Below are 144,179 nucleotides of genomic sequence, written 5' to 3' on the forward strand. Positions count from 1 at the left end.
GGTAAAACACCTCCATAAGGAGGCACATCACATGATAACACCAGCTCTTTCAATGGGTCGTAGTTTACCAATAAACACACCGAATGCAGCAATTTCTTTGCTGCCACAAAGACTTTTTCTTGCAGTGAATCCCATGACCAATGGTGGTTCTTTTTTAGCAGTGAGTGTGATGGTGCCAAAACAGTTAACAGATTGATTAAGAAGCAGCTTTAGTAGTTGATCATACCCAGGAAGGGTTTGAGTACTGTTACATTGGACGGTGATGGTGCATCCTGGATGCAAACCCCTGGCATCCACCCTGTGACCTGGGTAAATCACTTCTGATGCTTGAAATATGCATTTTTCCCTCTAACCATACGCTGGCTTCCATGAACCTTCTCAGCACCTCCTCCAGGTTGGCCAAGTGTTCAGCCTCGGTTAACCCAGTGAAGAGAACATCTTCCAAATATACAATCACTCGTGGAGGTCCTTGCAGAAGATGCTCCATTGTTCTCTGAAAAATAGCACATGCTGACGAGACTGCAAAGGATAGACGAGTGTACTGATAGAGACCCTTGTGTGTGTTAAGAGTCACATATTCTCTTGACGTACTGTCCAATTCTAGTTGTTGATAGGCGTGGCTCATATCTACTAGCAATTATGACTTGTCTCCTGGTGTATAAATCATCTATCCTTGGAATGGGGTACTTATTTAGTTTTGCTGCTTTATTTATTGTCAATTTATAGTCTCCGCATATATGTTTGGTCTGGTCAAACTTGACAAATGGAACTATGGGTGCGACCCCCTCAGAAAATTGGACAGACTGGATTCCTCCCAGGCTTCCTAACCTGCACATCTCTGCATCCCCCTTTTCTTTCAGTGCATAAGGCACAGGCCTGGCCTTGAAGAAACGCAGTATTGCCTGGTGATCAACAAATGACTTGGCATGCGTGCCTTTCAGCTTTCCTAATTTATTCCCAAAAAACCATGTTGTATTTCTTCAGAAGTTCTGGAATTCTGTCTAGGTTTTAGGTGAAATATCTCAGATCATTCGAGTTTTATCTTCTGCAGCCAATCTTGACTTAAAAGACTGGGTCCCTCTCCTTTCACATTCATCAAATGCAGTTGGGCTGTCTGTTATTTGTAACAGGCTGGGACAGTGGCAATGCCCTTGACTTGAATAAATTCTCCCATGTACGTTCCTAACTTAGCAGTTGTCTTCTCTAAGTTTATTGGCTGTCTTCCTTCATTAAGGTACCTGAAAGTGTGCTCCCCAACCATAGTAGATGAGGCATCAGTATCCATTTCCATATGCAGAGGCTTCTCATTTCCTTGTACTGTCACCGTAATAGGTTAAGTTTTCACGGCAGTTACATTATACAGGGAGTACACATCAGTATCAGCAGCTTCAGCCTATGCTGTACCTGTTAACGCAATCATGTTTGTTTGCTGTCTTGCAGGCTGCTTCACCTTTGTTCAGCATTGCCTAACGATGTGACCCTTCTTATGACAATAATGACATTCTACCTCTCTGAATTTACAAGTATCTGTTCCGTGGTCACCTCCACATCTACAGCAATTTTGTCTTGAAGCCTTTGATGAAGCATTTCTGTAAAGCTTCTTAATGTTGCTTACAGTGGATATTGAATCACGCTTTAATTCTGCAGGTCTGGTTTTCGCTCCACGCTCGGTAGTAGGTTCCCACCCCACAAGCAGGAAGGCGCCATTATCCATGTGTAATGAAGCCTGCCAGCCTTTCACAGCACTTTCCATGGTGAGCGAGATTTCCAGGGCATGTTTAAAATCGATATCAAATTCGACAAGCAAGCGGCACTGAATGGTGTCGTCCCTGACCCAACATACCAGTCGGTCCTACAGAATATTGTTTAATGCGATCTCAAAGTTGCAGCATTCTGTTAACTGCTTGAGGTTTGCTTCATTGGTTGCAATGGACTCTCCTGGGGCACGTACTCTTGAATTAAATTTAAAGCGTTGCATTATCACGGAAGGCTTTGGCTCGAAGTGTGTTTTCACTAGGCCCACTAACTCACTATGCAGCTTGGAATTGGGCGCACTTGGGACAGCCAGGTTGCAAATCAGGTTGTATGTTTTAGTGTCACATACACTTGAGGGGATCACTTTCTGCTTTTCTTCAGTGGTTATTTCATTTGCTATAAAATAAAATCTGAGGCGCTCAATGTACTGGCTCCAATCTCCAATATTAACATCATGTGGGCCGATTCTTCCAAACAGTGGATGACTGGCGAGTAGGTTTTAAAATTCGGTTTACTCACAGTAACAGGGTGGGGGGCACAGTTGAAGTCGATTTTACCCTCACCACCAAATGTGATGACTCAGTGGAGCCGACAGGTTTCATAAAGAAACAGTTGAACTTTATAATGGAGACATCTAGGAGTGCTTGCACCTAGCCCTGATCTCTCGTCTGAAAAACATCTGCACCACTGGATTGCCAGTGCTAAGAGCCCACTAGTCGAAGACCCCGCAGTATATCACATGACCTATGATTGACAGGAGGGAGGGACAATGCATGCAGCTACCACATTAGCCAAGTCGCTCCCCCCCCAATCATGTGTCTCAGTGCTCTCTTCCCCAGTCATTCGCCCCCCACCACCCCCCCTGAAGTTATGAGTCTTTCTGCATGCTTTCCCCCGGCTCCATTGCCACACATTCCACCACTCTCAGTCCAGCTTCTTCCCTTGCCTCTGCTTTGGCCATTTGACCTGGAAGGGAGCTTGATTCTGACGAGCTGGGTTTGTAATGAGTATTCATGATATTCAAATGAATGCAAATGCGGTTCCTGACATGACCTGGTGGGCAACCAGATCTGCTATGAAAATCAGGAGTAGAAAATTTCAAACTATTTTTACACTGGCGGGAACCTGACTTTTCAGCACACTCTGAATTTTCCGGTCCCACTTGCCATGATGCTGTCACTGGTGGGACCGGAAAATCCCACCCATAGGCTGGGACTTTCCGTGCTAGCTGCCATCGGGCGTGTTTGGGGGTGTGAGTGGACAATGTGGTGTGATTGATTTCACAACGGCGTTAAACCTGTTTACAATTGCCTGCTCAGCCCGCCGTTGGTGGGCTACGTTTCCCACTATCGGACATAAGGAACCTCTTTGTAATAAATCTCCATATCATTATTAGGCCTGCCCGCCGGAATCATGCATCCCCACTGGATCGTCTGCCAAATTGGCGGAAAAGCATGCCGACGTGTTTCACAACAAAGGTGCGCACTTGGCAGGCAGCATTTTGAGGGGAACGTGGAGGTAAGTGCACAGCAACAATGTGCAGCGCTCACCAGGGACGCCTCTTGGACTTCAAGCTTCAGGCGCACTGAGGTGGGGGGGGTGGGGGTGGTTGGGGGTGGCGGGGGCAAGGGCAGCCCTGCGGTTGAATGTAGTGCGCAAGCATTCGGCGTGGGGGCTAGGGTGGACGAGGGAAGTGGCCATGCATTAAGGACTCCTGATATGAAGTGACCATTCCTCTGCAACTGAGACAGTTCAAGCACAGCCATTGATTTGATTGGAGTTGGGCTTCTAGATTCTCTGCCCACTCAAGCAATACAGAAGCATGAAAGTGCCACCAAGTGCTCCAGAGATTTTCACCCCTCGGACATAGACTGCAAACTAATGAATTTTAGTGGACGACTGGGCAAGTTGTACAATCTCCTCGCTAAAGTTGGCCATGGAGCAGTCACTGGTGGAGGTGCTCACAGCCTCTTGCAATGTCATCACCCCGGTTTGGACCAGTCTCCCCCATGGTTCAAGCTAACAGTGCAGCCTTGCAGTGTGTGTTAGAAGAATGCCTGCACCTGAGCTTAGAGCATAGCATGCAGTCCAATGGGCAAAGCTGCCCCCAATCGGTTAGATGGAGTGGGGTGGAGGTGGGTGGGATTTAGGGCAGCCATAGGCGCAGTAAACTCTGACCATCCAAGTGGTGGCCACCACTCTCTGAGAAGTGTTAAGTGACCTTCAGACTTAACTAGGACAGGTTCTTAGTACACCCATGCTAACCATGTGTCTCTCTCCTTCATCCTGGCTGTGCAGAGGAAGGAGCAGTACCCTCAGAATGAAGGGACGGCTGGTGATCCCACACATGGGGCAGAATTTTCTGCCTGTCGGGTGGGTGGGCCCAAACTAATCTCCGGTGGGCGGGGAGCCGATCCCCTCCGGAGAAGCGGGCCCTGCTGCCATTTTACGTGGGTGGGCCATTTAAGGCCCACCCAGCGTGATTTCCAGCGGGAAGTGCTATGTGCTTCCTGTGCTGGGGGGGGGAGGGGGGTGGGGGCGGAATTCCCCAAAAGCGAGAGTGCACTCTTTCACGCACGCGCATAAAAGAGCGTACATCTCCCTGAGACTAAGTGCAGCCTCAGGGAGATCGCTTACACTTTTAAAAAGATTACAAATGGAAAAACAAAAATCCCTAACATGTCACACGAGATGGGACATGTTCATAAATTACAATAAAACTTCATTAAACTTTTTAAATCCCTACATGAAACCTCTTCCCACTGGGGCTCCTCGCCTGCTCGCCAACCTTAAGGTTGGACGGGCAGGTCGTTTAATTGGATAATTCATCCTGTCAATGGCCTCATTTGGCCATTGACAGGTCGGTGGGCCCGCAGCTGATTTTGTTGCGCTCCCGCCTTCCTGAAAATTTAAATGGACCGAGATGACATCGGGGGTTCTGCCTGATGTCATCCCGTGTCATCTTATGCCTTCGCCAGCGGGCCTCGCCCCCGCTCGCTAATGGCAAAATCCTACCCATGCTGCCAAAGAGCCTCAGCAAGCCGTCCGATGACCGAGAACCTGTGATGCCAAAGACTGCACATGTCCAGGGAGTGCAGCAGGCATCCCTTACTGATGTTCCCAAGCTTGCCTTTTCCGCTGACTCACACTGCTGGATCCTCACTTGATAGAACACCACCGATCTCACCATCAGCACAGGAACAGTCCAGATCATCGCTGGCCAGCTGGATGGCTCTATTTTCAAAGGTCATGAGGACCTTGATTTTGGGAATTCCCCCATCGCTCTCCCTGCTGTTGTGTGCCAGCTTGTCCTGCATGAATAGAGATGGAGAAAGTGCAAACAGGAGACCTGCTAGGCCGGATGATAAGTATGCCTGAATGTATAGGTGGTGAGTGGTCCCATGAACGGTATGAGGCCAATGAAGGTATATGTGAGAGAGTGAATGGTGATGTCCCTTGAACTGGCAGTGAGTGAGGGCCCTGTGGGTTTGTGAGTGTGTGAGTTGAGAGTGATGAGAAGAGTGACTTACCCTGGAGGAACAGAAGAGATCACTCGTCCTCTTGCGGCACTGGGTGGCTGTCTTCTTTTGAAGGGCGTTGGCGCTGACCACCGCTGCCACCGCCTCCCAAGCCTGATTGGTCACACTGCTGCCCATCCTGTGGCCAGAGTCTTTTGGACATCACAGTGAGCCTCCACTGTGTCCAAAAGGTGCTCGAGGGACGTGTCATTGAACTTGGGGGCTGCAGTCTTTTTGCCTTTCAGGGCCATGTCTTCTGTGCGGTAGTCATGGGCTAGAAGCATTGAGAAGTGTGCGCATGGCTGCACTTTAAACATGGTGCCTGGCTTGGTGAAGCGGCAAGGTGATGGTGTGGAGGGCTGGGGGTGCAGGGAGCGGGGTGGTGAGGAGGGGATAGAATTTCTTGTGACGGGAGTGTGAGTCAAAATAAGAAAATGGGACTGACTAAAAGCTTTGAGGATTTATGAAATAACAGCTGCAGTGTGCAGAATTCAAGATAGCTGAAAGGAGTAGTAAGCTTGATCTGTGCTTTTGGTTTAGATGTTAGATTGTTTGGAAAGCCAAAGACATTAACCGAGTGGAACAGGAACAGCCCTGTTTTATTTGGAAACCATATCCAGTAGAATATGTGCATTATCAGTTTTGACAAGAGACTTCCTGGTAATCCAGCCAACTTCAGGCATTATAACTGAACACTGGATGGTAATTGAAAGGGAAGGGACTGCTTACGTGGAAAAATTCATATATTGCTGTAGCACAAAGAAGGCCAAAAACAGAATTTCTGATTGGGCATTGGGTTGCTATTGGTGTTCAGCAATGTGTTGTGGCAATGGTTGATCTAATCCCATCTAGTTGCAGCATGGTGAACACAGCCTCAGTGACATGGAGATCTTCCAGTACTTTCTGCATGTGCACAGCATGAGGAGAATTTTACAATATCGTGTTCCTGACAGAGGGACCACACACAAAATGTGAATTCCCTGACCCTGCCCTGTTCAAATGTCTCAGCCTCCTCCCTTTCTATCCATTGCCCTCCACTCTCTCCTCAGTCCCCTATACCAACTCTGACACTTGGCTTCTCTGCAACTTACCCTTCCTGGCTCTCTCCAAGCTCACTTTGTCTGTGAGATCCACCTTTTGTACTCTTGCACTCCTTCCTGCTGAAGTCTTGTTTACCCAGGCCCATTTCCTTACCACCTTGCTAGCCAACTAGTAAATGGGTTCCCTCTCATTACATATAGCCCCCTCCTTTTCAAATCCATGCCCCCTCTCCTCGGTAAATCTTTGTGTTGTCATGTCCAGTGTATTATGGACTTTCAGTCAATACTTGTATTAAAAAAAACACAAAAGGCTACAAAAAGGTGGCCATCTGAGGATCATCATATTTTTCTGGTGTATCGAAACACTCCTCTGTCTCAAGACAGAACAAAGGAACTTTCCAGACTGATGTTGGCTCAATGCCTTTTCCTGAAATCAATTCAAAAGGGTAATTTCAAGTGTAATGGTTTATTCATATGCAAAGACGCTGCTGTCTCAGATTCTCTAGATGTGATGGCGCCACACAGGACGCATAATTGACCCAACCACTTGCATTATTTGGAAAGGGACTTTGGACTTGTAACAGGTCACAAGGTGAGTAAGCCATGTTTGTTGCCTGCTTTTAAAACTGCTGTTCTGCAGACAGAGATTCCACTGAAAGCTATCAACCAACTGCAAGACATCTAAGCAGCCAAGGCAATAAACAGCATTACCTTGAAAGTGGGAGATTCCTAACAAAGAGAAGGACTTTCCCCAACCTGTTCCAACTTTGAGTTCACCTGAGAACCAACCTCCTGGAAATTCAGCCACAAGAAACCACGTTGCTTAGTGAGAATTCAATGCCTTAAAGGACCTTCACTTCACCCAAAGCATCAACTCGTCCAGGGAACTACAGGCCTGAACAAAAGGAGACTGAGACAATCATAAATTGTAATTGTATTTTTCCCCCTCATCTGTATCTAATCGTTGCATGAGTGATTGTGTGAATGAGATGATTGAGTTAGTCATCATGTTTTTTTAAACCTCTAGGACAAGTATGTGATAATATATAGCATTCCTTATTTTTAAATTCACAAAAAAGCTGGCTGCTGGAATTATTTAAATTAGGACAATCTCTCTGGGAATAAGAAAACACACACCTCTCACATACAAAACACACTGATCACAGGCAGTAAGAAAACATATAGGGCACATTTTGGGTCATTGGGTGGGCACGGTGGGCAGGCCTGGGAGCAGCCGGGAAGCAGTCCGCCACCCTCGATCGGCCCCCCAGACCGCAATTCCATGCTGGCTGGCCGATTAACGTGCAGCCAGCATGAAAGGCGCTCTGAGGATCTCAGCGCTGCCAGGGTTGGGGGGCGTGGTGGGGAGGAGTGCGAACGCAAAAGTCAGCGCATGCATGGGGGAGCACTCAATGAAAGCTCCCTGAGGAGCTGCCTCAGGGAGCTGAAGAAATGTAAAAACAAAAATAAAGGTTTTGAAAATGTGAAAACATATCCCCACATAGGACTCACTCACATGAATGTGATAAACATTATAAAAATTATATCAAATTTTTTACTTTCTAATTAATGTTGGAAGCCTCATCCTGCCCGCGGATGAGGTTTCCTAAAAATTCTAAAGGCTACCTGACCGATTTGCCTGCTCACCAATTGTAAGATTGGATGGGTAGCGAAAAGTAGGTTTAAATGAATTGATTAATGGCCTTAATAGACCTCTTAATTGTTGGCGGGCACGCTGCTGACTCTTGCAAGCCCGCCGTCCAAAATATTGTGCGGGTGCGCAATGATGTCGTGACGCTCACCTGATGTCATCTTGCGCTATTTTGCACCCAATCGGGTCAGGCGTGCACTCGCCCGCGGGACATAAAATCCTTCCCATAAATTCTCTTTGTGGCACAATAACTCCTCTGTCCTTGTTACATATCTCCATCTCCAATCGTCCCTCCTTATCGAAGGTCCTTGAATATACCGTTACCTCCTAGTGATGTGAGCACCCATCCCACAATTCCCTCTTTGCATCCCTCCAAATCCCACACAGCAGCAAAATGGTATACGCTGTAATCGTGACCATGTCGCACTATGGCCATTCATCCTTCTTTACCTCTCCGCAGTTTCCCATATGGTTGGCCACACCATCCTATTCTAACACTGTTGCCTCGTTATGCATTATAATGGAAGTGCCCTCGTATGATTCCAGCCATAGTTAAATGATTGTGGCCAGAGCATTTCCAGCAATTGCCATTGCCTCTGGAGTTCTCCAATGGACCTGTCCTCAGCTCTCTTCTGATTTTCTTTTACAGGTGCCCTCTTGCAGGTGACCTCATCCATAGACATGGGGTCAGCTTCCATAAGTGCACGAATGACAATCAGTTCAACCTCTCCATCACCTCTCCTGAGCCCTTCACTATGCCAGCCGGTCTCAGATGAGACCTCATTACCTTTAGCTAAACACCAGGAATACTAAAGCTATAGGGGTTGATTTTGCCTGGAGTGGTTTTTAGGCTCTGACACGGTGCTTGCAGGAACCTAGAGGTCTGAAGATTGATAGAAATTGTTCCTTGGGCCAATTCCACAAACTCAGAGTGAGCAAAAAAAAAAATTAAACTTAACTTATTTCTTACATTACAACAGTGATTAGGTTTCATTCCCCATAGCGTACTGTAGTGCGAACTAAAGTCAGGAAAGATGCAGTATAAATGCAAGATTTTCGTTCCATCCTATTTGGCCACACCAGGCTCACTGCACAATGTTACTGACACCACTAATTGATAACTCATTTGCTAAAGGGATCCTTCAACAGGCCTCCCATTAACTCATTTAAAAAAGGGACCTAACACCTGGTTGAAATATCCGCCCGAACTATCAAAGACAATGGGCCAGTGAGTTCAGCAGTTGGACCATTGCCGATATAGTCTGGTCACAGGCTGTTGCGTGGTTGTTTGCCAATCATTTTGCACACGTGAAACAGATGCAATTCAAATAATGTTCGAATCTAGAGGGTGGAATCATCCGTTTTACCCGCTGGCCGCAGTGGCGGGTTCTCACGCCGTATCGTCCCAAACCCACCGCATTAATTCTGCATTCCTGGGAAACATTTCGTTTCCCTGGTGGGTGGGCTCTCATTCACCGGCCACACCATCACCTCGCTGCTTCATCACACCAGCCACACGCACACATCTCAGTGCTTCCACCCCACGACTACAGCAGGGAAGGTGTCCACAAAAGGCAAAAAGACTGTAGCCCCCAGGTTTAGTGACATGTCACTGGAATGCCTTTTGGACTCCATGGAGGCCTGCTGTGATGCCCTCTACCCCCACTCTGGCTGCAGGATGGGCAGCGGCATGACCAACGAGGCTTGGGAGGCAATGGCAGTGGTGATCAGTGCCAACGCTGCACAGAAGAGGTTGACCATCCAATGCAGATAGAAGATGAATGATCTCATCCATGTAGCCAGGGTAAGGCAACCATCTCATCACTCTAAACTCACACACTCCAGCCCATCACACATTCACTGGCATCTCACTGACTGCCAGCTCAAGGGACATCACCGCCCATTCTCACACACACCCTCACATCTCCATCTAGCCTCATCTCCTCTGGAGACTGTCTTCTCAGCCCTCACCATCTTGAGGCCACTTGCACAGGTCTACATGTGCCCCCGCACACACCTTGGGATACCCCCCTTCCCCAATACAGCCCTCATCCTGAAGCCTCTTCCCTTGCCTGAGGCCACTGTTCGCCCTTCCCCAAGCAAACCCTAGCCCCGCAGCCATTGAAAAGCCACCCATATATGGCTTGTCTGGTAGGTAGGTACCTGCCATGAGCCTCCCCAAAAGTGATGTGGTGCTGTCTGTGAAGCCTGGCACTGGTGACTGCAAATGCTGACCGAAGCAAAGTAGGCAAACAAACCTCAAGGTCCTGAGTGAAGTGCAGCTCATCGGGTGCACGTCATTTATGTGCTATTGTGAAACACATCGGCAGGAAAACACACTGACATGGGCGGACAATCCAGCGAGGGGGGCAATTCCAGCAGGCAGGCCTAATAATGATATATTGATGTATTACAATGAGGTTCCTGAAGTCCAATGGCTGAGTGGACAATCACATACAGGTTTCTCGCCATCGTGTCATATTGTCCACTCACGGCACCGGACACACCCAACACCAGCGGACATGGAAAATCTCAGCCAGGGTCTCTGGATCCTATCACAGGCCCTACTGCATTGACAGTGATTCTCCTAATCACCTCGGTGTGACATTAGGCAGTGTGACAATGTGTGGTGAGGCAAGGGCTACTATTTGAATGCCCTCCCCCAAGGTCGGTTTGCTGTTGGGGGGCATTTAATTGGGCAGGAGGGTAGCAAGTAGGGACCATACCGCCTTCACACCTCTGCCCCAGTTAAGTCCAGGGTGGGAAGGCTCCTAGATGGCCTTCTTACTGCACCACCAATTAAATGTCCACTTAAGGGCCTCATTCTGCCACTGCTGGTATTGACCCCATGGCAGGTGAGGGGCTTGCCATGCAGGAAGCAAATCCTGTTGGGGTTGCTCATGGGCTTCCAGGAGATCTCTCGTTCAAAGACACTCTGTGCTTGATTAAGAGATCTGACATCGAGAAGGAGGGGGCCTGCTGAGAGCCATCCCTGCCCTTGATGCTGCCCCCGCTTTGATTCTCCGCAATAGCTACCCTGTGACACCACCCCCACCCCCCACCCCAATATCACTGACCTGTGGCCTGTGTGCCTCAGTGATCCTGGGCCTTGGGTGGGTGCATTACAGGCAGCAACCACCACCTCCCTGCTGGCATTGCTGAACAGTGCACAGCTGCAGGCCTCTGATTGGCCCAGATGATTTTGGGGAAGGTGCATTGCTGCCCAGTTAAGTGCCTGGTTAGCGCTTAATTCAATGGGCCTTCCCGAAAGTGGGTGACGCTCCCCAACTGCAGGGCAAGACCCCCACCACCTACATTAACTCCCACCTAAGAAATGTAACAAGGAGTGTGACGGGGATGGCGTGACAAGGTGTCAAAAGGTGGAGTTAGGCTTGCACTCTAAAGCACTTCAACAACAATAACAATTTGAACTTATATAGTGTGATGGTGGCATGGTGGTAATGTCACTGGACTAGTCATCTAGAGGCTCAGGTTAACATTTTGGGGACATGGGCTCAAATCCCACCATGGCAGCTAGTGGAATTTAAATTCAATTAACAAAAATCTGGAATTGAAAGCTAGTCTCTGTAACGGTGACCATGAATCCATTGTCGATTGTTGTAAAAACCCATTTGGTTCACTAATGCTCTTTAGGGAAGGAAATCTGCTGTCCTTACCTGGTCTGGCCTATGTGTAATTCCAGGCCCAAAGGAATGTGGTTGACTTGACTTAAGGCAATTAGAGATGGGCAATAAATGCCAGTGATACCCACATCCCATGAAATAATAAATTAAAGAAGCGCTTTTAACATAGTAATGGTTCACAATTGTGCTCTCAAGCAAAATTTGACTCAGATTCATGCAGGACGATATTAGGGATATATGAGCTAAAGAATTGTCAAAGAGGTAGATTTTAAGGAGCATCTTTATGTTGGAGAGAGAGGCAGAGAGACAGAAAGGTTCAGGGATGGAATTTCAGAGCTCTGGGTCATGGCAGACATTAGGGAGCAAATAACATCAAAGATGCTTGGAAGGCCAGATTTGGAGAAGCACAATACCTCTGAAGATTGTGAGACTGAAGGTGGAGACAGGGATAGGGATGGGCCATGGACTGACTTGGAAAACAAGGATGAAAATTTGAAAAATCAAGGAATTGCCCAACCAGGAACCAATGTAGGTCAGTGGGCACAGAAGCGATAGGTGTAATGGGACTTGGCATGAGTTAGCATACGGGCTGCAGAGTTTTGGGTGAGCTCGAGTTTATGGTGGGTGTCAGGCGGGTCAGGAGGTCCCTCAGAATAGTTGAGTCTGGAGGTAACAAAGATAGGAATGAGAGTTTCAGCAGCAGGTGAGCTGAGGCAGAGTGGAGTCGGGCGATGTTATGGAGTTGGAAACGGGTGGTGTTTTGTGTTGCCATGGATATGTGGTTGGAATCTCACCTTGGGGTCAGATATGACACTGAGTTGGTGAACGTTCTGGCATTCGGCCTCAGGCAGTGGTCAGGAGATGGATGGAATAGGATGGACTGAAGCATGAAAGACGAAGCTATAAAGAGATTCTGGAAAAGAAGAGAACTCAAAGGCCTCGGTGGAAAATGGGGAAGAAATAAAAATTATTAAACAAATGCGAGAGTGAATCGAAAGGAGCTTGAAGAGTTGTTCATATCATAAATAATTGATAAGGCAACAGTTGAAAAAAATATTTTATGGAGTTCAGAATGCTGCCAGGCACTGTAAGTCTCAAGAAAGCTATCACCATGCTCTTTGATATAGATGAAAGGATGGAAATGGATTCTGATTTAATTCCCTGAGATGAAGCATCAATTGTGGGTTTTCATCATCAGAGATCTGAATTCCTCACAGGTCATTGAAAATACTGAGCTGTGGAACATCAACATGGCTGAGGCATTTACTCATTTTGCTTTGCTGAAGTGCAGTGTGTTTGCTGGGGAGAATCAGTGAGACAGTGTTTTATAATTTCCACCAGGAGGTTGGCGGGGTGGGTGGTTGTGGGGGGGTGGGGGGTGGGGTTTGTGGGGCATGCTGCTCACAGACACATTAGAAGCATCGACTGCTCCAGTTTCCTCATTGGTTCAGTTGGGAGGGTGTAAACTGTGCCATGGGAAACAGGAAGGTGCTAGGCTTGTGTGCTGAATTAGTTGATATGTGGCAGGTTGGCAGGCAGGACTTTGCGATTGTTATAAGTGCGACAGGCTAGTGAGGGGAAACACACTGATCTCCGATTACAGTTCAGCAACTGTTGCTGGAAGGCGTGTTTCCATCATATAATTAGAGGAATTTATTGTAGGGGAGGAGTACATTTGGCCCATTGTACCTGTCTGGCTCTCTGAAAGAGCTGTTCACTCCGTCCCTCTCCACCACTCTATCCCCATAGCCCTCCAACATTTTTCCCTGCAAGCAAATAAACAATTTCCTTTTGAAAGTTACTATTAGATCTGCTCCACTATCCTTTCAAGAGTGTATTCCAGGTGATAACAGCTTACTGTATATAAAAAATATCTTCAACTCCCCTTTAGGTTTTTATCATTACATTACAATCCTTACAACGCAACAATCAGTACACTTCAGAAATCTCCTTTGCCTCCATTCACTTGCTCCAAATAAATTGTGTTGCTATGAGAACCCATACAAGTCCTAGCTATGCCTGTCCTTTCATGGGATATGCGGAACGTTTTTCATCTAGTCCTACTTAGATTCCTTCTCTCACCCCTCCCTTCAGTACATTGATGACAGTGTCAGTGCTGTTTCCTGCTGCCAGTCTGACACTGAAAGTTTCATCAACTTTGTCTCCTCATAGTCTGACTTCACTATCTCCATTTCTGGGGGTAAGCTGTCAACTAATATCTACGAGAAGTGCACTGTCTCCCACAGCTCCTTGATTACACTTCCTCCCACTACACTTCCTGTGAGGACTCTTCCAATTTCCCAGTTCCTCTGCCTTCGTAACATCTGTTTTGACAATGCAACTTCCATACTTGTGCTTCCAATATACCTTTCTTTTCCCTCAATTGAGAATTGCACATCCCCACACCCTCACTGTGATTGGTAGAGTTCCTCACCCCACCCATCCCATTTCACGCACTTCTACTTTCATCATTAGCCCCCATCCTCCCCTTCCACCTCACCAGCACTGACATTCAACGTGTCCTCCGCCTCCAGTTCAGGCACCTCCTGTATGATGCCACCACCAAACACATCTTCCCTTCTCTCTCCTTACAGCTTTCTGAAAGTACTGTTTCCTCAACACCACACTGCTCCACTTTTCAGTCACCCTCGCACCCACTCCACATGGCATCTTTCCATGCAAGCGCAGGAGATGTCACGCCTGCCCTTTTACTCCCTCCCTTCCTGCCATGCAGGGCCCCAGAAACTCCTTCCAGGTGAAAAAGTGATTCACTTGCATTTCTTTTAATTTAACATACTGCGTTCATTGATCATGACATCGTCTCCTTCACACTGGGGGAACTAACCACACAATGGGTTCAGTTCACAAGCATGAGCCTGATTTTGCAGTTGTCTACCATTTGAATTCTCTGCTCCACTCCCACTCTGACCCCCATGCCCTCAGTCTGTTCCAATAAAGCTCAAAGTAAGCACGGAGAATAACACTTCATCTTTGCATCAAGCACTTTACAAGCTTCTGGACTCAACATTGAGTTCAGCAATTTCAGATCATAACCTCAGCCACCGTTTCTCAGGCAGCAGCAATGATTCTGCTATTTGCCATTCACATCTCCTCCATGCCCATTTGTTGCTTCTTTACTTGTCCCGTTACCACTCCCTTTTGCCTTGCACCATCATCCCTTTTGTTGGGTAAGTCACTCCTGCTTTCCACCCTATCACAGGCCTTTCCTTTTGTTCTTACCCCCTTCACCCTTCTCCTGTCTCTGTACTTGTTTCCAACCTGTTACATCCACAATGTTTTCCAGTTCTGATAAAAAGTCAGACCACAACTGAGTTAAATGTCTGTGGTGGTGGCCCTGTCCCCCAGTCAGAAAGCCGGTGTCAACCCTGCCATTTCCAGGAGCCCTGATAGGATTAAATGTCGATTAGCCAGTTCACTGCTTGCTGTCAGGGCTCCTGTGCCTTTAAAAGTGGAAAGACTGCTTCTAAGAGCCGCCAACTATAGAGTTGACAGCTCTTCAATCCCGAGTCGACAGCTCTTCAATCCCAACAGTGCTAAGAGGAGCGGTGGTCACTGCTGGTACTGCAGGAGGCTCCGGAACAGCAGCATTGATGGGGGTTGCAGATGAGAGGTGAGTGACGTGGGCTTACAAGGGCCAAGCAGGCAGCACCAGCCAGGGGAGGGGGATGGAGTTGGGTAGGTCTTTCAGCAGGGTTTGCCTTTGCTGCCAGCATGGCACTCCATGGGGCACAGGGTACCTGATTAGGAGGGCCTCGCATCAAACCTGCAGGGAAGTTGCCAGGGTATCGTAGGCATGGTGGGATGAGGCCCTTAAGTGTCTCTTAAATAGTCAGCGAGATCAGTGACTGGATAAGAAGTCAGTCAGTGGGTCGGTGGTCAGTAAATGGGTCAGAGGTCAGTGAGTGAGTCGTGGTTCAGTGAGTGGTTAGGGGGACAGTGACTGGTTCCAGGGTCAGTGAGTGGGTCATAGTTCAGTGGTTAGGGGGCTAGTGACTGGTTCAAAGGTCAGTTAGTGGGTCGTGGTTCAGTGAGTGGTTAGGGAGCCGGTCACTGGTTCAAGGTTCAGTGAATGGGTCAGTGGGTGTCTCAGGGCCCCGTGTGCTGTTGCATAACTACACAATGCTAGCAGCCGTTGAGAATGAGTGTGTGGCAGCAGCAAGCTTTCAGCATTATTTCCTGTCAAGCACATTCTCCTCCATGTGAAAAAAAGACAAGAGCAGCAACATTCATATAAACAAGGAAGGAAAGAGAGATGGCAAGCAGACAGATCATTTTTCACTTCTTCACCATTACATCTGTCCCATATCATGAGATATCAGGCATTTGGAATCTAACCTGGCAGAGAGCAGTCTGGTGCCAGAGGGAACTTTGCCCTGTGCCACAGAGCATGGGGATTTGGTGATTGCACTGAAGGTCTGGGGAGACTGATAAATTTGGAGTGCTTTGGGTTGACTGCCTGATTCACTACCCCACTCTTCCATCAAATGAGGGTTTCATGTTTGCAGCAGAGCTTTCCAGAGTTTATCCTAATGTTTTTGATTTCCAGCATCTGCAGTTTTTTGCTTTTATCTAAGGAGATATTAGGTCAGGTAACCAAAACTTTGGTCAGAGAGGTAGGTTTTAAGGATTGTCTTAAAAGGAGCAAAATGAGGTAGAGAGGGAGGGGTGTGTAGGGAGGGAATTCCAGAGTTTGGGACCTAGGCAGCTGAAGGCACAGCCACCAATGGTGGGGCAATTAAAATTGAGATAGTCAAGAGGCCTGAAATGGAGGCTGCAAATATCTCAGAGGGTTGTGGAGCTGGGGGAAATTACAGAGATGGGGAGGGGCGAAGTCATGGAGGGACTTGGAAATGAGGCTAATAATTTTAAAATCAAGATGTTGCTGGACTGGGAGCCAATGTAGAACAGTGAGCACAGTGATAAGGGTACGGGACTTGCTGCAAGTTAAAGCATGGGCATCAGAGGTTTGGATGACCTTAAATCTATGGAGGGTAGAATGTGGGATACCATCCAGGAGTGCAGTGGAATAGTCAAGTCTAAAGGTAAGGAAAGCAGGAATGAGGGATTCATCAGTAGATGAGCTGAGGTGGCAAAGTTGAGCGATGTTGTGGAGGTGGAAATAGGCAGTGTTGGTGATGGCGTGGATATGTGGGCGGGAGCTCATCTCTGGGTCAAATGTGACACCAAGGAGCCTTGAAGTCTTTTAAAGATGGCCATCATGCTGAGCTGCAGGACATATTCCCCATGAGTTTTTTATTCATTCACAGGATGTGGGCTTTGCTGGCTGGGACAGCACTTATTGCCCATCCCTAGTTGCCCTTGTTCAGGGGGATTTAAGAATCAATCACATTGCTGTGGGCCCGGAGTCACATGTGGGCCAGACCAAGTAAGTGCAGCAGATTTTCTTCCCTAAAGGACATTAGCAAACCAGATGGGTTTTTACAACAATTGACAATGGTTCCATGGTCATCATTAGACTTTTAATTCCAGGTTTTTATTGGGATTCAAACCCAGGTCCCCAGAGCATTACCTTGGGTCTCTGGAATACTAGTTCAGCGACAATACCACTAAGCCGTCACCACCCCCAAGTGAAATGGCCTTTCTGATGAAAATGTTGATGTTAAGTAGGGATGAAGATGTCTTTTAGGTCATGGTTTCAGCTGAAATTTTGGTTTCCTCAAGGATTAAATTAAATGATAATGGAAAGTTTCCTCGGATTGCCAGGAAACAAGGCATATTTCCCCATAAGAGAAACATGGGCCAGTTACATATCTCTGATCCTGGTCCTCACAGAGCCAACATCATGTTTGGAAATCATAGCCCGCGGTAGACACAAAGCAGGAAAGCAAAGGAGCGCATGAATTTCTGCCTCCGTTAAAGAACGCAAAGTCTCGTTCTGGCTTAAAGTTCATTTTGATGTTTTGCAAGACTAAACGGGACTCAGGGTCCCTTCAATAAACTGTCAGGAGTGACCTTATTTTTATGATAACAATGAACCTCTCCTTGTTGCTGTTTCAGGGATTAAGAGGCTTGAGCATCGGAAGGAATTGGTCCATGTGGAGGCAGTGAGATTTATAGCTCCAACACTGTGGATTAAGGCCCTTGCTGCAGCAAGAACAGTTTGAACTCAGCATTGAGTTCAAATGGCCCTGCTGAGCTTGTGTTTCCCCCCTGGGAGTCTCGTCCCGCCTCCCCATCCCCCACCCTTCTGCTCCCGGCGAAAATTGTTTCTGCCGGATATGGGGGTGGGACTTCCAGGTGCGGGGTCCGTCCGTCATTTTGGATAGGCCATGGAGTCACAAAAACTCTGCAAAAATCCAGGACTTTGTGTCTCTCCTCCTTTCCACCTTGGGTATTAAAGCATCCAGTGCTTCTTCAGAAAACCTGGGAGTCCTCTTTCTTATGTATTGCTCTATTTTCTGTGCTTTTTCTTCTCTCCAAGTCTCCCGCAGACATTTCTGTGCAACAAGTTCAATTCCCCTTTAAGAGGGTCAGACAGCCTTTAAGATGGGCAAGCTGGCTGAAACATGTGCTAGCCACGCACGCTAGTTGATCACCTAGTGAGCATGCAGCCAGCCAGCCAGCAGTCTGGTAAGTGTGCTTCCTGCTTCAATAGGGCTGGGCATGGGGTAATTATGCATCAATCTATCTATCACCCAAGATGGATTTTTCTGATTTGTTGTGTGCTAGTGATGGGATGATAATGGGCCTTGACCTATTTTCCACCCTAGTATTTTCAGTGGGAACAAAGGCCATTTGCAAAAACTAAAGACTGTTCTTTGGAATAAATACTCCAACCTGACAGTTCAATGTAGCCTGGAACATCTCCAGGTGGGATGGAAAATTCAATCGAGGGGAGGAGAGCGGGAGGGAGTGAGTGGAGGGTGGAGACAGTCTCCAATTAAAGGTAATGAAAGTAGGTGGGAAAAGAAAAATCTATATAAATTATTGAAAAAAAAGTGGGGGGGAATCATAAAGGGGGTGGGGATGGAGGAGAGATGTCATGATCTAAAATTGTTGAATTCAATATTCAGTCCGGAAGGCTGTAAAGTGCCTAGTCGGGAGATGAGGTGCTGTTCCTCCAGTATGCGTTGAGCTTCACTGGAACAATGCAGCAAGCCAAGGACGGACATATGGGCATGAGAGCAGGGTGGAGTGTTGAAATGGCAAGCAACAGGGAGGTCTGGGTAATGCTTGCGGACAGACCAAAGGTGTTCCCTCCCTTTTTTTTCCAATAATTTATATAGATTTTTCTTTTCACACCTACTTCCATTATTTTTAAATGTTTTTCCATCCATTGTTTTATCTCTACCTTTTAGGCTTTTTGATTCCTTCACCCCACCCCACCCCCACTAGGGCTATCTGTACCTTGTTCATCCTGCTTTCTACCCTTAATTAGCACATTCCTTAGATAACATCACCACCTTCAACACCTCTTTGTCCTTTTGTCTGTGACATCTTTTGGTTATCTCCACCTATCACTGGCCCTCTATCATGTTCTGCTTGTCCACCCCCCCCTCCCCCCCACCCCCTTAAACCAGCTTATATTTCACCTCTCTTCCATTTTTACTTAGTTCTGTTGAAGGGTCATTCGGATTCAAAACGTTAACTGCTCCTCTCTGCAGATGCCGCCAGACCTGCTGAGTTTTTCCAGGTATTTTTGTTTTTGTTTGGATTTCCAGCATCTGCAGTTTTTTGCTTTTATCCAATTAAAGGTATTGGTTGACACCCAGGATGTGAAGAGTGGGAGGAAAATGGGAGCAGAGTTTTAGTTAAAATGATTTGGAGAATCTCTTAAATGAGGTAAGGAAAGATGGGTATGCACTGCTTGGAACTGGAATAGAACAAAAACTGCAATCTGCTGCAGGACATGTTTGGTAATAAGTGATACTGGCAATGAGTGGAAAATCCCTAATGCCAAGGGCATCCCCACAATGTTTCTCAAGGTTCAATGATCCGACAGTGACAGCGAAGGCAGCTGCTATGGCAACCAATTAGTGCCAGTGAGGCACAGAGACAAGTGCTCATTGCGTGGTGTAAGTGCTCCAGCATTAGCCTGTGGAGTGCCGCAGCCAGCAAGGAAGTAACGACGCCAGTTACTCCATCACCCTGGATCATGTGTAATCATCCATGCATAGCTCATGAAGTGTTTCCCTTCATGTGAAAGTCCTTACACAGCTGAATACTGCAGAATTTCGGGAGTCTTTCTATGTGTCAATTCCGTGGATATCACTGTGTTGGACTTTTACTATCGCAGCAAAGGAATCACTGACACTCAAAGAGTAAGAAAGACGCGCTTTTTCTAGCCCATTTAGCATCCGCAGAAATCACCACAGAATTTTACAGCGAATTAACTACTTTTGAAATACAACCAGTGTTGAAACATGGCAGCCAATTTGTGCACAGCAAGCTCCCACATACTGCAACCTGGTCATAGCTAGGTAGCCAGCCCATTTTGTTTGGATTTGCTGGTTGAAGGATAAACACTGGGAAAAAAAAAAAATTTCCCATGCTCATCTTCGAGATGGTGCCTCAGGATCTCTCAAGCTCAATGAACGAACTGAAGAACTCAGTTTAAGTTTTCATCCAAAAGGCAGCACAGCTGACAGTGCAGGACTCCCTCAGCACTGAACTCGAGTTTGAGTTTAGACTTTGTGCTCAGGTCTCTGTTGTGGGACTTGAACCTTCTGACTCAAAGATAAAAGCAGCACCAACTGAACAACCTCCAACGCCTAAACTCAGAAGGTCTCTGCTCTGATTTTTTTAAATCTCTACAGAAGAAAGGATGTGACAGTTATGGACAGATACACAGGAATGGAGATTCCTGGACCAAATTTGCCCCTAGTCTGTCATTCATCCCATCACCAGCATGCAGCATCACAGAAAAAGCCACTGTGGGAGTGATAGATGGATTCCCACAACTGGAAACATTTTCTCTATGTCTACCCTGTGAACCCCTTCATAATCGCAAAGATCTCTATCAGGTCACCTTCTGTTTTTTAGAGAAAAGAGCCCCAGCCTGTTCAATTTTTCCTGATAGTTGTAACCTCTCAGTTCTGGTATCATTTTTGCAAGGGGATTGCTTTGAAATAGCTAAATCCCACAAATACTAATTTGGCCAGTTTAGCATGCTTTTGGTTAAGGGAGCAAAGGTCAATCCAGAATCTCCAGCTCTTTAAATAATACGATGGGATTATCCATGTTTGCTTTAACTACTGAAGTAGACAGGACATCAGTTAAATATCATGTCAAAGCTTGACATCTCCATCAAATGACACACCCTGTATTCCTATGATTCAGCCCACCCTCTGTCACTAATAACAATGGATCAGCCAGCCCTCCCAACATGTGGCAAACCCGCCACCTGATTCAGCATCCTGCCCTTGTAATGCCTCTACCTCCTGTGCAATTTATCACCTTTCTTTTGTTGCCTAAGATTGTTGAACATATTATCTTCCAGAGGCTTGAGCACAAAATCTAGGCTAACAGTCCGATGCATTGCTGAGAGAGTGCTGCATAATTGGAGATGCCGCCTTTTGAATGGGAAGTCAAACCAAGGCCTAGTCTGCAATCTCAGGCAACATCAAAGGTCTTATAGCACCATTTTCGGAAGAGCAGTGGAGCTACCGACAGTGTCCTGGCCAATATTTATCCCTCAATTAATATCATGGAAACAAATTAGCAGGTCAGTATCTCACTGCCATTTGTGGGATCTTGCTGTGCCCAATTTGGTTTCTGCGTTTCCTACATCACAATGGTGAGTACACTTCAAAAATACATCATCCGTTGCATTTTAAATCTGAAGGCTGAAATGAGCTTTATAAATGCATGTCCTTTTTTACAGTTGTGTGCTCACTTTCCTCTCCATTTCCTCTTCAATTCTCTCCTGCCCATTTCCTGGCCTACATGCAGCAGCAAGACTGTCAATGACAGTGTCTGTTGTGAGCATAACTAAGCCTTATTATATCGCCTTCTGCTCCTCAATGTTTTGTGGTGACTGGTATGAGTGATTACACTGCTTACTGCCACAGCCTCCCCTTTGAGGCTCCCCTCTACAGAGCTGTCCTGCTGTGGTTCTATTCCAAAAAGCATCTGCAACAACAGCTACCTCTTCAGCTGCTCAGCTCCTCAGGGATAGCCCCATAGCCTGTATCATTTCTTCATCTATCTGCCGGGCATTGGTGACACAGGGACAGCACATGTAAGCTGGCAGCGCCCAGCTCTATCTCTCCAACTCAACAAACTGTCCCAGACATTAAATTGTCAATGAGTCAGAACTTCCTCCAATTGAACATCAGAAGGACTGAAAACCCAGGCCATAAATTTTGAAAGTGATTTTCTACCTTGTTCATCCTAACTTTCTGAGGTCAACTGCGGAGACCCCAGAATAAGTGCCTAAGCACCAGACGGGCTGTTTTCCAGGATTTCTGCATTAATGGAGCACAAATGGAAGATGTCCCCACATGGAAGAATACTTCCATCATTTTTAGCCTCTTCACCATCTCTGTACCCTGGTCAGCTTCAGGCCAAACCGAATTGCATCCATTCTCGGAATTCTGTTCAACCAGCAAACGAGCTTCAAACTTGATATTCTACCCTTTAGCTTTATCCCCTCCTGTAGCATTGCACCCCTCCTGTGACCTCTGACCCTTCCTTCCTGTGTCTCTCTTCTCCTCCCCATCGCATCTGGGACTCCTACTCCTTTGCTGACACAGGGACCGGATCAATGTTAATGAGCTGAGACAGGAAATAATGATTTTCCTAAACCTAAACACTTTGAGTGCAGCTGTAACACCAGAGTTGGTTGGGTGTGGGTGGGGGTGTGTGTGAGGAGGATAGGAAAATGAGCCCCTTTTTTATTTCGAATTACAGTTAGTGAGGGGTTATCCCTGAGAGTCAGGACAGAGTTCAGGAATAATTTATAGAACAGAACATTGTGGAGATAGAATGCTTTACTACAGGGAATCATTGAGGCAAAGAATGTTCCTTCTTTTAAAAGAAAGACTATAGGACCAGCACTGAATCAATGGGCTGAATGGGTCCTCTGTGTTGTAAAACTCTGTGATTCAGTTACTCCAGAACTATGACCTCAGAAATTACATTATATGGCATTTGTTTATGAATGTTTATTGCATTCAATCTATTTTCTGTTCCAATAGATATGTTAACCTGTTCACAGAATCATAGGCACAGTAAGAGACCATCTGGCTCATTGAACGAGCTATCCAAATAGCCCTGCTCCCCTGTAATTGCCCCAGGCTAAGTTTTGCTTAATAGCTCTGCCACTGTAGTTGGGCCGAGGTAATGTTTTCACCCTGTTGTTTGTTTGTTTGTCTATAAACAATATATCTCAAAAACTAGTGGACAGATATCAATGAAACTTGGCACGCAGGAAAATTGTTAAGTTTTTGGTGAAGATGCGACTCAGATCCTCGAATCTTTTAAATGACCCATTAACTTTGGGAGATGGGGATTGACTTTTTTTTTGGAATGTTGTGGGTTGTTTTATTTAGAATGGTGTGAATTGTCTCACCTGCTCTGGCGGAATTTGTCACATCTGTCAAAATGTGAGCAGAGTTTTCCAAGCAAGTCTTTGGATATGGATTGGCCTGAAGATTCCTCAAAGAGATGGAAGCTCTTAATAAAAAGGATTTATTTATTTTTCAGCTTTGTAGTTACAGAGCATTAACCAGGCAGGGAAAAGCCTCAAGGAAGAGCAGTGTAATTGTAAAAAAGGTGAGCTAACACAGTGTGACGGAGGAATGCACTCTACCAAGTGCCTTCTTCATCTAGTTGTTTTGTTGTGCCAGTGATCGTGAAGCATGACAGGACGGTGCATAAAAACACATTTCTCACAGTTTCCAGGCATTATTTCATAAACCTAATGAATGTCCTTTCACATAATTCCAAAAGCTCTTACACAGGAATTGCCACAAGCTTAGATGTCCAGTTCATAACATATGAGAAACATTGCATCTAAAATTAGCTTATTGTGATGCTCAGACATGGAATTATTAGGATTTGTGCTGCACTGTTTAGCTGTCTTGGCACATACTTGTGGAAATCCCTCCATAAACCACTCCACTCCTCTCTCGTTTAAGGTACTCCTTATGGATGCTCTTTGATAAAACTACTGACCACCTTTCTAAATAAATCTTATGTGGCTTGGTGTTAAATTTTGTTTGATTATGCTCCTCTGATGTGCCTTGGGGTGGCTTACATCGTTAATGGCAGCATATTAATCAATTTTTTTTTTGTCTTTCATGGGATGTGGCTGTCACAGGATTTATTGCCTATTCCTAATTACCCCTTGCTGCTGGTAAGCTGCCTTCTTGAACCACTGCAGCTGTTTTTGTCTGGTGCTCTTTAGTAGGAAGATTCACATACAAACAGATCACAAATAATATTGACACCACAACAAGGTGTCAAGGATTTGACACGGATTGGGTCCTGAATATTAAGGGGCATATGACCTTTAAGAAGAATGGAAAGCTAGGTAAAGGTGGAGGAGTAGCACTGTTAATCAAGGCTGGCATTTGTGCAATAGTCAGAGATGATCTTGCTTCAGGAGATAAGGATTTAGAATAGGATTGGGTGGAGATGAGGAATAGTAGGGGAAAGAAGTCATTCATGGGAGTGGTTTACAGGCCCCCTAACAGTAACCTCAATGTAGAACAAAGTGTTCAAGAAGAAATATTGGATGCTTGTGATAAAGGGACGACAATAATCATGGGTGACTCTAACCTACATACAAACTGGAAAAATCAGATTGTCAGTAGTAGCCTGGATGAGGAATTCATAGAATGATTTTGAGATAGTTTCTTAGAGCAGCATGTTCTGGAACTAATCAGAGAGCAGGTTATATTAGTCTTGGTGTTGTGTAATGTGGCAGGGTTAATTAATGACCTCAGAGTTACGGAAACCCTAGGCAGCAGTGACCACAATATGATTGAATTTTATATCCAGTTTGAAAGGGAGAAGAGTGGGTCTAAGACTAATATTTTAAACTTAAAAAGGGCTTAAAGCTGAGCTAGCTGAAGTGAACTGGGATAGTAGGCTAGGGGATAGATCAATAGAGAAGCAGTGGCAGACATTTAAGGGGATATTTCAGAATACTCAAAATGTGCATATTCCTACTATAAGGAAAAATTCTAAGGGGAGGACCCACCATCTGTGGTTAACTATATAAGTTAAGGAAAGCATCAAATGTAAGGAAAAAGCATATAACTGTGCGAAGTGTTAGGTCAGGTGATTGGTCAGAATATAAAGGATGGCAGAGAATGACTAAAAGGTTAATAAAGAGAAAGAAAGTAGAGTATGAGAGGAAGCTAACTAGAAATGTAAAAACAGATAGCAAGAGTTTCTACAAGTATTTAAACAGGAAGAGAGTAAGTAACAAAAACAGAAAATGCTGGAAAACCTCAGCAGGTCTAACAGCATCTGTGGAGAGAAAAACAGATTTCACGTTTTGAGTCCGTATGACTCTTCTTCAGAACTCTGAATGACACTTGCACGGACTCGAAACGTTAACTCTGTTTTTCTCTCCACAGATGCTGTTAGACCTGCTGAGTTTTTCCAGCATTTTCTGTTTTTGTTTCAGATTTCCAGCATCCATAGTATTTTGCTTTTATCTTAAATGAGTAAGTAAAGTAAGCATTAGTCCTCTCGAGAGTGACAATAGGGAGTTGATAGTAGATGATAAGGAAATAGTGGATGAAATGAACAAATATTTTGCTTCTGTCTTCAGTATAGAGGATCTAAAAAAACATTCCAGTAATAGCTTCAAATCAGGAGGTGGAGAGGAGGGAAGCACTTGGTGAAATTACAATCATGAGGGAAGTGGTACTGAGCAAACTGATGGAGCTGCGGGCTGACAAGTCTCAAGATCCTGATGAACTTTGTCCTAGGGTCTATAAAGATATGTTTAATGAGGTAATGGTGTTAATTTTCCAAAATTGCCTAGAACCTGGAAAGGTTCCAACAGACTGGGAAGTAGCAAATATAACCCTTCTATTCAAGGAGGGAGGGAGGCAGAAAACAGAAAACTATAGGCCAGCTAGCTTGACATCTGTCATGGGGATGGTGTTAGAGTTGATCATTAAAGAGGATATAGCTGGGCACTTAGAAAAGCTCAAAGTAATCAGGAAGAGTCAGCATGATTTTATGAAAGGGAATACATGGTTAACCGATTTATTAGAATTGTTTGAAGGAGTAACATGTGCTGTGGATAAAGGGGAGCCTGTAGACATACTGTACGTGGATTTCCAGAAAGCATTTGATAAGGTGTCACATCAAAGGTTATTGTGATAAATAAAAGCTCATAGTGTAGTGTAGTGTTAGCCTGGATAGAGAATTGGCTGACTGACAGAAATAAAGAGAGTATGCATAAATGGGTCTTTGTCTGATTGGCAGAATGTGACTAGCAGAGTCCTGCAGGGATCTGTGCTGGGGCCTCAACATTTTACAATTTACATGAATGATTTAGATGAGGGGAGTGCAGGCATGGTAGCTAAATTTGCAGATGACACAAAGATAAGTAGGAATGTATGTTGTGAAGAAGAAATAAGATGTTTCCAGACAGATATAGATAAGTTGAGTGAGTGCAGTATAAAGTGAGAAAATGTGAAGTTGTTCACTTTGGCAGGAAGAATAAAAAAGCAGTGTTACTTAAAAGGAGAATGAGTGCAGAAATCCGAGGTCCAGATTGATCTAGGTGTTCTCATGCAGTTTTGCTCTCCTTATTTAAGGAAGGATATAAATGCATTGGAGGCAGTTCAGAGGAGGTTGACTAGATTGATACCTGGAATGAGTGGGTTGTCTTATGAGGAAAGGTTGGACAGACTGGACTTGTTTCCACTAGAGTTTAGAAGAGTGAGGGGTGATTTGATTGAAGCATATAAGATCCTGAATGGTCTAGGCAAGGGGGACGTGGAAAGGCTGTTTCCTATTGTGGGTGAGTCCAGAACTAGGGGACACTGTTTTAAAATTAGGGGTCACCCTTTTAGGACAGAGATGAGGAGAAATGTTTTTCTCAGAGGGTTGTGCAGCTTTGGAACTCTGCCTCAGAAGGTGATGGGAATGGTTGGGGGCTGGTGGGGGGCACTGAATATTTTTAAGTTGGAGGTAAATAGATTCTTGTTAGGCAAAGGAATTAAAGGTTATCGGGGGTAGATGGGAATGTGGAACTCGAAACACAAACAGGTCAGCCATGATCTTATTGAATGGCACAGCAGGCTCAAGGGACCAAATGGCTTACTTCTGCTTCTCTTTCGTATGCTTGTGTGTTTAACATGGTAAAACATCCCAAAAAACCTCACAGCAGGAAAATCAGACAAAAATTCACTGAGTCACATAAAGAAATATTATGACCAAAAGCTTGGTCAAAGAGGTGGCTTTTGAGGAGTTCTGTGAAGGAGGACAGACTGGTAGAGATGTTGGAAATCGCAGAGTTTGGGACCTGTTTAGCTGAAGACATGGCAACCAGTAGTAGAACAAAGAAAATTGTGGCTGCACAAGAGGCCAGAACAGGGGATTCTAGTTATTCATTCTGCTGTGAGTTGACAAGATGTAACAAAGATCTACCAACTTCTAACAGCTAAGTCCCTGGGGCTGTTTGGTGGGTGAGGAGTCTGCTACAAAAGCCTGCCTCCAGGGGGTAGGGGTTGGGGTGAGAGTGAGGGGAAGGCTTGAGGCCTTCAGAACTAAAGAAGAGTCATAATGAACATGAAATGTTAACTCTGTTACACATGCTGCCAAACCTGCTGAGTTTCTCCAGTGCTTTCTGTTTTTATTTCAGATAGGCAGTATTTTGCTTTTTATTTTAGCCTCATCTGCATATCAATTGCAAGCGCACAAGTTCTACAGGGGGACTAATATTTAATCCCTGGCCAATGACAACTGTTCTGAGGCGACAATTTAACAGAATGAGATGCAGTTGACTACAGCTAGTCAACTCTTTTGCTGGAAGAATTAACACCAGCAATGGGTGTCCAGAGAAAAACAGCATGGTACCTCTGCATCCTAACATTCCACTGCTGGCTGAATGCAAAACCAAACTTTAAAAAAAATCTATAATCTTTTAAAGGAACAGGGAAGGCTAAAATGGACATTTAATAATGTTTATTTTAATTATTGTTTTGGTCAAGTGAAACAGGGAATGACTACCCTCCAGTTGGGATATCAGTGATGAGGAGTCATCAGTTTTCAATTAGCACTAAGAGAGACCAGGAGAAATTCTTTTTCTTGGAGGAGTTGGAACCCGGATTGCTTTGCCTCTGGGATTGGTTAACTAGAGACCACTGCAGCCTCCAAAGGGAAAACTTGATTCATATGGGGTATGGGGAAAGGCTGGACAATTGCATTAGTTTTGAATTCATTCTAGCTAAGTGTCAACACAGACTTGGTGGGCTGAATGGCATCCCTCGATGTTTCCAAAGTGTTGAGCACAGCCAGCAGTTCTTGCAAATGTTACACTTGCTTCCTGTAACACCATCCTGTCACACTTCACTGATCACACCTCCATTGTGTATCCTCTGGCTTGCCATGAGCAATGCCACCTGAGCACTGCTAGTGGCTTTGAAATTATGCGTAAAGTCAATGCCTCTGCTTTAAATTCATTAGTAAATGGGTTCGAAAAAGGAAGAAAAATGCATTTATATAGCACCTTTCATGACCACTGGCCATCTCAAAGCACTTCACAGCCAATGAGGAACTTTTTGAAATGGAGTCACTGTTATAGTGGAGAAAATGTGGCAGCCAATCAGCATGTAGCAATCTCCCACATATAGCGATGTGATAATAACCAGATAATGTGTTTTTGTGATATTGATTGAGAGGTAAATATTGGCCCGGATACAGGAAAATTCCAATGGCCTTCAAAATAGTGACAGGGGGGTCAGAATCTTGCCCTTGTCGGGCGGGCTTGGCGGGGGTGGTCAGGAAGTTGATCACTGCCCCTGATCAGGGCTGGAAGGCGATTTCAAACTGGTGGACCAGTTAAGGCCAATTAAGGCCCGCCCAGCATGAAATGTGAGCGGCAGTGTTCAGTGCTGCCTATGCAGGCGGGTGGAAGAGGGCGAGTGGGGCGAGTGTGAAACTGTGCGCTAGTGAGTGCATCGTAATCTCCCTGGGGCACAGAGCTGCCTCAGGGAGATGAAGAGTTATAAAAAAAATGAAGAAAATAAAAATGTAATGAAACATGCCCCCTCACGTGACTCTGTCACATGAGCAGGGGCATGTTATTAATTAAGTTTTAAAATGTTTATTTTATTTTTATTAGCTTCAGGAAACCTCATCCCGTTCTTGGATGAGGTTTCCTGAAATGTGCAAAGGCCACTTGACCTTTTTGCCTTTCCGCCAACCATAAGGCATGATGGGCAGTGAAAAATTCAACTTAATTGATCATTTAATGGCCTTAACAGGCCTTTTAATTGTCGGCAGGCCCACTGCCCTCTCCAGCGTGCGCCCGCTGAACCAATTATCGTGCGACTGCACGTTGATGTCAGGACGTTCGCCCAGCGTCAACGCGTGTCATTTTACGCTCAAACAGGTTGGGAGCGCGCCTGCCTGCCAAGCTAAAGATTTTAAAACAAAAACAGAATTACCTGGAAAAACTCAGCAGGTCTGGCAGCATCGGCGGAGAAGAAAAGAGATGAAGTTTCGAGTCCTCACGACCCTTCGACAGAACTTGAGTTCGAGTCCAAGAAAGAGTTGAAATATAAGCTGGTTTAAGGTGTGTTGGGGGGGTGGGGGGGAAGAGAGAGAGAGAGAGAGAGAGAGAGAGAGAAGTGGAGTGGGGGTGTGGTTGTAGGGACAAACAAGCAGTGATAGAAGCAGATCATCAAAAGATGTCACCAACAACAGAACAAAAGAACACATAGGTGTTAAAGTTGGTGATATTATCTAAATGAATGAGCTAGTTAAGAATGGATGGAAGGGCACTCAAGGTATAGCTCTAGTGGCAGTGGGGAGAGCATAAAAGATTTAAAAATATTTAAAAATAATGGAAATAGGTGGGAAAAGAAAAATCTATATAATTTATTGGAAAAAAAACAAAAGGAAGGGGGAAACAGAAATGGGGTGGGGATGGAGGAGGGAGCTCAAGACCTAAAGTTGTTGAATTCAATATTCAGTCCTGAAGGCTGTAAAGTGCCTAGTCGGAAGATGAGGTGTTGTTCCTCCAGTTTGCGTTGGGCTTCACTGGAACAATGCAGCAAGCCAAGGACAGACATGTGAGCAAGAAAGCAGGGTGGAGTGTTGAAATGGCTAAGGATTTTGCCCGGGATCTTTTACATCCACCTGAGAGTGCAGGCAGGGCCTGAGTTTAATATCACGTGTAAAGTAAGCGCTCCCTCAGCACGGCACTGGAGTGTCAGCCTAGATAATTGCGCTTAAGTCCTAGAGGAATTCTTGAATTCAAAACCTTCTGATTTAGAGATAAGATTGCTACTAACTCAGCTATTTCTAGCATGCAACACTGAAAAGGATTCTAATTTACACACCTGCAACAACACTGAAGCCAGTCACCTCCCCTTGTGAGTCAATGACACTACTATCATTAAGTCTCCCCACCTTCAATGTTCTGGAGGATCTCCATTGACCCGAAGCTGAACTAGCCCAGCCACAGTCTATTAAAGCAGGCCAGGGGCTGGGGATTCAGGGTGAGTGGCTCATATCTGACTCCTCAAAACCTCTTTACCACCTACAAGGCACATATCAGGAATGTGATGGAATACTCCCCAGTTGCCTGGATGATTGCAACTACAACAACAATCAGAAGCTTGATGTCTGTCAGGACAAGGAAGGCTAATAGGTTATCACTTCTTCCACTAGCCTCAACGTTATTCCCTCCACCATCACTGGTCAGTGGCAGCAGTGTGTGCCATTTATATAATGGCCAAGGCTTCTACGACAGAGCCTTCCAAATTTGCCATCTCTACCACCTAGAAGGACAAGGGTAGCAGACACATGGGAGCACCACCACCTGGAAGTTCCCCTCCAAGCCACACACCATCCTGAGTTGGAAATATATCGCCGTTCCTTAACTGTCGCTGGGTCAAAATCCTGGAACTCCCTCCCTAACAACACTGTGGGTGTACCTGCACCCCATGGACTGCAGGGGTTCAAGAAGGCGGCTCACCATCATCTTCTCAAGGGCAATTTGGGATGGGCAATAAATGCTGGTCCAGCCAGAAACATGTACATTTTGAGAATAAAAACGTTTTACAAAAACCCTAATCAGTTCTAAGTGTGTCTTATGGCACATTGGTATTGTCCCTACCTCTGAGCCAGAAGCTCTGTGTTCAAGTGTCACTCTGGGACTTGGTGGCCTTAGGAGGGGCAATCGTAACACGGAACATCAGCTGTAAATCCTTCCAAAACACCTATGGCAGGTAGTAAGAGCAGGGGAGTCTTCTGGTCAGCTAGAACTTGCAGAAGGCAATGGCAAACCACTGTAGCGCCTTGCCAAACATAACCATGGACCAACTCATGGAAGTCCATGGTTGGCAATGTCCTCTTAGGGCATGGTGGCTGAAAGAGGAAAGAATCAGTTTTATGCCACTATCCCACAAAGTCATTTCAAAGCCTAGGATATAGATTGGAAAGCAGTAAATTTCCTAAGCTAGAAACTGCTTCTAACCTTGTATTTGATTTATAGGGTAGCATTTTTTCCTTTGAAATGAATCCAGAATTATTAGGAACATAGTGACAGGGGAAGGCATGCAGCTGCTCGAACCTGTCCCACTGATCATGGCTGCTCTGTATCTTAACTCCATCTACATGCCTATGCTCCACATCGCTTTATACTCTTCTGTAGCAAAAGCCGATGTATCTCAGATGTTAATGCTATATTAATTATAATGTTAAGATACAAAGGGGAAGCACTTTAATTAAGTAGTTAGAGCACTTATAAAGAGAGACTGCTGGGACACTGGGCTGCATTCTGTGAATAAATCTATTATCAAGCAAAGTATTAGTGTCTAGTTTCATACTTCACTGACTAGCTTGGGATCGATATAACACTCAGATTTAAAATAATTATTTGAGATAGCATTTATGACTTTTTGTGGGAGGGACCTACCCTTTACAAATCCACTTTGGCTCCCATTATACTCAAGTCCTTGAAGAGGAAAGTCTGCCCTCATAACTGCTGCAGACTCTGAAGTCAACGTGGCCAGAATCTGTCCATACTGCCATAGATTAGTATTAGACTAGAATGTAGTTTACTGAATCTTTTATCTAAACTAACTGCTGCTTTAAGGAAAGATTTATTGGGGTATCAACACTAGGTTGGGATGAGTAACCTTCTGATATATTCTAATATTCTCTCAATGTGGTGCATGGGATGCAACGCATTAGCCATAACCCCTTACAAAATTTCCCACCATGATTAGCTTCTATCCCAAGATGCAGCAGAAATCACTAAGTATTAGGCGACAGATATGCCCACTAAGAAGAGAATAAGGACTTGGTTTGAAAATGGTACAATTATTTCTTAAGTGGCAGCAAATTGATCAGTTGCTGTAAAAAGCAGCAGAATCCCAGCTTTAGGAATTTTCAACTCTTTGCACTCCCATTATACACCTACACTTTCACTGACCATGGTATCTCCCCTTGGGTGTAGTGGCATTAGTGGTGATCTTTCAGGAATCACTGGAGTCAGGGAGGGTCCCAGAGGACTGGAAAATCGCTAATGTAACCCCCCTGTTTAAGAAGGGAGTGAGGCAAAAGACAGGAAATTACAGGCCGATTAGCCTGACCTCGGTCGTTGGTAAGATTTTAGAGTCCATTATTAAGGAGGAGATTTCAGAATACTTGGAAGTGCATGGTAAAATCAGGCAAAGTCAGCATGGTTTCATCAAGGGGAGGTCATGCCTGACAAATCTGTTAGAATTCTTTGAGGAGGTAACAAATAGGTTAGACAAAGGAGAGCCAATGGATGTTATCTACTTGGACTTCCAGAAGGCCTTTGACAAGGTGCCACACAGGAGGCTGCTCAGTAAGTTAAGAGCCCATGGTGTTAGAGGCAAGGTACTAGCATGGATAGAAGATTGGCTGTCTGGCAGGAGGCAGACAGTGGGGATAAGGGGGTCCTTCTCAAGATGGCGGCCAGTGACTAGTGGAGTTCAGCAGGGGTCAGTGTTGGGACCACAACTTTTCACTTTATACATTAATGATCTAGATGCAGGAACTGAGGGCATCGTGGCTAAGTATGCAGATGATACAAAGATAGGTGGAGGGACAGGTAGTATTGAGGAGGTGGGGAGGCTGCAGAAGGATTTGGACAGGTTAGGAGAATGGGCAAAGAAGTGGCAGATGGAATACAATATGGTGAAGTGTGAGGTCATGCACATTGGTAGGAAGAATAGAGGCATAGATTATTTTCTAAATGGGAAGAGAATTCAGAAATCTGGAGTGCAAAGGGACTTGGGAGTCCTAGTCCAGGACTCTCTTAAGGTTAACTTGCAGGTTGAATTGGTAGTTAGGAAGGCAAATGCAATGTTGGCATTTATTTTGAGAGGACTAGAATATAAAAGCAGGGATGTGCTGCTGAGGCTTTATAAGGCTCTGGTCAGACCACATTTAGAATATTGTGAGCAATTTTGGGCCCCGTATCTCAGGAAGGATGTGCTGACCCTGGAGAGGGTCCAGAGGAGGTTCACGAGAATGATACCAGGAATGAAAGGCTTAACATATGAGGAACGTTTGAGGACTCTGGGTCTATACTCGATGGAGTTTAGAAGGATGAGGGGGTTCTGATTGAAACGTACAGAATACTGAAAGGCCTGGATAGAGTGGACGTGGGGAAGATGTTTCCATTAGTAGGAGAGACTAGGACCCGAGGGCACAGCCTCAGAGTGAAGGGAAGACCTTTTAGAACAGAGATGAGGAGAAACTTCTTTAACCAGAGACTGGTGAATCTATGGAATTCATTGCCACAGAAGGCTGTGGAGGCCAGGTCATTAAGTGTATTTAAGACCGAGATAGATAGGTTCTTGATTGGTAAGGGATCAACGGTTACGGGGAGAAGGTGGGAGAATGGGGTTGAGAAACTTATCAGCCATGACTGAATGGCGGAGCAGACTTGATGGGCTGATTAGCCTAATTTCTGCTCCTATGTCTTATGGTCTTATGGTCTTATGGTGTATATTTGTATTGAAATATTAGCAGTAATCTTTGGAACTTTAGGGGATTTGTATCTAATGCCACTTTAGAACAAGATTGCTTTTTGATTCGTTGAAATCCTTGGCACCCGATTTCTTTTCTAGTGAAACTCTATTTCCATCTATGTCATTGCTGTAGAAACTCTTTTTTTCTCTCTCTAATCTCATTGCATTGATGTAAAAGGCAATGGTAAGGAACAAGGAAAGCTCTGATTACAATAGGAGCTGAACGAGGAAACTTTCACATTCAGCAAAGTACATTTTATACCAAGGTAACATATTTGCGAGGGGTCAGGAAAGATATTGTAAAACCAAAGTCTCACTTTACAGTCTGAAAGAGACGGCCCCTTTGAGTCTTTGCAGAATCTCTACTTCAATGTCTGCACATCATTCTCATCAAAAGTCCTTACCTTCAAACATCTTCCACGGCTCATGGTTTACAGAGATACCATCGCTTCATTGTCATATGTGGGGAGGTGATAACCTTTCAAGCATCGAGCTAGCCATACAGAACCAAGACCTTTTCTTTATTTGTCATGTTCTTAAACTGTGATCCTAATCCAAAGTATCTCCAGTGTTCTTTAAAGGTTAGGGGAAATGTATGATATTTTGTAAAGTACAAAGGTTCTGAAAACCCAATGAATAGAATAAACCTTGGTTCTGTGTAACACTGCCTGATGCTAAACTCTGATCTTTAGAAATAAAATTCTCTTTACTTCTGTTCAATCGTGAGTTTGAACCCAGCGTTGATGTATAAAATTCACATAGTTCCCATGCAGGTCCCAGAATGATTGCCTCATTAAGGAATCACTTTAAAATTAATAGGAATTATTTATTTTTCTTTCATTTCCAATAAGTTGGAATTTATAGAACAATTAATTATAAGGATAAATACATGAATATAACTTAGAAATATAAGACGGTCACTAATAAACCCAGTAAAAAGAAATTTGCTTACCAGAGAGTGGTTAGAATGTGGAACTTGCTACCTCAGGGAGCAGTTGAAGCAAATAGCAAAGATGCATTTAAGGGAAAGCTAGGTTAATACATGAAGGAGAAAGGAATATAAGGATATGTGGATAGGGTTAGATGTAAAGAGAGTGGGAGGCTTGTGTGGAATGTTGACTCTGGTTGGGCTGTTCAACAGTGAAAACACAAACACCCACTGAGTAAGAACATAAGAAATAGGAGCAGGAATTGGCCATTCAGCCCCTTGAGCCTGCTCCACTGCTCAATAAGATCGTGGTTGATCTGATGTGGTCTTAGTTCCACTATCCTGCCTATCACTCATCAGCTTTGATTCCCTTATCAAACAAAAATCTGCCTAACTCAGCCTGGAATATATTCAACGACCCAGCTTCCACTACTCACTGGGGGAGAGAATTCCAAACACTAATGACCCTCTAAGAGAAAAAATTCTCCTCATCTCTGTCTTAGATTGGAGATTTTTTACTTTTAAACTATGCCCCCTAGTTCCAGATCCCCCCACGAGAGGAAACATCCTCTCAGGATCTATCCTGTCTCAAGCCTCATCAGAATCTTATACACTTCAATAAGATCACCTCTCAATTTTCTAAACTCCAGTGGGTACAGGCCCAACCTGCTCAACCTTTCTTCATTAAAACAATACAAGAAAGATCTAATAGCAAAGGGAGGACTTATTAGATTAATCAGTATCCACTGAATGCAGAATTAAAGGATGTTATGCAATTGAGTCCAAAGTGTTTGTGATTGTTCAGTGCTGATTTATAATTAGTCTCTCTGACTGGCTGTATATTAATATCTGCAATTATTCCTAATAAACAGTCTAACTATTCCACTTAGAGGCAAAGCGCTAGGTCTACAGAAAAAATGGGATAGGATCAAATGTTTACTAAATCTCACTTCCAAGAACAGCTGACATCAGATCCCGCAGCGCGTCCCCGGAGACTGCAATACAGCGGGACCGCGTGGGTGGGATATTTCTCTCCTACTGTTGCCAACAACAACAACTTGCATTTATATAGCAATGTAATCTGGCAAAATGTCCCAAGGTGCTTCACGGGAACATTATCAAACAAAATTTGATAGAGTCATGTAAGGAACTATGAGGATAGGAGACAGGTAGGTTTTAAAGAGCATCTTAAAGGAGGATCTGGTATCACCATTGTGGGTCTTAAATGAGGCTGGTTGGGGACTAGATTTATAGATAATGCTGGAGGCAAGGCTGTTGGTAAACTTTACCTTTATTGAACATTATACTAACGATGTATAGTACAGGTTTAGCATGAGGCTCTACATAGAGCTATCTCTCAGCATATTCTTTTGTCATCTGATCTTACATCACTGATGATGCAGGCTCTATATTTACATATTAAGCTTCCTTCGACAGCACCTTCCAAATTCCTGGCCACCACCATATAGAAGGACAAGGGCAGCAGATGCATGGGAACTCCACCACCTGTAAGTTCTCCTCCAAGCCATCCTGACTTGGAAATATATCGCCATTCCTGGGTCAAAATCCTGGAACTCCATTCCTAACAGCACTGTGGGTGTACCTACACCACATGGACTGCAGTGGTTCAAGAAGGTGGCTCACCACTGCCTCCTCAAGGCCAATTAGGGATGGGCAATAAAAATGCTGGCCTAGCCAGTGACACCCACACCCCTTGAAAGAATAAAAGGAAACTAAACATTAACCTTTTATACTGTAGAGGAAAGAGGTAGAGAATCGGAAAGGTTTAGGGAGGGAATTTCAGAGCTTACAGCCTAGGCAGGTAAAGGTGTGGTTGCCAATGGTGCAGCAATGAAAGTGGGAGATGGACAGGGGGCCAGAATTAGAGAAGTGCAGAGATCCTGGAGAGTTACAGGATGATAGGGTGTTACCAAGATAGGGAGGAGCGAGGCCATGGATTGATTTGAAAACAAAGATGAGAACTTCAAAATATGTGGGGATTAAAACAACACAGTGCATCAACAGAAAGCAGATAACAGGGCTTCTTCAGTATCAGCATGTGTAGCTCAGCCATTCTCTATTGCTATGAGTTTAATTAGTACTCTACTGTAAACTATAGAAAAGATATCGCTTATTAGTTTCTTAACATGACCAATAATCTCATGCTGCATTCATACATTACGCTGCGCTCTCAGCAGAAATGCAGTCTTGGTTTTAAAGTCCCAAATCCCTCCTGCAATTTCCACAGGCTCCCTTATCCCTGTTACACTGGCACAAGTCATCCTGAGTCCTTTTAAAAGTCCCTTCACTCAATCCTCCTGAATGTAATTGAGTTGACTTCTAGCAACAAGGCTGGTGACTTCTTGGTCCTTAACTTTGTACAAGGTCCACGTCTTCAAATGGGGAATCTGTTCTCACCAGCATTTGGCTCTTATGGCCATAGCTTCACTCTTTTTCTCTCTTTCAGGGTCTCTGAATCTGACTGCCTGAGAGTCTGTAAGTCTACCCATGGCAAAACCAGCTGCTTTGTCCTTTGTTTTCAAGTGTTAAGCCTGGCACCTGACTTTCAATAAGGCTTGTCCTATGGCTCTGTCCCCAAGGTAACCAAGCCATACAGGCTTTTGGGCATAACTAATAGCAGGTCACATGCCCCTTTTCATTAGGCCATTTTACCTTGAATTAAAGAGACAGTTTAAAACATTACCATCTTACAAAAACTAATAGTGATAACATCTTCCCTGTGTATACTTTAAAAAAAATTGTTCATGAAATTTGAGCATTGCTGGCTGGGACAGCATTTATTGACCATTCCTAATTGCCTTTGAGAAGGTGGTCGTGAGTTACCTTCTTGAACCACAACAGTCCATCTGGTGTAGATATATGCATGGTGCTGCTAGGAAGGGAGTTCCAGGATTTTAACCCAATAACAGTGAAGGAACCGAGACACATTGCAAAAGTCAAATGTTTGGTGGTGATCCCATTCGCTTGTTATCCTTGTTTTTTTAAGTGGTAGAGATCTACCTGTGTTAGAATTTTGAGTCAGGCCTGCATCTGTTACATCTATCTGGGTAAAACAGAAACAATCTTACATCTATGCTGAGTTGCTGAAGTCCTTGAGGATCTCCCAAGGCACCTCACAAGCAATTAGTTATTTTGGAAATATAGATTTTGTTGCTTTGTGCACAAGCATTGTGGCCAATTCCCACGCAAAGCTGTCCCACATGCAGCTCTGAGATGACTGGCCAATTAATCTCTCTTTCTGCTGTTAGTTGAGGAAGAACTTTTGGCCAGGACACGGAGAACTCTCTGTTCTTCTTCAACGAGTGCCATGGGACCTCACACATCTTTCTGAACAGGCCTTGGTTTAATCTCCTCTCAAAGAGGATACCTCCAGCCACGCAGCACTCCTCAAACTATTCCACTGCTGTATCAGCCTAGGTTGTGTGTTCAAGTCCTGGATGGGCCCTCAACATTCAAAGATAAAAGTGCCTCAACTGAGAAAAGCTGTTACTCCTCATATTCAGAATCCGTTCCCTACACGCCAAGAGCCAGTGCAGTGGAGTTTTAACCCCCAAATAACCAGGTTAAGAGCAGACAAATGAAGGTTGGTTGATTTGAAGCCTACTAAAACTATTGGTACTTAACTGAAAACCTAAATGCCTGCATTGTAGCTTATTTCCATTTCTATAAAGAAAATGTCCATCACAAGGTTTTACGGGTGAGTATTTGATTACAGTGTCCCTCAAGTAACTGCCGAGCCTTTACAGATTCCAATTAAATTCTCTTCACATCTTTTCTAGGTTTCTATTCCCCCTCCTTCATCTTCATTTTCTTCAATCTTACACATCCTCTGAAATTATATGCATTCATCTTCATCAAAGAAGTGAGTTTTATCTGCTGGCAGAAGACAAGCCCAGAGATATAATTGAGCACAACAAGCCATTGACCAATGAAAGGAGTTTAACTTTAAAGGCAACACATTGGACAAATAGATCAATGTATTGATTGACTGAACATTGTGGTTTCATTAATCTTGACAATATTTGGAAGAGAACATCAGAGTCCCTGATGAAGCTTAAGAGTGATTGCATCACAATGTTGTTTTATGGGCTGGGAATACTGTTTATTCCAGTAGTTGAAGAGCAGATACTGTATGTGTTTGACCAGAAATACTTCATTGTCAACTGTCAATCTGGTGGAGGCTTCCAAAGGAACCCAGCCCTTTTTCCAATTTCACAGTCACTGTCCATCAGAAAGGATTCAATCTTTTGGGTGTTACCAAGCTTTAGAAATGTCAAGCTGTCGCTTGAAGTAAATATGCAATGTAATTATTTGATAAAGGGGAGGAAAACAGCACATGCCACAAGCAATTTATTTGGAAACCTTAGCATCAAATTTTAGAAAGTCAGGTCAGAAGCTAATTAAGTTTGTACCTTAATAGGCTCTTAACATTTGAAGTTGGTTAATCTGAAGAACTCCAGAAACTTTCATAGGATTCAGTCACATATATGGCACAGAAACAGGTCATTCGGCCCAACCAGTCCATGCCAGTGTTCATGCTCCACTTAAGCCTCCTACCAGCCTTCCTCATCTAAATCTATCATCATAATCCTCTATGTCCTTCTCCCTTATATGCTTGTCTAGCTTCCTCTTAAATCCATCTATGCTATTTGTTTTAACCACTCCCTGTGGTAGCGAGTTCCACATTCTTCCCACTATTTGGGTAAAGAAGTTTCTTCTGAATTCCTGATTAGATTTCTTGGACTATTTATATTGATAGCCTTTAGTTATGCTCTTCCCCACAAGAGGAAACAATATCCGTTCTATCAAAACCTTTCAGAATTTTAAAGAGCTCTCACCCCTCAGCCTTTTTCTTCGAGGGAAAAGAGACCCAGCTTGTCAATTCACACATATACACCCACACATTTATGGTATCACCCTTGTAAATCTTCTCTGCAACATCTCCAGTGCCTCTATATTCTTCTTATAATATGGTGACCAGAACTGCACACAGTCACCTAAAGTGTGGTTTGATAAAGATTGATAGAATAGCTTGTCTACTTTTCAATTCTATCCCTGTAGGAATGAAGCCTAGTGCCTAGTTTGCTTTTTAATGGCCTTTTTAACCTGTGGCGTGACATTTAGTCTATTAGTGCGCCAAAGTCCCTTGGTTCCTCTACCCCAACTAGATTTGCACCTTTCAAGCAATGCGTAACCTCCTACCATTATTCCTACCATAATGAACTACCTCATGTTTATCTGTTGCGAACTATTTGAACACAAAACCTAGGCTAACAATCCAGTGTTGTACAGGAAGAGTGCTGCGCAGTCAGAGGTGCTCTCTTTTGGGTGGGATATTTAACCAAGTCTGCCTTCTCAGGTAGATGTAAAAGATCCCATGGCACTATAGGAGAGCAGGGGAGATCCCTCCCCAATGTGTCCTGGCCAATTTTTACCCCTCAATCAACATTAATAAAAAACAAATCACCTTGATCATTATTACATTGCAGCTTGTGGGAGCTTGCTGTCCACAAATTGGCTGCTGTGTTTCCTACATTGCCACAATAACTACACTTCAAAAAATATTTCATTGTTTTGTGTTTTGGGATATCCTAAGGCCAAGGAAGGTGCTTCAGGAATTAAGAGCAGGATTTTCCACACCCCATTGTGAAGGTATTGCCCAGTGGCAATCGGAGAATCTCTCAAGAAGGCCCTAGATCCATTTCCCAGCAATATAAATCTGGGGCGGGATTGTCCCCTTCCCCCATAAGTGGAAGGCCACATTTCCCGACACTGTACATTGAGAACTTATTATGAATACATTATCATATTATTATTGTTGCCACATGCCGGAATCATCCTCCCCACATCAAATTTAAATCCCACGTCAGTGTGATTTTAGAATGGTGTGATTTACACCTGCCTTTAAAAGGCGTGCACCTGGCGACCTCAAGTTTGAGAGGAATTCGGAAGTAAATGCACATAACTTAGCGCAGCGCAGATCCCGATGTAAGGAAGCGGTTCCGCGGATTGTGGGGGTGGGTGTCACAGGCAAGTCTACACAGTGGTTTCTTCCTGACTGGCTTGTGGTGCTAGGGCTAGGGAAATAGTGGTGGAAAGAAGAGGGCCTTGGGACTTGGGCAACAGTGCAGGAGACAAGGGAAACTGGGGACTAGGGTTACAGTGCAAAGGGGTTTCATGGCAGCACAGGCTGAAGGTTGCACACTAGCACATGCCAGGGGTGGTTGGGGAGAGGGGGAGAAAACAAGTAGGCAAATGGAAAAACATGTCAAAGATGAGCACTCTTCCGCAGCTGAGACTGTCTAGCTTGAGCTCAATTGACATGCTTGGAGTCAGGCTAGTCAAGCAATTGTGCCCACTCAAGCAGCACTAATTCCTGAGTGTGCCAATGATTGCTCCTCTACTTTTAACCCCTCGCACAAACGCTTCAAACTCCAATGAGTGCTATGGTGCTGCAGCATCATTGGGGGGCTGGCATACTTGAGGATCCCCTTGGGATAGGTGGCCATGGAACACTGGTGGAGGGATGTGCTCCTACTCCCTTGCATTATGTTTCAGTTGATATTGAAAAGTCACCCCATGGTGCAAGAAAACTGTGAAGCCTTGGGGCCCAGCTTATAAAGTGCCTGCGCCTGAGATGAGAGTTCAGGGTGCAGTGGAGTGGCTGTCATTCGGTCATGTGGTGTGGGGGGGTTGCTGGGTGTGAGCATGGTGAGCCATCATGCAGGAATCCATGTGGTGCCTGGACTCGCCGGCATGTGTTAAGGGGCTTTGGGGGGCAGCCGTAGGCGATGACTTAACCAAGAGTAGTCCTTAGGAGACAATTGCTGACCCTTGCATCTCTCTCTTTGATACTCAGTGAGGAGACTATCAGGAACATGGAGCCTGATTGATCACGCTGTCTGCCTGATCGCCCATAAGCAGGAAAGAAGAAGGAGAAGAATGCGACAGAAATGCATGTCTCACCAAAGTGAGGAACAGAACCCTCAAAAACAAGGGGTGGCATGGCCTCCTTTGCACACTGGCATGAAGCTATTAATGTATATCATATTTTGGAAAATATTTTTCTCTTAAAATAGAGGATTTGTCTGTGGGTGTGTCTTATTTGGAGTAAAGCCAGCTAGCCTGGGTGCTTTGATATGTATTAGTTTTGAGGTGTAAACAGAGAGGTAGAGTGCATTTGCATTTTTTGAATAGAGTATTCAAGAGCTGGGATGAAAACTGAAACCTATCTAGCAGCTACCAAGCAATATGTTAATATTACTAATAAAATTGGTACTATGAAAAGGGTTTCATTGTTAAAAGGTGGAGTTCAAAGAGGCTGGTGATACAATGAGAATTAACATTCAATGGGAGTGATAGGTATAACTTCAGTCGTTTTCGGGTGTGCAGAGCAGAGGCGATGTAAGATCAAAAGGCAGCTGCAAGCCTCCAACTGGCTTCACAGGAACCAAAGTGAAAAGAACCTCATTTTGAATTCCTAAGGTGAAAATGCTTTGCCTGGTTAATTCTATGGGTTTCTGTTGCTTTAATGGAGATTAGTTTGGGAATTTGTTAAACGTTATGATAGTAGTAATTTGAAGCCATGTGTATATATATTTAACCTGTGTAAATTACTAAATGTATCATTTAGTTTAATGTAAAGCCTTGAGAACTGGTGGTCTGATTTCTGAATTTAGAGTCGCAACTCAAACATAACACTTAAAATGATAGGTTATGACAATTGGTTAAAGTTTCCCTCTGGGATTTTTAAAATAAATCCGCTTTACCAACTGCATTGGTCATAAGAACACAGAGGATCAACATCACAGAGCCTTCATTCGTAAGCACCTCACTAGACCCAGGGTCTACAGACGTTGCATGTACTACCTGCAGATGAGTGAGAACCAGAGTGAATACCATAACAAATGGATCATGTGTGTGCTCAAGGTACCCAGGAAGTGTCTATGACTCATACATCTTCAGTAGGTCTTAGGTCCCTGACATTTTCCCGGGACCACACAGGATGCAGGGTTGGCTCCTCGGGGACAAGGGTTATCCACAAAGGATGTGGTTGATGACACCTGCGCAGCAGCTTCAGACTCCTGGTGAGAGAAGGTGTAGCAAATCATATGCGCAGCTCAGAGTTTGGTGGAGCACACCATAGGGATCCCAAAAATGCGATTGCTGTGCCTGGACAGATCTGGTGGAGCACTGCAGTACACTCTCCAGAGAGTGTCGCGCATCATAGTGGCTTGCTGCATGCTACACAACCTGGTGATGCAAAGGGCAGAGGACCTGGATGATGAGGAGATGGAAGAGCTGCATGAGGAGGAAGTCGAAGGGGTTAAGGTGATGAGGTCCTGGAAGGTGAGGGTGTAGGGATGAGGCCATGGCACTGGCCAAACGAGGCAGGTGTAGTCGTGAGGTCCCCGTTGCCACATGATTCCAGGAGGATGATGATGAGATGCTCCTGAGATCTACATTTTGCATCCAGGAACGCCTGACACCTGTCTGGCTGAGAGCAGCGTGCATACGTTCTGTGAAGAGGCTCATATAGAGACGCTGCTGAGAAACAGCGGCCACATGGACTTTAAGACAATTTGATTCTTTAGCAGGCTTCATCACCTGTTCCATTCAACACCACACATTCACCTGTCAAGAATAATGTTGAGATGGGGACAGCTCCACCTCAAAGGTGCTGAGAGCACACAGAGAACATCACGGAACCTAGTAATGCTTGGGTATGAGATTCTTGCAGCAAACACAAGCCACATGGAGGTACACACATCACTAATCTGGACAGTGACTTTGAAGACAGACCATCACTGTGCTCAAAAGGTCGCACTCTGCACAGGGGAGAGGCCCTGGACTGTGATAGCAACCTTCGTTTTGTGCAGGAAGCGAATTTCACATCTGATTGACGCAAACGCTGCTCAGCATAACAAGGAGCCATAGATAAGGAGTCATTCTTGGGAGTGTATTTACAATGGTCAACTTTAAGTACAAGTGATTAACACCCATGCCCACCTTGTGCAGCTATCCCACCAGCAGCTGGCAGAATTTAAATAAATACATCTCCTTGATTACAGCTGACCTGAATTAGGGGCTGCGCTTGATTTGTCCTTCATTTTGTTAATTTAGTTTAGTTGTTTTAACTCCAAAAGAGTTACATCTCCTTGATCTTCCAAACTCTGCTGCTACCTCTTGGTGCATCCCTGGCATCCACAGTGGAGTTGGAGGCAGCCTACTGACTGCTACACCCTGTTGTCTATGGTGACCTTGGCAGGTGTCCTCTGGAGGGCCTAGACCTGGAGGGCCCCAGCCTACTTTCGGGTCCTGCTGTGTGCCAGTGCCACCCTCTTTAGCCTGTGGAGCTGGAGCTGCTGGGGTCATAGGAACAGGGGATTTGGATGGGCTGGTCAGTCCCATAGTCATCTGGGTGGATGACTCTGGGGTGTGCACCTGCTGATCCTCCTCCCTGTGGGTACCGAAGGGTCCCTGGCTGACTCCTTGAGGAGAAGGGGCAGCTGGAGTGAGATCGAGATGCCCTTCCCCCCTCTCACATTGACACTGATGGATGCCTTCAAGTGCCTCAATGATGGAGTGCAGCTCCTGCAGCAGTGCAGGACCGATGTCCTGGACCAAGGTCTCCATGGCGGCTGCCATCCTACCAATGTTGACCTCAGTGCGTTGGCATGATGTCGGCACTATCACCTCAGACTGAAGGCGGATGGACCCCTCCATCGTGTCTTCCAATCTGAGGAGAGCAGCGGACATCCCTTCCTGATGTTCCTGAGCTTGTCTTTGTAGCTCCAGAAACTGAGGTCCAGAGTCCAGAGGCTTGTCATCTGACTCGGACTCAGCAGATTTCTGGCCTCCAGCTGTCCTCCAAGTGCCGGGGACCTGGGATGACCCCGCTTCCTCTTGCTGTGGGTCAGACAGTGTACTGCCTCACCAGATTGTGATCCCGAGGCTACTGTATAACTAGATGTGTGTCTTTGTGCTGGTGGAGGGTGTTGGGGAGCATTGTGATGGGTCTTCAATGTTATTGCCTGTGGATTCCTCTTCTGTGGTGTCCTCATGGCTGGAGTTGACCCCTTTGTGGACCCCCTCGGCTGACTCCCACATGTGCCTGCGAAAGAGAAATAGTTAGTGCATAGCAGTGAAAGGGGACGTATCACTCACAGTATGGTTGTCTGATAGATGTTGCATTGCTGGATCCTCACTTGGTAGAGCACCACCAACCTCACTGTCAGCACAGGAATGATCCAGATCATCGCCAACCAGCTGGATGACTCTATTTTCAAAGCCTGTCAGTACCTTGAGGTCAGGCATTCCTCCACCAGTCTGGGACCTCTCCCTTTTGTTGTGTGCCAGCTTGTCCTGCATGAAGACAGATGAAGAGAGAGTAAGCAGGATACCTGCCAGGCCAAATGATAAGAATGTCTGGGGACATAATCCACAGGGCAGATGAAAGTGTGTATGAGAGTGTGAATGGTGATGCCCCTTGAACTGGTAGTGAATGAGATCCCTGTGGATGTGTGATGGGTTTATAAGTGCATGAGTTGAGAGTGAGGAGAAGAGTGGCTTATCCTGGCAGAATGGAGCAGATCATTCATCTTCTTTCAGTACTAGGTAGCTGTCTTCTTTTGGAGTGTGTTAGTGCTGACCACCGCTGCCACCTTCTCCCAAGCTGTATTGGTGACCTTGCTTGCTGGTCTTCACCCAGAGCAAGGGTAGAGGACATTATGGCTGACCTCCACTGCGTCAACTAGGCACTCAAGGGTGGCTTCGCTAAATCTGCAGCATGTTTCCTAGCTTTGGCAGCCATCAGTTCCCAGCAGCTTCCTATCCCTCTGAGAGTGCCATCTTCTTGCAGGGGCGACCTTTAAATATGGCGCCCGGATTACTGAAGCTCAGAGGTCACGGCGGGCGAATCTGAGGCCGCCCGGGCCAGCAATCTAACGTAAAACATGTGCCTCTGATTTACTTTTTAAAACATTGCACACAATACAGGGTGAAATTCCACCAGTGCCATCAACGGGTCAAACACCAATTCTCCATCCGATATTGGACTTTGCCAAGTTCTGGGAAAGTCCTGGCCCAAGTCTTTCCTTATTGGATGACTACAGTGCAAATTGCACCAAAAAGCTTCCCAGCACTGTTTAGTTCTGACTTATCAGTGGATAAGTGAACTTTTCGTGGTGTGTACAAGGGCTTTGAATTAAGGGCAGTATAGTCTAATTGGAAAAGGTTCCCAGACTAATACTGGCAGGTGAAAACCAGTGGAAATGAAACAGTTTCAAGTGGAGGCTCCCTCCCTCGGAGTGAGGGGAATGACAATCCCTGGAGGCTCATTCTAACTAAAATTGAAAACCTGTCAATAACTCAGTTAAAAAAATGAGAAAAACTGGAGACTCAATTGGCAAAAATATTTGATAACCTGCAGGGCTTATCGATTGCAATAAGCTTCAAGCAATGGGTTGACACAATGTGGCTGTGTGCTGAGGTCTGGCACCAGGGACTGAAACGTGGGCGAATGTTTAGAGAAGTCTTCCTCTGTGATCCTGCATGAACAAGAGATAAGCACAACTTTCAACATTTGACACAACAGATTGTGTCACGTTCAGCAGCTGTGTAATACTGGCTCACTTACCCAGATTGGTCATGAGTTCAAGTCCCACTGTGCCAAGTGGTGGATATGAATCCGATCATTTATGGGTGGGAACTAGAATGAAATAAATGACTGTGATAAATAAATAAATGACCGCAGTGAGTAACTCACCTCTTGACGCCTCAGAGCCAATCCACCATCTACAAGGCACAAGTCAGGAGTGTGATGGAATACTCCCCACTTGCCTGGACGAGTGTAGATCCCACAACACTCAAGAAGCTTGACACCATCGAGAGCAAAGCGGCCCATCCGCCACCTTCAACATCCATTCCCTCCACTACCCCTACTGAAGCACAGTGGCAGCAGTGTGTACCATCTACAAGACGCACCGCAGCAATTCACCAGGATTCCCTTGTCAGCGCCTTCCAAAACTGCAGCCTCAACCACCTAGAAGGGCAAGGGCAACAGACACATGGAAACATCACCACCTGGAAGTTCCCCTCCAAGCTATAATCCATCCTGATTTGGAAATATATCGCCGTTCCTTCACCGTCGCTGGATCAAAATCCTGGAACTCCCTCCCTAACAGCACTGTGGATGTACCTACAGTACAGGAACTGCAGCGGTTCAAGGGGGGAGCTCACCACCACCTTCTCAAGGGCAATTAGGGATGGGTAATAAAATTGTTTCCCTAGCCTGCAATGCCCACATCTTGTGAAAGAATAAAGGAAATATTGACATGGGAAACTGTCAATCCCACCCTGACTAAGGCTCCAGTTCACATCAGTTGGCTGGCTCTTAATGTCCTCTGAGATGGTGCAGCCAGCCATTCAGCTATCCTACAATTGCTAAGAACACACTGCAGCAGCAGCTCAGGGCAACTTGTGATGGGCAATGTATGTGGGTGCTGACCACATCCGAAGAATGAATAAGAAAAGCATTAGGAATTCCTCTGATCTACTTACCTTCCACACTGGGTGATTACGAAAAGAACAAGTTTGGTGAAAAATATGGCTTGTTGTTGAGGTGTGGTCTCTTGGGTAATGGCCCATGGGCTGCAATCTCCAACACTTTACAGAATTGTGAAAGGTTGTCTCAACTTGACCATTGAATGGCCATTTGTAAAATTGGATACTCGTGTGCAATACTTCATGCTAGGTCACCAGTGACAACAAGGCCCCCACGTACAGAGAATGTCACTGAGGACACTGCCAAATGTCCACTGGGGTAGTACCTGCTGATGTTAAGGATGAAGAATTGGACTGTTTGCAGCAGCAACATGGAGATGATAGCATTTGTGCTATTGCAACTGGGCTAGTAATCTAGAGGCTCAGACTAATGCTCTGGAGACATGAGTTCAGGTCCCACCACAGTAGCTCAGGGAATTTAAATTCAATTAATAAATCTGGACTGTAAAACTGGTCTCATTAACAATAAGCATGAAACTACTAGACTGTTGTAAAAAAATCCATCTGGTCCACTCATGTCCTTCAGGGAGGGAAATCTGCCACCCTTATCCAGCTTGGCCTACATGTAACTCCAGACCAACAGGCCTCTCAAATTTCCTAGCAAGCCAATCAGATCTATCAAACTGCTGCTGTTTAAAAAAAAGCACAATGGATGTACCTACACTTCAAGAACTGCAATGGTTCAAGAAAGCGACTCTCCACTATCTTCTCAAGGGCAGTAAATGCTGGTCTTGACAGGGATGCTCACATCCTAAGAACAACTTAAAAAAAAAATAGAATGACATGGAAAGAGTTTCTGAAGGATGATACATTGTGAGGTGGAGGTACCCAAGGAGCGTTTCAGGACCACATGCTGATGAGAAACTCTGGCTGAATGAGGAATAGATCGAGTGTAACCTCTTTACTCCTCCCAAGCTTTCAGTGGGTGAGAGGGATGCGGTGGACTGGAGTCCCTGGGTCCTATTAGATATGTCACCAAGGTTAAAGTTGGCTAATGCTTCCAGTGACTGCTGGCTGGTTCCAGCAACATGTAGTATGGTCGTAGCCAGCAAAGCAAGAACTCGCCTCTCTCCCATATCCATGCTGATAAACAGGGTAATTGCAAAGTTGGGATTATGGAAAAGCATTTTTGCTAGTGTCAGCATCTCCCGTTTGTGATATACAACTCCTGCCATGAGGAATAAACCTGTAGGCTGTTAGCAGTTGCTTACAGGTCTCAAAGTGGACTGAGCATCCAAACTAAGATTGATTCAATCATCCAAGGGAGACAGAGATACTAATAAATCCATTGGTTCAGAGGCTGCCCAGGGGACTTTGGTATATTTGCAGGAAGCAGGGTTCAAGATTCAGTCAATGGCAAATGTATCAGGAGACTTTTTTGTGAGCTTATCATATCAGGCAGGTGGTAAGGTTAATGTTTAATCTTTTATTATGACTAACAGACTTTGTAACAGTTAGCAATTTTGATGCAATTCCATTTTGCCTAAGAAAGAACCTGCTGTCTGTGGTCACTGGGGGTTGGTCTTGCATGAAATAGCTTTTCTAAAGGCTTTAATTGATATATTGTTGAACTTATTCCATATAGAACAGAAATAGATAGTTGCTGTGTTTTAAAATAAAATGTCTCATTGGAATTAGTGATGGAAAATCCATAAAATTGTCACTGCAAGCATAATGAGCTAGAGTGAATAAACTGTCAGTCTAATCTATTTACTTTGTCTACCTAGTTCAGGGGCTACATCAAAGGTATCTTTTGGTTCTTAAGTTTTGTTCTATGACAGTCAGCTGGTCGCACTCCTGTTTCTGAGGTGGTCAGCGAAATTTTCCAGTCCCGCCCGTTGGCGGCGTTTACCGGTGTCGCCGAAGTCAATGGACTTTAGGCTGGCTCACTGCATCTGCTGTGGTGGGACCTGTCGTGCCGTCGCCAGAAAATCCTTGTTGGTGAATTCAATCCCCACCCCAGGCCTTGACTGTCAATTTAATCTGGCACTTCAGTGCAGTTCTGAGGGAGATGGAGGTGCCACCTCAGAGGAAATGTTTAAACTGACATGGTCTCCTTGATTAGTTGGATGTACAAGATCTGTCACAGACAGAATGTATTTGATCTCTTACTGTCCATGGTCAGTATGTTTTGCATGCAAAAAGGTCTGTCTTCTCTTACCCTTGAAGTGTGTATTCCAATTAAATAATCCAGCAGCAAGGTTTTGTGAGTTTAAAATAAAGAAGCTAATTTCTTCTAAACTCACATACCCCAAATTAACGCAAGGTCACATACTCGCTCTCACACATGCACACGTACACACACGCACACAAATACACAGATTGTATACAGATACTGCTCTTTTAATATTACAGTTAATTCAGCATCTGATTCATGATTTCCCATGTGGCAGGCCTATGGTTTATGGAACGGATTTGATTATTTATGGTTGAAATGAGGGTCTTGTAAAGCAAATGGTTCACAGCAGGTTGTGACATTTCCTGTAGTCAAATATCTAAGAGGTTGCTTTTCAGGTTAACTTTGACATTGGAACAAGTTAAGAACTTTGGCTACTTGATGACTTTTACCTAGTTTCAAAGTCTGGTTCTCAGACTGGCTGATGACTGATGGTTCCGATGGATCTGCTAGATCCTGGGGTCATAAGAGTCCCCGAAACCCATTTCAATCACATAACGGCTGGGTTAATGCTTCTGAGGACCGCCCAGACTAGTTTGGACGGGGCAGGCCATCATGGTATAATCAAAAGTTGATATTGAGTTTTGATCTTTCCTTTTATCCAGTATGAAACATGGAGATAGGCAGTCCAGAAACTTTATAGTCTTTAGGTGTTGCATGGCCCATCCTTAAACAATGAGAAATATGAATTCCACAAATAACTATGAGTACCTTCACCCATATCCACATTTAATTAGGTATTCACCAGAGACCTGATACTGCCTGTAGTCCAAATGCTCAAATTCACATGATTTGTGGCAACCATCTTAACAGCTTGTTTCTGTACCATTATAAAAGTACTGACTGAAAATTCATCACATAACATGCCTGTACTAGACATGACAGATAGAATAGAGATATTTAAGTCCAACGCTCCCAAGTGGTGGTTTCACAATGCTGCGTATGTGATCTTGTTATGTACAAATAGGCTGTCTCCTTTTTCTGCATAACAGCAGTGACTTCATTTAATATTCATTATTAGTTGTGAAGCTGTGATTCGGTGACAAAATGATAGAGGCATTATATGATTCTTTTCTCCTGTTACTACCTCTGAATCTTTTACAATAGCTGAAACCTTCTTGGTTAACGTTGTTCTGGTACAGACCAACTATCCATAAAGTTTAGGAAAAAGGAACCTGAGGACAAAGGAGGCAGAAACTTAGAAGAATTTATAGTAACACCCTTGTGTCAGCTAATGAGTTGGAAGTGGGGAGGGACTTAGGGCAGGATTTGTAGCAAATAATCTATCACACAGCAAATAGAGTCTATTTAAACAGCAGAGTCTACTTAAAAAAGGGTCACCAAACAGAACTCATGACCAAAACTATAGCAACGTTTCCTAATAAAAGCAGGATTATTTCTCCAATGCAGTGAGTGGGGGATAGTTAGATATAAATTATGCACAGATAATCAATCCCAGTTATTTAGAGCAGTGTGGTGTCCAAGCATCTCTGTTCTTACCAGGAATAGAGCTGTCACTATATGCAGCCATATAAGTAATGCTCATTTGATTAAAAATCTTTTAATAAGCACATCGTTTTCACTAATTATTGAACAGAAAATATTACAACAGCGCTGGTTTAATCTAAAGAAACATCATTCTTTCTTTGTTGATCTTCTCACCAGGGGATTCTTCCTCAAGGTGAACTGCAGCTTTATTGCCATCCAGTTAGACAGTTAGCTCTATTTGTGCCCCATTTGTTTATTAACAAAGTTCAATCAAGCTGGACAGTCCAATGTGTTATTCCTCAGAACAAGTTCTACCTAACATTGATAGAAGTCCTCAAAATCATGAGGGGTCTGGACAGAGTAGATAGAGGGAAACTGTTCCCACTTATGAAAGGATCGAGAACGAGACAGCACAGATTTAAAGTAATTTGCAAAATAAGCAGAAGCGACATGAGGAAAAGCTTTATCAAGCAGCGAGTGTTTACGGTCTGGAATGCACTGTCTGAGAATGTGGTGGAGGCAGTTTCAATCGAGGCATTCAAATGGAAATTAGTCTGTGATCTGAAAAGGAAGAATGTGCAGGGCTACAGGAAGAAGACAGGGGAATGGCACTAGGTGAGTTGCTCATTTGGAGAGCCAGTGCAGACACGATGGGCCAAATGGCCTCCCTCTATACTGTGACAATTCTGTGATTCTTTGTTTTCAAACAAAGAGACTCAGCTTAAGATATGAAATTTGCAAGTGACCCACCTGTATTACTGCTCTGTTATTATCATTGTGGGTCTTAGCTTTGGTTGTCCTTGATTAGTAGAGATGGAGAGTGCTGGAGGCAAGTCTGTTGGTAAACTTCATCTTTTATTGAACATTCTTCCAACCATATACAGTACGACGCTTAGCATGAGGCTTTACATAAAAATATCTCTCAGTAGACTTTGTTGTTATGTGACCTTACATCTCCGATGATATAGACTTTCTATTTACATATTTAACATCAACCCTTTACACTACAACTGCTTAGTTTTTCTCTAGGTTGCCAGTTTAATTGAACTCATGGCTTTGCGAGTGGTGACTAGTTGCTTTTCCAAGATTGTTTCCTAAATGATTTTTTGTTTAATTGGTGTCAGCAGTTTCATTAGGTTCTTGGCTTACAGTACAAGGAATACAGACACTTACTCTTGCAGTACTCAGGCAGCTTTTAAATAATTAAGCAAATACAACTGCATTAACTAATACTTCAGTCAACACAACGACATGAAATGGTGCAAAAGAATTCTACCATGGAATACTTCAATGCTGGTATCTGTTGATAACCAATATCCACATGAAGTCAATTTTCCTTGGGCTTTTAGTGAAAGGATGGAAAAAAAGACACTCCTGTTTGAAAAGCAGAATACTGCAGATGCTGGAAATCTGAAATAAAAATAGAAAATGCTCGAAATGCTCAACAAGTTATGGCAGTATTCATAGGGAGAAACCAAGTTGACATTTCAGGTCTGTGACCTTCCATCAGAACTGAGATGAGTTAGAGATGTAATAGGGTTTGAACAAGGGGTGGATGGGTCAAGGACAAAAGGGAGTTCTGTGATAGGATAAAAAACAAGAGAGATTGAAAGATTTGAGACTTAGTCTTCCAGGACCAAAGGGAATGGACATAGGGCAAGAAAAGAAACAAACAAACAGAATTTGTGCCTATAGCAGGTATGCTGCTGACTGAGAGAAAAAAAAACTCAAATAAAGAACAGGAAACAAAATGGAGCAGAGATTACAGTCTGAAATCGTTGAACTCAATGCTGAGTCCAGAAGGCTAGAAAGTGCCTAATTGAAAGATGAGATGCTGTTCCTGAAGCTTACATTGACCCTCACTGGAACAGTGCAGCACGTTGAGGACAGAGATGTCAGTGTGAGAGCAAAGTGAAGAATTAAAATGACAGGGAGGTAACTCTGTTTCCCTCCACAGATTCTGCCATAACATGCTGAACATTTCCAGCAGTTTTTGTTTTTAATTCCTGTTTAAAAGGTTAGTTTCAGTGTGCAGTTTATATGCTATTTGTTGATTACCATGCTGTGAACTTGCTTGGAGGCACTAAAACAGAAAGCTGCAGGTTCAGCAGTCAGGCACTGGATTGAAGCTCCCCTCGCCCACTTTCACTGAAGGTGTGAAGTGAGCTGGCTGGATGAAACTCAGCAGCGGGTTTCAGGATGGCTCAGGAATTGAAGGAAAGTGTGCACAGATTCTCCGGTGTGGCACTGGAGTATATGGTAGAGGAGGTCTGGTGGAGGTGGGTGTTCTGTGCCCACAGTGGAGTGGGCACTACACATCGCCCTGTCCCTCTTTTTTTTATCCTTTCACAGGATGTGGGCATCACTGGCTAGATCAGCATTTATTGCCCATCCCTAATTGCCCTTGAGAAGGTGGTGGTGAGCTACCTCCTGAACCGCCACAGTCCCTGTGGTGTAGGTACACCCACACTGCTGTTAGGGAGGGAGTTCCAGGATTTTGACCCAACAACAGTGAAGGAACGGTGATATATTTCCAAGTCAGGATGGTGAGTGGCTTGTAGCGGAACTTCCAGGTGGTGGTGTTCCCATGTGTTATAGATGGTAGAGGTCACAAGTTTGCAAGGTGCTGTTGAAGGACCCTTGGTGAGTTGCTGCAGTTATCTTATTAATGGTATACACTACTGCCAATGTGCATTGGTGGCTGAGTGAGTGAATGTTGGAGGTGGTGGATGGGGTGCCAGTCAAGTGGGCTGCTTTGTTCTGGATGGTGTTAAGCTTCTTGAATGTTGTTGGAGCTGCACTCATCCAGGCAAGTGGGGAATTTTCCATCACACTCCTGACCTGTGCCTTGTAGATGATGGACACGCTTTGGGGAGTCAGGAGGTGAATTACTCTCCACAGGATTCTTCTCCTCTAGCCCACTCTTGTAGCCACAGTAGTCCAGTTCAATTTCTGGTCAATGGTAACCCTCAGGATATTGATAGTGGGGTAATTCAGTGATGGTAATACAAGTACAATCAATCCTCCTCAATGTCACTGAGGTTCAACCTTATGGAATCTAAAGTCCCAGTGATTTCAGGTCTACCAGCATGCCATGACCTCATGCTAGCTACAATCCATGGAATTAGTCAGACATCACAAGGCAGATCAGAAACTACTCCCATTACTCAGTTCACGGCCCAACATCATAAGTCTCCAGAATGTTTAATCAAAATTGGTGGTTTCAAGGGAGCTGCAACATTAATGTATGGGAGAATGCATGTCCATCAACTGACCCACCATATAAGTGCAGTTTCCACATACAAGACAAATTGGAGGATGAGCTAGACAAAATGGAGAAAGGCAGAATCATTAGAAGAGTACAAGAGCACACAGATTCAAGGGATGAGTTAATAGCTGCGGAATCCCCAGCCTCTGACTTGCCCTTGTAGCCACAATATTTATTTGGCTGGTCGAGTCTAGTTTCTGGTCAATGGTAACCCCCAGGATGTCGATAGTGGGAGATTCAGTGATGGTAATGCCGTTGAATATCAAGGGGAGCTGGTTGGATTCTCTCTTGTTGGAGATGGTCATTCTCTGCTACTTATGTGGCTCGAATATTATTTGCTACTTTAGAGCCCAAGCCTGAATATTGTCCAGGTCTTGCTCTCTCCTGCAATAGCTGGTGCTGCTCTTCCTGATCTCCCATCCCTTCTGCAGACTTAGAGGGCCCTGGCTAGATGTCGCTGACCAAGTATTCCTTTCCCACCCGCCCACACTGGGAGTTAATTAGAGGGGGAGCAGGGGTGTATTTTTGAGCTTGAATGCTTCAATTGAAAACAGAGCATTTGGATGAATTTTAAACACTTCAGCCAGTCCCAACATTGGGCCCGAAGTGGGGAATAGCTCTGCTTTGACCAGTGGCAGGTCTTAGGGGTGTATTTTACAAGTGGCAGCCAATTAATTGGCCACTGTTGGGCCTGTCATCCTAATACAGACAGCAGCCCACTCCCAAGAGCATTGTCCCGATTACAGAACCAGCATTTCAGCAGCGCCACAAGGAAAGGGGAGAGTCAGTCTGAACACTCACCCCAGGAAACGGTCCATTGGCCTATATTTTACAAACAGGTATACCCATTTACACATCCAAGTGGCAGATAGACAACTTATTTGTCCCAACTTTAGTATTTAGTCTTTAGTCTCAGATTTTAGTCAGCAGTGAAGCAGTGTTGAAGAAAGCTGCCCACACAGATTTCCGTGGTGTGGGCTTCGCCATTCCTGATGGCAGTTCAAAAGCACTTAACATCTTTTACTGATAATTTAAATTCTCAGATAGCAAAATAAATAACTATGAGTAGATTATGATGGGCGAGTGCATTTTGGGATGAGCAATAAATGCTGGTCTTGCCAGTGAAGCTCATATGGCAAGAATAAATAAAAAAGAAGCTAAAATAAAGATAAACCTTTTTCAAAAAAATGTTAAAAGTATATGAATTATTTTTTATCATGATGGAAAAATGAGGCATTCAACAAATATATAATTATTCAGGATCAGTGTGCATGTTTTGTATGTTTAGCAGTAATTATGAAGTTAGTATGCTGTTAAAAACCTATTCAATAAAGTGAACATTTTCAAGTGTTTTTACCATGAGATAGCAGCATACAAATGGAAGTTCTGGTCAATTGATTTCCAACGATTGTTGCCGGGTTGGATGATTCCTCAGCAGCGCTCCCTCTGGAGAAGTGTGGAATCACTCACAGCAACTTCAGAATCTCCACATTATTCCTCACACGTGCGGACTCCGGAAGTTGCTGTCAGTTTCAGTAGGGTAATAACGGCGAACGCTGACAGTTTTGCATCACTCTTGCTGCAAAATCCAGGCCGTTTACATTCACAAAGGGCAGGATTTTCCAGTCCCGCCCACTGTGGGACCGCAATTCCCGCCTGAAGTCAACAGACCTTTAGCTGGCCTGTCAAATTTTTTGTCTTACCTGCGACTATTCCCTGCCATGGGCTGGACTGAAAAATCCTGGTCAATGAATTCTCATTATCAACAAAGCAAAATCTAAAGTAAAGTAAGTTAAACTACTGCCCACTCCTCATCACCATTCTTTCTCTTGTTGCAAAGTTTCTTGCTGGGGATGTTGGCAATCTCCTCACAGATCCTTTTGTTGGTGTGGAAGTCATTGCCAAGGTGGGTGTAGTATTTCTCAATGATCACTTGGGCTGCTTTCTTGACCGTCTTATTCCCGACACGACCCATCTTGGATTCCAGCTGAGTGAAGAGAGAAGAAGCATTGCTCACTCTCCTGTCCACTGTTGGCTCTGAACTTGGCAAGCGATTGCAACCCTGAAAAGGTAATTAGCAGCACCCAGTAAGGGGTAATAGCAAAAGGATAAGGAAGAAGTGGTTTTAATTTGTGTCTGCAGAAAATTAAACTGGATATGTTAAAGCACGGTCAAAATGTGACCTCTAGAATTCAAATTAAACTCACTCTGATTCTGAGGCACGATCCAACTTGGCCTTGCCTGCCACAGGTTATATTTGACAATTGGAAGATTGTGCGGGCTGTACAGCGGCATGACTGTGAGAGGGATCAGAATGAAAAGCACAGAAATCAGAGGTGGATTATGTTGATCTTGATGTGTGTCAGTGGGTTTGGAGTGGAAGCAATTTGTCGCTCAGAGATATGTACTGCTTTTTTCAATTGCTTCTCACGCATTCTGATCTGAAGGCGGGCAGTGAACGTTAACTGTTTCCATGTATTTCCTAAAAGGAGAATGTGGAAAGGTAGATGGGGTAAAAGCAACTGCAGGTCAGATTTGTTTATAAGGGCAAAACATTTAGGCTGAAATCTTGAAAGACAAATTGGGAATAAGCCTGCAGGTTAACCTTCATCAGTTGCTGACTGACCATCCCTGGAGTGGGAACTAAATACAACCTTCCTAAGTCAGAAGTGGGAATACTACCCCTGGAGTCCATGGTTGCCCTTTTTGGACGTGAATCCCATGCTGAATGTCAACCCTGGCTGTATTCTGATCTCTTCCAATCAGAACTATCTGAAACAGGGCACAAACCCATCACTGTCAGACATATAGGTGGGAATGTAACCACAGATACAAGGGTGGGGGGGGGGGGGTGTTGAGGGGTGGAGGTGGGGTCATTTTAAACTGCTCGTTGAGAAACACATGGGATTACGTGAATAGCCAGGTTTACACACTGCCCATTCTTACTCTCTCTTCCCTTCAGTGCGGACTAAATTCAGTCAGGGCGTAAAGCTAATGTTGAATCTAATGCCATTGATTTCCCAACGGGTGAGTTAGGTCACCCATTGTACCCAAAAGCTCATTCCAGGTACAGAGTATCGATGGTTAACTGATAGAGAAAGGTGTAATGTACTATAGTGGAACAATGTGCTTTCAAACAGCAGCTTTGTACACCCTTGCTATGTATGCACTGCTCTGTAAATCAATCTTTGATATCTCTCTATGCATGAGGAGTGAATAGACATACAAGTTACTGTTAGCCTATCAATAGTAAGGTCAATTGAAGTTCAAGCCACCTTCCAGTATCACTTGTACTCCTGCTATGCATTCTTGTTGCCTTTTGGATCCCTGATGTTGGTAAGAATCATATTTTAAGCTTGGAAAGATATGATGTCTTAATGTTTAATACTGGCCATGCTGCCTTGTACAAAAGAAGGGCTGGTTTGAACTGTTCATGTTACACATCAATGAGTCTCTAGTCCACCCGTGAAATGCGGTCCCCTGGTACCTACACATAACAATTAGTTCCTAGCTAGTTAGTTCCTGGGTCTTTATAGATATTTACAGATAGTACATTGGGCTGAATTTTCCCCCCGTCAGGGGAAATTGTGCGGGGGAAGGTGGGCAGGAGTGAGTGCGAACCCGATCGGCGCCCCCGATCAGGTCTGTGCCACCATTTTACGTGGGCGGGCCAATTAAGGCCTGAGCTCTTTCAGGCATGCATGCAAAAGAGCGCAGAAATCTCCGAGGCACAGAGGTGCCTCAGGAAGATAGTTTAAGGTTTTAAAATTTAAATAAAGGAAAAAAAAATTTTAAAACATGTCCCCTCATGTGACAGTGTCACATGAGCTGGGACATGTCAATGAGTTTTTAAAATAATTTTTATTGAATTTTAAAACACTTCATGAAACTTCATCCTGCCCGTGGCTCAAGTTTCATGAAAAATGCAAAGGCCACCTGGCCTATTTGCCTGCCGCCAACCTTAAGGTTGGACGGGCAGCTCATTTAACTGTTTTAATTAGTTTTTAGCAAGCCTTTGACATTTTGACGGGCACGCAGCCGACTCAGCTGCACACCTGCTGAACTAACAATCTAAATGACGCGCGGTGATGTCGGGACTCCCGCCTGATGTCACTGCGCGCCGTTTTACACGTTGGTGAGCGGGCTCCGCTCGCCGACTGCAAAATTCTTCCCATAACAATGACACCTGTTGTAAGCAACTAGTGACCTCCTCTCTAATGGGGGAGAGGAATCAAAGTTCATTGACTAATTGATAATTCCCCTTGTTCTTTGTGACTTTTTTTTTTCTATTTGGTCTTTGGATGTGTGCATGGGTGTGGAGTCAGACCAGGTAAGGGCATCAGATTTCCTCCCCTAAAGGGTATTAATGAACCAGATGGCTTTTTGCAATAATCCAGCAATTTCATGATCACTATTAAGGATAACTAGTATCTTATTTCAAGTTTACTCCTTAATTGAATTTAACTTCCCCAGCTGTCGTAGTGGCATTTGAATTCATGCCACCAGTACATTAGTCTGGTAACATAACCATATGCTACCATACCCTTACTCATTGAAAGTAATTACTATAACTTCTGTTATATATTGTTGCATTATCTGTAAATATCTGTCAACAGCAAGGAACTAATTAACTAGGTACTAATTGTTATGTGTAAGTGTACCAGGAGCCACTTTTCACAGTTGCACAAGAGACTCATATGAGGTGCATCAGAACCAGTTCAAACTGACCTTTATTTTGTACAAGGCAGCATGAAATATTAAACATAAAGAGTTCTCACCTTGATTATTTCCAAAAGACAATAAGAATATATAGCACCTTCTTTATCAACTAACATTGATAAATTGCTTGTTACCAATTATTCCACTCCCTTTTGTTCATTTAGGGATTATTTGCAAGCTACTTCCTTCCAGGGACTTATTTGTATTTTGGGTTAGGGGATTTAATCTTGCACTATCTTAAAACTTCCGGTACAATGAGATCAATTTTCACCTCCTGAAAATGAGGTGGTCTAATTTTCTAGCAGGCTGTATCGAACTCAGTATTCATACGCATGGTCAAGTGGCTTGCTTCCAACTTGTTGAACCAAGCAACAATCAATTGCACAGCCAATATAAGTTGGCCAGTCTTCTTTGGTGAAAAATAGAGTTGATAATAAGTGTCTTGGTGTTATTTATCAGGCTGCAGGCAACTTGTGAAAGGTGCAAAGCTAATGAAATAGTCAAAGTTTCACATGCTGCCCAGTCCAGACTTTCAGAAGATAATTGAGAGCTCCAAAGTAAATGTCAGCTCCACAATAAAAGCTGATAGTTATCAATGGCTCAGAGGGTAAGGACTGAAAATCAGCTGCTGTGAGCCCATGATTTCCTGTCAAAACTCCCAGCTTCTCCAAATAGTTTCCACACTACCAGTGCCCGCCCAGCGAATCAGCCCAAAGCCAATTAGCATTTGGAAATAGTGCCAGTTCAGCTGTAGTGGTCATGTCTTTGAGTTAAGACCCACTCCAGAGTGTTGAGCACATAATCCAGATTTAACACTTTGATTGCAGTGCTGAGGGAGGGCTGCATTGTCAGAGGCACCGGCCTTTGAATATGATGCTAAACTGAGGCTGTGGCCTGATCTTTCGGGCGGATGTCAATTTTTTGATTGCACCTCTGCAAAGTATCTTGGAACGTTTGGTCACAATGCAGCTTAAGGGTCTGGAGGCAGAGAGAGAATGGGTGACACCACCCCCCCCCATCTCCCCCCCCCACCCTAACCCCAGCCACACCCTGTGAATACACGGAGTATAGTAAATAAGATTGGGGAGTTACAGGCGCAGATTGCCATGTGGAAATATGACGTTGTGGTGAAAACAGAGACCTGGCTCAAGGAAGGGCAGAACTGGGTGTTAAATATTCTCAGGTAGAAGGTGTTCAGAAAAAATAGGAAAGGAGGAGGGGTGGTGGTATTGGTTAAGGAGAGCATTGCAGTGCTGAAGAAAGAGGTTGTCCAAGAGGGTTCAAGGATAGAATCAATTTGCCTAGAGCTAAGGAACAAAAAGGGTGCAATTACATTGCACGATGTAGTCTATAGACCTCCAACTAGTGAGAAGGATGTAGAGGAACAAATCTGCAGGGAAATTACAGAGAGATGTAAGCATTATAGGGTAGTTATAATGAATGATTTTAATTATCCAAATGTAGACTGGGACAGTGGTAGTGTAAAAGATGGAGAGGGGCAAAAGTTCCTAGATTGTGTTCAGGACAACTTTCTGTATGTGTCCAATCCAACAAGAAAAGATGCACTGTTGGACCTGGTTCTTGGAAATGAGGTTGGCCAAGTAGATAAAGTGTCAGTGGGGGAATATTTAAGAGACAGTGATCATTGTATTGTACGTTTTAGGATGATGATGGAAAAGAATGATAGGCAATCCAGAGTTAGCATAATTAACTGGACAAAAGCTGACTTCGATGGGGCAAGAACTGAGCTGGGCCAGATAGACTGGAATGAAACATTGGCAGGAAAACTGTAGCTGAACAATGGGCTATCTTCAAAAAAGAATTGGTTCGGGCACAATCAAGATATATTCCATCAGAAGGAAAAGATAGGGCAACAAATCCAGAGCTCCCTGGATGAAAAAGAAGATAGAAATTGAGATAAAAAAGAAAAAGTGTGTTATGACAGGTGTCAGGTTGAAAAGACAATTGAGAACCAAGGGGAATACAGAAGGCTCAGAAGGGAGGTGAAAAAGCATATTAGAGAAGTAAAGATGGATTGTGAGAAAAGACTGGCAGCCAACATAAAGGGGAATCCCAAAGTCTTCTATAGGCATTTAATAGTAAAAGGGTAGTAAAAGGAGCAGTGTGGCCAATTAGGGACCTGAAAAGTAATTTACACCAGGAAGAAGGAGCCATGACTGAGGTATTAAATTAACACTCTGTATCCCTCTTTACAAAGGAGGTAGACACTACCCAGGCCATGATTACAGATGAGGAAACCCTGTCACTGAAAGTGTTGAAAATTGTTATGGAATAAGTGCTAAATAGACTTCTAGTACTTAAAGTTGACAAGACTCCGGGACTGAACGGGATGCATCCCAAGGATATTGAAGGAAGTGAGAGTAGATGGGGCAAGAACAGAGGCACTGGCCATAGTATTTCAGTCTTCCCTAAACTCAGGGGTGGTACCAGAGGACTGGAGAATTGCAAACATTACACCCTTGTTCAAAAAAGGTTGTAAGGATAAGCCCAGCAATTACAGACCAGTCAGTTTAAATTCACTGGTGGGCTAGATTCTAGAAACAATTATTTGGGATAGAATTAGTAGTCACATGGAAAAATATGGGTTGATATGGAAGAGCCAGCATAGATTTCTAAAGAGGAAACCTCTACAAAGTTCCATTAAGACTAGAGCTAGAGTATTGCTGTCCACCATACTTTATGAAGGATGTGAAGGTCCTTGGGAGGGCGTGGGGGAGATATACCAGAATTGTTTCATAAATCTTGCAAAGAAAATGAGTGTTTCTGGCAAGGACAGCATTTGCTGCTCATCTTTACTTCCCCTTGAGAAATGGTGGTTCCAAGAATGAGGGGTTTTAGCTATGAGGTTAGGTTTGGGAAGCTGGGGTTGTTCTCCTTGGAGCAAGGGAGATTGAGGGCAGATTTGACAAAGGTGTACAAGATTATGACAGGCTTAGATAAAGTAGGCAAAGAATAGCTGTTGCTCATTAGCTAATGGTACAAGAATAGGAGGCACAGATTTAATGGTTAGAACAAGAGATACTTGAGGGATGTGAAGAAGAATTCTACACAGTGAGTATTAATGACCTGGAACTCGCTACCTGTGAGTATGGTAGAAGCGGCAAGGATAAGTAATTTAAAAAGGAAATTGGACGGGCATTTGAAAGAAATAAACTTGCCGGGCTGCAGGGTTAGAGCAGGGGAATGGGACTGACTGGATTGCTCTACAGAGAGACAGCATGGACTTGATGGATTAAATGGCCTCCTTCTGTACTGTAATGACTCTGTAACTCTAAATCACTGCTGTTGATGGAAAACTTCCTGACATTACTTGAAGTAGAGGGGTGGATTTCCCCAGGTGTCCTGGTCAAGGTTCATTCCCTGACTAACACTTTGAAAAACAGGTATTCATCTCATTGCTGTCTGCAGCAGCTACCATTGCTGGACATCAGGGCCTAGCTAACAACAACCAGTCACCACACTTCTTTCTAGCCAGGCTAGAAGTAAAGAACTCAAGTTACAATTAGACTCAACGTTTAGCATTTTCCTTGCGGAAGACAAGTATGAAGTACTCTAAGTGAGGAAACACACCGGAGCGATGGCAGGTTCAGATCTTACTGAGAGGTGATCTAAACATTGAAGGCTTTCCTCAGCATTTTGAAGCCTGCTACAACTGTCAAGCTAGAAATTTTTTCATCCTGGTGAGTTTATGGATACATTAGACATGAAAGTGGAATGCTTGTGTACAAAGTCTAATACAACTTTCCAAGCTGCAATTCCTTCTACTGGGAATTTAATCCTGAATAAATTATATTGATTTGTGAATCACAGAAGCATAGAGGGGAATTTTAACACCCCCAACGCCCCCCCCCCCCCCAACCCCCCACTAAAATGGTGGGTTTGGGCGGTGTGTGAAACGAAAATTTTAAATATTTCAAATCCAACCTCAACCTGTTCACTTCTGGTTTTGGTGGAGCTAGAGCTTGGGGATGAGGGTGCAGGTGGGGGTGGTAATGGAGGGGTGGGGCGGGGGTAGATGCCAAGGTTGGGGCAGAGAGGTTAATGAGATTGTGGACCTCAGATAATTTTGGCTCGGTGGGCGGGTGTGCGCCCAACCCGCTTGAGCATGAAATGACGCACGTTGATATTGGGCCAAGCATGCCAACGTCAATGGGCAGTCGCGTGATAGTTTGGTCAGTGGGGGTGCGCTGGAGCCGGCATTGTGCCCACCGACAATTAAAAGGCCTGTTATGGCCAATTAACTAACCAATTAAGTCAAAATTTTCACAGTCCGTCCAACCTAACGGTTGGTGGGCAGGCAAAAAGGCCAAGCGGCCTTTGCATTTTTATGGAAACCTCATCCACAGGTGGGATAAGATTTCCAGGAGAAAATAAAAGTAAAATAAAAACTTTAGTTTTTCATTATTTACATGTCCCTGCTCATGTGATAGAGTCACATGAGGGGACATGTTTCATGACATTTTTATTTAATTTTTTTTTTATATCTCTTCATCGCCCTAAGGCACAGAGCTGCCTCAGGCAGGTTATGCAGCGCTCACTCGTGTGCATGTGTGAAGCTCGCACTTAGCCGGCTCACAGTCCCCTCGCACAGGCAGTGCTTAGCGCTGCTGCTCACGTTTCACGTGAAATAGCAGTGCGGTGCTGATCGTGGGTGGCGGCCAGCTTCCAGGCCACCCCTGCCCGCCCCCTCCAAGCACCCCCGCCAAGGGCAAAATTCTGCCCCAGGTTTAACATTGGCTGGCTGGATTTCCTCGGCCAAGGGAAATCTAGTAACTAAAAGAAAGTGATGTCTGCAGCATGTGGTATGTGCTTTTCCAGCACTGCTTGTGGGCCAGTTGGATTTGGAATGCTTCCCCCAGGCCCACCAAGCTAATCAGCTCCCCTTCCCATGATCGGACCATTCCATGACTGGATTCCACACTGCAACTGTACCCCTCCCACAATTTCAAATTTCATACTAACCCCATGTTCACCCACCCTGCACCCTGCCCTGCCACTACACTCTCCCTGGTCCCAAAACCCTCTCCCTGAGATTACTGACCCCCTCCAGGCTATTACAGAACCGTTACGAACACTGATCATCCCAACAATCACTGCACCCCTGACCTCCCCCTGCCATCTCTCTCCCCAGTCTCCCAGTGGTCACTCCCCATTCCCCCATCAATCCTTTAACTATACTGTATGCGTAGCCTGATCTCCACCTTGTAATCTCTGCCCCAAGAACCTGAGGCCTACCTGTTCCTGGACAATGGTCTCCTCTGTAATGTTCTGCATCCACCATGAAGCCAAGCCTATCAAACAGGCTGGCTTCTGGATGGGAATCCTGTTGATAAAAACACACATACATGGTGTGGAGTTAAAAGGATTCAGGAGAGTACAACTCCCCACCCCAATAAAGACAGGGTTATAGGGCCATTCAGCACAGAAAGATGCCATTCTGCCCATCGTTTCTATACTGGCTCTTTGAAAGAACTATCCAGTGAAACCCACTTTGAAGATAGGACTCTGGGATAGCTTCCAATGCCTTTGTGAATTGCCGGAACTTTTAAGTGGAGGATGGAACGCCAGGAGCCAGCAACCTGCATGCCTTCAATGAACTGACTGTTAAGCTCATTGAAGAGGTTACTAAAAGATTGGAGAGGGACAGAATCAAATTTTCAAGGCTAAGAATAGGAAAAGCAAGCAATCCAATACCAACAAATGAAGTATGAGCAAGATTAGGCCATTCAGCCCCCTGGCCCTGCTCTGCCATTCAATAAGATCACGGCTGATCTGATTATGGCCTCGGCTCCACATTCCGACTACCCCTGATACTCTTTGACTGCCTGGTTAGTCAAGAATCTGTCTACCTCTGCCTTAAGAATATTCAGTGATCCTACCTCCACCGCTCCCCGGAGAAGAGAGTTCCAAAGATGCACGAGGGAAAAAAATTCTCCTCATCTCGGCCTTAAATGGGTGACCCTTTATTTTTTATACTGTCTCTTAGTTCCAGTATCTGGTGCTGTTGGAGCACAGCTGCTTGGAGCACAGCAGGGAGCCATTATTCATTGTGGCTGCTGATTTAAAATCCTGGAAAAAGTGTGGATATTCAAACTGAGGTTCAGGTGAGCTGGCACTAAGCTGTTTGAGCAGTGTGGATGAAGTACCGTTAAAAGATGAGCATTTGGGCCCTTGTCTGCACAGTGAGCCTGCTGGCTCTTCTGGCCCTCTGCTTTCCTGCCTGTTCCAGTCTACATTGCCCGGGCAATGGCGACCCCAGTCATGACCACCATCTGCCAGTGAGAATCTCCGTCCAGAGCCAGCTTCTGCCTTCAGGCAGTGCCCAACACCACAATTGGGCACAAGGCTCACCTATAAAAATCACATTGTGTCACTGGCTCTGATGCAGCATGGTGTTGGGATCCTGGACTGATCTGGAATCGAGTTCCCAGCTTGGGATTGTTAAAAACTGCAAATTGAAAAGCGATTCTTTGATATTCAAAGCGCCGTATAAATGACATGATAATTAAACAGGAGATTTCAGGAGAAGTGTAGGCAACAAGGGCAAGATTTTATAAGAGAGAAACCTTTATCCTTCCAGCACAAACAACTTGAACAATTCCTTTCTTGAATTGTATTCATGAGGAAAGATTGCATGAAACATTATAGTTTCTGGTAAAAAATTATGGTTTCTCGATGTCAAATTAAATTATTTGATGTTTGAAAATAAATAGTGTCTTACTTGTTTCTAAGTCTTTTGTATTCTGAACAAAGGAGGAGAGAAACGCTATAGAATTGAAAACTGAATAATAAACCAGGGTTTAGCCAGACTTGGCAAAAAGCAGAACCTGCAACCCATTCCTGCTCCTTTTTCTTATATTCTTATGTTCCTTTTTTTAGTTATTCCTAGCTGTGAAACTCTTTTCTTTCCTATTTCCTTCATGTGTGCTTGTGTGTTGTTGCAACGACCATCCCCCAGGTTTGAATGTATGAATAAATAATACTTCTGATTTAACCCTGTGAGTCACTTTTAAATTGACTTTACAAACAGAGTGTGTTTGGGGAAACATGTGACAGCCTATTTCAAAAGTTAAAACATTTCTGCTCAAGGACAGACAGCGAGACAAATAAAAATATAAAATAAAGGAGTTCTATCAGGGACAGGCAGTGAATAGGCTCAATTACTTTGTGCAAATTGCTTCATAGAAAACTATTAGGTGACATAAAGATCATTAATGAGGCAATGAAAAGAAAGCATAAGAAGAAAAGAATGCAAAATAATTAAGAGAATTAAAAGATAAAGGAGGTCTTGGTGCAGTGGGTAGCGTCCCCATCCCTGGGTCAGAAGCTCTGGGTTCAAGTCCCACTCCAGGACTTGATGGTCATGGAAGGTGTGTTCATAACATGGCCAAACAGGTTGAGTATCAGCCTGTAAACTCTTCCAATATGTCTGATGGCAGGTGGTAGGGGTGGGAGAGTTTCCTGGTCAACCATAATGCAGAAGGCAATGGCAAACCACTGCTGTACTTTGCCAAGCATAATCGTGGACCAATCCAATGGAGGCCATGGCTGCCAATGCCCTCATAGGGCATAGTGCCTGGAAGAAGAGGAGGAGTTGGATTCAAACAAGCAACGAACCACTCCTACACTGCTGTGGAAGTCAGAGATACAATGTGTTGCTTGGTAAAAGCAAAATACTGCAGATGCTGAAATGAAAACAAAGTGTGGGGAATGCTCAACAGGTCCGGTAGCATCTGTGGATGCTACCATTTTGGCCAAATATGACTCTTCTTCAAAAGCTTGCTTGGTAGCTTGGGGTTAATTTTCAACTTATTGCCCAGGCAAAGAGCTGGCAATATGATTCAGCTGCTTGTTATATATACCAATAGTGATGGGATGGTTTCTGTAAAAGTTCACTTCATTCCAGCTGTACTCTTTGATGGTAAGTTGGAAATCTATGCTGCTATTAAGCCCGTAACACTCCGTGCAGTACCAAGGGAGTGCTGCACTGTCGGAGGTGCTGTCCTTGCAACATTCAACTGAGTCCCATCTGCCCTAAGAGATGGACAGCTCTATTTTGAAGAGCAGGGGAGCTCCTGCTGCTGCATAATGGACAATATTTATCCTTCAAGCCACATAGCTGAAGCAAATTATCTAGTCATTATCACATTGCTGATTGTGGGAGTTTGCTGTGAGCAAATTTACTGCCACGTTTCCTGCATTACAACTGCGACAACAGTTTAAACACACTTCATTGGTTGCAAAGCACTTTGGGTCATCCTGAGGTCATGAAAGGTGCTAGATAAATGCAAGGTTTTCTTTTTACGAGTGGGGCTACAACTTTCATGTGCATTCTGACTTCCCCTTTATTATTGCAAGGGTCTCTGCTACATGAGTCCACTGATGCGGCCATGCCCTTGGAAGTTCCTGGTACTAGATTAGGACTTTATTTGCCGTTGTTTGACTGAGTACTGCTTATTTGATTATTAAAAGTTTCCAAGCGATCACTCAACCAGGAATGCTTAACATCGTACGAACTGTCAAATTAAATTAGATGCCATGAATGTTTGGAAGGTTTAAAATATTTTTAATCTGAATTTGTGTCAGGAGATTATTAGTCACATAATATCTAATCAAATATTTACACTTCATTATTTATTTAAAAATTAGGCATAAGAAAAAATGAAAAAGGTTTTACAGCACTATTCCTTTTTTAGGTCTCTGCTGATTGCAGTGTGAATGAATTGGGGAAAAATATCACAGAAACCTTAATGGATTAGTTATAAAAATAGCAGTGAGTGACGGGGCAGATGTCTGGACTGTTTCCATTGCAAATCTACTAATCTTCAACCATAAGTGAAGAAAAATGAATAGAAGCATACAATGTGGACATTTGCTTCTATAAGACAGACTACTTACTCTGCAGTTACCTTTACTTTACCCTGAGTCTAACGGAAGGTGAGGAGTTTGATGTAGGGTTGATTAGGATTGGAAGGAGCGATCAGAGATTGACAAAGCCCACTGAACACCCAGAACTTTGGCAGAAATTCAGCAGAGATCTCATTGACGATACAACAGGAGAGCCTTGCAGAGTTTCCTCTCTCTCTCCCCCCTACTTCTCAGAATGCTTGTGCCCCAGGATAAGACAAAGGCCCTCAGGCTCACATATACCTGGATCCATCCTTGACTGATTTTATCCCTATTCCCCAACCCTCTCCCCAACCCTCCCCCCAACCCTATCCCCAACCCCTCAACACCCCCCACAATCCCCCTCCACCCACCCCCAACCCCAGTACCTGGGAGAAGCAGTTGCAGTCAATCTAGGACACTGCCTAAAATCTCTCTCCGACTGCTCATGGTAATGAAGCAAAGCCCAGGACTTCATTAAATTCTCAATATCTCTGCGCTTTTTCTTCCTTTTGATCAGCTCAGTCTAATGATTCAGGGTGGGCCCTGAATCCAGATTTAAGCTGCATTGACATTGGCATCCCCAGCTATCACAGACACTAGACTCAGTTCAATAAATCCCCAGCTTCACAGACACTGAACTGTCAGTGTATCCTTAATTTCCATTAAAGGACAGCCTTAACATTGGGTGCTTGGCTCTGTGGCTGATCAAATGCTGTGAAAATTGGGCCTGTAGCATCACTGGCCTTTATTATCATATATGAAGGGCAGGTGGTGATGCAATAGTGACATCACTGAACTAGTAATCCAGAGGCCCAGGCTTATGACCTGGGACATGGGTTCAAATCCCACTATAGCTGCTGGTGGAATTTAAATTCAATTAATACATCTAGGATATAAAGTTAGTCTCAGTAATGGTGACCGTGACTACTATCAATTGTTGTAAAAACCCATCTGGTTCACTAAAGTCCTTAAAGGAAGAAACTCTGCTGCCCTTATCTGGTCTGGCCTACATGTTACTCCAGACCCACAGCAATGTGGTTGACTCTCAACTACCCACGCAAATAGCTGAATAAGCCACTCAATTCAAGGGCAATTAAGGATGGGCAACAAATGCCCATGAGTGAGTATAAAAAAAAAATTATGGGCAAGGAATGGTGCAGTGGAGATTTACCTGACAATACCAGGGACTTAAGTTATGTGGAGAGACCATTAGAAGTGGCTGCAACTGTTCTCATAAGAGCCAAAAAATGATCATTGAAGATGGAAGAGATGCTCAAAATAATGATGGGTTTTAAAAGTGACAATAAGCAACTGTTTATATGGGCAGGGATTTAAGACAATTGGCAAAAGAACTGAGGGGAAATAAAGGAAATAAAGAGAATTTCTTTCCAGCAGTGGGTTATGATCTGGTGCACACTGCCTGAAAGGACAGCAGAAGCAGATTGTATAATAACTTTCAAAAGGGAATTGGACATTTACTTGGACAAGTCAAAATTGCAAGGGAATCAGATTAATTGGATAGCTCTTTCAAAGAGCCAGCACAGGAATGATAGCCCAAGTGGCCTCCCTCTGTCTTGTAAGACTCTTTGATTTTATGATTCTATACGGGCAAAAAAACAAATCTTCGTGCAGACTGCCCTTTTTGATGCTTACTTTGGCGCTGCCACTGACTGCCTGAGATTCTTGCATTGGCAGTTGGCAGCATAAGAACTACACTAAGTCCAGCCTAAAAGCAGCTTAAACAAGCTGACATAATATCCTTTAACTGCCACTAGATGTCAATAGTGTACTTAGCCAGTTTAGCTCACTACATGTCACTGCATCTACCACTGCTATCAAGCAGATGAATGATTCTCCGATATACGTCACTTTTCTGCGAAATATGTTGAGCGCTAAATTAGCTTAACTCGAACTTCACTATTGGAATATGAGCACCCAGTTCATTTAGTTGCCATCTAAATAAGATGAAATACAAGTTCATAATTTATAGGAGATCGACTGAAAATCTGATAGGGAAATATGGGGAGGCGTTAGAGGCAGTTCGGATATAAACTGAGGAAAATGAGAACACTAAGAAATTCTAACACCATTCTAGGTAGGTTTTAAGGAGAGAGAGATAGAGAGATGGAGTTGAGGCAGCTGAAGGCACGTCCACCATTGGCACAGCAAAGAAAATGGGGGATGCAGAAGAGGCTGGAATTGGAGGATCTTGGAGGGTTGTAGGGTAATGGGTAAATATATGACCTGGGTACCATTCAGAGCAGGGAGCTTCCATGATTTGCCCATGATTTAAGTGATCTCAGCCAGGGTATCAGTAAAGGTGTTACAGGTGTACCAGTAAAGGTATATACCTTTGTGGAGAGGAGAAAATCAAATCAGGAGTGTGATGAGAATAATAAGTTCATCCCATGTGGCTTCTCTTATAGAGAAGTCCTTGATATTGTGTCAAGTTAAGATGAAATCCAAGTGGATGATTTCTAAAAAAGAAGTCATGTTTCAATGTTGAGAAACACTTCATCTGATTCATAGCTGGGATTCTCCTTTCCCCTGCTACTAACTTCCTTTGTCTTTCTCTTACTGTGATGAGGCAGATGGAATTGTGTTTTCCAATTGCTGCCAAGTGTGAAAAACAAACAGACTATTAGACCCACCTGCAAACCTTAGCTGTTTATCAAAGCATTAGAAATGGTTAGTGTTTGGATCGACTGCCTATTGGGAAAAAAACTGTCAGCTTCTTGCAGTAAAAACCTGGAGAGCCCCTCAAGGTCTTTGCTTCTTTATTCACCTCACAATTAATAAGGGTACCCTGCGAAATTGTGACTGACGTCAAGAGCTAGGATTTTTTTTTATTCAAGAATTCTCCCTGCAGCAAAGGAGATTGAGGAGAGATTTGATAGAGGTGTACAAATTGTGACAGATTTAGATAAGGCAATCAGGGAAAACCTGTTCCCTTTAGTTGATGGTACAAGGACTGGGGGAGACAAATTTATGGTTGATGGTATATGATTATTTATGATTTATGGTTTTGGGCAAGAGATGCAGGGGGAATGTGAGGAAGAATTTTTTTTATGCTGCGAGTGGTAATGACCTGGAACTCACTGCCATGAGGGTGGCGGAAACAGAGATAATCAATGATTTCAAAAGGAATTTGGATGAGAACTTGAAGGAAATAAACTGCAAGGCGATGGGGGTAGAGTGTGGAACAGGACTGAGTGGATTCTCTACGGAGAACTGACATGGATTCAATGGGCTGAATGGCCTCCCCAGTGCCGTAAATAGCTCTATGACTGTGAATTTGCTGAGGAAATTCTTCTGACTTTGAATGGACCATATTGCATTGTGTTGCCCAGGGAGCAACCAGGGAGTGGTTGTGTCTCACTGATGACGATATTCCTTCAGTAAGCAGATAAGATCAAATTGCTTTAGGCTGTCCATGTAGTGGTGCCTTAATTTGCATCCCCTGAGGTGACATGATGGGCATCTTCCAAATTCTGAAGCTTGGGGTTTACAGTAGTTACTGGTCAGTAAATGTGGGTGTAGAATTCTGCCAAGAGCACAATCGGCAAAATAATCCCAGGATACACTGGACCCTGGTTTTGCCAATGTTATGTTATACCACCACATCCTGCACAAATTCAAAAGCAGGAGCCTTAAACTAAAATCTGTCACAAATCAGTACAATAAGCTAACACAATCAAACATAATCGATTCAGGACTGAATGTGACATCCTCCAGCCTCACATAGAGGAGTGGGGTTGTCAGGAAATGAGCCATCCTTCATGTGACTAATTCAATGCTCTTGTTAATACTTATAATTGGCTTCAGTTCACCCCAGGTCACTGCTGTCTTCAATGAGCTAATTACTGGAGCAGATCAGGACACTTAATGGATTCAGCTGACTGCTGGTTACAGGTCTTATGGGTTATAAATTGGCTTGCTCTATTTTTCGGGCACGGGGGAAATGCCTGTGCTGATTCTGTCGAACGTGGGCAGCACACAAATCTGTTGCTCTTGCCTTGTTTCCCTGATTCTTGCATCCATATAGGGCCTCTCATGACCACCAGAGATCTCAAAATGCTTTGCGGCCAATGACGTGCTTCTGGAGTGTCGACACGGAAGCCAATTTGTGTACAGCAAGCTCCCACAAGTGGAGAGCCACCCTAGTTCTGTGGGGGAATCAAGAAGCTCTCAAAAAGGAGTGGGAGCAGGTGGCCAGGGAGATCAACTTCCAAAGTGTGGGCCTTGGGATCTAGCAGCAGAGCTATAATAAGTGCCATGTCCTCGTGCGGGTGGTCAAGGTCAGGAAATTAACACCGATTTCATGTGGGCGCCTGTGAGACAGGTTCTGGTGCAAAGCAACAAAGGCACTTTAACAGGCCCATTCAGTGGAAATGCACCAGTCCACCCCACCCCAGGGGCATGATCAATATTGTGGGTGGGGGCCTTAGGGCAAATGGACCTTAGAATCAGCGTAAAAGATCAAGAATATACCAGGGTAATGCGATTATGAGCACAACCCCAGTTAAGTTCAAAATTTGGTGCTCACTACCATTTCGTATTCCATTTCCCACAGATCCTGCTGATACCGGGATGGAAACCATACGGAAACTCCCGGCCTGGTCCATTATCCCATGAAGATGTGAATGAAGATTATGCTGAATGATAAAAGTCCCACCAGGATCCTGTGAAAATATGCTGGGAATTGGGAAGCTGAAAAGACGATTAACTTCAGCTCTGATGTCTGCTTGGTAGAACGACATGGCAACAAGAAAATGACTTTCAAACATGTGCCTGCAGTAAGTGATAGAAAACAACAAACTCCCAAGCACAGTCAAACCGTTCCATTATCTTGCTTTAAAATCTTTGTACTTGTTGTGCTAATCAAGGTATAATCAAGATGTTAGTGCGAATCAATAGATCCTCCAGCTCAGTATGCACAGTTTGACAATGACTAAAACTCTCCATAGGGTTCACCAATATACCACTACAACTCAACCTCTACTGCATCAAAATGGAACTTCACCCTCTCCCATTGTTAGTCATCTCTGAGGAAGATTGTCAGTTCGTGCCAGTTTTACATCATTGCCAAGCATCCACTTGGAGCTGTGTTGAGAGTGAAAAAGCTGTTTCCCTTCAGCTCTCACAGGCAGCAGATAGGAAAGACTCCAATGTGGGCTGGAATTTAACCTGCATTCCAAAAGTGAACGGTCAGTGTCTAAAGCAATGCTTCCTCTAGTTGCCCTATCTCCCTCTCCCCCCGGGGCAAATGCTTTATACGTAACCAATTTTCAAATTGGCCTTCCGGATAGTAACCTGGTGAAGCAGATCATCAGCTCAGTGTCGAACCATCTGATTTACAAATCATTGAGACCAATTCAATAGCTTTCAGGCTGGTTTTATCACAGGCAATCACTCTGCCTGTTAGTGACCTGGTGGTGAAGTTAAAATCATCTCCATTTTATTCATTCTCCTGAGAACCAACATAGCTTTTGGAATTAGGCATTAAGAAAGGTACCTTTTGTAGGTTAATGATCTGTTACATACAGGTTTAATGTGGGACTGAGTACAGTACTCCCCACACAGTAATGTAAGAAAGCACATGACCCAGGCTGAGGGTTAGTCTGGTGTTGAGCAAAGATGTGTTAAGACCTAAAAATGAGATAGCTCCATGCCTGTACCCTTTACTCTATAGTTACAAGTAGGTAATAAATATTTGCTGTTGACATACAGAAGACTACAAAGACTCCTTTAAGAGACGCTTTCTGCAACCGACACCATCCCAACACCCTTTAGTTAAAAAAGAACCATAAAATCTCAAAGTATTGGAAGAAGCCATTCAGCCCATCATGCTGGTGCCAGCTCTTTGAAAGAGCTATCTAGTTGGTTCCAGTGCTGTTCCTGTCCCTGAGACCTGCACATTGATTTTGTTTTCAAGCATATACCATTTTGAAATTTACTCATGAATCTGCCTCTGCCATCCTTTCAGGTAGCGCATTCCAGAAACATTCTTATCATCTCCCACTGCCCCAGCTCTATTGCCCATGTTCATAAATTCCTGTCCTTTCAATCCTCCTGCCAGGGGAGCCCTCCATGTTTACTCCATCAAAACCTTTTGGACACATTTATAAAATCTCCCTGTAACCCTCTCTGCTCTGAGGAGAATAATCCCAGTTCCATATAGAAGACTTTGGAGAGTTGATTGATTTTAACTCGAAGGATACCCAGAGCTGATTGCTGTGAAGTGAGTGAGTTCAGTGGCTCAATTCAGATGCTCAGTTTATAAGGGTGGGGACACATTAACCCAAAGACCAAAAGGTGAGCAGGGGCATTACTATAGAGGCACCAATAGCACATAAATAAAGGCTGTATATATTACAAATTCACATGATGAATCCTTCTGCCTTTCAATTTACCAGACAACCGCATTACTGAAATGTCTAATTTTTATTTCACTCTATCTCTAATGTGTAAAGAAATTAGATTAACTTTCTGCATTAGGTCCCCACGGGCGATTCAGCAGAAGAATATTGTTTGACGGTATCTAATAGATTCTACAATTTAGTCCACTGAACAGCTTAATAACTGTTAGTCCTGAAGTGTAGAGAAGAAACCAAAATAACAACAGAAAATGCTGGAGGTACGCATTGTGTCCATGAGTATCTGTAAAGGGGAGAGATGAGTTCAATGCACAACTGGACATCGGACTAAAAGGAAAGACTTACATTTAAAATGGTGTCTTCCATGATCTCAGGATGCTTTAAGGAAAGTGCTTAAAGCTCAAAGTGCTTTACAGCCAATGGAACATTTTTCAAGTATAATCACTATTGTGATGTGGGAAACGTGGCAGCTGATTTACACACAGCAATCTCCCACAAACAGCAAAGTGATGAATGACCAGCTAATCTGTTTTTGTGATGCCTATTGGGGATTAAATATTGCTCAGGGATAACACCATTGCTCTTCACAGAATCACAGAATCACACAGTGCAGAAGAGGCCCTTCGGCCCATCGAGTCTGCACCGACACGTGAGAAACACATGACCTACCTACCTAATCTCATTTACCAGCACTTGGCCCATAGCCTTGAATGTTATGACGTGCCAAGTGCTCATCCAGGTACTTTTTAAAGGATATGAGGCAACCTGTCTTCACCAGCCTCCTAGGCAGCGCATTCCAGACCATCACCACCCTCTGGATAAAAAAGATTTTCTTCACATCCCCCCTAAACCTCCTGCCCCTCACCTTGAACTTATGTCCCCTCATGACTGACTCTTCAACTAAGGGGAACAGCTGCTCCCTATCTACCCTGTCCATGCCCCTCATAATCTTGTACACCTTGATCTGGTCGCCCCACAGTCTTCTCTGCTTCAACAAAAACAACCCAAGTCTATCCAACCTCTGTTCATAACTTAAATGTTTCATCCCAAGCAACATCCTGGTGAATCTCCTTTGCACTCCCTCCAGTGCAATCACATCCTTCCTATAATGTGGCGACCAGAACTGCACACAGTACTCCAGCTGTGGCCTCACCAAGGTTCTATACAACTCCATCATGACCTCCCTACTTTTGTAAACTATGCCTCGATTGATAAAGGCAAGTGTCCCATGTGCCTTTTTCACCACCCCAGTAACATGCCCCTCCACCTTCAGAGACCTATGGACAAACACGCCAAGGTCCCTTTGTTCCTCAGAACTTCCTAGTGTCATGACGTTCATTGAATACTTCCTTTTCAAATTACTCCTTCCAAAGTGTATCACTTCATGCTTTACAGGGTTAAATTCCATCTGTCACTTATCTGCCCATTTGACAATCCCATCTATATCTTCCTCTAACCCAAGACACTCAACCGCACCTCGTTTATATAAATGATGAATAATAGGGAGCCTAGCACAGACCCCTGTAATACGCCACTGGACACTGGCTTCCAGTCACTAAAGCATCCTTCTATCATCACCCTCTGTCTCCTACAACTAAGCCAATTTTGAATCCACCTTATCAAATTACCCTGTATCCCATGTGCATTTGCGTTTTTATAATATCCCATGTGGGATCTTGTCAAAGACTTTGCTGAAATCCATATAAACTACATCAACTACATTACCCTCATCTACACACCTGGTCACCTCCTCAAAAAATTCAATCAAATTTGTTAGGCATGACCTCCCTCTGACAAAGTCATGCTGATTATCCCTGATCATACCTTGCCTCTCCAAGTGGGGATAGATTCTCTCCTTCAGAATTTTCTCCAATTTTCTCTTCTTTGAAGTAATGCCATGGGATCTTTTGCATCCACCTGAGACAGCAGGCCTGGCTTCAGTTTATCATGTAATCTGAAAACAGCACCTCCAGCAGTACATTTAGTACTGCACTGGAGTGTCAGCCTTGATCTATATGCTCAAGTCTTTGAGGTGGCACTTGAGCCCACAACCTTCTGGTGCAGAGGTGAGAGAGCTATTAACTGAGCCACAGTTGACACAGTGACAAGATCTATAAGAAATATTTGATGATATATGTGTTAAATGAGTGTTTCATTGTAACTAAAGAAAGGAAAAGGAGTGTAGGAGGAGGAAGAGAAATAATCAATTCAAAGAAACTTGTCCATAGCTTAATACTCTAACAGGTAGAGTCTGGACTCAGAATCTGGGATCTTCCTGGTCTGTACCATCAAAATAAACACATCAAAGCATAGGAGCAATGGGAGAATGTTGCAAATCATACTGCGAGCAAATTGAGATATTGCCCCAAATGATACCAACTGATACAGACTTTGCTTCCATCTGTATTTAAATGTGTTGTTGAAACACACAATGCTTTCTGTGATTGAATTAATTCAAAACATTCCTTTTGCAGTTTCAGTGCTGTATTGAGGGAGTACTAAACTGTTGATGGTGCCAACATTTCTAAAATCAGATTACCTGGTCATGAGCACATTGCTGTATGTGGAATCTCACTGTGTGCAAATTGCCTGCAGAATTTCCTACAGTACAACAGTGAACACACTCTAAATGTAATCATCGGCTGGAAAGCACTTTGGGGGCATTCTTAAGTCATGGAAACTGCTATATAGATGCAACTTTTAATTTACTTTTTATAGAATTCAAGTATTTAAGAGCTACAACTTTAGCATTACCATGGTAAACAATTCTAATGGAAGATTTGGCTCCCAAACTATCTGACTATAAAAAAATAGACAACCTTGCCATTTTAATTGTATAGCACATCCTGAACAACAGCAAGCCTGCTGTGTAATGCTTTGAGTACCAGCTGGCACTGGCAGATGCCCAGCAGCAACCAGATGTTGCCAGTCTTGTTCCTTTAAGTAAGATGTGCAGAGTCTCAAACAAAAAATCCACCTGTGGTTCTTCAGTTGAAAAGTATGAAGCTGTTTCCTGACCAGTGAGACAAACCTACTCACTCAGAACTCAACAACAATTTCAGATCACAACTACTGCTCCCATTTTCAGCAGACATTGGTAATGACTACGTTTTTGCCACGTTCATCTCCTGTTGATTTACTTATTATTTCTTTACTCATCTCATTACTGTTGCTGAATCCCCCATTATCAATATCCTGGGGGTTGCCATCGGCCAGAAACTGAACTGGACTAGTCATATAAATATTGTGGCTACAAGAACAGGTCAGAGGCTAAGGAATCGTGCAACAGGTAACTCACCTCCCTGCTCCCCAAATCCTGTCCACCATCTACAAGGCACAATTCAGGAGTGTGATGGAATACTCCCCAATTGCCTGGATGAGTGCAGCTCCAGCAACACTCAAGAAGCTTGACACCATCCAGATTAAGGCAGCTCACTTGATTGGCATCCCATCCATAAATATTCAGTCCCTCCACTACCAACACACAGTGGCAACAGTGTGTAACATCTACAAGATGCACTGCAAGAACTCATTAAGGCTCCTTAGACAGTACCTTCCAAACCCATGGCCACTACCAAAGAAGGAGCAGGGGAGCAGTTAGATGGAAACACCACCACCTGGAAGTTCCCCTCCAAGCCATTCACCATCCTGATTTGAAAATATATCACTGTTCCTTCACTGTCGCTGGATCAAAATCCTGGAACTCCCTCCCTAACAGTATTGTGGGTATGCCTACACCACATGGACTGCAGCGGTTCAAGAAGGCAGCTCACCAACGCCTTCTAAAGGGCAATTACAGATGAGCAATAAAAATGCTGGCCTGGACAATAATGCCCACACCCCATGAAAGTTTCCCAGCAGTAGGTTTCATCATGGTCTTCCATTTCTTTCGATACATGTCTTTTAGAATGAGGAGGAGTAGTATGTTAGCACTTGCCCGTGTGTCAATCTTGGCCAATAACGAGTAGTCACAACTTTCTTAGGAAAGATAATTCGAATCTTGGCAAACACTTGGGATGGCGTATTGGTGTCCATGTTTTCCACAAGATTGACAATGTGAGACCTGTGTTCATCACTCCTCATCTCATCGTGCACATCACCATTTTCTGGTTTGTCAATCACCTCATGTACACGTTCCTGGTATGATATCTGACGGTCATTCTGATTGCTCGAAGGTACCCGTTGTGTACGTCTGTTTAGATCAGTGCACAGATCCTTGTGGTTGCATCGCCCTTTGGTCTGGTGCACTGCTGCTGCCCACGGCCCTTTCTGCCGCACGCCTTGCAGAATCGATGGAAAACTGAGCATTTCCTTGGTGCATGCAGAAGTCCGCACCTTCTACATGTCTTGCCAGGTTTGGTTGTTCTAGTGAGCGCGTCACAATTGGGGTTGTAGGGAGGACATCTAAGTTTTGGCAATTCCGAGGATCATTTTGTACTTATGTCCATCCTTGAGTAGCTCTTTGATGTTATACGATTTGGGCCTGCCCAGCAGGTCTTTCTGGAATGCTTTCATGGGAATGGATGTGATCACCAACTCAACAATTCCATCTGCTAGCTCTGTGTTTGAAAAATCACACTACTTACTCTTTTCTCTGCATCTGCTGATGAAGTGGTCTATGGATTCCATAAGTTGTTGTTGAAATGACATGAACTCTAGTCAATTAATACAGAAGTTTAACCTGATTCTGAACCGGTCTTTCAATGTAGTCCATATCTTTTCGGAATCCTTTAGCTCTTCTTCTGTTAATCCTGACGTGTTCAGCCTGTGTAGACCTTCATTCCCAATTGCTAGGTGAATTTTTATGGCTTGCTTGTCTGGTTCAGGCATGCCTGAATCAAGAAACTAAAGCTTTGTACACTGTTTAAACATTCAGAATTCAGATAGTGGGTCAGCTGCATCTCAATTCACACTGGGGAATTTTATGACATTCTGACAATATCCCTTTGACCTTCATCCTTCTGAAGTACCTGGGATGAGTGTCACTGTAACCGTTTTCACGTGCTTTTCTGAAACACCACCCACAAAGATGAGTTCCGGTGGGAATGCACCATGGAGGAAATGGGACTTTGCTTCTTATTTAATTTATTGTTCAGCAACTTCCCAACCCTCCTGTTATAATCACAACCCTTTCTGGCTGATTTCTATGAAGGTTTTTCTTTTGTGTTTGACTCTTCCTTGCTCACTAAGAATCTAGCCCATACTTATCTTTCCCGACTGAGCTGACCCAGTGCTGGTCCTCTTGATGCGCTGTCCCACTCACGGAACTGACAGGCTATGTACTACAATCTCATCACGAGGGACCTGTCTAATTACCAGCTCTTTACTTGAGCACTAGCTTGGCACTGTGTCTCCAAAGCATTTTTTTGCAGTCACCATGCTGCATTTTCAATGCTCTTTGATGCTACAACTTTGTTATGGTCTAACCAAAATGTTGAGTGTCTTCTCATGCTGTGTAGCATAAACTAGCTCTATTCACCATGTCATACCTGTACTTAATCTTTTTCCATCCTTGCCATCATGTTGTGGCTTTTACTAAAGATTGCTATTAGATGCCACCATTATCATATAGAAGGAACCACAGCTGCCACCATGTTGTGTTATTATAATGATATAATATCTTGGGACTATTTACTGTACAAGCCACAAGGCACCAATCAATCATAAGGGATTGGGTAAACACATTGTTGTGGGTTCATTTATTGAGACTAGGCAAATGAACACAGTTATACATAGGTATAAAGCTTGAAGACACTAGAGCTGCGTGTGTGCTCTGCGCAAAGCAAACGTGAAACTAAGACTGGATCACAAGACACATTTCCCTTATAGTGATGTCATGCTGATGTCCCTTAAAGACATATTACAACAACTTCTGCCCTATAACAGATCTTCTCTTTTGTACTTCATTCGGCCCTTTCTTACCTCCTGTACTGGCTTAAAACCTCTCTTACATTTTCCAGTTTATATTGACCTGAAACATTAGTTTTTTATCTCCCCACAGATGCTGCATGACCTGCTAAATATTTCCAATATTTTCCGTTGTTATTTCAGCCACATATTAGCTGGAATTTTTCTATTTAAAAAAAATGACTGATAATTGTTGAATGGGGAAAGAAAAATAAAAAATTGAGCCTCTGGTACACAAACAAAAATAGAAACTGCTATGAACAGTGGGGCAGTCAGCAAGTATTGCAATAAAATTGAAGATCATTGTCACATAAGGGAATAGGAGATAAGGAGATTATTTTTAATGCAATGAATCTGGAATGAACTGCCTGAAAAGGTGGTAGAAGCAGATTCAAGAGTAACTTTCAAAAGGCAACTGGATAAATATTTGTAAAGGAAAACTAAAATTCCAGATTATGAGGGAAAGCACTGGCACAGGCATGATGGGCTGAATGGCCTCCTGTGTATACAATTCTATGATACCAATTCCCATCTTTTTCTCCCCTTGAATCTATTAGAGTGCTTATTTATCTTTCAGTTTTCAGTTCCAAAGAAACCAACTGCCAAATTGTTGACCTGCATTGCGCCTCCGGAAGTTTCTGTTTTGTTTTAAATATTAAACAAGTAGTGTTTCCATTTTTCACAGCATTTCCTTGGCTCTCAAGAATTGAGTCTCTATGATACCCCCAGACCTCTCACTGGGGAGGATGTCCCGCCCTCTGCAGCTGCCAGCCAATCTGATTGGCTGAAAGCTCCATCAGTTCCAGCAGTGCCAAGGGCACTTTAGTGGCCACTGCCGGGACTGCAAGAAGAGCTATAAGAAGGTCCATGGATCCATGGAATGGGCAAATACAGGGTCTTGGGCATGGAGAGTTTCAGCAGGTCAGGGAGGGTGTTGCAGTGAGTGGAGAGGGTGGCAATTGGGTTTAAGGTTGCGGGAGATTGGGAAGAATGGGAAGGTTGATCTTTCCCTGAAGATCAAACCCTCCTTCCCACCATTTGAATGGTGCCTTTTAAAAATTGGGCTGCCCAATCCTGGCTGGCTGCCCATGCCAAACATTTTTGCCTTTTTGACCCTTGATTACCGATTTGAATATGGGGATGAGCTCCGGGGTGGGCAGGAAGGTGGTGGTGTGGACACCAACCTTATTTTGCATGCACCCCCCCAGCGCACCCCCCCCCCCCCCCCCCCCCCCCCCCACTGGAAATGCAGCTAGTGGAGGCAATTAAAATGCAGCCTAACCTATCTCTGGGATGTCTCCCTGTGCCCTTTCTCAGGGTTCACTCTTTGGGCTCTCTCTCTGGGACCTTTTCATGTCCCCTCTCCGTCACCTATCGGGGCCTCTTCTCTGGAATGGTGCCCTTCTCCTGGGTCACATGATTGGGGTTTTAATGCCTTTTTTTCCTCTTCACGCAGGCACACTGGGACTTTGTCCTTGGCCCAAGGGTCTGCAAATGTCTGGCTGCGCATTCGCTGCCCACCCCCACTCTGAGCATGCATGGAAACTCCGAGGACATGCTGGGAACTGTAGTTCCTGGCCTCAGCTTGTTGATAAGGTAGGTTTTGACCTGATAACGATACAAAATTAGTGCTCAATTCATCATTCAGATTGTGCAGATAAAGTTAAAGTTAAATTAAATAATAAAAGATAGTAAAGCTAACAAGGTCTGAATTTTTCAGCAAACTGAAATCTAAGATTTTTGGGTTGTTAGAGTTAAGTGAAAACATTTCAGTTAACCTCCCAAAAAGTAAAGTGACATCAAGTCAGGAGGAGAAGCTGACTGGTGTTTAGCTGGTGAGCCCTTACTTATTTAAGTAGTAAGTTTAATAGACTAATAAATAGAGACATTGCAGGGCAGCTTCATTAAAAATCAGGTTCTGGGGAATGAGATAGGTCAAGTGAATCAGTTGGGGAACACTGAGGAAATAGTGATCATAGTATCATAATGTTTAGGCTGGCTATGGAAAAAGGACAAGGAACAATTCAGAGTGAGACTAATTAATTGTTGGGGGGCAACTTCAATGAGGTGAGAACAGAACTAGCCCAGATAAATTGCAGTCAAAGATTGACAGGCAGAACTCTAATGGAGTGATGGGCTGCCTTTTAAGGGGAGATGGTTCAGGTACAGTCAAGGTACCTTCCTCTGAGTGAGAAAGGTAGGGAAAATAAATCCAGAAGCTTTTAGACAGTAAGATCACAGAATCACAGGATCCTTACACCACAGAAGGAGGCCATTTGTCCCATCATGTCAGCACCAGCTCTAGGAATGAACAATTCACCTAGTGCCATTTCCCCACCTTCTCTCCTAACCCTGCATATTCTTACTTTTCAGATAATAGAGAAGCAGGTAAAAAGGTGCATATGACTGGCATCAAGTGGATATTACAACTGAGAATCAGGCTTAATGTAAGATGTTCAGAGGGGGAAATGAAAATGCAAATAAGAGAAGCAAAGAGAGAGTATGAGAAGAGACTGGCAGCTAACATAAAAGAGAATCAAAAAGTCTTCTCAAAGCATATAAATAGCAAAAGGGTGGTAAAAGGAACAGTGTGGCTGATTCAGAATCTAAAATGGGATTTGCATATGGAAACAGGGGCATTGCTGCGGTATTAAATGAACACTGTATTTGTCTTTACCAAAGAAAAAGATATTACCCAGGTCGTAATGAAAGAGAAGGATACACTGGATCGGCTAAAAATTGATAAAGAAGAGGTATTAGCTGGGCCAACTGTAGTAAAATTTGATAAGTTACCTGGACTAGATGAGATGCATCCAAGGATATTGAGGGAAGTAAGAATGGAAATTGTAGAGGCACTGATCATAATCTTCCAATCCTCCTTAGATACAAGGATAGTGCCAGAGTACTGGAGAATTACAAATGTTGAAGAACCAGTCAACATGAACTGTCCTGCATGGCTAATAGCCATTTGGCTAAGACAATAGGAAACTTGCATTCAATATAATCAAGAGAGTACATTGGTGAGATAAGAGAAAATATGAAGTAGATTTTGCAGGACCTAGGAACATCCTTTTCAACTAACCAAGCTTTTGATTTAACTTTTGATTAATATTAACTATAATTACAAGATCATGTGGATAATTATTCTCTTTTCATAGTTAAAATTTGTAAAGAAGGGTTTGCATGAAAGACCTTCACACTGCTTTCACTCCCGCTTCAGCTTTCCTTTCATAGCTCCTCTTTGTCAGGATTGAAAATATTTGTGACATTATGAAAATGACAACTGTAGGGGAATTCAAATCGAGAGGCCCTAAATTTAAGATAGTCACTAATAAATCCAATATGGAATTGGAGAAACATCTTTAGCCAGAGAATGGTGAGAATGTCAAACTCCCCTACACAGGAAGCACTTGAAGCAAAAACATAGATGCATTTAAGGGAAGCGAGATAAACACATGAGGGAGAAAGGAATAGAAAGATGTAATAGAAAAGCAAAATACTGCAGATGCTAGAAATCGGAAATAAAACAGAAAATGCTGAAATTACTCAGCAGGTCAGGCAGCATTAACTGTGTTTCTCTCTCCACACGTGCTGTCTGACCTGCTGAATATTTCCAATATTTTCTGTTTTTAGCTTTGAATTATATAGGGTAAACTTTGTGTTATCTGACACTCTACCAAACAGAATTCTCCAGTAATTTCTGACACCTCAATTTTTTTTTAAAGCTAGTCACTTTCAGTATTCACATAAAGCACTCTTTTAAAAAAAAACTAATAATGATAGTAGATTGTAAATCTACAGAAGTTGTTCTTTGGCTTTACATTGAAATTATTAAATCATTAGGTCAGTTTTGGTTATTGTGCTTGAACAATGATATACTGCTTGGAGCAACTGTCAGTGAACTGACTAGTGAACTGCTTTTTCTCAACAGCCAGTCAGCAGCTGACAGCTTGATTTTTGCTCTGATGCCATGTTGTGCTGTTTGACTGCCCAGCTGTTTCCATCTCCCCTGAAGCCCTCAAAGACAGAGCACGGCCTTGTCTTGTGTCCGGAGTAAGGTAACTCTCAGTTAACTGGCATTTTTGATTAATGGGCACTGCCCATTCCCCGAGCATATGGGATAGCAAATATTTTATTGTGCTGTGGGTTGATGAAGTAGAGTGAGAGGCGATACATGTGAAGCATAAACATCTGTATGGACTATTTAGGTCAAATGATCTTTTCTTGTGCTGTAAGTTCCATGTAATTCTATGTAATAATTAAATTAGGCCACTCTGGATTTAATTATTCACCTAATGAAGCCACTTTGTTGCTCTGGACTTACACAAGAGGACCACTTGGGTGAGTACCTGGAGGGAGCTTTTGTCAGCAAAACTATGTATGTCAACATTTGAAACACATTAAAGAAGTTATCATTGGCAGACCTTTGCAACAATATAAATGGATGACATGAATTATTGGTGAGATGGGAATCCACTATAATGCCGAGCTTAGGTTTGGGAGTCCTTAATTTCTATTGATTATTCATTGATTTTGTAAGCATGAATTCTGAGTGAATCCTTAAAATTGTTTATAACTTCCAAGGCTTGAGTTTTGATTGATTGCTATACCTCAATATAGACAACTTGCCATTGTGTTGATGACGCATTGCTCCTGGTATATTTATCAGACCATTCCTGTCACATCTCTCTCACAAGCTGAGATCATGCAGCATTTAACAATGCAGTTAAACAAATGACAAATGAGTTTTAGGCTAATAATTTAATTTCACTTCGCTAACCCTGGCTGATTATGCAACCTCTTCTCTAAGGGTTGCCTATGACAACCAATGAAGGAGATCCAGCAACTATTGAAAATTAAATTGAGTCATTTTGATTACGGCAGCAAATCTACTCCTTTGGGCTGTTTATTTTTAGGCTAGTTGATAAATTTCCCATATCACTGCTTGTGTGTCAGTTTGGCTCTGTCGCAGAGATCGTGGTTCACCTTGAGCACCTATCTAGCTAACAGTCCATTGTTAATCAGCGACAATGTCACATTATCAAAGGTCTTTTGGATGAGATGTTTGATCTCGTTCTGGTAGTTCAAACACGCACTAGAATCATCTAGTACTTTTCAAGAAGAGCAAGAGCTTTTCCCAGTATCCCGGCCAACATTCTTCTCCCGACAAACACCATCAAAAACAGGTTTGTTGGGCATTCATAGAATGATGTTTTTGGGTCTTGCTGTGTGCAAATTAACAGGTACATTTCCATGTGTTGAATAATGACAAGGCATCAAAAGTAATCATTTGGCTGCAAAGTGTTTGGGACCTGCTGAGGAAGTGACAAGGTATTGCAAACGTCCACCTTGATGTCCTAGTCGGACAGCCAAGCCCCTCATCAGAATCTTAAAAGCATAGTATAGGCTTATCCCTCAGTCCACATTACTGAGGGAGAGCTGTGCTGTCAGGGGTGCTGTCTTCTGGATGAGATGCTAAAGCGAGGCCTTCTGATGAAGGGTCATATGGATTCGAAACGTCAACTGTATCCCTCTCCGCAGATGCTGACAGACCTGCTGAGATTTTCCAGGTATTTCGTTTTTGTTCTAGATTTCCAGCATCCACAGTATTTTGCTTTTACCCTCATCTATCCTCTAGGGTGGAAGTAAAATAACCTCCTGTGCATTTTGAAGGAGGGTGAGAACAACCTCCCAGTGTTCTGGACAATATTTCTCCCTTTATTATTTTGCTGCTTGTGAGATCTTGGGCAGGATTTTATTGCCCCACCTGCCACTGGGATTATCCAATCCCGCCAAAAATCAGTGAACTTTTGGCTGGGCTGCCGAACTCCTGCAGCAGGCCCTGCTTCAACAGGGCTGAAAATCCCGGCCTGCAAAGTTGCAAAGATTACTGCTAATATTTCAATACAAACATACACCATAAGACATAGGAGCAGAAGTTAGGCCATTCGGCCCATCGAGTCTGCTCTGCCATTCAATCATGGCTGATAAGTTTCTCAACCCCATTCTCTTGCCTTCTCCCCGTAAGCTTTGATCCCCTTACCAATCAAGAACCTATCTATCTCGGTCTTAAATACACTCAATGACCTGGCCTCCACAGCCTTCTGTGGCAATGAATTCCATAGATTCACCACTCTCTGGCTAAAGAAGTTTCTCCTCATCTCGGTTCTAAAAGGTCTTCCCTTTACTCTGAGGCTGTGCCCTTCGGTCCTAGTCTCTGCTACTAATGGAAACATCTTCCCACGTCCACTCTATCCAGGCCTTTCAGTATTCTGTAAGTTTCAATCAGATCTCCCCTTATCCTTCTAAACTCCATCAAGAATAGACCCAGAGTCCTCAAACGTTCCTCATATGTTAAGCCTTTCATTCCTGGTATCATTCTCGTGAACTTCATCTGGACCCTCTCCAGGGCCAGCACATCCTTCCTGAGATACGGGGCCCAAAATCGCTCACAATTATCTAAATGTGGTCTGACCAGAGCCTTATAAAGCCTCAGCAACACATCCCTGCTTTTATATTTCTGTCCTCTCGAAATAAATGCCAACATTGTATTTGCCTTCCTAACTACCAACTCAACCTGCAAGTTAACCTTAAGAGAATCTTGGACTAGGACTCCTAAGTCCCTTTGCACTCCAGATTTCTGAATTCTCTCCCCATTTAGAAAATAGTCTATGCCTCTATTCTTCCTACCAAAGTGCATGACCTCACACTTCCCCACGTTGTATTCCACCTGCCACTTCTTTGCCTATTCTCCTAACCTGTCCAAATCCTTCCGCAGCGTCCCGCCTCCTCACTACTACTGGTCCCTCCACCTATCTTTGTATCATCTGCATAATTTTCTACATTATCACAGTGACTACATTTCAAAAATACATCATTGGCTGTAGAGTGCTTTGGGACATTTCCAAGTTGTGAAAGGCATTATAGTAAAACATGTCTTCCTTTTATCTTAACCTGTCCAAATCCTTCTGTAGTCTCCCCACCTCCTCGCTATTACCTGTCCCTCCACCTATCTCTGTATCATCTGCAAAATTTTCTACATTATCACAGTGACTACATTTCAAAAAGACATCATCGGCTGTAGAGTGCTTTGGGGCATCTCCAAGTTGTGAAAGGCATTATAGTAAAACAGGTCCTCCCTTTATCTTTCAACCAATTTACCAATTCATGCTCTCCCTTCTTCTGAAAAAAGGAATCAATATAAAAATGCATGTGTTTCATTCTTATCTGATGTGGATAAACAATTCTTCATCATGTAGTTGCTCAGTTCAACAAATATTGTCAGCACCACATGCCTACTGGTTTCTGATACCAGCAACCTTCTGTAAAAGATTGCAAGCAATATAACAAAGTGCCTTGCGTTACGATTCAGTGGCTGCACAACTGATTAAATCCTCCGAGATATATAAACATTACAGATTGGTTATTGTGGTTATTCTACGTGAGCATGTTATTCATAAACTGATTCATTGCAAAAGGCTTTGCAATCTATAGCTTGGTTCGAGCGACAGACATTGTAAACCATTCACATTCACTGCCTTGCTCGGACAGCTACTACAGAGCACGGGTGCCAGAAACCATTCACTTGTTGTTTTGAGGAGTCAGTCTGCACTCTAATTCAAATTAAACCTTGTTATGAGCTTATCAGAAAACTGTATTGGTTCCTCCATTTGAAGAAGATAATGATGAAATTTGCACATGCTCTGGATTTAATTTAGGTTGAAGCACCAGTGAAGAAATAGCCATGAGCACTGGTCTAATTAGCAGTGACTTTGCCCTGGTGATAGTACGTCCATTAATGTATTTGCACTGGGTCCCTTCTGCTCCCTGCATACCATAATGAATCTTGCCAGTGTGTTGGCCAAGAGTAAGTGTAAAACTACCCACCAACACATGGGAGCAGGCAGCTAAAAGACGGTCCATTTATCTGGAAGACACATTGACCTAACATTGAAGTTTGTTACCTGAATGATTGTTAAGCCAGCTGCACTGGGCTAATGGATTGGCCAAAAGGCCCCCTTCCTGTACTGGGATGGTTCAATAACTCAATTGCCTCGGTGTTGCTGGATGAGGGAAGAATTTCAGCACTTTGTGATCTCTGGTAGAAAGTTCACATGTGGGCAAAGGACACAGCTATGATGCTCCACATGAGTACATAGTTTGCCAAAAAGTTTTATATTTGAGATCAGTGTATTTATGCTGGGAATGTGGACTCTGCTGGTGTTGGTGGATCAGTGTATCAGTGTTGTGAGTGTGGACTCTGCTAGTGTTGATGTATCTGTGGGAGATCAGTGCTGGGAATGTGGACTCTGCTAGTGTTGGTGGATCAGTAGGAGATCAGTGCTGAAAATGTGGACTCTGTTGGTGTTGGTGGATCAGTGGAAGATCAGTGCTGGGAATGTGGACTCTGCTAGTGTTGGTGGATCAGTGAGTCAGTGTTGGGAGTGTGGACTCTGTTAGTGTTGGTGGGTCAGTGTTGGGAGTGTGGACTCTGCTGGTGTTGGTGGATCAGTGTTGGGAGTTGGACTCTGCTGGTGTTGGTGGATCAGTGAATCAGTGTTGGGAGTGTGGACTCTGCTGGTGTTGGTGGATCAGTGAATCAGTGTTGGGAGTGTGGACTCTGCTAGTGTTGGTGTATCTGTAGGAGATCAATGAGGGTAATTTTGACTTTTGTGAGAAAGTAAAACTGATGATGTCTGATCGGCTGCCTGTTATATGTCTGTCTCCATTTTCATTCCCATTGATTTGAAAGCATTCTATCACTCAGTTCCTGCTGCCACACTCGCTGTTCACTGAAGTGGCTTTAGGTATTATATACTAAAGATGTGTTCTATCCAAATAATCATCATCAGTGTAATGGCTCATTAAATGCAGAATCATACGTATTGCAAGAAACCCTTCATATTAGCACTCATACTAGTCCAGCGCTGCTGCCAAGCTGCAGGCTGCTCATTAGTACTAATTGTCAGATGATGCATCATTGCATTAGAGGTTAGTTTAAAGGGGGTGCGGTGCAGCATTGCATTTGAAATGGGAGGAGTGTAAGAGGAGCAAAATGCTGTCTCTGATGTGAGGTGCCATCAAATACAATGCAGCAAATCCATCATCCCAGTCACAACTGCCTTGGAATGATGGGAGAAATGTGTCTTTGTCGGCTGAAGGTTAACAAGGAGGCCAGTGCCCATTTCTTCATCAAGGTTTTCATCCAAAAGTTAACACCTGTAAAGTTGTCAAAGCCACGTTGGCCCTCAATATTTATGCCTTGGGCTCCATCCAGTCTCACCACGGATGTCCATGGAGGTATGAAGATCACAAACACAAGATTCAGCACAGCCAACAACTTGGTCATCTTCAGTAGTGACCAGCAGCAGTGTGATAGGGCACCAGAGTTTTACAGGTCAGCTGGTTTGACCAAAGCTTGGGTGTCATCGATTGCACCCATGTTACCGTCTACTCACAGTGCACAATGCTGTGCCCAACATGTACCAGAAGGCTCTTTATTCTAACAGTAGTCCAGGTGAATGCCTGCTTCCCAGCGCTTTTATCCATACCAGCCTTAAGGAGAAGAAAAATTTGAAGGATGTCACCAGGGAGACTATGGGGCCTCTCTGCAATGGTGGCTTATAACACTCTGCCATCAATCATGGATAGAAGCAAAGTGCTGGTGCACAAAGCCTAATGCTCCTAATCAGAATTAATACAGCAAGAACCATTGGAACAAAAGCAGGCCTTTCAGTCCCTTGATCCTGTTCCATCATTCATTTAGACCTTGCTGATCTGTATCTTAACTCCATTTATCTGCCTTGGTATCAAATCCCTTAATAACCCCAGCTAACAAATCTTCAGTTGCCCCCTAGTCTCAACAGCTTTTGCAGGGAAGAGACTTCCAGATCTCCAGTGCCCTTTGTGTGAAGAACTGCTTCCTGGCATCGTACCAGATTGGCCTGGCTCGAATTTTAAGCTAATGTTCCCTTGTTCTGAGCTTTCACTTGAAAGGACATAGTTTTGTTCTGTGCACCATGTTCAATTGTTTAATTATCTTAAGCATCTCAATTTAATCACCCCATAATCTAATCTTCCCAAGGGGATATAGCCCGAGTCTATACCATTGGGATCATGAATGGCAAGGCAGCGTACTAAGGCACAAGTGTCTGTGCCGTGATCCCAAATAATCTGAGTCCCTGCACATTCCATATCTTCATCCTGCAACAGAAGCTCACTATAATGAATAGGGTAATGAAGCTATGATAGAGGGAAAGGATAAAAGTGATATTAAGGAATTAGCTGTTGAACTATCAGTCAGTAAGAAATTCTTGTGCACAGAATAGAATCACAGGAAGTTTACGACACAGGAAAAGGCCACTCTGCCCATCGTGACTGTGCTGGCCGAAAAATGACCCACCACCCTAATCCCACTTTCCAGCATTTGGTCTGCATCCCTGCAGGTTACGAAACTTGAGGTGCACATCCAGCTGAGGGTTTCTGCCTCAACTACCCTTTCTGGCAGTGAGTTGCAGACACCAACAACCCTCTGGGTTAAAAAATCTTTTCCTCCCCTCCCCTCTGATCTTTCTACCAATCACTTAAAATCTATGCCCCCTGCTCACTGACCTCTCTACTAAAGCAAATAGACCCCTTCATCAGAAATAAATTTGGCAAAGCTTCCAGTGAGTGCCAGAGGCTTCCTGTTTCTTAAAGCTGCAATTATCTGCAAAGATGGACAGCAGCAGAGTCTTGCTGATAGCCTGTTGGGATTCAGGATGACCTGAGATTTCCTCCTTGTGTTGTGCATTGCAATGACCCCAAATCAGAATCCATAAAGCACACATCATTGGAAACATGAATGGCCTGGAATTAATACAAAGACTTGAACAAAAATTGTAGCTTAATGATTAGACAACACTGCGGGAATGCTATGAAAGTACTACAGGAATACTATGGGAATACTGGGGAGTACTATGGGAATATTGCAGGAATACTTTGGCAGTACTGGGGAATACTATTGTAATACTATGGAATACTGAGGAATACTATGGAAGTACTGCTGGAATACTTTGGGAATACTTGGGAAGGCTATGTGAATACTGCAGGAATAATATGTGAATGCTGGGGAATACTATGTGAATACTGCGGGAATACAATGCTGTCGGAAGTACTTTTTTTTGGATGAGATGTTAAACTGAAGTCTTGCAACTCCCTCAGTTGGTAATAAATGATCCAATTACATTAATTTGCAGGAGAGCAGGTGACTTCTCTTTGGCCAATACTTATCCCTCAACTAAACTCTCTAAAACAGATTATCTGGTCATTGTCACATCACAGTTTGTGAGAGCTCGCTTGAACGTTTTTTTATCTTTATTCTTTCATAGGATGTGGTTGTTAGCAGGAAGGCCAGCATTTGTTGCCTTTCCTTAATTGCCCTTGAATTGAGTGGCTTGCTGGATCACTTCAGAGGGCAGTTAAGAGTCAACCACATTGCTGTGCGCCTGGAGTCACATGCAAGTCTGACCAGGTAAGGATGGCAGATGGGTTTTTACAATAATCAGTGATAGTTTCACAGACACTATGACTGAGACCAGCTTTTAATTCCAGATTTATTAATTGAATAGAAATTCTACTAGCTGTTGTGGTGGGATTTGAACCTGTGTCCTCAGAGCTTTGGCCTAGGCCTCTGGAGTACTAGCCCAGTTACCATTATGCCACCATCTTCTCAACCTGTGAGAGACTCGACCTTGAAGTTATACTGATGAAGCCAATCTGACCATCTGTAGGTGTGTAGAGGTCAATGACCAGATCCTGATGTGGCTAACAATGTAGTCAGTGCTGAGTGATCAGTGTGAAGAGTGAACTTTCTAACATAGAGATACATATGCCAATGTTCACAAGCATAGACACAGGCTAGTGCTTCCTGGCTTCTCGCTCTCCAGTGGAGTATTTGCATTCCGTTTCCAACAGTGCATGTGATGCATAAGTGATTGACCATTTGCTTCCTTCAATACAGTGTGAGTATACAGCTCCTATTGCATTTCCTGATGGATCTGTTGTGACATATGTTTCCACATGTGGGTTGAGATGAGTGAGGACTGGTGGAGATGCTATCTTTGCCTTTAAGGTTTCAAATGCTGTTTGCTGTCTGAATGTTCATTCCCGTGGTGCATCTTTGTGCAGTAGCTTCTGAAGACGCTTTGCGATCTCTGCCTGCTTGGGAATGAATTTGTGATAAAAGTCAGTAGTACTAAGAAACAATGTTAACTCTTTCACATTAGACAGGTTTGGAAGTGCAGGAAGGGTTTTGACATTGCTGCGTGTAGGCTTTACTCCAGCTGCTGTCACTCTGCGCCCTAGAAAGCCAACCTCAGGTGCCGCAAATGTGCACTTGTTCTTCTTGAGCATCAAATTGCATTGTGCAAATCGAGTGAGCACCGCTGATAACCGCTAATTGTATTCTGCTTTGTCCCTTCCATAGACAACAGCATTGCCAAGTGTCCCCTGAATGTGTGACAAGATGGAAGAAACATTCTGGAATGTGCTAGGTGCTGAACATCGTCCATAGGGCAATCTGCGGTACTGAAACACACTTCATGAGTAACAAAAGCAGTAAGATATTGGTTTTGCTGCACTAGTCGTATCCTTAGGGAGATGGTAGAAGCAGTTAACATTGATTCAGTCAAATGCAAATTAGATAGATTTCTTTCATAAAATAACTAGGACATAGTAAATGAGTAATTTCAGACAGGAATGCGACAAGTGTAGTGTGCTTGGGAGAAATAGGTGACTTTGGCCCAGTGGTTCCCAAATCTCTCCATCATTGGCACTTTCCCTTGTGCCTTGTCTGTTGTAGATTAATTGGTAGAGATTGATGGCCATAATTAATCAACTCATTCCACTGTTGTATTATTTGACTATCGGGGTTGTAGAAGGTGAACCAGTGGATTGTTCCTAGCCTAGCAATTTCTATATTTCTAGAAGTTATTGCCTCGCAGGCTAAAGCCAAGTTCAAATAAATCATAAGCAGCTCCTCTCAATTTTGTGATGAGGTCCTTCCGCCTCGCCCAGCCCATGTCTCAGTGCTGGACAGGAAAACACATGCCACTGAAATTACTACAAACAAATAGGTGGGGGGGAGGGGGGGGATAAATTCACTTTTCAGAAGGGGCTTTGAGCAGTTTGTGGGGGGAAGATATTAGGATCCCATTTAGCGACACAAGGGAATCATGGCAGCTGAAAGGTTGGCACATATGAACATTAATATTGAAACTGAGAATGATTAAATATCAGGTTAGAACAGTGTGAAATATGCAATATTTTAATACAATACATAAATACATCTATAATAGCTCCCAATGACATTCTAATAACATTGGTGCAAGTTTCACTAATATTAATATCTTATGAATGACAGTATCAATAATTTTCCACATGAGCAGGTGGTAAAATCAAGAGCTTTTCAGATTACAAATATATCAATAATTGATGAGCAATGATACTGGTTCATGATGAATGCCAGGGATAGCATTCATAACTTGTGATTGACATTATTAATAATTCTTCACTCACTGAGGACATGGGTTGAGTTTCACTGATACAACAACACATTCCAATCACAAAGTCAGAAGGAAAGGAGATAATTTTAGAAAGAAAAGTACCATTTCTGTAGCAGCCCCATAAGCTTCCTCCAGCCGGCTTCGGCCTATACTTGGTATTGAGAGGGATCCGAAAAACTTATTGAGGTGTGACAAAGGCTGGATATCATTTCAAGGTCCACAGTTGAAGCTATAATGCTTGCTGCAGTCTTAAGGCCAGGCTTCTGAGGCAAGGCCATTCTTCTTTGGCTTGTGTGAGGCAGCTCACGGATGTCTGACTGCAAACTAGCATCCAGCACACATACAGCTAATAGACTTGGTTAGCAACCATTCACCTCCATGAGGCAAATATTGCATTGGCCATCGATCTCCCACCTCATGTCCAATGGACTCCAGGGTGAAATTAGAATGAGCTCACAGTGAATAAGGTGGGCCATTTGAATACCAGTACTGATTTTTATTTTTGTGATCAAAACACAATCAATTGATTAGGAATCTCATGTCGAGCATAAGCGCTAGTATAGACCAGTTAGGTCAAATGACTTGTTCTTGTTTTTTTCATTTTCTTCATAGGATGTGGGCATTGTTGCCAAGGCCATCAGGTATTGCCCAAACCTAATTGCCCTTGAGAAGGTGGTTGTGAGCTGCCCTTTTGAACCACTGCAGTCCATGTGGTGTAGGTACACCCACAGTGCTGTTAGGAAGGCAGTTCCAAGAATTTAACCCCGTGACAGTGAAGGAACAGGGATATATTTCCAAGTCAGGATGGTGTGTGGCTTTGAGGGGAACTTTCAGGTGGTGTTGGAAATGCAGCAAGCAATTTGCAACCAGCAAGCTCCCACATACAGCAATAAAGTAAGCAATGTTGGTTGAGCATTATAGGTCAGCCAGGAGAAACTTGCAGCTGGTGGAGTTCCCATTGTCTTTCCAGGTGGTTGAAGTCATCGATTTGGAAGGTGCTGCCGAAGGAGTCTTTGTGAATTGGTGCAATGCATCTTATGTATGATACACACTGCTGCCAGGGTGCGTTAGAGGTGGAGGGAGTGATGTTGAAGGTGGTGGATGGGTACCAGTCAAGCGGGCTGCTTTGTCCTGGATGGTGTCAAGCTTCTTGAGTGTTGTGGGAGCTGCACTCATCCAGGCAAGTGAGGAGTATTCCATCACACTCCTAACTTGTTTCTTATAGATGGTGGACAGGCTTTGGGGAGTCAGGAGGTGAGTTACTCGCCACAGGATTCCTAGCCTCTGACCTGCTCTTGTTGCTACAGTATTTATATGGCTTGTCCAGTTTAATTTCTGATCCTGGTATCCCCCAGGATATTGATATTCATGCATTCAGCAATGGCAATGTCATTGAATGTCAAGGGGAGATGGTTGCATTCTCTCTTGTTGGAGGTGATCACTGCCAGTGTTGGCCAGGTCTTGCTGCAAATGGACATGAATGGCTTCATTATCTGAGGATTTGCGAATGGTACTGAATATCTTGCAATCACCAATGAACATCCCCACTTCTGACTTTATGATGGAAGGAAGATCATTGATGAAGCAGTTGAAGATGGTTGGGCCTAGCACACTACCCTGAGGAACTCCTGCAGTGATGTCCTGGGACTAAGATGATTGACTTTCAACAACCACAACCATCCTCCTTTGTGCCAGGTATGACTCCAATCAGGGATGCATTTTCCCCCTGATTCCCATTGACTCCAGTTTTGCCAGGGCTCCTTGATGCTACACTCAGTCAAATGCAGCTTTGATGTCAAGGGCAGTCATTCTCATCTCATCTCTTGAATTCAGCTTTTTTGTTCATGTTTGAACCAAGGCTGTAATGAGGTCAGGAGCTAAGTGACCCTGGCAGTACCCAAATTGAGTGTTGGTGAGCAGGTTATTGCTAAGCAAATGCCGCTTGATAGCACTCTTGATGACCCCTTCTATCACTTTACTGATGATTGAGAGTAGACTGATGGGGTGATAATTGGCCAAGTTGGAGGTTTTCTTGAATCAAAGAAATAGCAGGTTTATTAGCCACTAAAGCCTGAGGAAAAGTAATAAAAGATGTGATGTCACACACAAGCACACACATACACACACTCACACAGACACACACACACTCACACACATACACACACTCTCACACACACACACACACACTCACACACATACACACACTCACACACACACACAGGTGTCAGAAGTAAGGACAGATAGAATCCAAATAAAAGTTAAAAGAATATACAGTTTTATGTCCTTTGCTTGTCCTTTAGGCATAGATTGTTGAACATTGCAGCCATTTTAAGTTAGCTGGTTCCTTGGATGTGGTCTGATATAGAAGTTGTTGCAATTCTTACACCATCTTGGGTTGTTGGTAGATTTTGATATGCTGACTTCTTGAATCGGGCACTGCACTTGCTCCTGGAGAGTGAAAAAAGAGAGAATTTTTCAGCCTGCTTCTTCTGCTTTTTCAAAAAATCTCTCCTCTGACAACCTTTTTTTCCTCTGGCTTGGTAAAGCTGTTCTTAAAGCCCTGCTGGCTGTACATTCCAGAGCAATTTGCTTACTAGGTCAGCTGTTGTCATTGTGTTGTAGAACAGATAATCACATTTTCTGATGTTTCATCTCAGACCTTATGACGAGTTTTAAAATAGTAAAAGCCAACAGGAGATGGGGGTCTTTCACATTTCACAGGGAACAGTTTGAGTGTCTGTTCCCACTTGGGTGGAGTGCAAGTTGTATATCCTGGGTGGTTAGCTGTTCCCCATTGTCTTAAAAAGATTACAGCTGATGAAAATCCAGCACTTTGCATTTTTCATATCTTCCTTAGATAGTGATGAGTTTTGATGCCTGTAAGTTACTGGAAATAACTCTCATCATATTCCCTTAGGGGGGGTCTTGTTTGCTTTTCTCACATTCAACTTGCAAGGTGGCCTTGCATTTTAAAGTAGTTTGCTCTGTCTCCTTTCAATTTGCAGAATTTCCAGTTAGTTGAAGGTTTTGAAAATCATACTTCAAAAAATACAGAGGTCCAGCTTCATGACACAGCTGAGAGGAATTCTAACCTGGAACCCAGTCTCAGTACAAAATGTATGGCCAGACATGGAAACTGAAGCATATCATCCAACCCCCTTGCTCAAACTGTGCCTTGTAGACCTTGGCCAGAGATCTGAAGAGTCCAGAAGCAACCCCTAGTTAAAATAAAGCCTTTAGCCCACTTTTAGAAAATATTGCCATATATCCCAATTGTAAAGTAAATATCATATTTTTCCTAATATTACTGTGGGATACCGAAGCAGGCGTGCATGTTTATGTTTGCGTGTGTGTACATTTGACTAATTTAATTAAACTAAAGATGGTCAGACTGCAAGGTTTGAATCATCAAAAGGGTTAAATGTAAAACAGGCATTTTGAAACAGAGATGAGTGAGCTAAGAAGTCTTAGCAGATACAGTGTGAATAAAATTTGCATTTTGTAGGTAAGTTGAGATGTTGTTTGATTTTTTAAAGGGACATGATAAGATGTTTTACAAATGGCAAGATAAATAAGGCAAAGTTATTAAGTTTATTTTTCCCAAAAGTGCTGGCATAGGGACAACATGAAAGATTTTTATATTCTGGGAAAAGTAACTTCCAAAGCAAGGGTGAAACAATGGGATTTTCAGATCAAAAGGGAGAAAATATATTTAAAGAATATATTTGGAAATCTATATGTTGAGTGGCCCTGTGAGATCTTGAGAGGTGGACTGTGCAAAATAGACCTATGAAAAAGTAGCCTCTCATCACACCAGAGAAGTGCTGGTTTGGTTTAGAGTGCAAGGTTTTGTTAAAAGCCTTACAATTCCATTGTCAAGTGAGAGGGAGAGAGAAGCTGTGAAATACCTCCCTTATAACAACAGTGGGTGCTTGTGGTAATATTGCTGGATGTTTTATACATTAAGAATCTATTTGGACTGTTGTCTGAAAAGGGGTGTGCAGTTGGGATTCTAGTTAAATAGAAATCTTTTTGGAACAGTTATAAGACTGTATAACTGGAAGCTTTGACTTTTCTGTTGTTAATAAATTTGTAATTTAATCTTAAAATCTCCAAAGGTGGTAATTGACCCTTTACTTCTGATTTCAGTGTACATACCTTCTCGTAATAAATACAAATTGCAAAATTGTTGTGATGGCTTGACTAAAGTTTCCCTTTGGGACTTGGTCAGACTGACCAATTGCCACCTGCTATATCATAATGCTATTGTGGAGATATTGTTCATACAACCATTATCACCAATACAAGTTTGAAGACTAGGAAACTGGTTAATACTCTATTAAATCAAATCAATGAGATAATAAGACACAACCACAAGCATATGAAATATAGATTTAAAGCAAGACTTGCATTTAAACAACACCTGACATGCTCAGTGGATCATGTCTCAAAAGCACTTCACAGACAGTGAATTACATTGGAGGTATAATCACTGTTGTAATGCAGGAAACTCATTTGCAGACAGAAGCAGAATTTTACATCCCGGAGGCTGGTGCACATCTGGCCCCATTGGGAGTAAAATAGTGCACGATGATGTCGGGCGAGGGTCCCAACGTGATCGCTCACTCACGCAATATTTCAGTCAGGGGGTGGGCACAAGAGTCATCAGTGTGCCTGCCAACAATTGAGAGGCCTATTAAGGTCATTAATCAATTAATTTAATCCGATTTTTCGCTGCCCACCCAACCTTACCATTGGCGGACAAGTAAATAGGCCAGGCAGTCTTTATATTTTTGAGGAAGCCTCATGCACGGGCAGAATGAGGTTTCCCACAGTAATTTTTTAAAAATTTAAATTTTGAAACATAATTTTTAATATGAGTCGCATGTGGGGACATGTTTCCCTTATTTTTAAAATCTTTTTTCATTTTAAAATTCTTCAGCTCCCTGCAGCAACTCTGTGCCTTCAGGGAGGTTTCAGTACGCGCTCCCTCCCCGCGTATGCGCAGACTTCAGCACTCGCGCTCCTTCTGCCTCCCGCCCTGGCAGCGTGAGGCTCTCAGCATGCGTTTCACTCTGGCTGGTTGTTAATTGGTCAGACAGTGAGAAATCGCGTTTGGAGTCCGATCGCGGGCGGAGGTCTGTTTCGCGGCTGTTCCCGCACCCACCTGGTGAAGGGAAAATCCTGTCCAGTGTAATCGTTTTGGTATTTGTGTGCTTTTGTCACACAGTAAGACCTCCCTTTGTTTCTTTTTAATATGTATTATCTTTATACTTGTGTCAAATTGTACCTCAATTGTGAGGTAGACTAACATCTTAGCTCAGAACCATGTGATGAGAACATGGAATGCGGAGGACATCGGACGAAAGTTCCTGACTGAAGACGTCAATGCTGAAGTTTATATGGACCTTTGAAAAACTGATTGGGCAAAGATACACACACACAAACAAACAGACACACACACACACACACACACTCAGACACACACACACAGACACACTGACATACACACACATACATACACACACACACACACAGGCACACACACACACACACAGACACACACACAGACACAGACACACAGGCACACACACAGAGACATCGACACACACAGACACACGCACACAGACACACACACACATAGACACACACACAGACACCGACACACACACAGACACACACACACAGATACACAGACACTCACACAGACACACACACACAGAAATACCAACACACACACACACACACAGACACACACACACAGACACACAGGCACACACACACAGACACCAACACACACACACACAGACACACACACACAGACACACACACACATAGAGACACACACAGGCAGACGCTGACACACACACACCGACACACACACAGAGACACACACACAGACACACACAGACACACACACACATACAGACACACACACACTCAGACACAGTCTCACACACACACACACACAGACACACACGCAGAAACACACACATACACATGCAGACATGCACACACGCACACACACACACATAGACACACACACAGACATACACACACACACAGACACACACACACAGATACACGCACACACACACACACACTCACACACACACAGACACACACATACACACACACACGCACACACATATAGACATAGACGCGTCAGGACATGTCACTGGGGTGGTGCTAATCACCAGACACACTGATTATAGAAACTGACCTAGACAGTAGTCTCTCGGGTGTGTTTGAATGGCTTTCCTCCTGCCATACCAAGATACAGAAACCACATCGATTGCTGCCAGGTGCCTGGAGACAGCCCCTGCTGAGAGCAGGAAATGACCACATGCAGGTTGTCTTTGCATGGCCAGCATGGGATTGCTATTTCAAACAGATGACTCGATTTAAGGCATTACCTTATTTGCCGAGAGACCAGGGTCAGAAAGGGGAGTAAAGCCACAGCTTCCAAGGACATTGAGGCTGCAGCCAGGGAGTGTGACTTGGTCAGTCACAGGAAGATGTGTGGAAGAACTCGTTCAGCGGACTGACCACCCGGGGACGAGCTCCTGCATGTGGTTCTTATTAAGCAACTGGTGTTGTAAGTATATATTACTGCTGAATGCATTAATAAAGGGTTTCCACATAGACTGGAAATTGTACCCATAGTTTGTTTCGTAGTGTTGATACCAAAATACGGAGTGAGGACATTAGGAGGCAATGAGACCTCCCCCAGCCCGTTAAGAGTCTTGCAGCAGTAAGATCTCACAACAACAATATAATAAGATAGCTGTTTTTTGTGCTGTTGATTGAGGGATTAAAGATTGGCCAGGACATTGGGGATAACTCTCTCGCTTTTCTTTAAAATAGTGCCATAGGGTCTTCTACATCCACCTGAGAAGCTGGACAGGGCCTTGGCTGAACATCTGATCTGAAACACAGCACCTCTGACAGTGCAGCACTCCCTCAGCACCTGGTGTCAGCCTTGAATTTCGTGCTCAGGTCCTGGTTTGGAACTTGAAGCCACAAACTTTTGATTCCAAAGCAAGCATGCTACCAAATGAATCAGGGCTGACACTTAACACTCGTATGCCAAAAACTCGCCCGGAGGCTGCAAGTGTGTCACCATGACTGTTACACTAGCTTCATTAAGATTAGGTTGAAAGTCTCCAGGAACATCTCTTGTGTGTTGTTTCTTTCCCAGGTTTAATTAACTTGGGCAAATGTGAATATCATATATAATCACATTCTGTATGTTGATGTATAAGCTCATTTAGTGATAATGTTAGGTGCTAAAATTTGTTTTTCTTGCTTTTGATGTCTCAGATTAGTTATTACACCACGGAAATTCCACACACAAAACCTCATTAATTTATGCAGCATTCAAATTCTTATCCCACCCGGATAACCCCGATTCACACCAGATTATTCCTACAGTCCCCTTCACTGCTTCGCTATATACTTGGACTTGTCTAATTTACGGTATACTTGGAGTTCCCCTCCAAGTCACACACCATCCTGACTTGGAAATATATCACCGTTCATTTATTGTGGCTGGGTTAAAATCTTGGAACTCCCTCCATAACAGCACCATGGATGTACCTTCCCCACACAGATTGCAGCAATTCACGAAGACACGAGGCCAATTAGGAATTGGCAACAAATGCTAGTGTTGCCAGCAACACCCAAATCCTGTGCATGAATGAAAAACATGACAGAACATTGCTCTACGGCCAAGTTGTGGTTTCGCTAACATGTTAGGCATGTTCTTCTCCCTCTCCTAACGGCCCTGATTCATGCTCACTGCACAGTACCACAGGCATGAGCTGGCCTCCTGCATATCGCTGGATAGTGTGGGGGTGTAATGTCAGCAGGCTGCTTATACACGGGGATGTCACGGCCATTTCCCAACAGTCACAGTGTGGTTCGTGTTGTGGCACACTTTTAAGTGGGTGTGGTTGCATTTTCTGTATATGTTACTGGAGGGAAATTATGCAATATCTCATGTGATTCAGGCTCAGTCTCCATCTACTGTGAGGAAACAAACAGGTAGGTAGGCATATAAGTTCTCCAGCTTTGCAGTACTGCTACCAACTTCTTAACTCCTTGATAAATGAACCTATGTATTTGTATATAATGCACAAATGCAGACTGGCTTCTTATCTTCAATAGTTGATCAAGTTATGTAAGGTAAATTCAAACTGACACTAACATAATACAGATATTGGATACAGGATACAGGTTAGAAGTCTGTCACATTCAAAGGCAGGCTACTTTCCAGCTGTTCATAACATTGGTTTCAAGTTTGAAGACGTTACTGTCTTGCTGACGTTAACCTTTTAAAACATTCTTTGCTCAGTCCTAGCTCAGTGAAGTTACTTTGTATCTTGAGACTGAAAGTTGTGGGTTGGTTAAGCACAGCTGAGACTTGAACACAAAATCTAAGCTGACTTTCAGTGTTGTATCGAAGGGGTGCTTCATTCTTGGTGTTGATGCTTTTCAGATGCGGTATTAACTTGAGGCCCCATCTGGCCTCTTGGCTAGATCTAACAGATCCCATGGTCCTGTTTCAAGGAAGAGCAAGGGTGTTCTCCCTGGTGTCCTAGCAAATATTTATTCCTCAACTAACATCATTCTGCCCCAGCCACTCGCCTCAGCTTCAGGACATCATAAAAACATAAGAAATAAGAGCAAGAGTAGGTTATTTGGCACCTCGAGGCTGTTTTGCCATCGACTAAGATAGTGGCTGATCTAATTGTGGCCTTAAATACACTGTACTGCCTGCCCCCCATAACCCTTGTACATCAAGACTCTGTCTAACTCAGCTTTGAAAATATTCAATAACCTAGACCCTATTGCTTTCTGGGGTAGAGAATTCCAAAGACTAACAACTCTCTGAGAGAAGAAATTCCTCCTCATCCCTGTTCTAAATGGGAGACCACTTACTTTGAAACTCTGTCCCCAGTTCTAGATTCCCCCATGAGGGAAAAGATCCTTTCAGCATCTACCCTGTCAAGTTCACTCAGAATTATATGTTTCAATATATCACCTCTCATTCTTCTAAAATCCAATGAGTATAGGCCCAACCTACTCAACATTTCCACTTAAGACAACCCCTTTGTCCCAGGAATCAACCTAGTTAACTTTCACTGAAATGCCTGCAATGCATTTATATCTCCCCTTACATGAGGAGAACAAAACTGTACACAATGCTCTCCAGGTGTAGAAACACTTCCCTTCTTTTATATTCCATCCTCCTTGAAATAAAAGCCAACATCCCATTTGCCTTCCTAAATACTTGCTGACCCTGCATGCTAACTTTTTGTGATTCACGTATGAGGACATCCAGATTCCTCTGTACTACGGCATCCTGCAGTCTCTCTCCATTTAAATAATATTCTGTTTTTTTATTCTACCCATCAAAGTGGACAACATTATATTTTTCTACATTACAACTCCATCTGCCAAGTTTTTAGCCACTCACTTAACCTATCTGTATCCCTTTGCAGACTCTTTGTATCCTCCTCACAACTTGCTTTCCTACCTATCTTTGTAGCATCAGAAAATTTAGCAACAACACATTTAGTGCCTTCATCCAAGTTATTAGTATAGATTGAAATAGTTGAGGACCCAATGCTGAACCCTGTGGTACTCCGCTAGTTTTTGTTTGCCAACTGAAGATGACCCATTTACCACGACTCTCTGTTTTCTGTCAGTTAGCCAATCCGCTATCCATGTTAATATATTACCCCTCAACACTATAAGCTTTTATCCTCTGTAATAATCTTTTATCTGGCACCTTATCAAATGCTTTTGGAAATCAAAATACACTATATCTACCGGTTCTTCTTTATCCACCTTACATGTTCTGTCATCAAACAACTCTAATAAGTTTGTCAATCCCAATTTCCCTTTCATGAAAGTTGTTGACTGTTTGATTGTCTTACGATTTCCTCATTGTCTCCCTACTACTTCCTTAATGATGGGTTCTAGCATCTTCCCAATGACAGATGTTAGGCAAACTGGCCAATAGTTTCCTGTTTTCTGACTCCCTCCTTTCTTGAATAGACATATTGCAATTGCTGCAGGAGTTCCTCAGGGTTGTGTCCTAGGCCCAGCCACCTTCAGCTGCTTCATCAATGACCACCCTTCTATCATAAAGTCAGAAGTGGGAATGTTTGCTGATGATTTCAGTGTTTTTGCAACTCCTCAGATACTGGAGCAGTCTGTGTCTACATGTAGCAAAACGTGGACAACATTCAGATTTGGGCTGATAAGTAGCAAGTAACATTTACGCCACACAAGTGGTACACAATGACCATTTCTAAGAAGAGTGAGTCTAACCATCTCCACTTGACATTCAATGGCATTACCATGACTGGATTCCTGACTAACAACATCCTAGGGGTTACGATTGACCAGAACCTAACTGGACCAGCCATATAAATACTGTGGGAGCAGGTCAGAGGCTGGGGATTCTGCGGTGAGTAACTCACCTCCTGATTCCCCAAAGCCTGTCCACTATATCTACAAGTCAGGAATGTGATGGAATACTCTCCATTTGCCTGGATGAGTTCAGTTCCAACAACACTCAAGAAGCTCGACATTATCCAGGACAAAGCAGCCCACTTGATTGGCACCCCATCCACCACCTTAAATATTCACTCTCTGCACCACTGGTGCACAGTGGCAACAAACCTCCCAACACTCCATGCACCATATCTTCCAAACCCGCAACCCCTACCACCTAGAGGGACAAAAGCAACAGACACATGGGAATGTTACTATCATAAGTTCCTCTTCAAGCCACACACTATCCTGACTTGGAATTATTTTGCTATTCCTTCACTGTCGCTGGGTCAAAATCCTGGAACTCTCTCCCTAACAGCACCGTGGGTGTACCTACACCACATGGACTGCGGCGGTTCAAGAAGGCGGCTCACCATCACCTTCTCACGGGCAATTAGGGATGGGAAATAAATGCTGGCGTTGACAGAGATATTCCATGAACTGGTCAAGGCCACATAGTTGATTGTGGGATCTTGCTGTGCACACATTGTCTACATCAGTGACTATGCTTCAAAAGGACCTCATTGGCTGTAAAGTGCTTTGAGACACCTGAAGTTGTGAATGGCACTAGGTAAATGCAAATCTTCCTTTAGTTTTTTTATAGGTGAAACCACGTCTTTGAAAAAACAATGAAATCTCTTTTAAAGCTTCATCCTTTTAATATTTAAAATTTGAGTAAGTGGGATGAAATCAATAATCATCTTCCTTTCTGGATTTGTGTTGTAGTCCACTTAAAATACAAAGCTGAGTACAATATCCTGGGTGAAGTGGCTACTTAATTTGGCTGTCCTTCATAAAAATGAATGATCGCTAAAGCATTAACAATTCAAAGGATGTTGAAGAGAGGTTGTACTAAACCTGTCTTGCTAGATGTAAGGTCCACCATGAAATGAGGTTGGAGGCAGCTTCAATTCCTAGCGGGTATGAACCATGACTGAAAACTGTCTATAAAGTGCCCTTAAATTGGCAATGCCGCTCAAAGAAGCTGCAAAATAGATTAAAAAAAACAGTTGAGTGATGGCGAGAGAGGGCTCTCTGTATTCCCTGGAAAACCTGTCTGGTTCCTTTCGACACAGGACTGGCCAGGCTGAAGGATTTTCCAACACTGAAGCAAAGGTATCACCCACGATCAGGACGTGCTCAGGATTAACCTGGAGAATCCAAATAAAAATACCCCAGGAACAAAAATGATCTTTGCAGGTCACAAGAAAAAGAGTGAGCATGAGGACTTTATAGCTCATCTCAAATCTGTCACAGCCTGGTCCCCAGACTGGCTCTTTGAAAAAACATGCATCTTTGTAATGGTTGGATTCCCGTGAGGTGGGGTTCAAAGGGGCATGATGGGGAACAGAATGCAGGGAATACTAATCGACATCTGGCAGTGCTCTTTCTAACCTTTGAATGCAAATGCCAACCCATGGCTATGGATATGGAAAGGAATTCCTCAGCTTGATAAGCACAATAATTTAGAAACAAATATGGGAGACACACGTGGTTTCTGTCATTTAATACCCAACAGCTGATAGTTACCGATGTTTCGTTTAGTATTCATTCATTTGTTGCCCATCCCTAATTGCCCTTGAGAATGTTGTGGTGAGTTGCCTTGTTGAATACAATTGAATGGCTTGCTAGGCTACATCAGAGGGCAGTTCAGAGTCAATTGTTTAAAAAGCCATCTGATTCACCAATATCCTTATCCAGTCTGGCCTAAATACAGCATTCCAGTCACTTCACGTACACCCTTACTAAAAATAGGCTCTGGGTCCAGATTAATTTAACTTGCATTCCTCAGCTGCTGCACTGGGTCTTGAATTCATGTCTTGGGATTATTAACCCAATCTCTGGATTATGAGTCCAGCAACATTATCTCTGTGCTACCATACCATAGAGAGCTTAGCTTGGAACGGTGTTCAATGGAGATGAAGGGAATGACAAGAGACCCAGCGAGAGCACCCTGTTGCCTCATTTGGGGAAGGCCCGCTGAATTAAGTGCCATTCAGGAACCTAACAGGCCAGCATTGGGGCCTTCCCTGGGATCAGGGAGCCCGGGGATGGAAGTCCCACCTGCCAAGAGCTGCTGGCCAATCAGAGGCCGGCAACTCTATTGAACAGCAGTGCCATCAGGGAGATGGTGGCTGCTGCTAGTACTACACCCAACCAAGACCTAGGATCATGAAAGCACCCAGTGACAGCTAAGTGATGATGGGAGACAATTCGTGAGGCGGGGGTTGCAATGGAGGGGGTTTGGCTATAAGGGCATGGGGGTGGATTTCAGCAGCCACCCCCCTCACTTTCCTGATGCCAGGTTCCTCAATCAAGCACTGAGTGCCTATGAACGCCACCAACTCCCTCCACCCCACCCACCACTTGGAGCCAAGAAGCAGCCCTGCACCCGTTGCTGCTGGGTTAATACCAGCAGTGGTGGGTGTGGCCTTTAAGTGGGCTTTAATTGGTCACTTATGGCCTTCCTGCCATGTAATTAATCAAGTGGAGCCAGGAAGGTGGTGCGATCCTTACCCATCATCTTCCTACCCAATTAAATGCCATTCCTATCCGTCAAACCCATCACATGACAAAATATTACATTCCACATCTGAAGTAGCGTGAGCAATATTGGTCTTCTTATTTAAGGAAAGATGTTCATGCATTAGAAGCAATTCAGAGAAGGTTTACTAAATCAATACCTGGAATGGGCAGGTTGTCTAATCAGGAAAGGTTGGACAGGTTAGCCTTGTATCCACTGGAGTTTAGAAGAATAAGAGGCAACTTGATTGAACCTTATAAGATCCTGAGGGATCTTGACAGAGTGGATGTGGACAGGATGTTTCCTCTTGTGGGAGAACCTAGAACTAGGGATCGCAGTTTAAAAATAAGGGGTCTCCGATTTAGGACAGAGATGACGAAATTTTTTTCCTCTCAGAGGGTTGTGAGAATTTTGATTTCTCTTCCTTAAAAGGCAGTTGAGGCAGAATCCTTTAAAATCTTTAAGGAAGAGATAGACAGATTCTTGATAAGCAAGGGGATGAAAGGTTATTTGGGATAGGCAGGAATGTGAGGTTAAAATCAGATCAACCATGATCTTATTGAATGGCAAAGCAGGCTCGAGGGGCTGAATGGTCTACTCCTGCTCCTAATTTGTCTGCTCGTACATTTGTTTACGCTTTGTGCCCTATACCTGTTAGTTACTGAACTATTTCAATTGATGGAACAGTCTCATTTATTCCATATTTTGTATGACACTTCACAGAATGTATTAGTTATTCTGTGGTCCATGATGTTAGCAGATTAATTATTACAGATGGGATGTGAGAGAATGGCTGTCAAAAGCCAGTTGGTGCAGGGTGGTCAGGTGAATGTTTTTGAATTGTTTTCAATGTTGCATCAGTGTTTGAATAGTATAGAGGATATTTTCCATTTTTAGAAAGTAGGGTGCCTCCTCATTTTTTTCCATTCTTTTAATGGAATCATCATTAATTAGGATTTTGTTAGGCTTCATGGCAGGAACATGGCCAATTAGGACTTGCCTGCAATAATGCCCATCTATTCTTCCAAAGTGGTTTTGAAAACCATTTAAATAATGAAAACACTCAAATTACACACAGTAAGGTCCCACAAACAGCAATGAGATAAATGACCAGATAATCCTGTTTTGACTGAAGGATAAATATTGGCTAGGACACTGGGAGAATTCCCCTGATATTCTTCAAATCATGCTATTAGATCTCTTACAGCCATGCTGGGAGTCAATTGAAAATTTCAAAACTGAGGTTGATAGATTTGTGTTAGATGAGTATATTATGGAATAAGATCAGACAGCCAAGATAAATCAATGGAGTTACGATACAGATCAGCCACAATCTAATTGAATGGTTGAATATGCTCATGTGGCTGAAGGGTCTACTCCTGTTCCTCTGTTAGAGAGCAGGCAGTACCACAGATCAATGTTTCATCCAAAAGGTATCACCTCTGATGGTGCAGCACTCCCTTTGGACTGCATTAAAGTATCCATCTAGATTATGTGCTGCAAGTCTCTGGTGTAAGCTTGCAGCCTTCTAGACCTAGAGGCAAGAGCCCAATGACTGAGCCACAGCTGAGGTATTAAAACATGAGTGGCAAATGTTTTTATGTAGACCTGTTAAGAAGGTTTGACCAGAGGTTAACCTGTGCTGATGGACTGAGCATTTGGCCCATCTATGTACAGCAGAGATGTAATCCTCACCCTTAGACAGAAATGTTTAGATTTTTGAGCACTGATGCCTCTGGAAGTCCGTATAACGCCCAGGGAAAGCTCATATAAAGCCTATGTAAAGTCCACGTGAAGCCCGCATAAGCCCTTGTGAGGCCCATGTGGAACCCACTTCTGTAGATGGATCTCAGTGCTAAACAGCTGGAGGCAAACCTCAATACCTTCGGTGAAAGTCCCGATGGATACTTATGTTCGATGGTAATAACAATGACGTTAATAATTTTCAAATAGCTCAGTAGTACTTGACATTGGTAGAATTTGGAGTGTGCTGGATCTGTTATGAGCAAGGTTAATTGGTTCAAAGTTTCCAACGATAACTTAAAATAGAAATCTTAATAAAAACAAAAAACTGCGGATGCTGGAAATCCAAAACAAAACAGAATTACCTGGAAAAACTCAGCATGCTTGGCAGCATCGGTGGAGAAGAAAAGAGTTGATGTTTCGAGTCCTCATGACCCTTCAACAGAACTGAGTGAATCTTAGGAAAGGGGTGAAATATAAGCTGGTTTAAGGTGGGTAGGGGGGGAGGGGGAGGGTGGTGTGGTTGTAGGGACAAGCAGGCAGTGATAGGAGCAGATAATCAAAATATGTCACAGATAAAAGAGCAAAAGAACACAGAGGTGTTGAAGGTAGTGATATTATCTAAACGAATGTGCTAATTAAGAATGGTTGGTAGGGCACTCAAGGCACAGCTCTAGTGGGGATGGGGTGGAAAGACTAGCAGGGCATAAAAGATTTAAAAATAATGGAAATGGGTGGGAAAAGAAAAATCTATATAAATTATTGGAAAAAACAAAAGGAAGGGGGAAGAAACAGAAAGGGGGTGGGGATGGAGGAGGGAGCTCAAGATCTAAAGTTGTTGAATTCAATATTCAGTCCGGAAAGCTTTAAAGTGCCTAGTCGGAAGATGAGGTGCAGTTCCTCCAGTTTGCGTTGGGCTTCACTGGAACAATGCAGCAAGCCAAGGACAGATATATGGGCAAGAGAGCAGGGTGGAGTGTTAAAATGGCAAGCGACAGGGAGGTTTGGGTCATTCTTGCGGACAGACCGCAGGTGTTCTGCAAAGCGGTCGCCCAGTTTACGTTTCGTCTCCCTACATTACATGCGGTCTCCTCTACATTGGAGAGACCAAATGTAAACTGGGTGACCGCTTTGCAAAACACCACAAGAATGACCCAGACCTCCCTGTCGCTTGCCATTTTAACACTCCACCCTGCTCTCTTGCCCACATGTCTGTCCTTGGCTTGCTGCATTGTTCTAATGAAGCCCAACGCAAACTGGAAGAACAGCACCTCATCTTCTGACTAGGCACTTTACAGCCTTCCGGACTGAATATTGAATTCAACAACTTTAGATCTAGAGCTCCCTCCTCCATCCCCACCCCCTTTCTGTTTCTTCCCCCCTTCCTTTTGTTTCTTCCAATAATTTATATAGATTTTTCTTTTCCCACCTATTTCCATTATTTTTAAATCTTTTATGCCCTGCTAGCCTTTCCACCCCAACGCCACTAGAGCTGTACCTTGAGTGCCCTACCATCCATTCTTAATTAGCACGTTCGTTTAGATGATATCACCACCTTCAACGCCTCTGTGTTCTTTTGTTCTTTTGTCTGTGACATCTTTTGATTATCTGCTCCTATCACTGCTTGCTTGTCCCTACAACCACACCACCCCCCCCACTTCTCTCCTCCCTCCCGCCCCCCCACTTCTCTCCCCCCTTCTCCCCCCCACTCCACCACCTTAAATCAGCTTATATTTCACCCCTTTCTTAAGATTCACTCAGTTCTGTTGAAGGGTCATGAGGACTCGAAACGTCAACTCTTTTCTTCTCCGCCGATGCTGCCAGACCAGCTGAGTTTTTCCAGGTAATTCTGTTTTTGTTTTAGAAATCTTGCAAACCTTCTGATTCCCCCACTATCATCACAAATGCTGTAATTTTAAAAAGAAATTCTTGGGAAGAGGGAATTTTTGGTAAGTTTGGCATTTATTGCCTTAAAAAGATGGTAGTGGGCCATCTTCTTTACTGTAGCAGTTTGATACAAACAAGTGGTTTACCAAGTCAGTTGAGAAGTGGATACATGTTACCCACATTGGTGTGGGATTGAGGTGACGTATAGGCCAGACTGAGTAAGGATTGCAGGGTTAGGACATTCATGATCATTAATGCGATTTTATAACAATCCAACAATTTCATGGTCACTGTTACCAGTTTATTTTTACAGATTTGTAAAACTGAAATCAGATTTACAAACTTGCCATGATGGGAGATTGCTAGTTCAGTACCATAACAAGCAGAGTTCTTGGTGCATTTGGTGTTTCTTCCTTCATTAATGAGAAAGTAAATCCCAGAACTACATTAGTTAGATATATTCTGTATAATATTCAGTACTGTAATTCTGGAGTTAGCAATGGCTTCTTTTAAGCAGGATGATTACATCACTTGGAGCAGGAGATGTCAACAAAGCTCCTTGGGTCTGCTCCACTATTCAGTAAGGTCAGGGCTGATCAACTCCATTTTCTCACCCTATCCCTGCATGTTCCTTGATCCCTTCATGCCCAAAGATCTATTGCTCTTGGTCCAAAATGTATTCAGTGGCTGACCAGCCACAACCCTCTGGGCTAGAGGATTCCAAAGATTCACAACCCTGTGGGTGAAGAAATTTCTCCTCAACTGATTGATCCTGTATCCTGAGCCTATGCCCTGTAGTTCTGGACTCTCCAGCTAGGGAAATGGCCTCTCAGCATCTACCCTGTCAAACCTGCTCAGAATTTTATACATCCCAATAAGGTCACCTCTCACTCTTCTAAACTTCAGAGAATATAGGCCCATTCTACTCACTCTCTCTTCATCAAACAATCTCTCATCCCAGGAATCAGTTTAATGAACCTTTATGGCATTCTCTCTAACATTCAATGGCATTACCATTACTGAATCCCCCACTATCGACATCCTGGCAGTTGCCATTGATCAGGAACTGAACTGGACAAGCCATATAAATACTGTGGATACAAGAGCAGGTCAGAGGCTAGGAATTGTACGGAGAGTAACTCACCTCCTGACTCCCCAAAGCCTATCCACCATCTACAAGGCACAAGTCAGGAGTGTGATGGAATACTCCCCACTTGCCTGGATGAGCACAGCTCCAACAACACTCAAGAAGCTTGACACAATCCAGGGCAAAACAACCCATTTGATTGGCACCCCTTCCACAAACATTCACTCCCTCCACCACTGATGCACAGTGGCAGCAGTGTGCACCATCTACAAGGTGCACTGCCAGAACTCACCAAGTTCCTTAGGTAGCACCTTCCAAACCCTTGACCACGAACACCCTGACTTGGAAATATATCACCGTTCCTTCACTGTGTTGGGTCAAAATCCTGGAATTCCCTTCATGATAGCACTGTGGGTGTACCTACACCATAGGGACTGCAGTGGTTCAAGAAGGCAGCTCACTACCACCTTCTCAAGGGCTATCAGGGATGGGCAATAAATGCCGGTCTAGCCAGCAATGCCCACATCCTATAAATGAATGAAAAAAAGCAAGTCTATCCTTCCTTATGTAAGATGATCAAAAATGTACAGAGTATTCCTGGTGTGACCTCATCAAACCCTGTGCAATTGCAGCAAGATTTCCTTATTCTTACACCAAAACTGACTGGCAATAAAAGCCATCATGCTATTGTGTATAATTCTGAAGGAAACGGGAGAAACTCCATTACGAAATGGGGCTACGGCAGATGTATTCAGAATACAAAGTCTGCAATCAAAATATAACCAAAATCTTTTGTGTGTCTTTATCTGAACATAAAACAGCAATGGAACAAATAGGATTTTATGCAAATAGACTGCTATATAATGGGAGCATGTAAATAAACCTTCCATCTAGGCTTTGTGTTTCCTTCTAGTTGTTGAAAAATAATTCAAACATTGAAAGTATATCAACTCGATCCTGTATAATACTTGGTATTGTAATTCATTGGCCTTTATGAAAAAGTGTTTTTGATGAATGATTCTACTCTCCAAAGGAATCAAAGTTGTTTTTGGAGAATAGAACACTTCACAATGTTTCTCATCCAGCCTTAACATCAGGTACGATATAGTAAGAAGCTAGAGGAAAAGCTGAATCTACTATGTCCCAAATTCTGGCTTATCATCTTCAGGCGAGCTCTCCTGCTGCATCAGTCACACTGTCTATTTCTCGCTCTGTGCAATTTTCTGGCTGCTCGGAGTGTAATTATGAGTTGGGAACTTTTTTCTGTGAGTTTGTATCCAGTAGAGCTGGGCTGAGGCTACTGGATCTTAGCAGTGAGGAGGACAATATCATTCTGTCAGTCTATCAGGCCCCAGGGTCCAAAGTTGGAATGGCTGTGTTAACCCCTTTGGGTCACATTGCTCATTGTGGTCAAGTATTGTTTAATGATGTGTGCTAATTAGAATTTGTGAACTGGTCTGAAATGCAAAATGAAGGGTCCCATCTGAAGCAATAACTGTCACTCTCTTCCATTTGTTAACAGACAAAAGTAACAAAACACGATGGTTCCAAAACGCCTTACAGCCAATGAAGTACTTTCTGAAATGTAGTCACTATTGTAATGTAGGAAATGCAGCAGATAATTTCTGCAAAGCAAGCTCCCATTAATAGCAACATGATAACAACCATTTAATCTGTTTTAGCAAATCACCAAGGTTCCTCCGACAGTAGCTTCCAAAACCACAACCTCTACCAACTAGAAGGACAAGGGCAGCAGATACATGGGACTATCACCACCTGCAAGTTTCATTTTGACTTGGAAATATATCTCTGTTACTTCACTGTTGCTGTGTCAAAATCCTGGAACACCCTCCCTTACAGTGTACCTACACCACATGGACTGCAGTGGATCAGGAAGGCAGCACATCATCACCTTCTCAAGGGCAATAATGGATAGGCAATAAAAATACTTGTCTAGCCAGCCATACCCATGTCTGTGAAAGAATAAATAAATACATACAAGGTGATGGTAGAGGAATAGATACCCAGCAGGACACTGGGGAAAACTCCAGTGCTTTTTCAAATCATGACATGAGATATTTTAGGAGTAGCTGAGAGGAGAAACTGGGCCCTTAGTTTAACATCTCATCAAAAAGTTAGCTCCTACTACAGTGCAGCACTCCCTTTGTACTGCGCTAGAGTGAAAGCATTGACTGGGACTCAAAGTCATGGAGTGGGAAATGGAAGTTTGCTTCCAGTGGGAGGAATGCAATGTGGGAAATTGGGGTAGAAATTCATGGATTAGGTGCCTGTGATTTCTTGATACAATTCTGTTCCAGCACTGATTTAGGGAATATGTAGGAGCACAGATTCAGCCTTGTAAACCTTTTCTCCAAATGCAAGGGGACTTTTTCTGTGTTATAAGTAGCAAGACAAAATGGTCACATTGTATGTCATTCCTTGTCCCAGTGTTTGTCCTTTGTGATGGTCAATATTGTTAATGTTGAATTTGTGCTGCAATAGGATATCTGCCTTAAGTTAGTAATTAAGCACAGCTGTCCCTAGTTGGGGACAGGTTAGGGAATCACTGCAAGAATATATAAACCAGTTCATTATACTCTTAGGGATCATTTCTATAGTTTTTTTTCTTGAGAAATGTGTTTCTGAAGTGTTTGGTCTCACAAACCGTGAGCAGGATTTATAGTGTTCTCTTCTGAGCAGGAAGCAGACATTGAGTATTGCTTTCAGCAGCTGTTCTCTGTCATTGATGAGTGTTCCTTCTCTCTCTTGTGGAGAGCTGGAGGAAGAGAACACAGCCTGAGTGTCTGAGAGGAAACGGGGGAGTCTGTGACTTTACTTTGCTGTCTTGGAAATAAACCTGTTTTAAGATACATGCAAGCTTCAGACTCATTTGTGCACAACCTACAATTATTGGAATTAACATATATTAGAATATTTGGGTTAGAACTTTCTCTCGGCCATTGGCGCAAAGTGGGTGATATCGGATTGGCTGGCCATTCTACGTAACATCTGACATTGAATTCTGTTTGGGGCAATGGAACGGAATCAGGCACTGAGTCTAATGGGAAAGCTAATATGTTATGGAGTTGATCTTCCAGGCAACTTTTCTTAGTGGATACATTTAACTTTATTAACAAGACAGCAGCAGCAACTACATGTGTGCAACAAGCTCCATAACTAAAGAAGAACTCTGCTGTGGACATTCCCTGTGCCGCTAACACATTGGTTGACACAGATCATGTGATCTTAAGACACAGGATTATTCTTAAAGCTGCAGTCCAGCATTTCCCCAAACTATAATTACTACGTTACTCTCCTTTTAATTTTTCTGTACATTTTGTATTTACAAGGATATTTTCAGGAAGATATATTAATTCTCATAATGTTATTGGAATTTATTGTAAAATAGAGTAATAGTGGGATGTGTGTGTGTGTATGTGTGTGGGTGACTTAATTGAATTAGAGGCAGCTAATCTGGGTGCTAAGAAGAGAAGTTAGGTTTGAAATATTAACTAGGTAATCGTGGGGGAAGTTTAGGAACATAGGTGTCAAGGGACAATTTACATTTTTAAATAAACAGGACTAGATTGTTTTAAAAGTGAGAGTGTAATGTATACCTAGCCAGCAGAAGTTGTAAGAAATAGTGTGTTTATTTATTTTTCCCAAAGATTACTGGTGGAACTATGATAGATTTTTTATTAGTAGAGAGGTAAAGTTCAAAAGACGTAGTGAAACAATCAAAATTTGCTTTCAAAGAGGAAAATATGTATATAGGAGCAAAGGTTGTGTGTAAGGAAAGGCAGTCTAAGATTCAACAAGTGTGAAACGCCTTCAGCATCTATGCCTCAAACTGCTGCCTTAGAGACTGAAGTTAAGAGAATTCATGTTGAATTCAGTTGTTCAGGGTATTATTTACTTTGCCTGGGTCTTTTAAAAATATGTATCTTACTATTGCCTTAATGAAAGTGTAACTGGGAATTAGTTTGATTAGAGGATTTAGTAGTAGTAATTTGTAGATCTATATATGTATTTAAAGTTACTTATTAATAAATGTTTAATCTAGTTTTGTAAAAACCTATAAGAATTGGTGATCTTAGCACTACTGAAATCAAGGCATGCATCTCGAAATTCACACAAATTGCAAAACAAGTTGTGAAAATTGCTTCAAGTTTCCCTTTGGGATTTGAACAACTCAGCATTTACCATCGGCTGTGCCATAACATATATTTATCTCATGACATTACAATATTTACACATTTCATGAAATAACAAGTTCAGTCTTTCAGGTGGTTTCCTGATCCACGTGGAATGTTGCAGCTCCACAACTTCAGATTCTGTTGTAGAAAACACATTCTCTGGAACCGCATTATCATTAGGTACCCCATTCGGCACTTGCAGTTCAGAGTCCTCCACTCCGACGGAGACATCGGGCATGCCTGTCCTTGATTGAGCAACTTCAACAGGAACCACAGGTTCAGCAATGGTTACAGGTGATACATCATTTTGTTGGGGTATCTCTCTTTTTCTTAATGATCCACATGCTTATAGGTGAAACGGCCCTCCCTTACACGTGGTATGACAATGGTCTGGCCACAGAACTCACTTTACCAGGTAACTACTTCGATCCTGCACTGAAATTCTTTACACATACTGCTTCACCAGCAGTAAATTATTGCTCATGATTATGCAAATCATGAGTCGCTTTTTGGTTCCCTTGACTTTTCTTCACTTTCACCTCCAAATTAGGAAGTATTAGGCTTAGCATTGTCTGAAAATGGCATCTTGATGAAAAGATAGAGGCATATTTGGAACTCCTGGATAAGCAAATGGTGTGAACTGGCACTTGTATCATTGGATTGACTTGTGTTTGACCAGCGTTTGTGTATGATAATTCTGATAGTTGCAAGTGAACAAATGGCATAGTCATGGATTGCCTCTGATCCAGAGTTCTAAAATGATTCACAAAATGAGGATGGGGAGCAATGCTGAATCCCACACAGTATGATTTTTTTTAAAGTTTCAGTTTAGTTTCGGCCTTCTTTTTGACTTCACTGTCAGCCAGACTTCCCTCAGATGCAATCTCAACTTGTCATAGTTCAGTAGTTGAGCTACCCCTGACTTAGTTATCTACTCACATCTTGGAAACTTCTTTGACTTTTGCTTTCAAAGCCTCTTTAGCTTTATTTAACTGATTCTTCAGCTTTCCTGTCTCCTTCCTATATCTGTTGGCTTCCTCCTGGAAACATGAACATTGCTGCACCTTCTCTGCCAAATGGTTCTTCAGTTAGTTATGTGAGGTGTTAAATTCTTCCTGCTTCTCTTAGTAATATTTTAGAGGCACAAACTTTGACCTGAGGGATTCTTGTAGTGTATGAAGGTCTTTCAACAGGTTTTCCTTTTCTTTGCAAAGTTCGCTCACTTCATCTTGAACTCTGTCATTCAGCAGAGTCTTTTTGGGGTTCTTCTGCTGTTTTTCCATGTCATTGTTTAAGGCAGTCTTCATTTACTTGAAAAGTGCATTTTCCTTCCTCAGACGCACTCCTGCTTTTAAAAAATATGTTTCAAGATTTCCTCTAGGTTAGCCAAGTGTTCCTTTTCTGTGAACCCAGTTATCAGTACATCGTCCAGGTAGAACACAACCTGAAGTAGTCCCTGTAGTGAGCTTTCCATTGTCCCCTGAAAAATGCCACAGGCTGAGGAAACACCGAAGGGCAGGCATGTATATTGATATAACCCTTTGTGGATATTTATGGTTATGAATTCCCGGGAGACATCATTCAACTCCAGTTGCTCATATGCGTGACTCATATCAAGCTTATATACGTTGAACCTCCTGCTAGTTTGGCATATAGGTCTTCAATCTTGGAAATAGGGTGCCTGTCCTGTTTGGCTGCTCTGTTAGTTTATAGTCCCTACAGATCCAGATGCTCTGGTCTTGTTTAAGGACAGGGACTATGACTGCTGCTCATTCTGAGAACTGAACCATTTTTATGACACCCAGCTCGTTCAACTCACTGTCAACCTTCTCTCTCAGGGCATATGGCATCGGTCTTGCTTTCAAGAAGGGTTTGTTTCTGGGTCCATGTAAATCTTGGCCTGTAGGCCTTGGATTTTTCCCAGTTCATCCCTGAAGATGTTGTCATTTTTTTTTAGCAGCTCTGGTAGTCCACCTGCTTGCAACTGGAAGATTTTGGACCAGTTTAATTTAATCTCCTTCAACCAATCTCGCCTTCGAAGACTTGGCCCTTCACCTTCTACCACCGTCACTGGTAGCTGTGCCAATTAGTGCCTATAATGTACAGTTGCTCTGGTGATACCTTTTACTTGGATTTCTTCATCTGTGTGCATTTTCAACTTGGCAGATGTTTGTTCCAAACGTAATTGTTGATACCTTTATTTAAATATTTGAAAGTGTGTTCTCCAATACAGTGGTAGAAGCACCTGTGTCTACTTCCATTTTTAATGGTTTACCATTCACTTGCACTGTAACAAATATTGGCTCTTTCTTCCCAACTTTCATGCTGAATAATGAATTAATGTTAGAATTGGTTGTTTCTGGCTCTTCTGCGCTATAGACTTCATTGGACTTCGTTTGTTGTTTGGAGGCCTGTTTAAATCTCACTTTGCACTATCTCATTATGTGTCCACTTCTGTGAAAAAATAACATTCTACATTTTTAAATTGCCAAATGCTAGAAGACTGATTGCTTCCATGTCGAAGAAAGTTATTTTTCCATCTAGTTGCTAAGCTGTTTGCTCTCATTTTTCAGTTAGCGGGGGCTGTTTCCCACTTCGCTATGGAGTCCCAGCTTTTCACGCCACTTTTGGCTGACTGTTCCCACCCGACTAGGAGAACAGCACCATTTTGTGCCCCTTGATTTGCTTGTGAATTTCTTACAGCACTTTCCATCACCAGCGCTATTTCTAACACTTTCTTAAAATCAAGATTCACTTCAGTCAGCAATCTTCACTGAATAGTGTCTTCCTGCATGCCACATGCTAAACAGTCTCTGAGCATGTCATTTAGGGTTTCACCAAAGTCACAATATTTTGTTAGTTGTTTTAATTTTGCCACATAGACAGCATTTGTCTCCCCCAGGGCTCTATTCAGTGAATTGAACCTGAACCTCTGCATTGTGATTGAGCGCTTGGGTTGCAAATGTCCCTTCACGAGGTCTACTAATTCGCTGAAGGTCTTTGAATCCGGGGCACTGGGGGCCGACAAACTTCAAATTAAACTGTGGGTCTTGATCCCACAAATACTCAGGAGAATTGCTTTCCTCTTTTCCTCCCCTATGAATTTGTTTGCTTGAAAGAAGAACACAAGATGTTCTGTATATTGACACCAATTTTCTGTGGCTGGCTCAAAGGAATGAATTCTGCCAAACTGTGTCATTTCAGATGTATATATCTTTTATTTTTAATGAATTTAGATACAATCACTAGGCGAGGTACAGCACTGAATCTGATTTATCCTTGTCGCCAGTTTGTTATAGAGTTGATCTTCCAGACATCTTTTCCAGACACATTTATCTTTATTTACAAGATAGCAGCAGCAAACTACACATGTGCATCAAACTCCATAACTAAAGAAGAGCTCAGCAGTAAAAGTTTCTTGCGCTGCTAACAAAGTGGTTTACACAGATCATGTGATCTTATAACACAGGGTTATTCTTAAAGCTGTAATCCAATATTTTCCAAAACTATAATTACCACACAATATCAATCATTTTTTACCATTGTCCGAGATGAATTTCTAGCTGGCAGACTTTACACTGATGCTTTCACACATTCCTGATGAACACTGCTCTGAGTGATCCCAGCAGCAGCTACCATAGGGGTTCAGTCGCAAGTATTTAATCACGGATGGAGAAAAGCCTTCCTGAAACTGCATGCTGCCCAATTTCATTTTTCTGAGATTGTCAATTACCATTGCCCAGCATAAATTATCCCAAATGTATTCCCTTGTCACTAAATTATTGATTCCAGGTAGTTTGGATGCCGCTGATGAATAGAATCATTTATAAGGTCTTTGGTTATATTTCTAATGATGTGCCACCTTGATTCCATCCCCTGTTCTATTGATTCAAATTATGAATAACTCTTTTGTTCAATTTGTCTCGTCGGACGTAGAAGATGAATTGGATGATCAGTAATTACAGCTGTCTTCGACAAGAGGCCCAAGGCTGGTGTTCCAGAACTCAGTCGAATAAACCTCGTGTCATTAAATTGATTAGCGAATGATATTCTGGCTCATTTTTGGAGCTTTTATTGTCTTGTCATTGGAATTCTTCACAGCAGCCAAAGTTTTTTGTGGTCTTAATTTGCCCATCTTAGTTTTAATTTGTATGCTTGTGTGGGAGTGGGGTGGGGAGGGGTGAGGGAGCACATGGTTAATACAGACCGGGACCGGGATTTGAGCTCAACACAGCCTGCTGAAGGAGCTGACCTATTCAACCTAATTTCAGCTCCAACTTCTGAAATACGTCTCATCCATTTCCAAAATTAGTCGAAAGTATTTGCATCTCCAGCCTTGTGAGCAATGTGGGAATATTTGAATCAACAATTCTCAGAAAAGTGGGTCTGTAGAATTCCTCGATAGTGTAAATGTGGGAAATGACCAGAAATAAATGGGCAGGCAGCTTTATTTGAGATGATTCATTGGTAAATCTTCATTGTACTAGTCATGGCCAACCACTGCAGCCCAATTATTTATTCCGAATATGTACCTGATGCCCTGTTTGACTTGCCCTCTCTCTCAGATGTCCCACTAGTTTCGATGTCTCTCTCCCAAATGCCCCAATTGGCAAGCCATATCTGATGCTCTGGTTGGTTTGTCCTCTCTCAGATAGCTTGATTAGATATTAGATTTCTCTCTTTCTCTCTCTCTCTGTCTCTCTCAGATGCCCTTATTGTTTTAACCTCTCTCTCTCGCTTTCTCTCTGGTGCCCTGGTTGGTATGCCCTATCTCTCTCTCTCTCTGCTGTCCCCTTCACTCAGAGCGTCCCATGCAATCTTCTTTGTTGCTGACTGCCTGTGGTTTTCTTTGCCCTGCTTGGTACAATATTTCAGACCTTGGGGACATGGATGGTGATCTGATCTGATCTGATAATCCTCAACTCCACTTTCCTGCCTTTTCCACTTAACCCTTGATTCCCTTACTGATTAAAAATCTACCTATCTCAGCCTTGAATATACTTAATGACCCAGCCTCTACAGCCCTCTGCGGTAAAGAATTCCACAGATTCACTACCCTCTGAGAGAGGAAATTCCTCCTCATCTCTGTCTTAAATGGGCACCCCCTTACTCTGAGATTATGCCCCCTGGTCCTAGACTCTCTACAAGGGGAAACTACCTCCACAGAGAACCTCCATAATGGCCTTTGCGAATGACACTTGAATACAGCGCAGCACAAAAACAAGGTTTTCTTACACAAACACATGGAAGTTTGACAGATTTTTTTTTTATTCAATGCTTCATTACAGGTAAAATAATTGTTACACATCATATAAACCATTATATCAGGAGTGTGATGGAATACTCCCCGCTTGCCTCCCTCAACACTCAAGAAGCTTGACATCGTCCAGGATAAAGCAATTTGCTTGACTGGCATCACATCCACAAACATTCCCTCCCTCCACCACTGACGCACAGTAGCAGCAGTGTGTACAATCTACAAGATGCATTGCAGGAATTCACCAAGACTTCTTAGACAGCACCTTCCAAACCCATGACCACTACCACCTAGAAGGACAAGAGCAGCAGATGCATGGGAACTCCACCACCTGGAGGTTCCCCTCCAAGCCACGCACTGACTTGGAAATTTATCGCCGTTCCTTCACTGTCGCTGGGTCAAAATCCTGGAACTTCCTTCCTAACAGCACTGTGGGTGTACCGGGGACTGCAGCAGTTCAAGAAGGCAGCTCACCACCACCTTCTCAAGGGCAACTAGGGATGGGCAATAAATGCTGAATGAATAATTTAAAAAAGAGAGAACAGTAGGTCTTCTCAAGATGCATTTCTGATGCCCGGACCATTTAAGGGGTACACTCCAATACCCCCCAGGGCAAGTGTCACAGATAGTGGTTGAATGCTGCACTCTCCACAATCTGGCATTGGAAAGGGGGGACCCAGTGGAGGAAGAAGATTTTGACACTGCTGCACAGGCAACAGACGATGAGTCCAGTAGTGAGTCCAAGGTCGAGCACGCTCAGGAGACACTGAGGGCATAGACTCTGACCTGGGTAACCTCCAGGGAGGTAGGGACACCCGGGATGCTTTGATCCAACACTCCTTCAGCTAGACTACCAAATAAGAACCACCGCCACATTCCAGGGCTGCAGTCTCCATACTCAATACCTGACAGGACCAGTTCCTTGGTCAACAACATACATTATAAATAAAGTTTAAGGAGTCACACACCCATCAGAGCGTCATGGCTTAGCCTGCACCTACAGGACAAATGAAGAATCCAGAGGCCAGTTACAAAAAAATAACATTTCATTTACTTCTAAGTGACAAACATAGCAGAAAATAACATTCACTGGTGTTTTACATCACACATTAAAAAAATAACAGAGAAAAGGGGCAAACAAATATCACTCATGATAAGCCCGTGTTGTGCTTAAGGTGCTTTAAGTTTTCACTTGCGGGTGCTACGTCCAGGTGCTCCCCCCTTGCTGGCACTGGCATTGGAGACAGCCTGCTCACTCTGCTGTCCTGTTGGCCTTGATGACCTTGGCAGGCGTCCTCTAGCCCGTGGAGCCTGTGCTGGCCCCACCTGGGAGAGAGTGGCCAGTGCCACGGGTGGCATCTCTCCAGTCGCCACAACATCATCAGATGCCACGGTCACTGGCGGGGAGGTGGAGGAGCTGCTGCCCTCAGCTGGAGCACCCTGACAGGAGCTCGTAGAGATGACAGGCACCTCATGTGCCAGCGTCAGATCGCTCTGGACCTCCCTGCTCACCATTGATGGACAGGAACCTATCTGGGATACTGGGTGTCTCCCACACTGACACTGACCAGCTGAAATCATTGCTGGTGTGAGGGCTTGCAGGTCCGAGCGCAGCCCCAGGAACCCTTTATTGAGTCCCTGGAGGAGCCTCTCCATGAGAGTCGTCACTCTATCCATGGAGGAGGCATTGCGCTCAGCCATGAGGATCAACGCAGTGCTTATGCTCCACATGGACTCCTCCACAATGGACACCATGGCACACGTTCCCTCATGAATCTCCGCTAGATCCTCCCGCACAACCTGCTGGACTTCCAGCATCTGCTACCTCAGGGACGGCTCCAGAGGCCCATCATCAGCCACCAACTGAGCATTGTCCTGGTCCCCAGCAGTCCTTGGACCGCCAGCGCCCTGGGCACTCTCTATGTCCGCCTGCACCTCAAGCGAGTGTGAAGTGCCTTCACCAATTTGCACAGAGATGCCAACCTAATGCCCACCAAGGCACTGGTATCTGCTCTGGTGCCTGCTTGAGAGAGCGGGTGTTACGCTGGTGCGTTCTGATCAGTGTGGTTCTCAGGGGTCAGGGGTGGGCCTTCAAGCTCCTCACAATGAGGGGCTGCTGGTGAGTCTAAAAGGGAGAAGGAAATGTCATTAGTTTAAGTCATTAGACTGTCAGTGTGCGTGCCTGGCAGCCTGATTAGACAGAGATCTGTATCAAGGTGCCTTGGTCTTTCCATTATCAATGGGGATTCCAGGTTCGAGGCTCACATCAATATACAGACTACAGTGGAATGGTTGCAATTACCGATGTTCTGACCTCAGTGCACTGCACTCTTACCTCCCTGTGGCTCCCCAACCTCACCACGGCCGCTTGACCGAGGTGCATGGCGCCTCTCCAGCTCCAGGATTCATAATGAGTGAGGATTAGTAGGAGTGGGGGTCCCCGCCAGTCCGTGACCTCTCTGCATTGTTATAGGATGTTTTCTCCTGAAAGGACAGAGGAGCATTGATCAGTCCACCCTGTACCTGCAGCACCATTGCAGCCTGGCCAACCCCACCTGAGGAACACCTCGCAGGGCTCAGCTGATTCGTGACCCTGGAGCCGCAAGACACTCAGTCCAAGCAGCCAGGGCTCAACCCCTTGGCCAGATCCTGCCTCATTGACATTTGCCATTCACACTCTAAGACCTCTGAGGTCCATGGGAGGATGGGCAGCTCTTACTTGTTCTGCTAAGTGACCCATGCCAACACAGTACTCACCCTTCCCGGTCACAGGAGATAGTTGAAGCACTTCCAGCACTGCACTCATGTGCGCCTCAGCACGTTGTGGCTGCTGACCCTGGATACCACCTCCTCCCAGGCCTTTTTGGTGAGGTGGGGAGCGGGCCTCCTCCTCCCATCCCCGGGGACAAGGGTTTCTCCCTACGCTGTCACCCCCTCCAGGAGGGCAAGGAGGCACTCATCGGAGAAACGTGGGGCCGATGGCCCTGCCGACCTGCCCCCCCACTTGCCGTGTCCACCCGCAGTACTGTCCATCACGACTTTCACATCCTTTAGTGGCAGCCTTCCAGGGGCTGCCGAGGCCATATTTGAATCGGCTGCCGGGCTGCCATTGGACCCAGCGGACATTAAGCCCCACCCCATCCCTCCCTAAATTAGCCCGCCCGCGTAAAGTCATGGTGGCAGTCGGTTCACCGCCAGCTACCTCCCTTACCCCCACCAAGCCCGCATGCTAAGGGTAAAATTCTGCTCATAGTGTCATTGCAGACATTGATGCGTAAGGCAAAAGCCTCAGGCATGTCTCTACACACTCGGCTATTAGCAAGTGTTGATGCCCATTACAGATAGAAAGCATTTCAATGGACTAAGGTTTAGCATCAGTGTGAAGTTGTTCTCTCTTCCCTTATATATTAAACTTCACTTCAGTGTCACGAAGCACTTCAGCAAAAAAACAGCCTGAGGGCTAAGTTAGATAACACCCGAAAACCAGGGCAGGGATGGCGATGCATGATAAACCGGGGCCTGTCAATTAGAATGCAGGCAGCACACCAACCTGATGCCGCCTGCACTTTATCATGATTGCTGCATCCAGCACTAACAGCACGCTTCATTGGCTGCATATGCATTAGCAAGGGGCCCAAAACTGTAATTTTCCACCACTACCTAAAGCTGGCCTGCACCTCGTAAAGGAGAGGTGGACCGTCGCTGGGCCAGGAAGTTATGTGGGAAGTGAATCTTCTGTGAAACGGTGAGGAGAGGCCTGGGATACAATGAGCTGCAAGGTTTTCTGGTCCTGCACCGGGAGGCCTACATGGAGGAAATGGAAAGGAGGAGAGGTGCCCTGGACCTGCAGGGTGCAGGAGACTCTCAAGGCACACTCTTCCTACTCCACCTCTTGCTCTTGCTCCTCAGTGGCTCACAGTATAGTGCTGGCATAGTCTGTGCCCTCATGATGGTGAGGTTCTGCCACATGTAACAGACCACCATGAATCTTGACACCTGCTCTTCTGAGTACCGCAGGGCTCTTTCAGTGCAGTATAGGCAGTGGAAGCATTGTTTCAGCTCACCAATGGTCTGTTCTATCACACTCCATGTAGCATTATGTCTTTCATTGTATGCATGCTACGCACGTGTCTATGTGTATGGGTTGTGCATCTCAGTCATAAATCACATTGCTGGTATAGAGAACATTGACCAACATCATTTGATGCCCATGGTCACACACTTGCTGGATGTTGAAGGAGTGGAATCCCCCTCAGTTCTGCTACAGGGTAGAGTTGCCATTCTGTATCCATAAAGTGATGTCCGTGCAGCCAATGGCACCCTGCACAATGAGGAACCATGCAATCCTAGCAACACCATAAGCTTACTCGACCACTGGTTTCTGGCAAGGGAGAATGAAATTCAGTTGGCTGTCATTGAATTGAGAGCCTCAGCCTTACACGATGGTGGATGATGAACTGTGGGATGTTGCAAATACCTTCATCTCTCTGGAAGGAGGTAGACACATAAAAGTTAATTATTAAGGTCATCTTCATAGCCCTGGCGATGCAGTTATTTCCATGTTCTGACGTTGCAGTTGTGGCTACAGCAGGTAGCAGAGTTCAGTATAAGGATAACCTGAATGAAGTGCAGACAGGTTGTTCCTTGATGAGGTTCAGGTAGGAGAATTGCTCCACGAACAATTGCTCTGGGGGCATAGGGTCCCCTGTGGAGGCCCCTTCCTGCCCTCCCCTACTCCGCCTTCCAAAAGCTTGTCCTACACTGTGTGACCTCGGCTCATGTTCCAAGTCATGCTCTATTGCAAGGGAAATGCCTACTAGTACATTCATGTCTGGTTTGTTCAGAAGCCTTAAAGTCAGTAAAATGTCCTTCAGCAACTGTCATGATGCTCCCTGCAGATTTTTTCACTTTGAAACAACTATGGAAAGCACAAAAAATGTCTAGAACTGTAGCAACAACCGGCAGAAAATCGACCAGCAATTGACCCGCAAGGAGTTGATGATCCTTTTAAATAGCACTGCTGGTGGTTGGGTAGAGGGGGTCTTCCTGCTGCTTAATGTTTTTGTGAGTTGTGAATTAGTTGAAGCTAACAGAAGATGCTGCCTGGAGCATTCAGCTACTAAATGACAGTGCTGGTGCCAAATCAGCATTGCATGCTGTTTTATGCCATGATCTGTCTTTTCTGTATACTCCCAGCGGACATTAGCTATGCACGCATTCACGTTCTCCCCAGTGGGTTAGCAAGACAGGCGTTCAGTGTGATTCATGGCAGAAGTGTACACGCTCACATCGATGCCATTTTGGTCCCCAGCTTCCACCTGAAGCTCCCAAACAACGAGCACTACCAAGTCAAACACCTTGTTTTTATAAAGTATCTCTCATATCCTCATCCAAACTCAATCATTTGCAGCATTCTGTCCTATTTACAGCTGAATCTTGCAGGCGTAGATCGGCCTTAGCAGTTGCCTTTGTACCCACTGGAACCCTACCAAACACCCCAGTTTGTCAACATAGTCATTTTTACCTTGAAGGATGAACATAGTTTCACATCTTCAAGATCCAACAAACCTGGGGAGAGTCTTAGTTCTGTGGTTGGAGCAAAAGCTGAATTAAGAAAAAAGTGTAAATCTGAGATGGGTGTAAATCTGAGCCCCACAAATAAGAGTCAGGACATTGCAGAGGATGGAGACATTGAAGGTAAGACAGCATTTGGAGAGATGCGGCTGAGGATGATGTAATTTGAGGGGAAAATTAAGAAAACAGTTTTGAAAAAAAACCTGTGAACAGTGCAGGCCAACAGGGGCAGATTGAAATTGCTGATGAGCATAAGGGGATAAAGAAAAAGTTGGGTACTTTTACGTTTTTGGTTATCAGGTTCACTTTGTCCAGCGAGCGCAAACTGCACCCTTGATATTAAAACATTAGTTGGTGTTTGAAACAATATAAGCAGAGAGACCGATTAACTGAACAGAGACTGGTGGTTCTTTGGAACTAAGAAGAGAGCACTAACACCATGTGTGCTTCTTCACTCACCTCCAATTCTAGAATTACAGTTACCCAAGAAGCCTGCGCTGTGCATCAATTGGTCAATACAGTCACATGGTCAACCAGCTACCTTTTCTTAAAGGTACATAGCGCTCCGCTTTACCACAGGTACTCAGAACCTTAACACAAGGGATCAAAGCATCAGGACAATGGGATGAAGGTGGTGATGAGTTTGATGAGGGTTAATGATGAGATGGCAAAGGAACTGGGATGGAGGCTTGATCAGATAGGTGGCAGGAGATGAGGGTTGTTAAAGGTAGAGAGAAGCCAGGGGAAGCAGAGACAGCTGTACAAACGGCCTGGACTTTACACATGAAGGACTTCATGATCTCCTTACATTTCTTATTAATGTTGTGGATGTGGGTGCAGAGGGGACAGTGTGGGATGGACAAGAGGAGTCAGAGTTGTTCCTGCTCCCACGTTCTGTTTGATGTGGTCAGGGCGTACTAATTGATTCAAGTTTGAATTTAAGACCTCCAAGGTTGCTATGGTAATAAAGGGAGTGGAGAGAGTTGGGGATCAATCCTGATTGTGGATCGGATGAAGACTTTAAAAGGTGAGGAAGAGGAACTGTGGGGCAGACAGAAGGAGATCACCATCGTTGTTAGTTGGTGACAGGAGGGGGAGACTGGAATTGAGAAGAGCACTTGCGGGCTGGGGGGAAATATTATTTGTTCCACGGGCAGAAGGAGGGATCGGGGACGTGACTGAATCACCAATATGTTTAAATCAGAGTGGCCCCAAGACTGGAGATATACAGGGCAGGAATATATTGGCACAATGAATTTAGGATTGAGGTGGTCTGACATGATTATGTAGTTAGAATATATGTAAGGCCACAATTTACTCAGGTGCCCTAACAACTCCACACTCTTTTTTAACTGATTCTGCGCCTTCTTTCTCTGTTGGAGATTCCATCCTGATTCAGCACCTAAAGGCGCTTCTTTACTGTCTGATTCTAGACTCAGTGGATGAGTATGGATGCATCCATACAGTTGCTTTTGCCCCTCTAACCTCCCCTCACTCCCTACCCTCTACTCAAACTTGCCCCATCCTCTGCCTACATCATTCCCCTCTTCAGCATCAGTCTCACCACATGCCTGAAGCTTGTCCACACTCAGTGCTGACACCCTAGCACTGCAGAGGAATACTGAGGGGGAACCCAGCCCAGCCCACATGAGATCAACAAACTCATAACAGAAGAAAAATTGACCCAGGGACTTTCAATACTAATTTACAAGCTATGGTCTCCTTATCTAAGGAGGATATACTTGCCATAGAGGGAGTGCAACAGATGCTCACCAAACTAATTTCTGGGATGGAAGTACTGTAATTCTATTGATATGAACATAGGAGCAAGAGGAGACAATTCGGCCCCTTGAGCCTGCTCCACTATTCATTTAGATCATGGCTGATTATCTACCTCAACACCACTTATGAGGAGAGATTGGGGGAACTGGGCCTATATTCTCTAGAGTTTTGAAGAATGAGAGGTGATCTCATTGAAACTTACAAAATTCTTATAGGATGTGATAGGGTAGATGTGGATAGGATGTTTTCCCTGGCTGGTAAGTATAGAACCAGAGAGCGCAATCTCACAATAAGGGGCAGGCCATTTAAGACTGAGATGGGGAGGAATTTCTTCACTCAGAGGGTGGTGAGTCTTTGGAATCCTCTACCTCAGAGGGCTGTGGAAGCTCAGTCATTGAGCATGTTCAAGATAGATAGCGATAGATTTCTGGATACTAATGACATTAAGGGATATGGGATAGCTTTGGAAAGTGGTGTTGAGGTAGATAACCAGCCATGATCTAAATGAATAGCAGAGCAGGCTGAATGGTCTACTCTTGCTCCTATTTTCCTATCAATAGGATTACAGTACTTTGCCTGTAGAATCTCTACACTAAGCAATGAGTGTTCAATTGCTGTGGGTGCATTTTGTGTCCTTCTGACTGAAGCCAAAGCTAACATATTGGAAAACAATGCTGACGGATAAAACATATCAACAAAGGAAAGGCTCCTTAGTTTACTTCTTAATGTTACAAAAATCAATAGACAAATGTCAGCAACTTAAAATGACATTTATCAAAATAACAACAAGAAAGGCAATAGAGATAACGCGACAGTCTTATACAAATAGGGATTGAAGTATAGCTGTTCAGTGTTTTCTCACGAAGGTCATGGTAGGAATTAGCCATAACGAGAATGCTTCTTTGTCACCCAGCTGCCAACATTGTGGAAGTAACAAATTTGCTCTTACATCATTTGAATTTTTCTTATTTTTAAATTGCCTCCTCACAAAATAAAGATGTTTGATTAAGGCTGTTTGCCCCCTTGCCAGTCCCTCCGTAGCACGGGATTCAGGTATTCTTTTCAAATAGTTCCAAGTGATTTGCCTCTGCTAACCCTACGCAGAAACCGCTTTGTGTGAAGGAACTCCCAAAAATCAGTCTTAAATTTGTGTTTCATTGGTTTGAGTGCCTTGCTGTGCTGAAATGGCTTCAGTTGAAGTAATTTTCTGTTCGCACTGAAGAAATTTGGACTTTTCAGTCAGGAACGTTAATGTTTGTTTGTCAAGATGTCTAAAAGAATGGAATTTAAATCCTCCATTATTTGATAAAAGGACTCAGCCCAGTCAAGTTGAACCGAATCAAAATGCTGGGAAGTTAAGTCATTAACATATCTGAAAAGGGATGATAGGATTTTCTGTTTGCTACAATACCAGCCACATACTATCTTGTCGTGTCAGTAAAGGAGGCTGTGCCAATCAGGTTGACCATAGTAAACTACAAGACCTGAGTAACTGATAAAAAGGAACAATGCTGACAGCTGCAGAGATGTGAAGCAAGGCCTGAAAATTGATAATGAGTTCTTTAATGTTACAGGTTCAAAATCAACATTGTGTGGTGCAATGGCCGACAACAGGTTTTGAAGGAAAAACATATAAGACAGCCCATTGTACAAGAGTCCTCGGGGGAACCATCTGTGACATCGGGACAAGACAGGGTAGGAGAGGGACCTTCTTTTTCTCCCAAGAACAAGGGGCATGGTCTATCCTGACTTGAATACTCACTGGAAAATGATATATGAGAAGCTACTTTCTCTCTGGCAAAAACTGTCATGTCAAATTAAATTCTTTTAATTTAGAAAATAACGACAGTGTCTCACTTGATCCTTGGTCTGAGGAATCCTGAACAAGGGAGAAAAGGAATTCGGCAATTCCCATAACTCAATCAATGTAGCAAAGTAAATTCTGAAACACTTTCTGTATTTTAAGGCCCTTTGGTCATAAATCAATTCAGGAATGGATTTGTGAGAAAACACAAAATAACTAACGTTCATGTCCACTTGTTCTGCTTTCCTGTGCAGAATCACACATCTCTGACCGATCTGAAAAATCAGAGACAATTCAGTATTTCCAATCTGTACGGATTCACTGCGCGTTAACCCTTGCACTTGCATTAATCTTCACAACTAAAAATTGAACAAGAGCCACCAAGAATAGTTTCATAAAGGCCAACATGGTCACAGAAAATCTAGCAGTTCAACATTGGCCCTGAATATAAGTGCTGTGACATGTGAAGATAAGGGGTTACACTGAAGATGCTTTGGAAGATGAAGCTTAAGACGCAGATTTGCCCAAACTTTAATTTCTCCTACAGCATAAATTGTGGTGATGGTTTGAAATTTGGCATTCTTGCATTTGTCCTGATGAGTGCAAGCTGAAAAGCTTCAGCAACACTTTTCTCTTTTCAGTGATATTCAAGCTCTGTGCTACCAAGCGACTATCTTATAAAGGAAGAAAAATTTGCATTTATAAGGTGCCTTTCACAATCTCAGGATGTCCTAAAGTACTTCACATTAATTAGGTACGTTTGAAGTGTGGTGACAGTTTAAATGTAGGAAACTTGGCAGGAGATTTGTGCACAGCAAACTTCCACAAACAGCAATATGGAAATTAACAGATAATCTATTTTAGTAATGATGGTTGAAAGATAGATATAACATATATGATACATATACATTTATAAATCATATAAATATATATAATATCACTTCTATTGTTAGCAGAAAGAAATCACCAGCTGTAGGAAAGAATACAGTATAATAGGTTTTATTGCAGGTCTTGTGGTACTGTGCTGCATCCCTATCTCTGGGCCAGAAGCTCTGGGTTCAAGTCCCACTTCAGAACTTGGTGACCACGGAAGGTGCATTCATAATGTGACCAAACAGGTTGATTATCAGCCTGTAAATCCTTCCAGTGTGCCTGATGGCAGGCGGTGACAGAGGGAGGGTTTCCTGGCCAGCTATACTGCAGAAGGCAATGGCAAACCGCTGCCGTGCTTTCCCAAGCATAATCATGGACCAATCCAATGGAAGTCCATGGTTGCCAATGCCCTCTTAGGCCTGGTACCTGAAGGCAGAGGAATCTTTATTGTAAGGTGCTTGGACTTTAAGGATAAGAATGTCTTGCTGCCACTGCACAGGGCTTTGGTGACACCAGATGCACCATTTTGGTCTCCTTACCTAAGAAAGGATATACTGGCTGAAGGGAGGGCAATAAATGTTCATTAGATTGATTCCAGGGATTGGAAAGTATTGTCCTATGAGGAATGGTTGAGTTGAATGGGCCTTTGTGCTTTGTAATTTATCAAAATGAACAGTAATTTCATTGAAATGTATCAAATTCTTCGAGGCCATGACAGGGTAAAATGCTGGTTGGAAAAGTCCAGAACTAGAGGCCATAATTTTAGCATAAGGGGTCAGCCATTTAGGCCTAAGTTGAGGAGACATTTCTTCAATTTCGAGGGTTGTGACTCTTGGGAATTCTCTACTCCAGAGAACTGTGAATGCTCAGTTGATGAGTATGTTCAAGAGTGAGATTGATAGATTTTTAAGGAAATTAAGGGATATGGGGATAGTGTGGGGAAGTGGAGCCAAGGTAAATGATCACCTATAATTTTATTGAATGGCAGGTCAGGCTTGACAGGGCCATGCAGCCTACCCCGACTCCTAACTCATCCTTATTTGTTAAAACACGTATGAGCTGGGAGTTATTAAAGGCTGATTTTTTTAAGGCCTTTTTATTATTTACAACTGCTTTGGAGCAAATACAAAGTAAGAGCACGGGTAACAATGGATTGTAGAAGACATCAGGTCATCTTATACCAACCCTGCGTGAGGCCAGTACACAATCAACAGTGAGAAAAAAAATGCTCCCTCAGCCTTCAACCTTTAATTTGTCCATGGCAACAGCCTCCAATCCTTGTGAGGAAAGATGATTTTTCTCATAAAACACTGATATGCTTACACAGGTTTAAAAAGCTGAACGTCAGCTCTAGAGGCTGTTAGCTCACATACACAAGACAACAATAGGAGCAGTTCATTTTTATTAAGTCCCAAACTGGAACAGAGATAAGATGGGAAAGAGTCAAAGATTCGTCCACGTTGTCGGTTCCGATGTTTGCTTTGCTGAAGTTGGAAACCAATTGCAAATCTCTTGATCTATTATTAATAAACTTGGCACTATGGAACCAAAGTCTTTGGAATGGATGGGCATTTTCTTTGAAAACTTAGGCCTGAATTTTCGCTTCCGGGTCAGGAGTGCGGAATCAGGATAACTCCCTGATCTGCAAACCCAAACCGGGAGAAACTGTCCCGGAATCCAGCCCTTACCCATCACACCCCCCTCATCCCCACCACAAGCTCCCCATGCCCAATCCATACCAACTAATTCCACCCTATGACCCCACCCACCCCATGGTCCATCATATTCCATTCCAACCTATGCTCATCTACCCACCCCATGGCTCCTGTAGCCCCTATGCCAATTTAGTGCCAACTTATGCCAATCCATGCCCCCACCCACCACTCTTTGCCCTTTACACCCCCATGCCAACTCACCAAGTATCCACCAGGGGCAGATCTCCAAGACCCATGCTGAGATGAAATAAAATAAAGTTAGTTACAATCCCCAGCTGAGGTTACCCCTGGGCAAGTCTGATCTCAGAGTGGAACCCAGCTTGACAGATCTTAACTTTTAATTATTTGTGTGGATACGTAGAGAGTAGCTATTGAACAGAGTCACAGGAGTCAGCTGATGAACTTTTTACAAAAGAATAAAACATTTATTCATTAAGAAAAGATGAACTATATTACAATACTCCTCCATCCACAACTATACCTTTACAGATATATACAGATTTATTAGGATAACACAAGTTACAAAATCTATCTTATACTTTAAAGTTCACAATAAATACAGTCCATATAAACCTATTGCAACCTGTAGTCACACCACACTCTGAAACCAAGTGACAGATGTCACCTCAACCAGATGCTATAGATCTCTCCTCAACTTCCCCCAGATGCTTGTCACACCTTGAGCCAACCAGTCTCACTGCGCTCTGTCTTTCACATGAGGGTTTCCAATCTCCACTCTCCAAAACCTCGCCTTGGAATCTTCTCCCAAACTGATGTTTTCTCTTAGACACCTTTCACAAGGGTTCACCTCCAGAGTTTCAAACTCTCCTCCTGGTGTTCCTCTTCCCTGGATCACCACGTGCATTCAAGCTGTCTTCCATGCACTCTCTCTCACCAACTCAGCCTTAACAGTACACCACTGCTTCATATGCCCATAGCAAAGAGTTACAAACTTTCAGTTGTCTCTTTGAACCTCCTTGCAGGCTGTTCTTAGTTTAAATCTGAAGCTTCTAGCCTTTCTCTCTGCCTCTTATTCTTAACTTCACTTAACAGGACCTTTTCCCAGTTCCTCTCCTTCCTTTGACTACAAGGCCTCCTTTGCATTTTCCACCCTTCCAATCTCCTGGATTTTTCTGGGGTTTTTTTTCTTCGCTTAGACCCTTTTGTTCTTTTGGGAAATCTGCAGTTCCTTCTCCCAGTGTCCAGTCTCTCTGGGGTCCTGGCTCCAATTTAACTTAAAACTGCTGTTACTTTAGTTCTGTGTATATGTCTGTGGGAGGAACCTACCTACATGGCCCCCCCTGTTGCTAGGCAACAGCACTATTCTTTCAACTCTTGTGTGTTTACTTTTACATTGTAGGGGTTGTAAACTTCTCATTAGAAATGCAAGCAGCCTTTTAAAATGAAACTAAAACTCCATTTGACCTTTCTTAACACACAGATACAGAAATACAAATCAAACTTAAACTTCAAAGCTAAAACTCATTTCTAACACCCATAAATACAAATAGGACGTACTTAAACTATCTACATTTCCTAACAAGTTCCAAGTGGCTACTACAGACTTTATTTTTAAAAACTAATTCATAAAAACTAATTACTTTCCTTCAACATAATTCCTTATAAAACACACATTTCATTCAGGTGCTTAATCCTCTGTAAAAACAAACATTGGAATTCACAGTCCCACTTCAAAGAGTTTATAATGACTTGTAGCTCTCAGTCAAACTGTGAAATGGCAGGCACCCTGTTGCGATAATGGAAGGTTGTGAAATCAGCCATGAAGTACTAATCCAGCAATGAAGCCCTCAGGCTTATGTCAACAGATTGTATAGCAAGCAATGATTTTTTAACATTCCACACAGATTTTTCAAAGATTTGAAAGGGAAGTTTTAAATATTTTGGTAGCTTGACAGTTGCCTTTTACAGTTCCTTTTGACAGTCCCTTTTGCCAGCTATTTTTGACACTTTTGAAAGTTTCTTTTGACAGCTTTCTTGACAGTTCCAATGAGTTTATACGCTTTTTAAGTGCATTCATGTCCACTTTTAACTATCCCAAAGGACACCTAGCCCCTCCAGAACAGTGCCTTCCTCAAAAGTGGCACAAGACCATATCCGAAGGGGTATCCTATCTCTCCAAAAGGTTACCCCACCTTCCAAAAGACTCTGCAAAGTTTAGACCTGTTCCTACCAGGTCTCATCTGCACACATCATGTTTCCACTCCTGTCTAACAAAAATCAGACATGATTGGGACAGCTGCTGTTTTAACTGAGCAGCTGCCTCCATGAAACACACATGTGCAAATCTCGACCTGTATACATTCCCGCCCAACGAAAATGGTAGGTGCTGTGTTGGGAGGGGGGTGAGTGGGGTAGCGAGACATTCGGATTTCGGCTTCCTCCACTATTTCACAATTATAGACAGACTCTCTATCATTGTAAAAATCCAGGCCTTAGTGTTTCAGTGTTAGATTTATATTTTAGAAGTTTCTTGATGACCGACTGAAAAATGAAAGAATTTAGCCCCAGTTGGGAAAGGTGGTAACATTAAATGTAAGCAATGTGATTTTAGCAAAAAAAAAACTAATGGCCAACAGACTTCAGAAACATTGGGAAAAGAATCAATGCAATGGGTATCCTCTAGCACAATCTGTTAATCGTAAATTTTCAAAGGATGTCAGATGCTTAATAAGATTGCAAATGTTATTGTCAAATGTCTCAGAGCTATTCTGCTGTGATAAAATGGGAATTATTGGTGCTGTAAAGCAGCTCTTATTAATCCATGGAAGTTTTATTTCTTTCGGTACTGCAGGCCATTTGCATTGAAAAAATAAAGATTTTTGCGGTTGATTGCTGTTTAGGAAAATAGCTCTGTCAAATTGCAAACAATGCTTCATTTTCTGTCTTGTCTCCTGAAATCCCTTTTCCTTGCTGGCCTATGGATAGCCATTACTCTCCAGTTCCAACCACAAATGGTCAGTCTTCATGTCCACATATCGACAGAGAGGCTGGGATTCTCAACATAGGTAGAATCCTGGCACATCTTTGGCATGACAGGAATCCTACTCCCTCCCAAACATCTCCACTGAACCCCTCCCCTCACCCCTCTACCATCACGTGGCTTGTCCCAACCACAGCTAGTTCTCTCGAGTCTAATAATTGCAATTTTTTTTCCCAGCCCAGCTTCCAGCTGGATTGCCACCTCTGTTTGGGTGCCTGCCTAAGGGTAGGTGGTAAATTGTGGTGCCAGGCCACTGGCACTGGCACAGGCAATGGCACTGGCACAGTTCAGGCACCAAGATCAGGATCAGGGAGTTGAGTTAATGACCCAGCGGTTGATCAAACTCCAGATAGGTCGTCCAAAGTTCAAAATGGTCCCCCTGCCCCAATGCTCCATTGAAAGACTGGACCCTCAGAACTCACATTTGCTGGGAGATGAATGCATCCTTGCCTGCTCTTTAAATATATCAAACCATGGGCTAGATTTTATGGCCCTGCTGCTGGATGTGTTTTTTTGTGGGGGGAAGGAGGGAGTTACATAAAATACAAGGGGTTGCTAACCCACTACCTTGTCGCCCACCGCCATGATGTCACCCATAATACGAGGGAGCTGGTGGGTGCTGAAATAGGCAGCCCGTCCGCCATATGTAAATAAATGATTAAGGGTCAATTAACGTTGTTCACAACTGCCAAGAAAATAGCTCAGGTTAAAGTATTCACACACAACAAGGCAAGGGATCAGCGCTTGGGCAGAGCACCCATGAACAAATTGGTTTCTGTCTCCTTCCACTTAAGAATGACACTTCCATTATAAACTTAATTGATTTATGTGTTAAATAAAAAGCATTGTACAAATATTAAAAAATTTAATGAGGTTTGTACTTTTTATTCTGTTTGTCATGTTTCTGGCTGCTTGGTTGATGCCATGTAACCTCTGCCAAACTTCAAGTTGAGTCAAGCTGAATTTTTGGAGATGCGATTCAACACGTGACTGGCTCAATTTTGTTCTTTTGCAGAGGAAATCTGATTTTCCTCCACATTCCCAAGCCTGTGCCATTTTCCTCTGGCCTCTTTTGCAGGCGAGGGATGCCTGGTGTGCAACGTTCCCATTTTCACAAGGGGGTCAAAAATCAGATTCACTGCCGCACAACATTTTTTGTCGGATGGTGCGGGGGTCTGGAAGCCCGTTGAAGGCATGTCAGGTTTGAGAGTTTGTGAAGAAAATGGATAGCCTGCTGAGGAGTCTGGAACATTCTGAAAGGTAAGTGTAAAGTGTATTCACATCTTCAAAGGTAACAATTTCATTTCAGCACAGTAATGTTCCAGTCATCTGAGAATGAGTGACAATTTCAAGAAGTTCTAGTAACAGGTTGTCCCCTTGATGTGGTTTCTGGTTTGTTGACAAAAGCTAATCAGATTTTTTTATTCTTTCACAGGGTGTGGGCGGCTGGCTAGACCAGCATTTATCGCCACCCCTAGTTACCTTTGAGGTGGCGGTGAGCTGCCTTCTTGAACCGCTGCAATCCCTGTGGTATAGGTACACTCACGGTGCTGTTAGGGAGGGAGTTCCAGGATTTTGACCCAGCGACAGTGAAGGAACGGCGATATATTTCCAAGTCAGGATGGTGAGTGGCTTAGAGGGGAATTTGCAGGTGGTGGTGTTCCCATGTATCTGCTGCCCTTGTCCTTCTAAGTGGTAGAGGTCACAAGTTTTGAAGATGCTGTCAAAGGAGTCTTGGTGAATTGCTGCAGTGCATCTGATATATAATATACACTGCGGCCACTGTACGCCAGTGATAGAGGAAATGAAGTTGAAGGAGGTGAATGGGGTGCCAATCAAGTGGGCTACTTTGTCCTGGACAGTGTCGAGCTTCCTGAGTGTTGGAGCTGCACTCATTCAGGTAAGTGGGGAGTATTCCATCACACTCCTGACCTATGCCTTGTTGATTTTGGGGAGTCTGTAAGTGAGTCACGCACCGCAGGATTCCTAGCCTCTGTCATGCTCTTGTAGCCACAATATTTATATGGCTAGTCCAAGGGGAGATGGTTGGGTTCCCTGTTGTTGGAGATGGTCATAGCCTGGGCATTATGTGGCACATATGTTGCTTGCCATGTGGTGTGTGTCAGCTTCACCTCTGACTTCTGAACCGTCCGAATCGCTTCCACTCCCTGGGTTCTAGACCTTGGACTTATTTGGGGGTTGTGATAAAGTGCAGCAGACAACTGGTTTTGGTGCAAGAAAAAAAAACTGTGTTTATTGAAGTCACAAATAAACTTATAACATTAGGATTACACTGAGATTATACAGACCTACAAAGTACACTTAGTTAAGAATGGGGAACACACAGCATAACGAGGGAAAATCATGCTACTAATCCCTTTACCCTTGTCTCACCCCCAAAACATAACTAAATTGAACTAGGAGAGGTCAGAGATCATGCTCACCAACCAGGGTTCCTTGACAATTCAAAAGCCAGCCGGTTGCAGTTTTGGGGCACACTCTTTGTGTCCTCTGTGGCCTGCCGTCCCCACGTGGTCCTGGTCTGTGGAATCTGCGAAGGTTGGGCTCACACCAATGCCTGGAACTCCCTTGGGGTATTACTGACCAGGAGTTCGAGATTATAACCCTCTTTAGGCTTCATGGTACATAGGGTCCCCCTTCCCCTGTTTCCCTGGGATGACTACTACTCCGCCTTCCTTTCCTGTTTTTGCCTCCCATAGGCAGTGATTCTCAAATCCACTAGGATCCCGTGGCCTACAATAAAGTTGGCTCCCAGGATCCCTTTTCCACCCTCCACTTCCCACTTCATTAGGATACAGGTCCACTTAGAGTGGAGTGTTCCTAAACGAATGGTAAGTGGTATGGAAAATGAACCAGGCTGTTCTTTACCTGTGAATCCTGACAGACTGTATGGGACCCTGTTAGATAGAGGTGAGGTGGTGGGGTTAGCTGAATGGATCATGGTACATGATGCTCCCGTGTCCAACAGATAGGTCCCCTTTACCTCTTCTACTTCCATCTCAACGAGGGGTCTCTTCCATAAGTTGTAGTTAAGGGAACACAGGTAAACAGGCTGCGCTGGCTCTAGTCAGGGTTGTGGGTTAGATGGGACTGATGGGGTCAGCGTGCTGGTGGTGGCTGCTACCTTCCCTGGGCCAGTCAATAGGGTTCTCATGGCGTCCAAAAATGACTCGACTGTGGCGGGAGGGATTCCTGTCTCTGCCTTTTGGGTTGGGGTTGAGGAATTCTTTCCCTTGTTATCTTTCCAAGGATTCTTACACTCCTTCCTCCAGTGTCCATTCTTCCCACACCCATAACAGTTGCGCTTTGTGCTGGAAGTGTTATTCCCTTCCTGATGCCACTCCTTCCTACCCTGTCCAGGTTTCATTTCATGCACTTTCCCTTTAGGTGTGTGTGCATCGGTTCATTTACCATTACGGTAAGCTATGGTCAATTGTCTGATCACTGTGAGCTTGGTAGTCAGGGGATTCCTTGGGTCAAACCACATTCCTGCCACGGCCCTGACCTGTGCCAAGCTGTTTGCCTCCAGGCAACAGAGCCAGTGGGCCCGCTGATCCTGGTCCAGGTTAGCCCGGTTAGGTGTCCCACTGCATATGCTCCTATACACCGGCCACAACCTGTCTGCAAAGCCTGCGGGGGTTCTCCTACGAGCTGCACTGTTTTTTCCACCCGGGAGAAAGGGCTTCCCTCATTCATCCCCATGGCCTCAAGAATTTCCTCCTTGAGCTCCCCATAATCACACTGTCCCATCTTACATTGGTCAGAGAGGGACTGGAAGAGCTTACTCTCCTGGGAGAATAGCAGCATTTTGTTTAGCATCATGACACTCGTTGATGCTTGCTGCTTGTGCCACTTCCCTGAAGTGGACTGAGGGATCCCCATTTGCCGCAAGTTTAGTTAAATGGCTTACCATTGCCCTAAGCTGTTGGGTGCCATGGGGAACTACAAACTGGTTTTGGATGGGTCCCTCATCCCTGTTATCAGTGGATAGGCTGAACCTTTGCTGCCGGGCCGGACACATCGGCCCCGGTCCCAGCCTCTCTTGCTGGGGGTTTTCCTCCTCAGCTTCTGCCCCTAATTCCACCACCGCCGCCCCCCCTCCTGCCAGATTTCGGTAAAGCTTGGGCGCTACAGGTGGTGGTCATGGGCCCTCCTGCTCCTCAACCGGGTAGTCCCATGGCACTACTTGTGGTGTCTGAACTGTCCACCCCAGATTCCCTGTGAAGTCGACCTGGGCTGCACTAGGGCTTATGACGCACACCATGCCTTTTGCCATCCTTAGAGCAAGGTTCAGACTCTCTGTCTGCTTCTGGCAGGGGCCATGGTCTGCATCCTCAAACCCCTGTGCGCTCACTATCTTATAGGCTGACTGTAAGCCTTTTACTTTCTCCTCCTGCTCTCTTACTTGTCTTGCTAGGCGGGCATTCTTTACCCACAACCCCAGCTCATTGTTCTTGGCCTCAGTGACCTGACACTGTTAATATTCCTGCTGGGTCTTATGCTCCCCCACTAACTGCACCCTTTCCTGGTTCAGAGCCTGCAATGCTAACAGTAACTTCTCCCCTGCTAGGGCCTTTGTTTGTACTTCCAGGGCTGACTCCCGCATCCCAGCTGCCTGGGCTTCACCGAGCCTGTCCAAAAGCTGGATTACACTGATATTATACAGACCTACAAAGTACACCTGGTAAAGAATGGGGACCATACGGCCTAATGAGGGAAAATCATGCTACTGATCTCCTCACCCTTGTCCACCTCCAAAACCTAACTAAATTGAACTAGGAGAGGTCAGGGATCATGCTCACCAACCAGTGTTCCTTGACAGTTCGAAATCCAGCCAGATAAGCCAGTTGCAGTTTTGGGGTACGCTGTTTATGTCCTCTGGGGCCTGCCTTCCCCATGTGGTCCTGGTCTGTGGAATCTGCGAAGGTTCTTCAGTTGGGTGGAGGGCACGGTTGTGGGTGGCCGATCTTCGTGCAGGGCTGCGGTTGCGGCCTTGTTGTCCTTGGTTGAGCCTGCCACCCCGTGTCCCTCAACATGATGTTGCCTGCGGGCCTGCAAACCTCCAGATCTCCTTCTTCCGCTTGGCTCAGCTACCTCTCCCTGCTTAAACTCTGCTTCAACCACTCTAAAACTGCTCAACCTCCTTCCCTTCATAACCAATGGCCCAATAGTACTGTTTTTTGAATTTCTTATCTCAATCCATAGCAAGGATAGTTCTTTGTCTGATTTTGGTGGGCTTCTTCAGGTGATTGTTGTCTTGTTGTTTTTAATGGGCTCGCATGATGTTTCTCATTGTCTTCCTGTCCCCATAACTAGTCTTGAACTGAAAGCCATTGAATATGTGGAGTAATGTTGGGTTCGCATAATTGCATTGATTGCTGCCTTAATAGTTAGTAGCGATTATTTATGCAAGATCTTGATGGGCTTTATTTTCGTGTAAGATGAAGTCTTTCTCTGGGTTGATTGTTTTAAAGGGAAGAATGTGTATTCTGTCTCCTCTCATTGTCTGGTTTCAGGCAACAATCTACACTGCACTCAACAAGCCCAGGCATGTCCAGTCCCAGACCTTTATGGGCCTAGCCTCCTGTCTGCAGGGTTCTACCCTTAACTCAGCAGTTGGGTCTTCTGCCATAAAAGTCCAAAAGTCACATCCTTGTTGATGATATGAAAAATGTAGGAATTTTGAAAACCCTTCAGCCATTATCAGCCCAAACCTGAATATTGTCTGGGTTTTGCTACATATGGATACTGACTGCTTTAGCTTCTGAGGAGTCGTGACTAGTGTTGAGCATTGTGCACTCGACTGTGAACATACCTTCTTTAGACCTTATGATGCCAGGGCTGGGGGAAGATCATTGATGACTTGGCTGAAGATGGTTGGGCCTAGGACACTACCCTGAGGAACCCCTGTAGCGAAGTCCTGGGACTGAGATGATTGACCCCCCCCAACAACCACAACCATTTTCCTTTGTGCTGGGTATGACTAGGATTGTAAGACCTAGAAGGGTTTTTTATTCATATGGCAGAATGCATATTTTCCCTAAGTCTCAGTGATACTGTGTTTCATGGAGGCTGTTATTAGATGATGAGAGATTTCTTTTTTTCCGAGGAATATAAAAGAGTTTCCATTGATATGCATGGAAGCTGAGGACTGTAAGCAGTGCATACTAGGTGAGTGGCAATGGAGAATACATAGGAGTCATAGAGGTGACATGAGGTGGCATGGGTGATCTGTGGGTGCATAAAGGGTACAAGGGGACATAAAAGTGGCATGTGGTAGCATGACAATCTGAGGGTTACGGGCGGGCATGGAGATGGGTGAGGAGGTGAGGAGTAAGATTTTAGGCTGGCTTGAAACACTGTGGGATTTAGGATACTCTGTTGGAGAAATTAGTGGACCCTTGAACCAATCTGGCTCTGTAGCCACCCTCCTCCTGAACTGGCTCGGAGCTCACAAACTGCACTGCAAACACCACCCCACTGTGAAGAGACAAAAATAGCATGTGAAGTCACACATGGGCCGAGTGTGCAGTCCCTGAGCCGCAAAAGTGCACAGGTTGGGTTTTCCCAAGCCCAAAGGAAGATTCTGCCCTATGAAGTGTCCCTATCACTTTTTCCATAACTTTGTCTAATTCTCCCCCCATCCTTTCTTTAGGTGTTTGACTCTTAGCTGCCTTGTTCTAGTGATGGACTCAACTTAGCAGCCATTCTTGTGAACCTTGGAAGTCACCGCATTTCTGAACAAAATAACAAAGAGTGTTAATACTGAGAGTTGTTTAATGGAAACAGTTTTAATTAATAAGACACCTCTATTCAGCTTAATTAGCCAATTGATTTTCCTGGCTCGTTTTCAATTTAATTGCGCAGAGCCAGTGATTTTTTTTTTTGCCACTTTCCGGATGGTATGAATGAGCTAGGGTCATTAACAGAGACACTTGTTCAATTCTCAACAGGTAGCTTTTGTCTGTGTATTTGCTACTACCTCTTAAAGATTTTCAGTCGGGTGATTAGATTGCAGAAATGCAATTCAAATAGGTTTTCATGTGAGAGTGACAGAAAATAATGAATCAAGAGAAGTCAAATGATAATATATTAGGAATTTTATATCCGCCTACGCTTACCTTGTCAACCTTCATCAGGGAATCTGCCATTGCAGACTTGTCATGCTGTAATTATATCCTCCTGCCAGTGGTGGTGTTGTAGCTCCTCAGATTGACTTCCCAGGTCCTCAGGTTTGTACTTCACAGAAACTTTGGGCAGAATTTTCCCTCGGGCTTCGGGACTCCAAAGTCGAGACCAAATGGAATGAGGGAGTTGTTTTTCTGGAGGTAGCATCTTAATTGGCCACCTCCAAGATCACCATCCAATTATGGAGAGTGGATCACCTCCTGATGCTGCTGGGCCAATCAGACGACCAGCAGCTGTAGAGCCTCAGCCCCCTCACCAGGAAATGTGGGTGCTGCTGAAGCAGACAGGAGAACACAAGGGCCCCTCAAAATGGAGACACCCGCAGAGGAATGCAAATAATTATATATTTTAAGGGACCAAGCTGGGAGGCTCCTCTGAAAGGAGGGGAAATGCCTCTGGCGACAATGTTTGGGGCCTGGGTGTGGCCTTTGCTGGCTGCAGCCCCCCTATTGTGGGGTGGACTGTGAGGCTCCAATGACACCCCCCTCCCCAACCCACTGCAGCGAGGCTGCTTCCATGGAGGTGATGGTTATCACACACAGCAGGAGGGTGCTCTGCCACTGGCAAAATACAAACGGGTCCTTGGACTCGCCCCTAAGTGGGGCCTTAAATATTTAAATTGACTGCCTGACACCTGGCAGCCAACAGTCGATCCACATTCCTGTCTGACCCAGTGGTGGGAATGCATCAGGCAACTGCCTTGTGAGACTCCCTGTTATTTTCCCGGACCCCTTGCTTCCATTCCTGCCATCCCAGGCTAGGAAAATTCTGCCCTTCTAGTCTGCAACAAATGCTGTTTCTCAAATGTCTCTATGTTTTGTCAAAGTATTATATAAAATGTTATCATACGGATCCAAATATTGGAATGTAAGAACATTTGACGTGCAAAAGATAGTAAGAGCAGAGAGTAGAGCAGAGAAGAGCCCTGGAGTATCCACAATGCAAAGTATGAAGAATGAATCAATAAGAGCTCAGACAGGAAACGATATGAATGCAGAAGATGCAAAAAAGATGGACATGACAGTTTGGGCACTTTTCATAAATGTAAATGGCTTTCACAGCCTTATGTTGAGAACTAAATGGAACAAGAAACCAAAAGAGTGTAAGGAAGCGTTAGATGGACAGTTTTAAGAGTAACTTGTCACATAAGGGAAGGCAGGTGACAGAAGCAGCCAGGCTTGTTCAGAACTGACAGTAGTGGAGCGAGTTTATTCAGCTCCATGATCACTGCTGAGCTGATGGATTCAAATTTAATTGTCCC

The 144,179-nt window shown here is 43.8% G+C and overlaps 1 non-coding gene across 1 annotated transcript; it reads left to right on the forward strand.

Annotated features, from left to right (window-relative positions):
* Positions 1 to 114,094: 114,094 nt before the first annotated feature.
* On the forward strand, positions 114,095 to 114,310 carry LOC121288739. The gene has a single exon (XR_005945422.1). It is a non-coding gene; the product is annotated as a small nucleolar RNA U3 (small nucleolar RNA).
* Positions 114,311 to 144,179: the final 29,869 nt, after the last annotated feature.

This window comes from Carcharodon carcharias, chromosome 15 (assembly GCF_017639515.1).
Source record: "Carcharodon carcharias isolate sCarCar2 chromosome 15, sCarCar2.pri, whole genome shotgun sequence".
Classification (NCBI taxonomy): Eukaryota; Metazoa; Chordata; class Chondrichthyes; order Lamniformes; family Lamnidae; genus Carcharodon; species Carcharodon carcharias.